Raw genomic sequence first — 144,179 nt, forward strand, 5'->3', positions numbered from 1 at the left:
GCCTCCGAACCCTCCAAATATCCTCTTGCAGATTCTACAAAAAGAGTGTTTCAAAACTGTTCTATCAAAAGGAAGGTTCAACTCTGTGAGTTGAATGAATGCATCGTGAAGAACTTTCTGAGAGTGCTTCTCTGTAGTTTTTAGGTGAAGGTGTTCCATATCCCAGCACAGGCCTCGAAGTGCTGCAAATAACCACTTGCAGATTTTACCAAAAGAGAGTTTCAAAACTGCTCTTTCTATAGGGAAGTTCAAGTCTGTGAGTTGAATGCACTCAACACAAAGAAGTTTCTGAGAATGCTTCTGTTCAGTTTTTATGTGAAGATATTTCCTTTTCCAGCATAGGCCTCAAAGCGCTCCAAATATCCACTTGCAGATTCTACAAAAAGAGTGTTTCCAAACTTCTCTATCAATTGGTAGGTTCAACTCTGTGAGTTGAATGAACTCATCACAAAGAAGTTTCTGAGAATCCTTCTCTCTAGTTTTTATGTGAAGATATTTCCTTTTCCAACATAGGCCTCATGGTGCTCCGAATAAACACTTGCAGATTCTACAAACGTAATGTTTCAAAACTGTTCTATCAAAAGGAACGTTCAAGTCTGTGAGTTGAATGCACTCATTGCAAAGAAGTTTCTCAGAATGTTTCTGTCTAGTTTTTAGGTGAAGAGATTTCATTTCCCAGCATAGGCCTCAAAGCGCTCCAAATATCCACTTGAAGATTCTATAAGAAGAGTGTTTCCAAACTGCTCTTTCAAAAGGAAGCTTCAAGTCTGTGAGTTGAATGCATTCATCACAAAGAAGTTTCTGAGAATGCTTCCGTCTAGTTTCTATATGAAGATATTTCCTTTTCCAACATAGGCCTCAAAGCGCTCCAAATAAACACATGCAGATTCTACAAAAGGAGTGTTTCAAAACTGTTCTATCAAAGGGAACGTTCAAGTCTGTGAGTTGAATGCACTCATCACACAGAAGTTTCTCAGAATGCTTCTGTCTAGTTTTTAGGTGAAGGGATTTCATTTCCCAGCATAGGCCTCAAAGCGCTCCAAATATCCACTTGCAGATTCTACGAAAAGAGTGTTTCTTTTTTTTTTTTTTTTTTTTTTTCCTCATTTCTTTTTTTTTTGTATTTATTTTTTTTTTATTTTTTGTTTTTTTTATTTTATTATTATTATTATTATTATTATTATACTTTAGGTTTTATGGTACATGTGCACAATGTGCAGGTAAGTTACATATGTATACATGTGCCATGCTGGTGCGCTGCACCCACCAACTCGTCATCTAGCATTAGGTATATCTCCCAATGCTATCCCTCTCCCCTCCCCCCACCCCACAACAGTCCCCAGAGTGTGATGTTCCCCTTCCTGTGTCCATGTGTTCTCATTGTTCAATTCCCACCTATGAGTGAGAATATGCGGTGTTTGGTTTTTTGTTCTTGCGATAGTTTACTGAGAATGATGATTTCCAATTTCATCCATGTCCCTACAAAGGACGTGAACTCATCATTTTTTATGGCTGCATAGTATTCCATGGTGTATATGTGCCACATTTTCTTAATCCAGTCTATCATTGTTGGACATTTGGGTTGGTTCCAAGTCTTTGCTATTGTGAATAATGCCGCAATAAACATACGTGTGCATGTGTCTTTATAGCAGCATGATTTATAGTCCTTTGGGTATATACCCAGTAATGGGATGGCTGGGTCAAATGGAATTTCTAGTTCTAGATCCCTGAGGAATCGCCACACTGACTTCCACAAGGGTTGAACTAGTTTACAGTCCCACCAACAGTGTAAAAGTGTTCCTATTTCTCCACATCCTCTCCAGCACCTGTTGTTTCCTGACTTTTTAATGATTGCCATTCTAACTGGTGTGAGATGGTATCTCATTGTGGTTTTGATTTGCATTTCTCTGATAGGCAGTGATGGTGAGCATTTTTTCATGTGTTTTTTGGCTGCATCAATGTCTTCTTTTGATAAGTGTCTGTTCATGTCCTTTGCCCACTTTTTGATGGGGTTGTTTGTTTTTTTCTTGTAAATTTGTTGGAGTTCATTGTAGATTCTGGATATTAGCCCTTTGTCAGATGAGTAGGTTGCGAAAATTTTCTCCCATTTTGTAGGTTGCCTGTTCACTCTGATGGTAGTTTCTTTTGCTGTGCAGAAGCTCTTGAGTTTAATTAGATCCCATTTGTCAATTTTGGCTTTTGTTGCCATTGCTTTTGGTGTTTTAGACATGAAGTCCTTGCCCATGCCTATGTCCTGAATGGCAATGCCTAGGTTTTCTTCTAGGGTTTTTATGGTTTTAGGTCTCACATTTAAGTCTTTAATCCATCTTGAATTGATTTTTGTATAAGGTGTAAGGAAGGGATCCAGTTTCAGCTTTCTACATATGGCTAGCCAGTTTTCCCAGCACCATTTATTAAATAGGGAATCCTTTCCCCATTTCTTGTTTTTGTCAGGTTTGTCAAAGATCAGATACTTGTAGATATGTGGCATTATTTCTGACGGCTCTGTTCTGTTCCATTGATCTATATCTCTGTTTTGGTACCAGTACCATGCTGTTTTGGTTACTGTAGCCTTGTAGTATAGTTTGAAGTCAGGTAGTGTGATGCCTCCAGCTTTGTTCTTTTGGCTTAGGATTGACTTGGCGATGCGGGCTGAAAAGAGTGTTTCAAAGCTGCTCTTTCAAAAGCAAGGTTCAAGTCTGTGTGTTGAATGCACTCATCAGAAAGAAGTTTCTGAGAATTCTTCTGTCTAGTTCTTACGTGAAGATATTTCCTTTTCCAGCTTAGGCCTGAAAGCGCTCCAAATGAACACTTGCAAATTCTACAAAAGGAGTGTTTCAAAAGAGTTCTATCAAAAGGAACGTTCAAGTCTGTGAGTTGAATGCACTTATCATACAGAAGTTTCCTGGAATGCTTCTGTCTAGTTTTTATGTGAAGACATTTCCTTTTCCAGCATAGGCCTCAAAGCGCTCCAAATATCCACTTGCAGACTCTACCAAAAGAGTGTTTCAAAACTGCTCTATCAAAAGCAAGCTTCAACACTGTGAGTAGAATGCACTCATCACAAAGAAGTTTCTGAGAATGCTTCTGTCTAGTTTTTATGTGCAGATATTTCCTTTTCCAACATAGGCCTCAAAGCGCTCCAAATAAACACTTGCAGATTCTACAAAAGGAGTGTTTCAAAACTGCTCTTTCGAGAGGAACGTTCAAGTCTGTGAGTTGAATGCACTCATCACACAGAAGTTTCTGAGAATGCTTCTGTCTAGTTTTTATGTGAAGATATTTCCTTTTCCAGCATAGGCCTCCGAACGCTCCAAATATCCTCTTGCAGATTCTACAAAAAGAGTGTTTCAAAACTGTTCTATCAAAAGGAAGGTTCAACTCTGTGAGTTGAATGAATGCATCGTGAAGAACTTTCTGAGAATGCTTCTCTGTAGTTTTTAGGTGAAGATATTCCATATCCCAGCACAGGCCTCGATGTGCTCCAAATAACCACTTGCAGATTTTACCAAAAGAGTGTTTCAAAACTGCTCTTTCTATAGGGAAGTTCAAGTCTGTGAGTTGAATGCACTCAACACAAAGAAGTTTCTGAGAATGCTTCTGTTCAGTTTTTATGTGAAGATATTTCCTTTTCCAGCATAGGCCTCAAACGGCTCCAAATATCCACTTGCAGATTCTACAAAAAGAGTGTTTCCAAACTTCTCTATCAATTGGTAGGTTCAACTCTGTGAGTTGAATGAACTCATCACAAAGAAGTTTCTGAGAATCCTTCTCTCTAGTTTTTATGTGAAGATATTTCCTTTTCCAGCATAGGCCTCAAGGTGCTCCGAGTAAACACTTGCAGATTCTACAAACGTAATGTTTCAAAACTGTTCTATAAAAAGGAACGTTCAAGTCTGTGAGTTGAATGCACTCATTGCAAAGAAGTTTCTCAGAATGTTTCTGTCTAGTTTTTAGGTGAAGAGATTTCATTTCCCAGCATAGGCCTCAAAGCGCTCCAAATATCCACTTGAAGATTCTATAAGAAGAGTGTTTCCAAACTGCTCTTTCAAAAGGAAGCTTCAAGTCTGTGAGTTGAATGCATTCATCACAAAGAAGTTTCTGAGAATGCTTCCGTCTAGTTTCTATATGAAGATATTTCCTTTTCCAACATAGGCCTCAAAGCGCTCCAAATAAACACATGCAGATTCTACAAAAGGAGTGTTTCAAAACTGTTCTATCAAAGGGAACGTTCAAGTCTGTGAGTTGAATGCACTCATCACACAGAAGTTTCTCAGAATGCTTCTGTCCAGTTTTTATGTGAAGATATTTCCTTTTCCAGCATAGGCCTCCGAACGCTCCAAATATCCTCTTGCAGATTCTACAAAAAGAGTGTTTCAAAACTGTTCTATCAAAAGGAAGGTTCAACTCTGTGAGTTGAATGAATGCATCGTGAAGAACTTTCTGAGAGTGCTTCTCTGTAGTTTTTAGGTGAAGGTGTTCCATATCCCAGCACAGGCCTCGAAGTGCTGCAAATAACCACTTGCAGATTTTACCAAAAGAGAGTTTCAAAACTGCTCTTTCTATAGGGAAGTTCAAGTCTGTGAGTTGAATGCACTCAACACAAAGAAGTTTCTGAGAATGCTTCTGTTCAGTTTTTATGTGAAGATATTTCCTTTTCCAGCATAGGCCTCAAAGCGCTCCAAATATCCACTTGCAGATTCTACAAAAAGAGTGTTTCCAAACTTCTCTATCAATTGGTAGGTTCAACTCTGTGAGTTGAATGAACTCATCACAAAGAAGTTTCTGAGAATCCTTCTCTCTAGTTTTTATGTGAAGATATTTCCTTTTCCAACATAGGCCTCAAGGTGCTCCGAATAAACACTTGCAGATTCTACAAACGTAATGTTTCAAAACTGTTCTATCAAAAGGAACGTTCAAGTCTGTGAGTTGAATGCACTCATTGCAAAGAAGTTTCTCAGAATGTTTCTGTCTAGTTTTTAGGTGAAGAGATTTCATTTCCCAGCATAGGCCTCAAAGCGCTCCAAATATCCACTTGAAGATTCTATAAGAAGAGTGTTTCCAAACTGCTCTTTCAAAAGGAAGCTTCAAGTCTGTGAGTTGAATGCATTCATCACAAAGAAGTTTCTGAGAATGCTTCCGTCTAGTTTCTATATGAAGATATTTCCTTTTCCAACATAGGCCTCAAAGCGCTCCAAATAAACACATGCAGATTCTACAAAAGGAGTGTTTCAAAACTGTTCTATCAAAGGGAACGTTCAAGTCTGTGAGTTGAATGCACTCATCACACAGAAGTTTCTCAGAATGCTTCTGTCTAGTTTTTAGGTGAAGGGATTTCATTTCCCAGCATAGGCCTCAAAGCGCTCCAAATATCCACTTGCAGATTCTACGAAAAGAGTGTTTCTTTTTTTTTTTTTTTTTTTTTTTTCCTCATTTCTTTTTTTTTGTATTTATTTTTTTTTTATTTTTTATTTTTTTTATTTTATTATTATTATTATTATTATTATTATACTTTAGGTTTTATGGTACATGTGCACAATGTGCAGGTAAGTTACATATGTATACATGTGCCATGCTGGTGCGCTGCACCCACCAACTCGTCATCTAGCATTAGGTATATCTCCCAATGCTATCCCTCTCCCCTCCCCCCACCCCACAACAGTCCCCAGAGTGTGATGTTCCCCTTCCTGTGTCCATGTGTTCTCATTGTTCAATTCCCACCTATGAGTGAGAATATGCGGTGTTTGGTTTTTTGTTCTTGCGATAGTTTACTGAGAATGATGATTTCCAATTTCATCCATGTCCCTACAAAGGACGTGAACTCATCATTTTTTATGGCTGCATAGTATTCCATGGTGTATATGTGCCACATTTTCTTAATCCAGTCTATCATTGTTGGACATTTGGGTTGGTTCCAAGTCTTTGCTATTGTGAATAATGCCGCAATAAACATACGTGTGCATGTGTCTTTATAGCAGCATGATTTATAGTCCTTTGGGTATATACCCAGTAATGGGATGGCTGGGTCAAATGGAATTTCTAGTTCTAGATCCCTGAGGAATCGCCACACTGACTTCCACAAGGGTTGAACTAGTTTACAGTCCCACCAACAGTGTAAAAGTGTTCCTATTTCTCCACATCCTCTCCAGCACCTGTTGTTTCCTGACTTTTTAATGATTGCCATTCTAACTGGTGTGAGATGGTATCTCATTGTGGTTTTGATTTGCATTTCTCTGATAGGCAGTGATGGTGAGCATTTTTTCATGTGTTTTTTGGCTGCATCAATGTCTTCTTTTGATAAGTGTCTGTTCATGTCCTTTGCCCACTTTTTGATGGGGTTGTTTGTTTTTTTCTTGTAAATTTGTTGGAGTTCATTGTAGATTCTGGATATTAGCCCTTTGTCAGATGAGTAGGTTGCGAAAATTTTCTCCCATTTTGTAGGTTGCCTGTTCACTCTGATGGTAGTTTCTTTTGCTGTGCAGAAGCTCTTGAGTTTAATTAGATCCCATTTGTCAATTTTGGCTTTTGTTGCCATTGCTTTTGGTGTTTTAGACATGAAGTCCTTGCCCATGCCTATGTCCTGAATGGCAATGCCTAGGTTTTCTTCTAGGGTTTTTATGGTTTTAGGTCTCACATTTAAGTCTTTAATCCATCTTGAATTGATTTTTGTATAAGGTGTAAGGAAGGGATCCAGTTTCAGCTTTCTACATATGGCTAGCCAGTTTTCCCAGCACCATTTATTAAATAGGGAATCCTTTCCCCATTTCTTGTTTTTGTCAGGTTTGTCAAAGATCAGATACTTGTAGATATGTGGCATTATTTCTGACGGCTCTGTTCTGTTCCATTGATCTATATCTCTGTTTTGGTACCAGTACCATGCTGTTTTGGTTACTGTAGCCTTGTAGTATAGTTTGAAGTCAGGTAGTGTGATGCCTCCAGCTTTGTTCTTTTGGCTTAGGATTGACTTGGCGATGCGGGCTGAAAAGAGTGTTTCAAAGCTGCTCTTTCAAAAGCAAGATTCAAGTCTGTGTGTTGAATGCACTCATCAGAAAGAAGTTTCTGAGAATTCTTCTGTCTAGTTCTTACGTGAAGATATTTCCTTTTCCAGCTTAGGCCTGAAAGCGCTCCAAATGAACACTTGCAAATTCTACAAAAGGAGTGTTTCAAAAGAGTTCTATCAAAAGGAACGTTCAAGTCTGTGAGTTGAATGCACTTATCATACAGAAGTTTCCTGGAATGCTTCTGTCTAGTTTTTATGTGAAGACATTTCCTTTTCCAGCATAGGCCTCAAAGCGCTCCAAATATCCACTTGCAGACTCTACCAAAAGAGTGTTTCAAAACTGCTCTATCAAAAGCAAGCTTCAACACTGTGAGTAGAATGCACTCATCACAAAGAAGTTTCTGAGAATGCTTCTGTCTAGTTTTTATGTGCAGATATTTCCTTTTCCAACATAGGCCTCAAAGCGCTCCAAATAAACACTTGCAGATTCTACAAAAGGAGTGTTTCAAAACTGCTCTTTCGAGAGGAACGTTCAAGTCTGTGAGTTGAATGCACTCATCACACAGAAGTTTCTGAGAATGCTTCTGTCTAGTTTTTATGTGAAGATATTTCCTTTTCCAGCATAGGCCTCCGAACGCTCCAAATATCCTCTTGCAGATTCTACAAAAAGAGTGTTTCAAAACTGTTCTATCAAAAGGAAGGTTCAACTCTGTGAGTTGAATGAATGCATCGTGAAGAACTTTCTGAGAGTGCTTCTCTGTAGTTTTTAGGTGAAGGTGTTCCATATCCCAGCACAGGCCTCGAAGTGCTGCAAATAACCACTTGCAGATTTTACCAAAAGAGAGTTTCAAAACTGCTCTTTCTATAGGGAAGTTCAAGTCTGTGAGTTGAATGCACTCAACACAAAGAAGTTTCTGAGAATGCTTCTGTTCAGTTTTTATGTGAAGATATTTCCTTTTCCAGCATAGGCCTCAAAGCGCTCCAAATATCCACTTGCAGATTCTACAAAAAGAGTGTTTCCAAACTTCTCTATCAATTGGTAGGTTCAACTCTGTGAGTTGAAAGAACTCATCACAAAGAAGTTTCTGAGAATCCTTCTCTCTAGTTTTTATGTGAAGATATTTCCTTTTCCAACATAGGCCTCAAGGTGCTCCGAATAAACACTTGCAGATTCTACAAACGTAATGTTTCAAAACTGTTCTATCAAAAGGAACGTTCAAGTCTGTGAGTTGAATGCACTCATTGCAAAGAAGTTTCTCAGAATGTTTGTGTCTAGTTTTTAGGTGAAGAGATTTCATTTCCCAGCATAGGCCTCAAAGCGCTCCAAATATCCACTTGAAGATTCTATAAGAAGAGTGTTTCCAAACTGCTCTTTCAAAAGGAAGCTTCAAGTCTGTGAGTTGAATGCATTCATCACAAAGAAGTTTCTGAGAATGCTTCCGTCTAGTTTCTATATGAAGATATTTCCTTTTCCAACATAGGCCTCAAAGCGCTCCAAATAAACACATGCAGATTCTACAAAAGGAGTGTTTCAAAACTGTTCTATCAAAGGGAACGTTCAAGTCTGTGAGTTGAATGCACTCATCACACAGAAGTTTCTCAGAATGCTTCTGTCTAGTTTTTAGGTGAAGGGATTTCATTTCCCAGCATAGGCCTCAAAGCGCTCCAAATATCCACTTGCAGATTCTACGAAAAGAGTGTTTCTTTTTTTTTTTTTTTTTTTTTTTTCCTCATTTCTTTTTTTTTTGTATTTATTTTTTTTTTATTTTTTATTTTTTTTATTTTATTATTATTATTATTATTATTATTATACTTTAGGTTTTATGGTACATGTGCACAATGTGCAGGTAAGTTACATATGTATACATGTGCCATGCTGGTGCGCTGCACCCACCAACTCGTCATCTAGCATTAGGTATATCTCCCAATGCTATCCCTCTCCCCTCCCCCCACCCCACAACAGTCCCCAGAGTGTGATGTTCCCCTTCCTGTGTCCATGTGTTCTCATTGTTCAATTCCCACCTATGAGTGAGAATATGCGGTGTTTGGTTTTTTGTTCTTGCGATAGTTTACTGAGAATGATGATTTCCAATTTCATCCATGTCCCTACAAAGGACGTGAACTCATCATTTTTTATGGCTGCATAGTATTCCATGGTGTATATGTGCCACATTTTCTTAATCCAGTCTATCATTGTTGGACATTTGGGTTGGTTCCAAGTCTTTGCTATTGTGAATAATGCCGCAATAAACATACGTGTGCATGTGTCTTTATAGCAGCATGATTTATAGTCCTTTGGGTATATACCCAGTAATGGGATGGCTGGGTCAAATGGAATTTCTAGTTCTAGATCCCTGAGGAATCGCCACACTGACTTCCACAAGGGTTGAACTAGTTTACAGTCCCACCAACAGTGTAAAAGTGTTCCTATTTCTCCACATCCTCTCCAGCACCTGTTGTTTCCTGACTTTTTAATGATTGCCATTCTAACTGGTGTGAGATGGTATCTCATTGTGGTTTTGATTTGCATTTCTCTGATAGGCAGTGATGGTGAGCATTTTTTCATGTGTTTTTTGGCTGCATCAATGTCTTCTTTTGAGAAGTGTCTGTTCATGTCCTTTGCCCACTTTTTGATGGGGTTGTTTGTTTTTTTCTTGTAAATTTGTTGGAGTTCATTGTAGATTCTGGATATTAGCCCTTTGTCAGATGAGTAGGTTGCGAAAATTTTCTCCCATTTTGTAGGTTGCCTGTTCACTCTGATGGTAGTTTCTTTTGCTGTGCAGAAGCTCTTGAGTTTAATTAGATCCCATTTGTCAATTTTGGCTTTTGTTGCCATTGCTTTTGGTGTTTTAGACATGAAGTCCTTGCCCATGCCTATGTCCTGAATGGCAATGCCTAGGTTTTCTTCTAGGGTTTTTATGGTTTTAGGTCTCACATTTAAGTCTTTAATCCATCTTGAATTGATTTTTGTATAAGGTGTAAGGAAGGGATCCAGTTTCAGCTTTCTACATATGGCTAGCCAGTTTTCCCAGCACCATTTATTAAATAGGGAATCCTTTCCCCATTTCTTGTTTTTGTCAGGTTTGTCAAAGATCAGATACTTGTAGATATGTGGCATTATTTCTGACGGCTCTGTTCTGTTCCATTGATCTATATCTCTGTTTTGGTACCAGTACCATGCTGTTTTGGTTACTGTAGCCTTGTAGTATAGTTTGAAGTCAGCTAGTGTGATGCCTCCAGCTTTGTTCTTTTGGCTTAGGATTGACTTGGCGATGCGGGCTGAAAAGAGTGTTTCAAAGCTGCTCTTTCAAAAGCAAGGTTCAAGTCTGTGTGTTGAATGCACTCATCAGAAAGAAGTTTCTGAGAATTCTTCTGTCTAGTTCTTACGTGAAGATATTTCCTTTTCCAGCTTAGGCCTGAAAGCGCTCCAAATGAACACTTGCAAATTCTACAAAAGGAGTGTTTCAAAAGAGTTCTATCAAAAGGAACGTTCAAGTCTGTGAGTTGAATGCACTTATCATACAGAAGTTTCCTGGAATGCTTCTGTCTAGTTTTTATGTGAAGACATTTCCTTTTCCAGCATAGGCCTCAAAGCGCTCCAAATATCCACTTGCAGACTCTACCAAAAGAGTGTTTCAAAACTGCTCTATCAAAAGCAAGCTTCAACACTGTGAGTAGAATGCACTCATCACAAAGAAGTTTCTGAGAATGCTTCTGTCTAGTTTTTATGTGCAGATATTTCCTTTTCCAACATAGGCCTCAAAGCGCTCCAAATAAACACTTGCAGATTCTACAAAAGGAGTGTTTCAAAACTGCTCTTTCGAGAGGAACGTTCAAGTCTGTGAGTTGAATGCACTCATCACACAGAAGTTTCTGAGAATGCTTCTGTCTAGTTTTTATGTGAAGATATTTCCTTTTCCAGCATAGGCCTCCGAACGCTCCAAATATCCTCTTGCAGATTCTACAAAAAGAGTGTTTCAAAACTGTTCTATCAAAAGGAAGGTTCAACTCTGTGAGTTGAATGAATGCATCGTGAAGAACTTTCTGAGAGTGCTTCTCTGTAGTTTTTAGGTGAAGGTGTTCCATATCCCAGCACAGGCCTCGAAGTGCTGCAAATAACCACTTGCAGATTTTACCAAAAGAGAGTTTCAAAACTGCTCTTTCTATAGGGAAGTTCAAGTCTGTGAGTTGAATGCACTCAACACAAAGAAGTTTCTGAGAATGCTTCTGTTCAGTTTTTATGTGAAGATATTTCCTTTTCCAGCATAGGCCTCAAAGCGCTCCAAATATCCACTTGCAGATTCTACAAAAAGAGTGTTTCCAAACTTCTCTATCAATTGGTAGGTTCAACTCTGTGAGTTGAAAGAACTCATCACAAAGAAGTTTCTGAGAATCCTTCTCTCTAGTTTTTATGTGAAGATATTTCCTTTTCCAACATAGGCCTCAAGGTGCTCCGAATAAACACTTGCAGATTCTACAAACGTAATGTTTCAAAACTGTTCTATCAAAAGGAACGTTCAAGTCTGTGAGTTGAATGCACTCATTGCAAAGAAGTTTCTCAGAATGTTTGTGTCTAGTTTTTAGGTGAAGAGATTTCATTTCCCAGCATAGGCCTCAAAGCGCTCCAAATATCCACTTGAAGATTCTATAAGAAGAGTGTTTCCAAACTGCTCTTTCAAAAGGAAGCTTCAAGTCTGTGAGTTGCATGCATTCATCACAAAGAAGTTTCTGAGAATGCTTCCGTCTAGTTTCTATATGAAGATATTTCCTTTTCCAACATAGGCCTCAAAGTGCTCCAAATAAACACATGCAGATTCTACAAAAGGAGTGTTTCAAAACTGTTCTATCAAAGGGAACGTTCAAGTCTGTGAGTTGAATGCACTCATCACACAGAAGTTTCTCAGAATGCTTCTGTCTAGTTTTTAGGTGAAGGGATTTCATTTCCCAGCATAGTCCTCAAAGCGCTCCAAATATCCACTTGAAGATTCTACGAAAAGAGTGTTTCAAAGCTGCTCTTTCAAAAGCAAGGTTCAAGTCTGTGTGTTGAATGCACTCATCAGAAAGAAGTTTCTGAGAATGCTTCTGTCTAGTTCTTACGTGAAGATATTTCCTTTTCCAGGTTAGGCCTCAAAGCGCTCCAAATGAACACTTGCAAATTCTACAAAAGGAGTGTTTCAAAAGAGTTCTATCAAAAGGAACGTTCAAGTCTCTGAGTTGAATGCACTTATCATACAGAAGTTTCCTGGAATGCTTCTGTCTAGTTTTTATGTGAAGACATTTCCTTTTCCAGCATAGGCCTCAAAGCGCTCCAAATATCCACTTGCAGACTCTACCAAAAGAGTGTTTCAAAACTGCTCTATCAAAAGCAAGCTTCAACACTGTGAGTAGAATGCACTCATCACAAAGAAGTTTCTGAGAATGCTTCTGTCTAGTTTTTATGTGCAGATATTTCCTTTTCCAACATAGGCCTCAAAGCGCTCCAAATAAACACTTGCAGATCCTACAAAAGGAGTGTTTCAAAACTGCTCTTTCGAGAGGAACGTTCAAGTCTGTGAGTTGAATGCACTCATCACACAGAAGTTTCTGAGAATGCTTCTGTCTAGTTTTTATGTGAAGATATTTCCTTTTCCAGCATAGGCCTCCGAACGCTCCAAATATCCTCTTGCAGATTCTACAAAAAGAGTGTTTCAAAACTGTTCTATCAAAAGGAAGGTTAAACTCTGTGAGTTGAATGAATGCATCATGAAGAACTTTCTGAGAATGCTTCTCTGTAGTTTTTAGGTGAAGATATTGCATATCCCAGCACAGGCCTCGAAGTGCTCCAAATAACCACTTGCAGATTTTACCAAAAGAGTGTTTCAAAACTGCTCTTTCTATAGGGAAGTTCAAGTCTGTGAGTTGAATGCACTCAACACAAAGAAGTTTCTGAGAATGCTTCTGTTCAGTTTTTATGTGAAGATATTTCCTTTTCCAGCATAGGCCTCAAAGCGCTCCAAATATCCACTTGCAGATTCTACAAAAAGAGTGTTTCCAAACTTCTCTATCAATTGGTAGGTTCAACTCTGTGAGTTGAATGAACTCATCACAAAGAAGTTTCTGAGAATCCTTCTCTCTAGTTTTTATGTGAAGTTATTTCCTTTTCCAACATAGGCCTCAAGGTGCTCCGAATAAACACTTGCAGACTCTACAAACGTAATGTTTCAAAACTGTTCTATCAAAAGGAACGTTCAAGTCTGTGAGTTGAATGCACTCATTGCAAAGAAGTTTCTCAGAATGTTTCTGTCTAGTTTTTAGGTGAAGAGATTTCATTTCCCAGCAGAGGCCTCAAAGCGCTCCAAATATCCACTTGAAGATTCTATAAGAAGAGTGTTTCCAAACTGCTCTTTCAAAAGGAAGCTTCAAGTCTGTGAGTTGAATGCATTCATCACAAAGAAGTTTCTGAGAATGCTTCCGTCTAGTTTCTATATGAAGATATTTCCTTTTCCAACATAGGCCTCAAAGCGCTCCAAATAAACACATGCAGATTCTACAAAAGGAGTGTTTCAAAACTGTTCTATCAAAGGGAACGTTCAAGTCTGTGAGTTGAATGCACTCATCACACAAAAGTTTCTCAGAATGCTTCTCTCTAGTTTTTAGGTGAAGAGATTTCATTTCCCAGCATAGGCCTCAAAGCGCTCCAAATATCCACTTGCAGATTCTACGAAAAGACTGTTTCAAAGCTGCTCTTTCAAAAGCAAGGTTGAAGTCTGTGTGTTGAATGCACTCATCAGAAAGAAGTTTCTGAGAATACTTCTGTCTAGTTCTTACGTGAAGATATTTCCTTTTCCAGCTTAGGCCTCAAAGCGCTCCAAATGAACACTTGCAAATTCTACAAAAGGAGTGTTTCAAAAGAGTTCTATCAAAAGGAACGTTCAAGTCTGTGAGTTGAATGCACTTATCATACAGAAGTTTCCTGGAATGCTTCTGTCTAGTTTTTATGTGAACACATTTCCTTTTCCAGCATAGGCCTCAAAGCGCTCCAAATATCCACTTGCAGACTCTACCAAAAGAGTGTTTCAAAACTGCTCTATCAAAAGCAAGCTTCAACACTGTGAGTAGAATGCACTCATCACAAAGAAGTTTCTGAGAATGCTTCTGTCTAGTTTTTATGTGCAGATATTTCCTTTTCCAACATAGGCCTCAAAGCGCTCCAAATAAACACTTGCAGATTCTACAAAAGGAGTGTTTCAAAACTGCTCTTTCGAGAGGAACGTTCAAGTCTGTGAGTTGAATGCACTCATCACACAGAAGTTTCTGAGAATGCTTCTGTCTAGTTTTTATGTGAAGATATTTCCTTTTCCAGCATAGGCCTCCGAACGCTCCAAATATCCTCTTGCAGATTCTACAAAAAGAGTGTTTCAAAACTGTTCTATCAAAAGGAAGGCTCAACTCTGTGAGTTGAATGAATGTATCGTGAAGAACTTTCTGAGAGTGCTTCTCTGTAGTTTTTAGATGAAGATATTCCATATCCCAGCACAGGCCTCGAAGTGCTCCAAATAACCACTTGCAGATTTTACCACAAGAGTGTTTCAAAACTGCTCTTTCTATAGGGAAGTTCAAGTCTGTGAGTTGAATGCACTCAACACAAAGAAGTTTCTGAGAATGCTTCTGTTCAGTTTTTATGTGAAGATATTTCCTTTTCCAGCATAGGCCTCAAACGGCTCCAAATATCCACTTGCAGATTCTACAAAAAGAGTGTTTCCAAACTTCTCTATCAATTGGTAGGTTCAACTCTGTGAGTTGAATGAACTCATCACAAAGAACTTTCTGAGAATCCTTCTCTCTAGTTTTTATGTGAAGATATTTCCTTTTCCAACATAGGCCTCAAGGTGATCCGAATAAACACTTGCAGATTCTACAAACGTAATGTTTCAAAACTGTTCTATCAAAAGGAACGTTCAAGTCTGTGAGTAGAATGCACTCATTGCAAAGAAGTTTCTCAGAATGTTTCTGTCTAGTTTTTAGGTGAAGAGATTTCATTACCCAGCAGAGGCCTCAAAGCGCTCCAAATATCCACTTGAAGATTCTATAAGAAGAGTGTTTCCAAACTGCTCTTTCAAAAGGAAGCTTCAAGTCTGTGAGTTGAATGCATTCATCACAAAGAAGTTTCTGAGAATGCTTCCGTCTAGTTTCTATATGAAGATATTTCCTTTTCCAACATAGGCCTCAAAGCGCTCCAAATAAACACATGCAGATTCTACAAAAGGAGTGTTTCAAAACTGTTCTATCAAAGGGAACGTTCAAGTCTGTGAGTTGAATGCACTCATCACACAGAAGTTTCTCAGAATGCTTCTGTCTAGTTTTTAGGTGAAGAGTTTTCATTTCCCAGCATAGGCCTCAAAGCGCTCCAAATATCCACTTGCAGATTCTACGAAAAGAGTGTTTCAAAGCTGCTCTTTCAAAAGCAAGGTTCAAGTCTGTGTGTTGAATGCACTCATCAGAAAGAAGTTTCTGAGAATGCTTCTGTCTAGTTCTTACGTGAAGGTATTTCCTTTTCCAGCTTAGGCCTCAAAGCGCTCCAAATGAACACTTGCAAATTCTACAAAAGGAGTGTTTCAAAAGAGTTCTATCAAAAGGAACGTTCAAGTCTGTGAGTTGAATGCACTTATCATACAGAAGTTTCCTGGAATGCTTCTGTCTAGTTTTTATGTGAAGACATTTCCTTTTCCAGCATAGGCCTCAAAGCGCTCCAAATATCCACTTGCAGATTCTACCAAAAGAGTGTTTCAAAACTGCTCTATCAAAAGCAAGCTTCAACACTGTGAGTAGAATGCACTCATCACAAAGAAGTTTCTGAGAATGCTTCTGCCTAGTTTTTGTGCAGATATTTCCTTTTCCAACATAGGCCTCAAAGCGCTCCAAATAAACACTTGCAGATTCTACAAAAGGAGTGTTTCAAAACTGCTCTTTCGAGAGGAACGTTCAAGTCTGTGAGTTGAATGCACTCATCACACAGAAGTTTATGAGAATGCTTCTGTCTAGTTTTTATGTGAAGATATTTCCTTTTCCAGCATAGGCCTCCGAACGCTCCAAATATCCTCTTGCAGATTCTACAAAAAGAGTGTTTCAAAACTGTTCTATCAAAAGGAAGGTTCAACTCTGTGAGTTGTATGAATGCATCGTGAAGAACTTTCTGAGAATGCTTCTCTGTAGTTTTTAGGTGAAGATATTCCATATCCCAGCACAGGCCTCGAAGTGCTCCAAATAACCACTTGCAGATTTTACCAAAAGAGAGTTTCAAAACTGCTCTTTCTATAGGGAAGTTCAAGTCTGTGAGTTGAATGCACTCAACACAAAGAAGTTTCTGAGAATGCTTCTGTTCAGTTTTTATGTGAAGATATTTCCTTTTCTAGCATAGGCCTCAAAGCGCTCCAAATATCCACTTGCAGATTCTACAAAAAGAGTGTTTCCAAACTTCTCTATCAATTGGTAGGTTCAACTCTGTGAGTTGAATGAACTCATCACAAAGAAGTTTCTGAGAATCCTTCTCTCTAGTTTTTATGTGAAGATATTTCCTTTTCCAACATAGGCCTCAAGGTGCTCCGAATAAACACTTGCAGATTCTACAAACGTAATGTTTCAAAACTGTTCTGTTAAAAGGAACGTTCAAGTCTGTGAGTTGAATGCACTCATTGCAAAGAAGTTTCTCAGAATGTTTCTATCTAGTTTTTAGGTGAAGAGATTTCATTTCCCAGCATAGGCCTCAAAGCTCTCCAAATATCCACTTGAAGATTCTATAAGAAGAGTGTTTCCAAACTGCTCTTTCAAAAGGAAGCTTCAAGTCTGTGAGTTGAATGCATTCATCACAAAGAAGTTTCTGAGAATGCTTCCGTCTAGTTTCTATATGAAGATATTTCCTTTTCCAACATAGGACTCAAAGCGCTCCAAATAAACACATGCAGATTCTACAAAAGGAGTGTTTCAAAACTGTTCTATCAAAGGGAACGTTCAAGTCTGTGAGTTGAATGCACTCATCACACAGAAGTTTCTCAGAATGCTTCTGTCTAGTTTTTAGGTGAAGGGATTTCATTTCCCAGCATAGGCCTCAAAGCGCTCCAAATATCCACTTGAAGATTCTACGAAAAGAGTGTTTCTTTTTTTTTTTTTTTTTTTTTTTTTCTCATTTCTTTTTTTTTTATTTATTTTTTTTTATATTTTTTTATTTTATTATTATTATTATGATTATTATTATTATACTTTAGGTTTTATGGTACATGTGCACAATGTGCAGGTAAGTTACATATGTATACATGTGCCATGCTGGTGCGCTGCACCCACCAACTCGTCATCTAGCATTAGGTATATCTCCCAATGCTATCCCTCCCCCCTCCCCCCACCCCACAACAGTCCCCAGAGTGTGATGTTCCCCTTCCTGTGTCCATGTGTTCTCATTGTTCAATTCCCACCTATGAGTGAGAATATGCGGTGTTTGGTTTTTTGTTCTTGCGATAGTTTACTGAGAATGATGATTTCCAATTTCATCCATGTCCCTACAAAGGACGTGAACTCATCATTTTTTATGGCTGCATAGTATTCCATGGTGTATATGTGCCACATTTTCTTAATCCAGTCTATCATTGTTGGACATTTGGGTTGGTTCGAAGTCTTTGCTATTGTGAATAATGCCGCAATAAACATACGTGTGCATGTGTCTTTATAGCAGCATGATTTATAGTCCTTTGGGTATATACCCAGTAATGGGATGGCTGAGTCAAATGGAATTTCTAGTTCTAGATCCCTGAGGAATCGCCACACTGACTTCCACAAGGGTTGAACTAGTTTACAGTCCCACCAACAGTGTAAAAGTGTTCCTATTTCTCCACATCCTCTCCAGCACCTGTTGTTTCCTGACTTTTTAATGATTGCCATTCTAACTGGTGTGAGATGGTATCTCATTGTGGTTTAGATTTGCATTTCTCTGATAGGCAGTGATGGTGAGCATTTTTTCATGTGTTTTTTGGCTGCATCAATGTCTTCTTTTGAGAAGTGTCTGTTCATGTCCTTTGCCCACTTTTTGATGGGGTTGTTTGTTTTTTTCTTGTAAATTTGTTGGAGTTCATTGTAGATTCTGGATATTAGCCCTTTGTCAGATGAGTAGGTTGCGAAAATTTTCTCCCATTTTGTAGGTTGCCTGTTCACTCTGATGGTAGTTTCTTTTGCTGTGCAGAAGCTCTTGAGTTTAATTAGATCCCATTTGTCAATTTTGGCTTTTGTTGCCATTGCTTTTGGTGTTTTAGACATGAAGTCCTTGCCCATGCCTATGTCCTGAATGGCAATGCCTAGGTTTTCTTCTAGGGTTTTTATGGTTTTAGGTCTAACATTTAAGTCTTTAATCCATCTTGAATTGATTTTTGTATAAGGTGTAAGGAAGGGATCCAGTTTCAGCTTTCTACATATGGCTAGCCAGTTTTCCCAGCACCATTTATTAAATAGGGAATCCTTTCCCATTTTTCTTGTTTTTGTCAGGTTTGTCAAAGATCAGATACTTGTAGATATGTGGCATTATTTCTGACGGCTCTGTTCTGTTCCATTGATCTATATCTCTGTTTTGGTACCAGTACCATGCTGTTTTGGTTACTGTAGCCTTGTAGTATAGTTTGAAGTCAGCTAGTGTGATGCCTCCAGCTTTGTTCTTTTGGCTTAGGATTGACTTGGCGATGCGGGCTGAAAAGAGTGTTTCAAAGCTGCTCTTTCAAAAGCAAGGTTCAAGTCTGTGTGTTGAATGCACTCATCAGAAAGAAGTTTCTGAGAATGCTTCTGTCTAGTTCTTACATGAAGATATTTCCTTTTCCAGCTTAGGCCTGAAAGCACTCCAAATGAACACTTGCAAATTCTACAAAAGGAGTGTTTCAAAAGAGTTCTATCAAAAGGAACGTTCAAGTCTGTGAGTTGAATGCACTTATCATACAGAAGTTTCCTGGAATGCTTCTGTCTAGTTTTTATGTGAAGACATTTCCTTTTCCAGCATAGGCCTCAAAGCGCTCCAAATATCCACTTGCAGACTCTACCAAAAGAGTGTTTCAAAACTGCTCTATCAAAAGCAAGCTTCAACACTGTGAGTAGAATGCACTCATCACAAAGAAGTTTCTGAGAATGCTTCTGTCTAGTTTTTATGTGCAGATATTTCCTTTTCCAACATAGGCCTCAAAGCGCTCCAAATAAACACTTGCAGATTCTACAAAAGGAGTGTTTCAAAACTGCTCTTTCGAGAGGAACGTTCAAGTCTGTGAGTTGAATGCACTCATCACACAGAAGTTTCTGAGAATGCTTCTGTCTAGTTTTTATGTGAAGATATTTCCTTTTCCAGCATAGGCCCCCGAACGCTCCAAATATCCTCTTGCAGATTCTACAAAAAGAGTGTTTCAAAACTGCTCTATCAAAAGGAAGGTTCAACTCTGTGAGTTTAATGAATGCATCATGAAGAACTTTCTGAGAATGCTTCTCTGTAGTTTTTGGGTGAAGATATTCCATATCCCAGCACAGGCCTCGAAGTGCTCCAAATAACCACTTGCAGATTTTACCAAAAGAGTGTTTCAAAATTTCTCTTTCTATAGGGAAGTTCAAGTCTGTGAGTTGAATGCACTCAACACAAAGAAGTTTCTGAGAATGCTTCTGTTCAGTTTTTATGTGAAGATATTTCCTTTTCCAGCATAGGCCTCAAACGGCTCCAAATATCCACTTGCAGATTCTACAAAAAGAGTGTTTCCAAACTTCTCTATCAATTGGTAGGTTCAACTCTGTGAGTTGAATGAACTCATCACAAAGAACTTTCTGAGAATCCTTCTCTCTAGTTTTTATGTGAAGATATTTCCTTTTCCAACATAGGCCTCAAGGTGCTCCGAATAAACACTTGCAGATTCTACAAATGTAATGTTTCAAAACTATTCTATCAAAAGGAACGTTCAAGTCTGTGAGTTGAATGCACTCATTGCAAAGAAGTTTCTCAGAATGTTTCTGTCTAGTTTTTAGGTGAAGAGATTTCATTTCCCAGCATAGGCCTCAAAGCGCTCCAAATATCCACTTGAAGATTCTATAAGAGTGTTTCCAAACTGCTCTTTCAAAAGGAAGCTTCAAGTCTGTGAGTTGAATGCACTCAACACAAAGAAGTTTCTGAGAATGCTTCTGTTCAGTTTTTATGTGAAGATATTTCCTTTTCCAGCATAGGCCTCAAAAGGCTCCAAATATCCACTTGCATATTCTACAAAAAGAGTGTTTCCAAACTTCTCTATCAATTGGTAGGTTCAACTCCGTGAGTTGAATGAACTCATCACAAAGAAGTTTCTGAGAATCCTTCTCTCTAGTTTTTATGTGAAGATATTTCCTTTTCAAACATAGGCCTCAAGGTGCTCCGAATAAACACTTGCAGACTCTACAAACGTAACGTGTCAAAACTGTTCTATCAAAAGGAACGTTCAAGTCTGTGAGTTGAATGCACTCATTGCAAAGAAGTTCCTCAGAATGTTTCTGTCTAGTTTTTAGGTGAAGAGATTTCATTTCCCAGCAGAGGCTTCAAAGCGCTCCAAATATGCACTTGAAGATTCTATAAGAAGAGTGTTTCCAAACTGCTCTTTCAAAAGGAAGCTTCAAGTCTGTGAGTTGAATGCATTCATCACAAAGAAGTTTCTGAGAATGCTTCCATCTAGTTTCTATATGAAGATATTTCCTTTTCCAACATAGGCCTCAAAGCGCTCCAAATAAACACATGCAGATTCTACAAAAGGAGTGTTTCAAAACTGTTCTATCAAAGGGAACGTTCAAGTCTGTGAGTTGAATGCACTCATCACACAGAAGTTTCTCAGAATGCTTCTGTCTAGTTTTTAGGTGAAGAGATTTCATTTCCCAGCATAGGCCTCAAAGCTCTCCAAATATCCACTTGCAGATTCTACGAAAAGAGTGTTTCAAAGCTGCTCTTTCAAAAGCAAGGTTCAAGTCTGTGTGTTGAATGCACTCATCAGAAAGAAGTTTCTGAGAATGCTTCTGTCTAGTTCTTACGTGAAGATATTTCCTTTTCCAGCTTAGGCCTCAAAGCGCTCCAAATGAACACTTGCAAATTCTACAAAAGGAGTGTTTCAAAAGAGTTCTATCAAAAGGAACGTTCAAGTATGTGAGTTGAATGCACTTATCATACAGAAGTTTCCTGGAATGCTTCTGTCTAGTTTTTATGTGAACACATTTCCTTTTCCAGCATAGGCCTCAAAGCGCTCCCAATATCCACTTGCAGATTCTACCAAAAGAGTGTTTCAAAACTGCTCTATCAAAAGCAAGCTTCAACACTGTGAGTAGAATGCACTCATCACAAAGAAGTTTCTGAGAATGCTTCTGTCTAGTTTTTATGTGCAGATATTTCCAATTCCAACAGAGGCCTCAAAGCGCTCCAAATAAACACTTGCAGATTCTACAAAAGGAGTGTTTCAAAACTGCTCTTTCGAGAGGAATGTTCAAGTCTGTGAGTTGAATGCACTCATCACACAGAAGTTTCTGAGAATGCTTCTGTCTTGTTTTTATGTGAAGATATTTCCTTTTCCAACATAGGCCTCAAAGCGCTCCAAATAAACACTTGCAGATTCTACAAAAGGAGTGTTTCAAAACTGCTCTTTCGAGAGGAACGTTCAAGTCTGTGAGTTGAATGCACTCATCACACAGAAGTTTCTGAGAATGCTTCTGTCTAGTTTTTATGTGAAGATATTTCCTTTTCCAGCATAGGCCTCCGAACGCTCCAAATATCCTCTTGCAGATTCTACAAAAAGAGTGTTTCAAAACTGTTCTATCAAAAGGAAGGTTCAACTCTGTGAGTTGAATGAATGCATCGTGAAGAACTTTCTGAGAATGCTTCTCTGTAGTTTTTAGGTGAAGATATTCCATATCCCAGCACAGGCCTCGAAGTGCTCCAAATAACCACTTGCAGATTTTACCAAAAGAGTGTTTCAAAACTGCTCTTTCTATAGGGAAGTTCAAGTCTGTGAGTTGAATGCACTCAACACAGAGAAGTTTCTGAGAATGCTTCTGTTCAGTTTTTATGTGAAGATATTTCCTTTTCCAGCATAGGCCTCAAACGGCTCCAAATATCCACTTGCAGATTCTACAAAAAGAGTGTTTCCAAACTTCTCTATCAATTGGTAGGTTCAACTCTGTGAGTTGAATGAACTCATCACAAAGAAGTTTCTGAGAATCCTTCTCTCTAGTTTTTATGTGAAGATATTTCCTTTTCCAACATAGGCCTCAAGGTGCTCCGAATAAACACTTGCAGACTCTACAAACGTAATGTTTCAAAACTGTTCTATCAAAAGGAACGTTCATGTCTGTGAGTTGAATGCACTCATTGCAAAGAAGTTTCTCAGAATGTTTCTGTCTAGTTTTTAGGTGAAGAGATTTCATTTCCCAGCATAGGCCTCAAAGCACTCAAAATATCCACTTAAAGATTCTATAAGAAGATTGTTTCCAAACTGCTCTTTCAAAAGGAAGCTTCAAGTCTGTGTGTTGAATGCACTCGTCAGAAAGAAGTTTCTGAGAATGCTTCTGTCTAGTTCTTACGTGAAGATATTTCCTTTTCCATCTTAGGCCTCTAAGCGCTCAAAATGAACACTTGCAAATTCTACAAAAGGAGTCTTTCAAAAGAGTTCTATCAAAAGGAACGTTCAAGTCTGTGAGTTGAATGCACTTATCATACAGATGTTTCCTGGAATCCTTCTGTCTACTTTTTATGTGAACACATTTCCTTTTCCAGCATAGGCCTCAAAGCGCTCCAAATATCCACTTGCAGATTCTACCAAAAGAGTGTTTCAAAACTGCTCTATCAAAAGCAAGCTTCAACACTGTGAGTAGAATGCACTCATCACAAAGAAGTTTCTGAGAATGCTTCTGTCTAGTTTTTATGTGCAGATATTTCCATTTCCAACAGAGGCCTCAAAGCGCTCCAAATATACACATGCAGATCCTACAAAAGGAGTGTTTCAAAACTGTTCTATCAAAGGGAACGTTCAAGTCTGTGAGTTGAATGCACTCATCACACAGAAGTTTCTCAGAATGCTTCTGTCTAGTTTTTAGGTGAAGAGATTTCATTTCCCAGCATAGGCCTCAAAGCGCTCCAAATATCCACTTGCGCATTCTACGAAAAGAGTGTTTCAAAGCTGCTCTCTCAAAAGCAAGGTTCAAGTCTGTGTGTTGAATGCACTCATCAGAAAGAAGTTTCTGAGAATGCTTCTGTCTAGTTCTTACGTGAAGATATTTCCTTTTCCAGCTTAGGCCTCAAAGCGCTCCAAATGAACACTTGCAAATTCTACAAAAGGAGTGTTTCAAAAGAGTTCTATCAAAAGGAACGTTCAAGTCTGTGAGTTGAATGCACTTATCATACAAAAGTTTCCTGGAATGCTTCTGTCTACTTTTTATGTAAACACATTTCCTTTTCCAGCATAGGCCTCAAAGCGCCCCAAATATCCACTTGCAGATTCTACCAAAAGAGTGTTTCAAAACTGCTCTATCAAAAGCAAGCTTCAACACTGTGAGTAGAATGCACTCATCACAAAGAAGTTTCTGAGAATGCTTCTGTCTAGTTTTTATGTGCAGATATTTCCAATTCCAACAGAGGCCTCAAAGCGCTCCAAATAAACACTTGCAGATTCTACAAAAGGAGTGTTTCAAAACTGCTCTTTCGAGAGGAATGTTCAAGTCTGTGAGTTGAATGCACTCATCACACAGAAGTTTCTGAGAATGCTTCTGTCTTGTTTTTATGTGAAGATATTTCCTTTTCCAACATAGGCCTCAAAGCGCTCCAAATAAACACTTGCAGATTCTACAAAAGGAGTGTTTCAAAACTGCTCTTTCGAGAGGAACGTTCAAGTCTGTGAGTTGAATGCACTCATCACACAGAAGTTTCTGAGAATGCTTCTGTCTAGTTTTTATGTGAAGATATTTCCTTTTCCAGCATAGGCCTCCGAACGCTCCAAATATCCTCTTGCAGATTCTACAAAAAGAGTGTTTCAAAACTGTTCTATCAAAAGGAAGGTTCAACTCTGTGAGTTGAATGAATGCATCGTGAAGAACTTTCTGAGAATGCTTCTCTGTAGTTTTTAGGTGAAGATATTCCATATCCCAGCACAGGCCTCGAAGTGCTCCAAATAACCACTTGCAGATTTTACCAAAAGAGTGTTTCAAAACTGCTCTTTCTATAGGGAAGTTCAAGTCTGTGAGTTGAATGCACTCAACACAGAGAAGTTTCTGAGAATGCTTCTGTTCAGTTTTTATGTGAAGATATTTCCTTTTCCAGCATAGGCCTCAAACGGCTCCAAATATCCACTTGCAGATTCTACAAAAAGAGTGTTTCCAAACTTCTCTATCAATTGGTAGGTTCAACTCTGTGAGTTGAATGAACTCATCACAAAGAAGTTTCTGAGAATCCTTCTCTCTAGTTTTTATGTGAAGATATTTCCTTTTCCAACATAGGCCTCAAGGTGCTCCGAATAAACACTTGCAGACTCTACAAACGTAATGTTTCAAAACTGTTCTATCAAAAGGAACGTTCATGTCTGTGAGTTGAATGCACTCATTGCAAAGAAGTTTCTCAGAATGTTTCTGTCTAGTTTTTAGGTGAAGAGATTTCATTTCCCAGCATAGGCCTCAAAGCACTCCAAATATCCACTTAAAGATTCTATAAGAAGATTGTTTCCAAACTGCTCTTTCAAAAGGAAGCTTCAAGTCTGTGTGTTGAATGCACTCGTCAGAAAGAAGTTTCTGAGAATGCTTCTGTCTAGTTCTTACGTGAAGATATTTCCTTTTCCATCTTAGGCCTCTAAGCGCTCAAAATGAACACTTGCAAATTCTACAAAAGGAGTCTTTCAAAAGAGTTCTATCAAAAGGAACGTTCAAGTCTGTGAGTTGAATGCACTTATCATACAGAAGTTTCCTGGAATCCTTCTGTCTACTTTTTATGTGAACACATTTCCTTTTCCAGCATAGGCCTCAAAGCGCTCCAAATATCCACTTGCAGATTCTACCAAAAGAGTGTTTCAAAACTGCTCTATCAAAAGCAAGCTTCAACACTGTGAGTAGAATGCACTCATCACAAAGAAGTTTCTGAGAATGCTTCTGTCTAGTTTTTATGTGCAGATATTTCCATTTCCAACAGAGGCCTCAAAGCGCTCCAAATAAACACTTGCAGATTCTACAAAAGGAGTGTTTCAAATCTGCTCTTTCGAGAGGAACGTTCAAGTCTGTGAGTTGAATGCACTCATCACACAGAAGTTTCTGAGAATGCTTCTGTCTACTTTTTATTTGAAGATATTTCCTTTTCCAGCATAGGCCTCCGAACGCTCCAAATATCCTCTTGCAGATTCTACAAAAAGAGTGTTTCAAAACTGTTCTATCAAAAGGAAGGTTAAACTCTGTGAGTTGAATGAATGCATCGTGAAGAACTTTCTGAGAATGCTTCTCTGTAGTTTTTAGGTGAAGATATTCCATATCCCAGCACAGGCCTCGAAGTGCTCCAAATAACCACTTGCAGATTTTACCAAAAGAGTGTTTCAAAACTGCTCTTTCTATAGGGAAGTTCAAGTCTGTGAGTTGAATGCACTCAACACAAAGAAGTTTCTGAGAATGCTTCTGTTCAGTTTTTATGTGAAGATATTTCCTTTTCCAGCATAGGCCTCAAAAGGCTCCAAATGTCCACTTGCAGATTCTACAAAAAGAGTGTTTCCAAACTTCTCTATCAATTGGTAGGTTCAACTCTGTGAGTTGAATGAACTCATCACAAAGAAGTTTCTGAGAATCCTTCTCTCTAGTTTTTATGTGAAGATATTTCCTTTTCCAACATAGGCCTCAAGGTGCTCCGAATAAACACTTGCAGACTCTACAAACTCAATGTTTCAAAACTGTTCTATCAAAAGGAACGTTCAAGTTTGTTTGTTCAATGCACTCATTGCAAAGAAGTTTCTCAGAATGTTTGTGTCTAGTTTTTAGGTGAAGAGATTTCATTTCCCAGCATAGGCCTCAAAGCGCTCCAAATATCCACTTGAAGATTCTATAAGAAGAGTGTTTCCAAACTGCTCTTTCAAAAGGAAGCTTCAAGTCTGTGAGTTGCATGCATTCATCACAAAGAAGTTTCTGAGAATGCTTCCGTCTAGTTTCTATATGAAGATATTTCCTTTTCCAACATAGGCCTCAAAGTGCTCCAAATAAACACATGCAGATTCTACAAAAGGAGTGTTTCAAAACTGTTCTATCAAAGGGAACGTTCAAGTCTGTGAGTTGAATGCACTCATCACACAGAAGTTTCTCAGAATGCTTCTGTCTAGTTTTTAGGTGAAGAGATTTCATTTCCCAGCATAGGCCTCAAAGCGCTCCAAATATGCACTTGTAGATTCTACGAAAAGAGTGTTTCAAAGCTGCTCTCTCAAAAGCAAGGTTCAAGTCTGTGTGTTGAATGCACTCATCAGAAAGAAGTTTCTGAGAATGCTTCTGTCTAGTTCTTACGTGAAGATATTTCCTTTTCCAGCTTAGGCCTAAAAGCGCTCCAAATGAACACTTGCAAATTCTACAAAAGGAGTGTTTCAAAAGAGTTCTATCAAAAGGAACGTTCAAGTTTGTGAGTTGAATGCACTTATCATACAGAAGTTTCCTGGAATGCTTCTGTCTAGTTTTTATGTGAACACATTTCCTTTTCCAGCATAGGCCTCAAAGCGCTCCAAATATCCACTTGCAGATTCTACCAAAAGAGTGTTTCAAAACTGCTCTATCAAAAGCAAGCTTCAACACTGTGAGTAGAATGCACTCATCACAAAGAAGTTTCTGAGAATGCTTCTGTCTAGTTTTTATGTGCAGATATTTCCTTTTCCAACAGAGGCCTCAAAGCGCTCCAAATAAACACTTGCAGATTCTACAAAAGGAGTGTTTCAAAACTGCTCTTTCAAGAGGAATGTTCAAGTCTGTGAGTTGAATGCACTCATCACCCAGAAGTTTCTGAGAATGCTTCTGTCTAGTTTTTATGTGAAGATATTTCCTTTTCCAGCATAGGCCTCCGAACTCTCCAAGTATCCTCTTGCAGATTCTACAAAAAGAGTGTTTCAAAACTGTTCTATCAAAAGGAAGGTTCAACTCTGTGAGTTGAATGAATGCATCGTGAAGAACTTTCTGAGAATTCTTCTCTGTCGTTTTTAGGTGAAGATATTCCATATCCCAGCACAGGCCTCGAAGTGCTCCAAATAACCACTTGCAGATTTTACCAAAAGAGTGTTTCAAAACTGCTCTTTCTATAGGGAAGTTCAAGTCTGTGAGGTGAATGCACTCAACACAAAGAAGTTTCTGAGAATGCTTCTGTTCAGTTTTTATGTGAAGATATTTCCTTTTCCAGCATAGGCCTCAAAAGGCTCCAAATATCCACTTGCAGATTCTACAAAAAGAGTGTTTCCAAACTTCTCTATCAATTGGTAGGTTCAACTCTGTGAGTGGAATGAACTCATCACAAAGAAGTTTCTGAGAATCCTTCTCTCTAGTTTTTATGTGAAGATATTTCCTTTTCCAACATAGGCCTCAAGGGGCTCCGAATAAACACTTGCAGACTCTACAAACGCAATGTCTCAAAACTGTTCTATCAAAAGGAACGTTCAAGTTTGTTTGTTCAATGCACTCATTGCAAAGAAGTTTCTCAGAATGTTTCTGTCTAGTTTTTAGGTGAAGAGATTTCATTTCCCAGCATAGGCCTCAAAGCGCTCCAAATATCCACTTGAAGATTCTGTAAGAAGAGTGTTTCCAAACTGCTCTTTCAAAAGGAAGCTTCAAGTCTGTGAGTTGAATGCATTCATCACAAAGTAGTTTCTGAGAATGCTTCCGTCTAGTTTCTATATGAAGATATTTCCTTTTCCAACATAGGCCTCAAAGCGCTCCAAATGAACACTTGCAAATTCTACAAAAGGAGTGTTTCAAAAGAGTTCTATCAAAAGGAACTTTCAAGTCTGTGAGTTGAATGCACTTATCATACAGAAGTTTCCTGGAATGCTTCTGTCTACTTTTTATGTGAACACATTTCCTTTTCCAGCATAGGCCTCAAAGCGCTCCAAATATCCACTTGCAGATTCTACCAAAAGAGTGTTTCAAAACTGCTCTATCAAAAGCAAGCTTCAACACTGTGAGTAGAATGCACTCATTACAAAGAAGTTTCTGAGAATGCTTCTGTCTAGTTTTTATGTGCAGATATTTCCATTTCCAACAGAGGCCTCAAAGCGCTCCAAATAAACACTTGCAGATTCTACAAAAGGAGTGTTTCAAATCTGCTCTTTCGAGAGGAACGTTCAAGTCTGTGAGTTGAATGCACTCATCACACAGAAGTTTCTGAGAATGCTTCTGTCTAGTTTTTATGTGAAGATATTTCCTTTTCCAGCATAGGCCTCCGAACGCTCCAAATATCCTCTTGCAGATTCTACAAAAAGAGTGTTTCAAAACTGTTCTATCAAAAGGAAGGTTCAACTCTGTGAGTTGAATGAATGCATCGTGAAGAACTTTCTGAGAATGCTTCTCTGTAGTTTTTAGGTGAAGATATTCCATATCCCAGCACAGGCCTCGAAGTGCTCCAAATAACCACTTGCAGATTTTACCAAAAGAGTGTTTCAAAACTGCTCTTTCTATAGGGAAGTTCAAGTCTGTGAGTTGAATGCACTCAACACAAAGAAGTTTCTGAGAATGCTTCTGTTCAGTTTTTATGTGAAGATATTTCCTTTTCCAGCATAGGCCTCAAAAGGCTCCAAATATCCACTTGCAGATTCTACAAAAAGAGTGTTTCCAAACTTCTCTATCAATTGGTAGGTTCAACTCTGTGAGTTGAATGAACTCTTCACAAAGAAGTTTCTGAGAATCCTTCTCTCTAGTTTTTATGTGAAGATATTTCCTTTTCCAACATAGGCCTCAAGGTGCTCCGAATAAACACTTGCAGACTCTACAAACGCAATGTTTCAAAACTGTTCTATCAAAAGGAACGTTCAAGTTTGTTTGTTCAATGCACTCATTGCAAAGAAGTTTCTCAGAATGTTTCTGTCTAGTTTTTAGGTGAAGAGATTTCATTTCCCAGCATAGGCCTCAAAGCGCTCCAAATATCCACTTGAAGATTCTATAAGAAGAGTGTTTCCAAACTGCTCTTTCAAAAGGAAGCTTCAAGTCTGTGAGTTGAATGCATTCATCACAAAGAAGTTTCTGAGAATGCTTCCGTCTAGTTTCTATATGAAGATATTTCCTTTTCCAACATAGGCCTCAAAGCGCTCCAAATATACACATGCAGATCCTACAAAAGGAGTGTTTCAAAACTGTTCTATCAAAGGGAACGTTCAAGTCTGTGAGTTGAATGCACTCATCACACAGAAGTTTCTCAGAATGCTTCTGTCTAGTTTTTAGGTGAAGAGATTTCATTTCCCAGCATAGGCCTCAAAGCGCTCCAAATATCCACTTGCGCATTCTACGAAAAGAGTGTTTCAAAGCTGCTCTCTCAAAAGCAAGGTTCAAGTCTGTGTGTTGAATGCACTCATCAGAAAGAAGTTTCTGAGAATGCTTCTGTCTAGTTCTTACGTGAAGATATTTCCTTTTCCAGCTTAGGCCTCAAAGCGCTCCAAATGAACACTTGCAAATTCTACAAAAGGAGTGTTTCAAAAGAGTTCTATCAAAAGGAACGTTCAAGTCTGTGAGTTGAATGCACTTATCATACAAAAGTTTCCTGGAATGCTTCTGTCTACTTTTTATGTAAACACATTTCCTTTTCCAGCATAGGCCTCAAAGCGCCCCAAATATCCACTTGCAGATTCTACCAAAAGAGTGTTTCAAAACTGCTCTATCAAAAGCAAGCTTCAACACTGTGAGTAGAATGCACTCATCACAAAGAAGTTTCTGAGAATGCTTCTGTCTAGTTTTTATGTGCAGATATTTCCATTTCCAACAGAGGCCTCAAAGCGCTCCAAATAAACACTTGCAGATTCTACAAAAGGAGTGTTTCAAAACTGCTCTTTCAAGAGGAACGTTCAAGTCTGTGAGTTGAATGCACTCATCACACAGAAGTTTCTGAGAATGCTTCTGTCTAGTTTTTATGTGAAGATATTTCCTTTTCCAGCGTAGGCCTCCGAACGCTCCAAGAATCCTCTTGCAGATTCTACAAAAAGAGTGTTTCAAAACTGTTCTATCAAAAGGAAGGTTCAACTCTGTGAGTTGAATGAATGCATCGTGAAGAACTTTCTGAGAATGCTTCTCTGTAGTTTTTAGGTGAAGATATTCCATATCCCAGCACAGGCCTCGAAGTGCTCCAAAAAACACTTGCAGATTTTACCAAAAGAGTGTTTCAAAACTGCTCTTTCTATAGGGAAGTTCAAGTCTGTGAGTTGAATGCACTCAACACAAAGAAGTTTCTGAGAATGCTTCTGTTCAGTTTTTATGTGAAGATATTTCCTTTTCCAGCATAGGCCTCAAACGGCTCCAAATATCCACTTGCAGATTCTACAAAAAGAGTGTTTCCAAACTTCTCTATCAATTGGTAGGTTCAACTCTGTGAGTTGAATGAACTCATCCCAAAGAAGTTTCTGAGAATCCTTCTCTCTAGTTTTTATGTGAAGATATTTCCTTTTCCAACATAGGCCTCAAGGTGCTCCGAATAAACACTTGCAGACTCTACAAACGTAATGTTTCAAAACTGTTCTATCAAAAGGAACGTTCATGTCTGTGAGTTGAATGCACTCATTGCAAAGAAGTTTCTCAGAATGTTTCTGTCTAGTTTTTAGGTGAAGAGATTTCATTTCCCAGCATAGGCCTCAAAGCGCTCCAAATATCCACTTGAAGATTCTATAAGAAGAGTGTTTCCAAACTGCTCTTTCAAAAGGAAGCTTCAAGTCTGTGTGTTGAATGCACTCATCAGAAAGAAGTTTCTGAGAATGCTTCTGTCTAGTTCTTACGTGAAGATATTTCCTTTTCCAGCTTAGGCCTCAAAGCGCTCCAAATGAACACTTGCAAATTCTACAAAAGGAGTGTTTCAAAAGAGTTCTATCAAAAGGATCGTTCAAGTCTGTGAGTTGAATGCACTTATCATACAGAAGTTTCCTGGAATGCTTCTGTCTAGTTTTTATGTGAACACATTTCCTTTTCCAGCATAGGCCTCAAAGCGCTCCAAATATCCACTTGCAGATTCTACCAAAAGAGTGTTTCAAAACTGCTCTATCAAAAGCAAGCTTCAACACTGTGAGTAGAATGCACTCATCACAAAGAAGTTTCTGAGAATGCTTCTGTCTAGTTTTTATGTGCAGATATTTCCATTTCCAACAGAGGCCTCAAAGCGCTCCAAATAAACACTTGCAGATCCTACAAAAGGAGTGTTTCAAATCTGCTCTTTTGAGAGGAACGTTCAAGTCTGTGAGTTGAATGCACTCATCACACAGAAGTTTCTGAGAATGCTTCTGTCTAGTTTTTATGTGAAGATATTTCCTTTTCCAGCATAGGCCTCCGAACGCTCCAAATATCCTCTTGCAGATTCTACAAAAAGAGTGTTTCAAAACTGTTCTATCAAAAGGAAGGTTCAACTCTGTGAGTTGAATGAATGCATCGTGAAGAACTTTCTGAGAATGCTTCTCTGTAGTTTTTAGGTGAAGATATTCCATATCCCAGCACAGGCCTCGAAGTGCTCCAAATAACCACTTGCAGATTTTACCAAAAGAGTGTTTCAAAACTGCTCTTTCTATAGGGAAGTTCAAGTCTGTGAGTTGAATGCACTCAACACAAAGAAGTTTCTGAGAATGCTTCTGTTCAGTTTTTATGTGAAGATATTTCCTTTTCCAGCATAGGCCTCAAAAGGCTCCAAATATCCACTTGCAGATTCTACAAAAAGAGTGTTTCCAAACTTCTCTATCAATTGGTAGGTTCAACTCTGTGAGTTGAATGAACTCATCACAAAGAAGTTTCTGAGAATCCTTCTCTCTAGTTTTTATGTGAAGATATTTCCTTTTCCAACATAGGCCTCAAGGTGCTCCGAATAAACACTTGCAGACTCTACAAACGCAATGTTTCAAAACTGTTCTATCAAAAGGAACGTTCAAGTTTGTTTGTTCAATGCACTCATTGCAAAGAAGTTTCTCAGAATGTTTCTGTCTAGTTTTTAGGTGAAGAGATTTCATTTCCCAGCATAGGCCTCAAAGCGCTCCAAATATCCACTTGAAGATTCTATAAGAAGAGTGTTTCCAAACTGCTCTTTCAAAAGGAAGCTTCAAGTCTGTGAGTTGAATGCATTCATCACAAAGAAGTTTCTGAGAATGCTTCCGTCTAGTTTCTATATGAAGATATTTCCTTTTCCAACATAGGCCTCAAAGCGCTCCAAATAAACACATGCAGATTCTACAAAAGGAGTGTTTCAAAACTGTTCTATCAAAGGGAACGTTCAAGTCTGTGAGTTGAATGCACTCATCACACAGAAGTTTCTCAGAATGCTTCTGTCTAGTTTTTAGGTGAAGAGATTTCATTTCCCAGCATAGGCCTCAAAGCGCTCCAAATATCCACTTGCGCATTCTACGAAAAGAGTGTTTCAAAGCTGCTCTCTCAAAAGCAAGGTTCACGTCTGTGTGTTGAATGCACTCATCAGAAAGAAGTTTCTGAGAATGCTTCTGTCTAGTTCTTACGTGAAGATATTTCCTTTTCCAGCTTAGGCCTCAAAGCGCTCCAAATGAACACTTGCAAATTCTACAAAAGGAGTGTTTCAAAAGAGTTCTATCAAAAGGAACGTTCAAGTCTGTGAGTTGAATGCACTTATCATACAGAAGTTTCCTGGAATGCTTCTGTCTAGTTTTTATGTGAACACATTTCCTTTTCCAGCATAGGCCTCAAAGCGCTCCAAATATCCACTTGCAGATTCTACCAAAAGAGTGTTTCAAAACTGCTCCATCAAAAGCAAGCTTCAACACTGTGAGTAGAATGCACTCATCAAAAAGAAGTTTCTGAGAATGCTTCTGTCTAGTTTTTATGTGCAGATATTTCCATTTCCAACAGAGGCCTCAAAGCGCTCCAAATAAACACTTGCAGATTCTACAAAAGGAGTGTTTCAAAACTGCTCTTTCGAGAGGAACGTTCAAGTCTGTGAGTTGAATGCACTCATCACACAGAAGTTTCTGAGAATGCTTCTGTCTAGTTTTTATGTGAAGATATTTCCTTTTCCAGCATAGGCCTCCGAACGCTCCAAGAATCCTCTTGCAGATTCTACAAAAAGAGTGTTTCAAAACTGTTCTATCAAAAGGAAGGTTCAACTCTGTGAGTTGAATGAATGCATCGTGAATAACTTTCTGAGAATGCTTCTCTGTAGTTTTTAGGTGAAGATATTCCATATCCCAGCACAGGCCTCGAAGTGCTCCAAATAACCACTTGCAGATTTTACCAAAAGAGTGTTTCAAAACTGCTCTTTCTATAGGGAAGTTCAAGTCTGTGAGTTGAATGCACTCAACACAAAGAAGTTTCTGAGAATGCTTCTGTTCAGTTTTTATGTGAAGATATTTCCTTTTCCAGCATAGGCCTCAAAGCGCTCCAAATATCCACTTGCAGATTCTACAAAAAGAGTGTTTCCAAACTTCTCTATCAATTGGTAGGTTCAACTCTGTGAGTTGAATGAACTCATCACAAAGAAGTTTCTGAGAATCCTTCTCTCTAGTTTTTATGTGAAGATATTTCCTTTTCCAACATAGGCCTCAAGGTGCTCCGAATAAACACTTGCAGACTCTACAAACGTAATGTTTCAAAACTGTTCTATCAAAAGGAACGTTCAAGTCTGTGAGTTGAATGCACTCATTGCAAAGAAGTTTCTCAGAATGTTTCTGCCTAGTTTTTAGGTGAAGAGATTTCATTTCCCAGCATAGGCCTCAAAGCGCTCCAAATATCCACTTGAAGATTCTATAAGAAGAGTGTTTCCAAACTGCTCTTTCAAAAGGAAGCTTCAAGTCTGTGAGTTGAATGCATTCATCACAAAGAAGTTTCTGAGAATGCTTCCGTCTAGTTTCTATATGAAGATATTTCCTTTTCCAACATAGGCCTCAAAGCGCTCCAAATAAACACATGCAGATTCTACAAAAGGAGTGTTTCAAAACTGTTCTATCAAAGGGAACGTTCAAGTCTGTGAGTTGAATGCACTCATCACACAGAAGTTTCTCAGAATGCTTCTGTCTAGTTTTTAGGTGAAGGGATTTCATTTCCCAGCATAGGCCTCAAAGCGCTCCAAATATCCACTTGAAGATTCTACGAAAAGAGTGTTTCTTTTTTTTTTTTTTTTTTTTTTCTTTCCTCATTTCTTTTTTTTTTTTATTTATTTTTATTTTTTATTTTTTATTATTTTTAATTTATTATTATGATTATTATTATTATACTTTAGGTTTTATGGTACATGTGCACAATGTGCAGGTAAGTTACATATGTATACATATGCCATGCTGGTGCGCTGCACCCACCAACTCGTCATCTAGCATTAGGTATATCTCCCAATGCTATCCCTCCCCCCTCCCCCCACCCCACAACAGTCCCCAGAGTGTGATGTTCCCCTTCCTGTGTCCATGTGTTCTCATTGTTCAATTCCCACCTATGAGTGAGAATATGCGGTGTTTGGTTTTTTGTTCTTGCGATAGTTTACTGAGAATGATGATTTCCAATTTCATCCATGTCCCTACAAAGGACGTGAACTCGTCATTTTTTATGGCTGCATAGTATTCCATGGTGTATATGTGCCACATTTTCTTAATCCAGTCTATCATTGTTGGACATTTGGGTTGGTTCCAAGTCTTTGCTATTGTGAATAATGCCGCAATAAACATACGTGTGCATGTGTCTTTATAGCAGCATGATTTATAGTCCTTTGGGTATATACCCAGTAATGGGATGGCTGGGTCAAATGGAATTTCTAGTTCTAGATCCCTGAGGAATTGCCACACTGACTTCCACAAGGGTTGAACTAGTTTACAGTCCCACCAACAGTGTAAAAGTGTTCCTATTTCTCCACATCCTCTCCAGCACCTGTTGTTTCCTGACTTTTTAATGATTGCCATTCTAACTGGTGTGAGATGGTATCTCATTGTGGTTTTGATTTGCATTTCTCTGATAGGCAGTGATGGTGAGCATTTTTTCATGTGTTTTTTGGCTGCATCAATGTCTTCTTTTGAGAAGTGTCTGTTCATGTCCTTTGCCCACTTTTTGATGGGGTTGTTTGTTTTTTTCTTGTAAATTTGTTGGAGTTCATTGTAGATTCTGGATATTAGCCCTTTGTCAGATGAGTAGGTTGCGAAAATTTTCTCCCATTTTGTAGGTTGCCTGTTCACTCTGATGGTAGTTTCTTTTGCTTTGCAGAAGCTCTTGAGTTTAATTAGATCCCATTTGTCAATTTTGGCTTTTGTTGCCATTGCTTTTGGTGTTTTAGACATGAAGTCCCTGCCCATGCCTATGTCCTGAATGGCAATGCCTAGGTTTTCTTCTAGGGTTTTTATGGTTTTAGGTCTAACATTTAAGTCTTTAATCCATCTTGAATTGATTTTTGTATAAGGTGTAAGGAAGGGATCCAGTTTCAGCTTTCTACATATGGCTAGCCAGTTTTCCCAGCACCATTTATTAAATAGGGAATCCTTTCCCCATTTCTTGTTTTTGTCAGTTTTGTCAAAGATCAGATACTTGTAGATATGTGGCATTATTTCTGAGGGCTGTGTTCTGTTCCATTGATCTATATCTCTGTTTTGGTACCAGTACCATGCTGTTTTGGTTACTGTAGCCTTGTAGTATAGTTTGAAGTCAGGTAGTGTGATGCCTCCAGCTTTGTTCTTTTGGCTTAGGATTGACTTGGCGATGCAGGCTGAAAAGAGTGTTTCAAAGCTGCTCTTTCAAAAGCAAGGTTCAAGTCTGTGTGTTGAATGCACTCATCAGAAAGAAGTTTCTGAGAATGCTTCTGTCTAGTTCTTACGTGAAGATATTTCCTTTTCCAGGTTAGGCCTCAAAGCGCTCCAAATGAACACTTGCAAATTCTACAAAAGGAGTTTTTCAAAAGAGTTCTATCAAAAGGAACGTTCAAGTCTCTGAGTTGAATGCACTTATCATACAGAAGTTTCCTGGAATGCTTCTGTCTAGTTTTTATGTGAAGACATTTCCTTTTCCAGCATAGGCCTCAAAGCGCTCCAAATATCCACTTGCAGACTCTACCAAAAGAGTGTTTCAAAACTGCTCTATCAAAAGCAAACTTCAACACTGTGAGTAGAATGCACTCATCACAAAGAAGTTTCTGAGAATGCTTCTGTCTAGTTTTTATGTGCAGATATTTCCTTTTCCAACATAGGCCTCAAAGCGCTCCAAATAAACACTTGCAGATCCTACAAAAGGAGTGTTTCAAAACTGCTCTTTCGAGAGGAACGTTCAAGTCTGTGAGTTGAATGCACTCATCACACAGAAGTTTCTGAGAATGCTTCTGTCTAGTTTTTATGTGAAGATATTTCCTTTTCCAGCATAGGCCTCCGAACGCTCCAAATATCCTCTTGCAGATTCTACAAAAAGAGTGTTTCAAAACTGTTCTATCAAAAGGAAGGTTAAACTCTGTGAGTTGAATGAATGCATCATGAAGAACTTTCTGAGAATACTTCTCTGTAGTTTTTAGGTGAAGATATTGCATATCCCAGCACAGGCCTCGAAGTGCTCCAAATAACCACTTGCAGATTTTACCAAAAGAGTGTTTCAAAACTGCTCTTTCTATAGGGAAGTTCAAGTCTGTGAGTTGAATGCACTCAACACAAAGAAGTTTCTGAGAATGCTTCTGTTCAGTTTTTATGTGAAGATATTTCCTTTTCCAGCATAGGCCTCAAAGCGCTCCAAATATCCACTTGCAGATTCTACAAAAAGAGTGTTTCCAAACTTCTCTATCAATTGGTAGGTTCAACTCTGTGAGTTGAATGAACTCATCACAAAGAAGTTTCTGAGAATCCTTCTCTCTAGTTTTTATGTGAAGTTATTTCCTTTTCCAACATAGGCCTCAAGGTGCTCCGAATAAACACTTGCAGACTCTACAAACGTAATGTTTCAAAACTGTTCTATCAAAAGGAACGTTCAAGTCTGTGAGTTGAATGCACTCATTGCAAAGAAGTTTCTCAGAATGTTTCTGTCTAGTTTTTAGGTGAAGAGATTTCATTTCCCAGCAGAGGCCTCAAAGCGCTCCAAATATCCACTTGAAGATTCTATAAGAAGAGTGTTTCCAAACTGCTCTTTCAAAAGGAAGCTTCAAGTCTGTGAGTTGAATGCATTCATCACAAAGAAGTTTCTGAGAATGCTTCCGTCTAGTTTCTATATGAAGATATTTCCTTTTCCAACATAGGCCTCAAAGCGCTCCAAATAAACACATGCAGATTCTACAAAAGGAGTGTTTCAAAACTGTTCTATCAAAGGGAACGTTCAAGTCTGTGAGTTGAATGCACTCATCACACAAAAGTTTCTCAGAATGCTTCTCTCTAGTTTTTAGGTGAAGAGATTTCATTTCCCAGCATAGGCCTCAAAGCGCTCCAAATATCCACTTGCAGATTCTACGAAAAGACTGTTTCAAAGCTGCTCTTTCAAAAGCAAGGTTGAAGTCTGTGTGTTGAATGCACTCATCAGAAAGAAGTTTCTGAGAATACTTCTGTCTAGTTCTTACGTGAAGATATTTCCTTTTCCAGCTTAGGCCTCAAAGCGCTCCAAATGATCACTTGCAAATTCTACAAAAGGAGTGTTTCAAAAGAGTTCTATCAAAAGGAACGTTCAAGTCTGTGAGTTGAATGCACTTATCATACAGAAGTTTCCTGGAATGCTTCTGTCTAGTTTTTATGTGAACACATTTCCTTTTCCAGCATAGGCCTCAAAGCGCTCCAAATATCCACTTGCAGACTCTACCAAAAGAGTGTTTCAAAACTGCTCTATCAAAAGCAAGCTTCAACACTGTGAGTAGAATGCACTCATCACAAAGAAGTTTCTGAGAATGCTTCTGTCTAGTTTTTATGTGCAGATATTTCCTTTTCCAACATAGGCCTCAAAGCGCTCCAAATAAACACTTGCAGATTCTACAAAAGGAGTGTTTCAAAACTGCTCTTTCGAGAGGAACGTTCAAGTCTGTGAGTTGAATGCACTCATCACACAGAAGTTTCTGAGAATGCTTCTGTCTAGTTTTTATGTGAAGATATTTCCTTTTCCAGCATAGGCCTCCGAACGCTCCAAATATCCTCTTGCAGATTCTACAAAAAGAGTGTTTCAAAACTGTTCTATCAAAAGGAAGGCTCAACTCTGTGAGTTGAATGAATGTATCGTGAAGAACTTTCTGAGAGTGCTTCTCTGTAGTTTTTAGATGAAGATATTCCATATCCCAGCACAGGCCTCGAAGTGCTCCAAATAACCACTTGCAGATTTTACCACAAGAGTGTTTCAAAACTGCTCTTTCTATAGGGAAGTTCAAGTCTGTGAGTTGAATGCACTCAACACAAAGAAGTTTCTGAGAATGCTTCTGTTCAGTTTTTATGTGAAGATATTTCCTTTTCCAGCATAGGCCTCAAACGGCTCCAAATATCCACTTGCAGATTCTACAAAAAGAGTGTTTCCAAACTTCTCTATCAATTGGTAGGTTCAACTCTGTGAGTTGAATGAACTCATCACAAAGAACTTTCTGAGAATCCTTCTCTCTAGTTTTTATGTGAAGATATTTCCTTTTCCAACATAGGCCTCAAGGTGATCCGAATAAACACTTGCAGATTCTACAAACGTAATGTTTCAAAACTGTTCTATCAAAAGGAACGTTCAAGTCTGTGAGTTGAATGCACTCATTGCAAAGAAGTTTCTCAGAATGTTTCTGTCTAGTTTTTAGGTGAAGAGATTTCATTACCCAGCAGAGGCCTCAAAGCGCTCCAAATATCCACTTGAAGATTCTATAAGAAGAGTGTTTCCAAACTGCTCTTTCAAAAGGAAGCTTCAAGTCTGTGAGTTGAATGCATTCATCACAAAGAAGTTTCTGAGAATGCTTCCGTCTAGTTTCTATATGAAGATATTTCCTTTTCCAACATAGGCCTCAAAGCGCTCCAAATAAACACATGCAGATTCTACAAAAGGAGTGTTTCAAAACTGTTCTATCAAAGGGAACGTTCAAGTCTGTGAGTTGAATGCACTCATCACACAGAAGTTTCTCAGAATGCTTCTGTCTAGTTTTTAGGTGAAGAGATTTCATTTCCCAGCATAGGCCTCAAAGCGCTCCAAATATCCACTTGCAGATTCTACGAAAAGAGTGTTTCAAAGCTGCTCTTTCAAAAGCAAGGTTCAAGTCTGTGTGTTGAATGCACTCATCAGAAAGAAGTTTCTGAGAATGCTTCTGTCTAGTTCTTACGTGAAGGTATTTCCTTTTCCAGCTTAGGCCTCAAAGCGCTCCAAATGAACACTTGCAAATTCTACAAAAGGAGTGTTTCAAAAGAGTTCTATCAAAAGGAACGTTCAAGTCTGTGAGTTGAATGCACTTATCATACAGAAGTTTCCTGGAATGCTTCTGTCTAGTTTTTATGTGAAGACATTTCCTTTTCCAGCATAGGCCTCAAAGCGCTCCAAATATCCACTTGCAGATTCTACCAAAAGAGTGTTTCAAAACTGCTCTATCAAAAGCAAGCTTCAACACTGTGAGTAGAATGCACTCATCACAAAGAAGTTTCTGAGAATGCTTCTGCCTAGTTTTTGTGCAGATATTTCCTTTTCCAACATAGGCCTCAAAGCGCTCCAAATAAACACTTGCAGATTCTACAAAAGGAGTGTTTCAAAACTGCTCTTTCGAGAGGAACGTTCAAGTCTGTGAGTTGAATGCACTCATCACACAGAAGTTTCTGAGAATGCTTCTGTCTAGTTTTTATGTGAAGATATTTCCTTTTCCAGCATAGGCCTCCGAACGCTCCAAATATCCGCTTGCAGATTCTACAAAAAGAGTGTTTCAAAACTGTTCTATCAAAAGGAAGGTTCAACTCTGTGAGTTGTATGAATGCATCGTGAAGAACTTTCTGAGAATGCTTCTCTGTAGTTTTTAGGTGAAGATATTCCATATCCCAGCACAGGCCTCGAAGTGCTCCAAATAACCACTTGCAGATTTTACCAAAAGAGAGTTTCAAAACTGCTCTTTCTGTAGGGAAGTTCAAGTCTGTGAGTTGAATGCACTCAACACAAAGAAGTTTCTGAGAATGCTTCTGTTCAGTTTTTATGTGAAGATATTTCCTTTTCTAGCATAGGCCTCAAAGCGCTCCAAATATCCACTTGCAGATTCTACAAAAAGAGTGTTTCCAAACTTCTCTATCAATTGGTAGGTTCAACTCTGTGAGTTGAATGAACTCATCACAAAGAAGTTTCTGAGAATCCTTCTCTCTAGTTTTTATGTGAAGATATTTCCTTTTCCAACATAGGCCTCAAGGTGCTCCGAATAAACACTTGCAGATTCTACAAACGTAATGTTTCAAAACTGTTCTGTTAAAAGGAACGTTCAAGTCTGTGAGTTGAATGCACTCATTGCAAAGAAGTTTCTCAGAATGTTTCTATCTAGTTTTTAGGTGAAGAGATTTCATTTCCCAGCATAGGCCTCAAAGCTCTCCAAATATCCACTTGAAGATTCTATAAGAAGAGTGTTTCCAAACTGCTCTTTCAAAAGGAAGCTTCAAGTCTGTGAGTTGAATGCATTCATCACAAAGAAGTTTCTGAGAATGCTTCCGTCTAGTTTCTATATGAAGATATTTCCTTTTCCAACATAGGACTCAAAGCGCTCCAAATAAACACATGCAGATTCTACAAAAGGAGTGTTTCAAAACTGTTCTATCAAAGGGAACGTTCAAGTCTGTGAGTTGAATGCACTCATCACACAGAAGTTTCTCAGAATGCTTCTGTCTAGTTTTTAGGTGAAGGGATTTCATTTCCCAGCATAGGCCTCAAAGCGCTCCAAATATCCACTTGAAGATTCTACGAAAAGAGTGTTTCTTTTTTTTTTTTTTTTTTTTTTTTTCTCATTTCTTTTTTTTTTATTTATTTTTTTTTATATTTTTTTATTTTATTATTATTATTATGATTATTATTATTATACTTTAGGTTTTATGGTACATGTGCACAATGTGCAGGTAAGTTACATATGTATACATGTGCCATGCTGGTGCGCTGCACCCACCAACTCGTCATCTAGCATTAGGTATATCTCCCAATGCTATCCCTCCCCCCTCCCCCCACCCCACAACAGTCCCCAGAGTGTGATGTTCCCCTTCCTGTGTCCATGTGTTCTCATTGTTCAATTCCCACCTATGAGTGAGAATATGCGGTGTTTGGTTTTTTGTTCTTGCGATAGTTTACTGAGAATGATGATTTCCAATTTCATCCATGTCCCTACAAAGGACGTGAACTCATCATTTTTTATGGCTGCATAGTATTCCATGGTGTATATGTGCCACATTTTCTTAATCCAGTCTATCATTGTTGGACATTTGGGTTGGTTCGAAGTCTTTGCTATTGTGAATAATGCCGCAATAAACATACGTGTGCATGTGTCTTTATAGCAGCATGATTTATAGTCCTTTGGGTATATACCCAGTAATGGGATGGCTGAGTCAAATGGAATTTCTAGTTCTAGATCCCTGAGGAATCGCCACACTGACTTCCACAAGGGTTGAACTAGTTTACAGTCCCACCAACAGTGTAAAAGTTTTCCTATTTCTCCACATCCTCTCCAGCACCTGTTGTTTCCTGACTTTTTAATGATTGCCATTCTAACTGGTGTGAGATGGTATCTCATTGTGGTTTAGATTTGCATTTCTCTGATAGGCAGTGATGGTGAGCATTTTTTCATGTGTTTTTTGGCTGCATCAATGTCTTCTTTTGAGAAGTGTCTGTTCATGTCCTTTGCCCACTTTTTGATGGGGTTGTTTGTTTTTTTCTTGTAAATTTGTTGGAGTTCATTGTAGATTCTGGATATTAGCCCTTTGTCAGATGAGTAGGTTGCGAAAATTTTCTCCCATTTTGTAGGTTGCCTGTTCACTCTGATGGTAGTTTCTTTTGCTGTGCAGAAGCTCTTGAGTTTAATTAGATCCCATTTGTCAATTTTGGCTTTTGTTGCCATTGCTTTTGGTGTTTTAGACATGAAGTCCTTGCCCATGCCTATGTCCTGAATGGCAATGCCTAGGTTTTCTTCTAGGGTTTTTATGGTTTTAGGTCTAACATTTAAGTCTTTAATCCATCTTGAATTGATTTTTGTATAAGGTGTAAGGAAGGGATCCAGTTTCAGCTTTCTACATATGGCTAGCCAGTTTTCCCAGCACCATTTATTAAATAGGGAATCCTTTCCCATTTTTCTTGTTTTTGTCAGGTTTGTCAAAGATCAGATACTTGTAGATATGTGGCATTATTTCTGACGGCTCTGTTCTGTTCCATTGATCTATATCTCTGTTTTGGTACCAGTACCATGCTGTTTTGGTTACTGTAGCCTTGTAGTATAGTTTGAAGACAGCTATTGTGATGCCTCCAGCTTTGTTCTTTTGGCTTAGGATTGACTTGGCGATGCGGGCTGAAAAGAGTGTTTCAAAGCTGCTCTTTCAAAAGCAAGGTTCAAGTCTGTGTGTTGAATGCACTCATCAGAAAGAAGTTTCTGAGAATGCTTCTGTCTAGTTCTTACATGAAGATATTTCCTTTTCCAGCTTAGGCCTGAAAGCACTCCAAATGAACACTTGCAAATTCTACAAAAGGAGTGTTTCAAAAGAGTTCTATCAAAAGGAACGTTCAAGTCTGTGAGTTGAATGCACTTATCATACAGAAGTTTCCTGGAATGCTTCTGTCTAGTTTTTATGTGAAGACATTTCCTTTTCCAGCATAGGCCTCAAAGCGCTCCAAATATCCACTTGCAGACTCTACCAAAAGAGTGTTTCAAAACTGCTCTATCAAAAGCAAGCTTCAACACTGTGAGTAGAATGCACTCATCACAAAGAAGTTTCTGAGAATGCTTCTGTCTAGTTTTTATGTGCAGATATTTCCTTTTCCAACATAGGCCTCAAAGCGCTCCAAATAAACACTTGCAGATTCTACAAAAGGAGTGTTTCAAAACTGCTCTTTCGAGAGGAACGTTCAAGTCTGTGAGTTGAATGCACTCATCACACAGAAGTTTCTGAGAATGCTTCTGTCTAGTTTTTATGTGAAGATATTTCCTTTTCCAGCATAGGCCTCCGAACGCTCCAAATATCCTCTTGCAGATTCTACAAAAAGAGTGTTTCAAAACTGCTCTATCAAAAGGAAGGTTCAACTCTGTGAGTTGAATGAATGCATCATGAAGAACTTTCTGAGAATGCTTCTCTGTAGTTTTTGGGTGAAGATATTCCATATCCCAGCACAGGCCTCGAAGTGCTCCAAATAACCACTTGCAGATTTTACCAAAAGAGTGTTTCAAAACTTCTCTTTCTATAGGGAAGTTCAAGTCTGTGAGTTGAATGCACTCAACACAAAGAAGTTTCTGAGAATGCTTCTGTTCAGTTTTTATGTGAAGATATTTCCTTTTCCAGCATAGGTCTCAAACGGCTCCAAATATCCACTTGCAGATTCTACAAAAAGAGTGTTTCCAAACTTCTCTATCAATTGGTAGGTTCAACTCTGTGAGTTGAATGAACTCATCACAAAGAAGTTTCTGAGAATCCTTCTCTCTAGTTTTTATGTGAAGATATTTCCTTTTCCAACATAGGCCTCAAGGTGCTCCGAATAAACACTTGCAGATTCTACAAACGTAATGTTTCAAAACTGTTCTATCAAAAGGAACGTTCAAGTCTGTGAGTAGAATGCACTCATTGGAAAGAAGTTTCTCAGAATGTTTCTGTCTAGTTTTTAGGTGAAGAGATTTCATTTCCCAGCATAGGCCTCAAAGCGCTCCAAATATCCACTTGAAGATTCTATAAGAAGAGTGTTTCCAAACTGCTCTTTCAAAAGGAAGCTTCAAGTCTGTGAGTTGAATGCATTCATCACAAAGAAGTTTCTGAGAATGCTTCCGTCTAGTTTCTATATGAAGATATTTCCTTTTCCAACATAGGCCTCAAAGCGCTCCAAATAAACACATGCAGATTCTACAAAAGGAGTGTTTCAAAACTGTTCTATCAAAGGGAACGTTCAAGTCTGTGAGTTGAATGCACTCATCACACAGAAGTTTCTCAGAATGCTTCTGTCTAGTTTTTAGGTGAAGAGATTTCATTTCCCAGCATAGGCCTCAAAGCGCTCCAAATATCCACTTGCAGATTCTACGAAAAGAGTGTTTCAAAGCTGCTCTTTCAAAAGCAAGGTTCAAGTCTGTGTGTTGAATGCACTCATCAGAAAGAAGTTTCTGAGAATGCTTCTGTCTAGTTCTTACGTGAAGATATTTCCTTTTCCAGCTTAGGCCTCAAAGCGCTCCAAATGAACACTTGCAAATCCTACAAAAGGAGTGTTTCAAAAGAGTTCTATCAAAAGGAACGTTCAAGTCTGTGAGTTGAATGCACTTATCATACAGAAGTTTCCTGGAATGCTTCTGTCTAGTTTTTATGTGAACACATTTCCTTTTCCAGCATAGGCCTCAAAGCGCTCCAAATATCCACTTGCAGATTCTACCAAAAGAGTGTTTCAAAACTGCTCTATCAAAAGCAAGCTTCAACACTGTGAGTAGAATGCACTCATCACAAAGAAGTTTCTGAGAATGCTTCTGTCTAGTTTTTATGCGCAGATATTTCCTTTTCCAACATAGGCGTCAAAGCGCTCCAAATAAACACTTGCAGATTCTACAAAAGGAGTGTTTCCAAACTGCTCTTTCGAGAGGAACGTTCAAGTCTGTGAGTTGAATGCACTCATCACACAGAAGTTTCTGAGAATGCTTCTGTCTAGTTTTTATGTGAAGATACTTCCTTTTTCAGCATAGGCCTCCGAACGCTCCAAATATCCTCTTGCAGATTCTACAAAAAGAGTGTTTCAAAACTGTTCTATGAAAAGGAAGGTTCAACTCTGTGAGTTGAATGAATGCATCGTGAAGAACTTTCTGAGAATGCTTCTCTGTAGTTTTTAGGTGAAGATATTCCATATCCCAGCACAGGCCTCGAAGTGCTCCAAATAACCACTTGCAGATTTTACCAAAAGAGTGTTTCAAAACTGCTCTTTCTATAGGGAAGATCAAGTCTGTGAGTTGAATGCACTCAACACAAAGAAGTTTCTGAGAATGCTTCTGTTCAGTTTTTATGTGAAGATATTTCCTTTTCCAGCATAGGCCTCAAACGGCTCCAAATATCCACTTGCAGATTCTACAAAAAGAGTGTTTCCAAACTTCTCTATCAATTGGTAGGTTCAACTCTGTGAGTTGAATGAACTCATCACAAAGAAGTTTCTGAGAATCCTTCTCTCTAGTTTTTATGTGAAGATATTTCCTTTTCCAACATAGGCCTCAAGGTGCTCCGAATAAACACTTGCAGACTCTACAAACGTAATGTTTCAAAACTGTTCTATCAAAAGGAACGTTCAAGTCTGTGAGTTGAATGCACTCATTGCAAAGAAGTTTCTCAGAATATTTCTGTCTACTTTTTAGGTGAAGAGATTTCATTTCCCAGCAGAGGCCTCAAAGCGCTCCAAATATCCACTTGAAGATTCTATAAGAAGAGTGTTTCCAAACTGCTCTTTCAAAAGGAAGCTTCAAGTCTGTGAGTTGAATGCATTCATCACAAAGAAGTTTCTGAGAATGCTTCCGTCTAGTTTCTATATGAAGATAATTCCTTTTCCAACATAGGCCTCAAAGCGCTCCAAATAAACACATGCAGATTCTACAAAAGGAGTGTTTCAAAACTGTTCTATCAAAGGGAACGTTCAAGTCTGTGAGTTGAATGCACTCATCACACAGAAGTTTCTCAGAATGCTTCTGTCTAGTTTTTAGGTGAAGAGATTTCATTTCCCAGCATAGGCCTCAAAGCGCTCCAAATATCCACTTGCAGATTCTACGAAAAGAGTGTTTCAAAGCTGCTCTCTCAAAAGCAAGGTTCAAGTCTGTGTGTTGAATGCACTCATCAGAAAGAAGTTTCTGAGAATGCTTCTGTCTAGTTCTTACGTGAAGATATTTCCTTTTCCAGCTTAGGCCTCAAAGCGCTCCAAATGAACACTTGCAAATTCTACAAAAGGAGTGTTTCAAAAGAGTTCTATCAAAAGGAACGTTCAAGTCTGTGAATTGAATGCACTTATCATACAGAAGTTTCCTGGAATGCTTCTGTCTAGTTTTTATGTGAACACATTTCCTTTTCCAGCATAGGCCTCAAAGCGCTCCAAATATCCACTTGCAGATTCTACCAAAAGAGTGTTTCAAAACTGCTCTATCAAAAGCAAGCTTCAACACTGTGAGTAGAATGCACTCATCACAAAGAAGTTTCTGAGAATGCTTCTGTCTAGTTTTTATGTGCAGATATTTCCTTTTTCAACAGAGGCCTCAAAGCGCTCCAAATAAACACTTGCGGATTCTACAAAAGGAGTGTTTCAAAACTGCTCTTTCGAGAGGAATGTTCTAGTCTGTGAGTTGAATGCACTCATCACACAGAAGTTTCTGAGAATGCTTCTGTCTAGTTTTTATGTGAAGATATTTCCTTTTCCAGCATAGGCCTCCGAACGCTCCAAATATCCTCTTGCAGATTCTACAAAAAGAGTGTTTCAAAACTGTTCTATCAAAAGGAAGGTTCAACTCTGTGAGTTGAATGAATGCATCATGAAGAACTTTCTGAGAATGCTTCTCTGTAGTTTTTAGGTGAAGATATTCCATATCCCAGCACAGGCCTCGAAGTGCTCCAAATAACCACTGCAGATTTTACCAAAAGAGTGTTTCAAAACTGCTCTTTCTATAGGGAAGTTCAAGTCTGTGAGTTGAATGCACTCAACACAAAGAAGTTTCTGAGAATGCTTCTGTTCAGTTTTTATGTGAAGATATTTCCTTTTCCAGCATAGGCCTCAAACGGCTCCAAATATCCACTTGCAGATTCTACAAAAAGAGTGTTTCCAAACTTCTCTATCAATTGGTAGGTTCAACTCTGTGAGTTGAATGAACTCATCACAAAGAACTTTCTGAGAATCCTTCTCTCTAGTTTTTATGTGAAGATATTTCCTTTTCCAACATAGGCCTCAAGGTGCTCCGAATAAACACTTGCAGATTCTACAAATGTAATGTTTCAAAACTATTCTATCAAAAGGAACGTTCAAGTCTGTGAGTTGAATGCACTCATTGCAAAGAAGTTTCTCAGAATGTTTCTGTCTAGTTTTTAGGTGAAGAGATTTCATTTCCCAGCATAGGCCTCAAAGCGCTCCAAATATCCACTTGAAGATTCTATAAGAGTGTTTCCAAACTGCTCTTTCAAAAGGAAGCTTCAAGTCTGTGAGTTGAATGCACTCAACACAAAGAAGTTTCTGAGAATGCTTCTGTTCAGTTTTTATGTGAAGATATTTCCTTTTCCAGCATAGGCCTCAAAAGGCTCCAAATATCCACTTGCATATTCTACAAAAAGAGTGTTTCCAAACTTCTCTATCAATTGGTAGGTTCAACTCTGTGAGTTGAATGAACTCATCACAAAGAAGTTTATGAGAATCCTTCTCTCTAGTTTTTATGTGAAGATATTTCCTTTTCAAACATAGGCCTCAAGGTGCTCCGAATAAACACTTGCAGACTCTACAAACGTAACGTGTCAAAACTGTTCTATCAAAAGGAACGTTCAAGTCTGTGAGTTGAATGCACTCATTGCAAAGAAGTTCCTCAGAATGTTTCTGTCTAGTTTTTAGGTGAAGAGATTTCATTTCCCAGCAGAGGCTTCAAAGCGCTCCAAATATGCACTTGAAGATTCTATAAGAAGAGTGTTTCCAAACTGCTCTTTCAAAAGGAAGCTTCAAGTCTGTGAGTTGAATGCATTCATCACAAAGAAGTTTCTGAGAATGCTTCCATCTAGTTTCTATATGAAGATATTTCCTTTTCCAACATAGGCCTCAAAGCGCTCCAAATAAACACATGCAGATTCTACAAAAGGAGTGTTTCAAAACTGTTCTATCAAAGGGAACGTTCAAGTCTGTGAGTTGAATGCACTCATCACACAGAAGTTTCTCAGAATGCTTCTGTCTAGTTTTTAGGTGAAGAGATTTCATTTCCCAGCATAGGCCTCAAAGCTCTCCAAATATCCACTTGCAGATTCTACGAAAAGAGTGTTTCAAAGCTGCTCTTTCAAAAGCAAGGTTCAAGTCTGTGTGTTGAATGCACTCATCAGAAAGAAGTTTCTGAGAATGCTTCTGTCTAGTTCTTACGTGAAGATATTTCCTTTTCCAGCTTAGGCCTCAAAGCGCTCCAAATGAACACTTGCAAATTCTACAAAAGGAGTGTTTCAAAAGAGTTCTATCAAAAGGAACGTTCAAGTATGTGAGTTGAATGCACTTATCATACAGAAGTTTCCTGGAATGCTTCTGTCTAGTTTTTATGTGAACACATTTCCTTTTCCAGCATAGGCCTCAAAGCGCTCCCAATATCCACTTGCAGATTCTACCAAAAGAGTGTTTCAAAACTGCTCTATCAAAAGCAAGCTTCAACACTGTGAGTAGAATGCACTCATCACAAAGAAGTTTCTGAGAATGCTTCTGTCTAGTTTTTATGTGCAGATATTTCCAATTCCAACAGAGGCCTCAAAGCGCTCCAAATAAACACTTGCAGATTCTACAAAAGGAGTGTTTCAAAACTGCTCTTTCGAGAGGAATGTTCAAGTCTGTGAGTTGAATGCACTCATCACACAGAAGTTTCTGAGAATGCTTCTGTCTTGTTTTTATGTGAAGATATTTCCTTTTCCAACATAGGCCTCAAAGCGCTCCAAATAAACACTTGCAGATTCTACAAAAGGAGTGTTTCAAAACTGCTCTTTCGAGAGGAACGTTCAAGTCTGTGAGTTGAATGCACTCATCACACAGAAGTTTCTGAGAATGCTTCTGTCTAGTTTTTATGTGAAGATATTTCCTTTTCCAGCATAGGCCTCCGAACGCTCCAAATATCCTCTTGCAGATTCTACAAAAAGAGTGTTTCAAAACTGTTCTATCAAAAGGAAGGTTCAACTCTGTGAGTTGAATGAATGCATCGTGAAGAACTTTCTGAGAATGCTTCTCTGTAGTTTTTAGGTGAAGATATTCCATATCCCAGCACAGGCCTCGAAGTGCTCCAAATAACCACTTGCAGATTTTACCAAAAGAGTGTTTCAAAACTGCTCTTTCTATAGGGAAGTTCAAGTCTGTGAATTGAATGCACTCAACACAAAGAAGTTTCTGAGAATGCTTCTGTTCAGTTTTTATGTGAAGATATTTCCTTTTCCAGCATAGGCCTCAAAAGGCTCCAAATATCCACTTGCAGATTCTACAAAAAGAGTGTTTCCAAACTTCTCTATCAATTGGTAGGTTCAACTCTGTGAGTTGAATGAACTCATCACAAAGAAGTTTCTGAGAATACTTCTCTCTAGTTTTTATGTGAAGATATTTCCTTTTCCAACATAGGCCTCAAGGTGCTCCGAATAAACACTTGCAGACTCTACAAACGCAATGTTTCAAAACTGTTCTATCAAAAGGAACGTTCAAGTTTGTTTGTTCAATGCACTCATTGCAAAGAAGTTTCTCAGAATGTTTCTGTCTAGTTTTTAGGTGAAGAGATTTCATTTCCCAGCATAGGCCTCAAAGCGCTCCAAATATCCACTTGAAGATTCTATAAAAAGAGTGTTTCCAAACTGCTCTTTCAAAAGGAAGCTTCAAGTCTGTGAGTTGCATGCATTCATCACAAAGAAGTTTCTGAGAATGCTTCCGTCTAGTTTCTATATGAAGATATTTCCTTTTCCAACATAGGCCTCAAAGCGCTCCAAATAAACACATGCAGATTCTACAAAAGGAGTGTTTCAAAACTGTTCTATCAAAGGGAACGTTCAAGTCTGTGAGTTGAATGCACTCATCACACAGAAGTTTCTCAGAATGCTTCTGTCTAGTTTTTAGGTGAAGAGATTTCATTTCCCAGCATAGGCCTCAAAGCGCTCCAAATATCCACTTGCAGATTCTACGAAAAGAGTGTTTCAAAGCTGCTCTCTCAAAAGCAAGGTTCAAGTCTGTGAGTTGAATGCACTCATCAGAAAGAAGTTTCTGAGAATGCTTCTGTCTAGTTCTTACGTGAAGATATTTCCTTTTCCAGCTTAGGCCTCAAAGCGCTCCAAATGAACACTTGCAAATTCTACAAAAGGAGTGTTTCAAAAGAGTTCTATCAAAAGGAACGTTCAAGTCTGTGAGTTGAATGCACTTATCATACAGAAGTTTCCTGGAATGCTTCTGTCTAGTTTTTATGTGAACACATTTCCTTTTCCAGCATAGGCCTCAAAGCGCTCCAAATATCCACTTGCAGATTCTACCAAAAGAGTGTTTCAAAACTGCTCTATCAAAAGCAAGCTTCAACACTGTGAGTAGAATGCACTCATCACAAAGAAGTTTCTGAGAATGCTTCTGTCTAATTTTTATGTGCAGATATTTCCTTTTCCAACAGAGGCCTCAAAGCGCTCCAAATAAACACTTGCAGATTCTACAAAAGGAGTGTTTCAAAACTGCTCTTTCAAGAGGAACGTTCAAGTCTGTGAGTTGAATGCACTCATCACACAGAAGTTTCTGAGAATGCTTCTGTCTAGTTTTTATGTGAAGATATTTCCTTTTCCAGCATAGGACTCCGAACGCTCCAAGTATCCTCTTGCAGATTCTACAAAAAGAGTGTTTCAAAACTGTTCTATCAAAAGGAAGGTTCAACTCTGTGAGTTGAATGAATGCATCGTGAAGAACTTTCTGAGAATGCTTCTCTGTAGTTTTTAGGTGAAGATATTCCATATCCCAGCACAGGCCTCGAAGTGCTCCAAATAACCACTTGCAGATTTTACCAAAAGAGTGTTTCAAAACTGCTCTTTCTATAGGGAAGTTCAAGTCTGTGAGTTGAATGCACTCAACACAAAGAAGTTTCTGAGAATGCTTCTGTTCAGTTTTTATGTGAAGATATTTCCTTTTCCAGCATAGGCCTCAAACGGCTCCAAATATCCACTTGCAGATTCTACAAAAAGAGTGTTTCCAAACTTCTCTATCAATTGGTAGGTTCAACTCTGTGAGTTGAATGAACTCATCACAAAGAAGTTTCTGAGAATCCTTCTCTCTAGTTTTTATGTGAAGATATTTCCTTTTCCAACATAGGCCTCAAGGTGCTCCGAATAAACACTTGCAGACTCTACAAACGTAATGTTTCAAAACTGTTCTATCAAAAGGAACGTTCATGTCTGTGAGTTGAATGCACTCATTGCAAAGAAGTTTCTCAGAATGTTTCTGTCTAGTTTTTAGGTGAAGAGATTTCATTTCCCAGCATAGGCCTCAAAGCGCTCCAAATATCCACTTGAAGATTCTATAAGCAGAGTGTTTCCAAACTGCTCTTTCAAAAGGAAGCTTCAAGTCTGTGTGTTGAATGCACTCGTCAGAAAGAAGTTTCTGAGAATGCTTCTGTCTAGTTCTTACATGAAGATATTTCCTTTTCCATCTTAGGCCTCAAAGCGCTCCAAATGAACACTTGCAAATTCTACAAAAGGAGTGTTTCAAAAGAGTTCTATCAAAAGGAACGTTCAAGTCTGTGAGTTGAATGCACTTATCATACAGAAGTTTCCTGGAATGCTTCTGTCTACTTTTTATGTGAACACATTTCCTTTTCCAGCATAGGCCTCAAAGCGCTCCAAATATCCACTTGCAGATTCTACCAAAAGAGTGTTTCAAAACTGCTCTATCAAAAGCAAGCTTCATCACTGTGAGTAGAATGCACTCATCACAAAGAAGTTTCTGAGAATGCTTCTGTCTAGTTTTTATGTGCAGATATTTCCATTTCCAACAGAGGCCTCAAAGCGCTCCAAATAAACACTTGCAGATTCTACAAAAGGAGTGTTTCAAATCTGCTCTTTCGAGAGGAACGTTCAAGTCTTTGAGTTGAATGCACTCATCACACAGAAGTTTCTGACAATGCTTCTGTCTAGTTTTTATGTGAAGATATTTCCTTTTCCAGCATAGACCTCCGAACGCTCCAAATATCCTCTTGCAGATTCTACAAAAAGAGTGTTTCAAAACTGTTCTATCAAAAGGAAGGTTCAACTCTGTGAGTTGAATGAATGCATCGTGAAGAACTTTCTGAGAAAGCTTCTCTGTAGTTTTTAGGTGAAGATATTCCATATCCCAGCACAGGCCTCGAAGTGCTCCAAATAACCACTTGCAGATTTTACCAAAAGAGTGTTTCAAAACTGCTCTTTCTATAGGGAAGTTCAAGTCTGTGAGTTGAATGCACTCAACACAAAGAAGTTTCTGAGAATGCTTCTGTTCAGTTTTTATGTGAAGATATTTCCTTTTCCAGCATAGGCCTCAAAAGGCTCCAAATATCCACTTGCAGATTCTACCAAAATAGTGTTTCCAAACTTCTCTATCAATTGGTAGGTTCAACTCTGTGAGATGAATGAACTCATCACAAAGAAGTTTCTGAGAATCCTTCTCTCTAGTTTTTATGTGAAGATATTTCCTTTTCCAACATAGGCCTCAAGGTGCTCCGAATAAACTCTTGCAGACTCTACAAACGCAATGTTTCAAAACTGTTCTATCAAAAGGAACGTTCAAGTTTGTTTGTTCAATGCACTCATTGCAAAGAAGTTTCTCAGAATGTTTCTGTCTAGTTTTTAGGTGAAGAGATTTCATTTCCCAGCATAGGCCTCAAAGCGCTCCAAATATCGACTTGAAGATTCTATAAGAAGAGTGTTTCCAAACTGCTCTTTCAAAAGGAAGCTTCAAGTCTGTGTGTTGAATGCACTCATCAGAAAGAAGTTTCTGAGAATGCTTCCGTCTAGTTTCTATATGAAGATATTTCCTTTTCCAACATAGGCCTCAAAGCGCTCCAAATAAACACTTGCAAATTCTACAAAAGGAGTGTTTCAAAAGAGTTCTATCAAAAGGAACGTTCAAGTCTGTGAGTTGAATGCACTTATCATACAGTAGTTTCCTGGAATTCTTCTGTCTAGTTTTTATGTGAAGACATTTCCTTTTCCAGCATAGGCCTCAAAGCGCTCCAAATATCCACTTGCAGATTCTACCAAGAGGGTTTCAAAACTGCTCTATCAAAAGCAATCTTCAACACTGTGAGTAGAATGCACTCATCACAAAGAAGTTTCTGAGAATGCTTCTGTCTAGTTTTTATGTGCAGATATTTCCTTTTCCAACAGAGGCCTCAAAGCGCTCCAAATAAACACTTGCAGATTCTACAAAAGGAGTGTTTCAAAACTGCTCTTTCAAGAGGAACGTTCAAGTCTGTGAGTTGAATGCACTCATCACACAGAAGTTTCTGAGAATGCTTCTGTCTAGTTTTTATGTGAAGATATTTCCTTTTCCAGCATAGGCCTCCGAACGCTCCAAGTATCCTCTTGCAGATTCTACAAAAAGAGTGTTTCAAAACTGTTCTATCAAAAGGAAGGTTCAACTCTGTGAGTTGAATGAATGCATCGTGAAGAACTTTCTGAGAATGCTTCTCTGTAGTTTTTAGGTGAAGATATTCCATATCCCAGCACAGGCCTCGAAGTGCTCCAAATAACCACTTGCAGATTTTACCAAAAGAGTGTTTCAAAACTGCTCTTTCTATAGGGAAGTTCAAGTCTGTGAGTTGAATGCACTCAACACAAAGAAGTTTCTGAGAATGCTTCTGTTCAGTTTTTATGTGAAGATATTTCCTTTTCCAGCATAGGCCTCAAACGGCTCCAAATATCCACTTGCAGATTCTACAAAAAGAGTGTTTCCAAACTTCTCTATCAATTGGTAGGTTCAACTCTGTGAGTTGAATGAACTCATCACAAAGAAGTTTCTGAGAATCCTTCTCTCTAGTTTTTATGTGAAGATATTTCCTTTTCCAACATAGGCCTCAAGGTGCTCCGAATAAACACTTGCAGACTCTACAAACGTAATGTTTCAAAACTGTTCTATCAAAAGGAACGTTCATGTCTGTGAGTTGAATGCACTCATTGCAAAGAAGTTTCTCAGAATGTTTCTGTCTAGTTTTTAGGTGAAGAGATTTCATTTCCCAGCATAGGCCTCAAAGCGCTCCAAATATCCACTTGAAGATTCTATAAGCAGAGTGTTTCCAAACTGCTCTTTCAAAAGGAAGCTTCAAGTCTGTGTGTTGAATGCACTCGTCAGAAAGAAGTTTCTGAGAATGCTTCTGTCTAGTTCTTACATGAAGATATTTCCTTTTCCATCTTAGGCCTCAAAGCGCTCCAAATGAACACTTGCAAATTCTACAAAAGGAGTGTTTCAAAAGAGTTCTATCAAAAGGAACGTTCAAGTCTGTGAGTTGAATGCACTTATCATACAGAAGTTTCCTGGAATGCTTCTGTCTACTTTTTATGTGAACACATTTCCTTTTCCAGCATAGGCCTCAAAGCGCTCCAAATATCCACTTGCAGATTCTACCAAAAGAGTGTTTCAAAACTGCTCTATCAAAAGCAAGCTTCATCACTGTGAGTAGAATGCACTCATCACAAAGAAGTTTCTGAGAATGCTTCTGTCTAGTTTTTATGTGCAGATATTTCCATTTCCAACAGAGGCCTCAAAGCGCTCCAAATAAACACTTGCAGATTCTACAAAAGGAGTGTTTCAAATCTGCTCTTTCGAGAGGAACGTTCAAGTCTGTGAGTTGAATGCACTCATCACACAGAAGTTTCTGAGAATGCTTCTGTCTAGTTTTTATGTGAAGATATTTCCTTTTCCAGCATAGACCTCCGAACGCTCCAAATATCCTCTTGCAGATTCTACAAAAAGAGTGTTTCAAAACTGTTCTATCAAAAGGAAGGTTCAACTCTGTGAGTTGAATGAATGCATCGTGAAGAACTTTCTGAGAATGCTTCTCTGTAGTTTTTAGGTGAAGATATTCCATATCCCAGCACAGGCCTCGAAGTGCTCCAAATAACCACTTGCAGATTTTACCAAAAGAGTGTTTCAAAACTGCTCTTTCTATAGGGAAGTTCAAGTCTGTGAGTTGAATGCACTCAACACAAAGAAGTTTCTGAGAATGCTTCTGTTCAGTTTTTATGTGAAGATATTTCCTTTTCCAGCATAGGCCTCAAAAGGCTCCAAATATCCACTTGCAGATTCTACAAAAAGAGTGTTTCCAAACTTCTCTATCAATTGGTAGGTTCAACTCTGTGAGTTGAATGAACTCATCACAAAGAAGTTTCTGAGAATCCTTCTCTCTAGTTTTTATGTGAAGATATTTCCTTTTCCAACATAGGCCTCAAGGTGCTCCGAATAAACTCTTGCAGACTCTACAAACGCAATGTTTCAAAACTGTTCTATCAAAAGGAACGTTCAAGTTTGTTTGTTCAATGCACTCATTGCAAAGAAGTTTCTCAGAATGTTTCTGTCTAGTTTTTAGGTGAAGAGATTTCATTTCCCAGCATAGGCCTCAAAGCGCTCCAAATATCGAGTTGAAGATTCTATAAGAAGAGTGTTTCCAAACTGCTCTTTCAAAAGGAAGCTTCAAGTCTGTGAGTTGAATGCATTCATCACAAAGAAGTTTCTGAGAATGCTTCCGTCTAGTTTCTATATGAAGATATTTCCTTTTCCAACATAGGCCTCAAAGCGCTCCAAATAAACACTTGCAAATTCTACAAAAGGAGTGTTTCAAAAGAGTTCTATCAAAAGGAACGTTCAAGTCTGTGAGTTGAATGCACTTATCATACAGTAGTTTCCTGGAATTCTTCTGTCTAGTTTTTATGTGAAGACATTTCCTTTTCCAGCATAGGCCTCAAAGCGCTCCAAATATCCACTTGCAGATTCTACCAAGAGGGTTTCAAAACTGCTCTATCAAAAGCAATCTTCAACACTGTGAGTAGAATGCACTCATCACAAAGAAGTTTCTGAGAATGCTTCTGTCTAGTTTTTAAGTGAAGATATTTCCTTTTCCAACATAGGCCTCAAAGCGCTCCAAATAAACACTTGCAGATTCTACAAAAGGAGTGTTTCAAAACTGCTCTTTTGAGAGGAACGTTCAAGTCTGTGAGTTGGATGCACTCATCACACAGAAGTTTCTGAGAATGCTTCTGTCTAGTTTTTATGTGAAGATATTTCCTTTTCCAGCATAGGCCTCCGAATGCTCCAAATATCCTCTTGCAGATTCTACAAAAAGATTGTTTCAAAACTGTTCTATCAAAAGGAAGGTTCAACTCTGTGAGTTGAATGAATGCATCATGAAGAACTTTCTGAGAAGGCTTCTCTGTAGTTTTTAGGTGAAGATATTCCATATCCCAGCAGAGGCCTCGAAGTGCTCCAAATAACCACTTGCAGATTTTACCAAAAGAGTGTTTCAAAACTGCTCTTTCTATAGGGAAGTTCAAGTCTGTGAGTTGAATGCAATCAACACAAAGAAGTTTCTGAGAATGCTTCTGTTCAGTTTTTATGTGAAGATATTTCCTTTTCCAGCATAGACCTCAAACGGCTCCAAATATCCACTTGCAGATTCTACAAAAAGAGTGTTTCCAAACTTCTCTATCAATTGGTAGGTTCAACTCTGTGAGTTGAATGAACTCATCACAAAGAAGTTTCTGAGAATCCTTCTCTCTAGTTTTTATGTGAAGATATTTCCTTTTCCAACATAGGCCTCAAGGTGCTCCGAATAAACACTTGCAGATTCTACAAACGTAATGTTTCAAAACTGTTCTATCAAAAGGAACGTTCAAGTCTGTTTGTTCAATGCACTCATTGCAAAGTAGTTTCTCAGAATGTTTCTGTCTAGTTTTTAGGTGAAGAGATTTCATTTCCCAGCATAGGCCTCAAAGCGCTCCAAATATCCACTTGAAGATTCTATAAGAAGAGTGTTTCCAAACTGCTCTTTCAAAAGGAAGCTTCAAGTCTGTGAGTTGAATGCATTCATCACAAAGAAGTTTCTGAGAATGCTTCCGTCTAGTTTCTATATGAAGATATTTCCTTTTCCAACATAGGCTTCAAGGCGCTCCAAATAAACACATGCAGATTCTACAAAAGGAGTGTTTCAAAACTGTTCTATCAAAGGGAACGTTCAAGTCTGTGAGTTGAATGCACTCATCACACAGAAGTTTCTCAGAATGCTTCTGTCTAGTTTTTAGGTGAAGAGATTTCATTTCCCAGCATAGGCCTCAAAGCGCTTCAAATATCCACTTGCAGATTCTACGAAAAGAGTGTTTCAAAGCTGCTCTCTCAAAAGCAAGGTTCAAGTCTGTGTGTTGAATGCACTCATCAGAAAGAAGTTTCTGAGAATGCTTCTGTCTAGTTCTTACGTGAAGATATTTCCTTTTCCAGCTTAGGCCTCAAAGCGCTCCAAATGAACACTTGCAAATTCTACAAAAGGAGTGTTTCAAAAGAGTTCTATCAAAAGGAACGTTCAAGTCTGTGAGTTGAATGCACTTATCATACAGAAGTTTCCTGGAATGCTTCTGTCTAGTTTTTATGTGAACACATTTCCTTTTCCAGCATAGGCCTCAAAGCGCTCCAAATATCCACTTGCAGATTCTACCAAAAGAGTGTTTCAAAACTGCGCTATCAAAAGCAAGCTTCAACACTGTGAGTAGAATGCACTCATCACAAAGAAGTTTCTGAGAATGCTTCTGTCTAGTTTTTATGTGCAGATATTTCCATTTCCAACAGAGGCCTCAAAGCGCTCCAAGTAAACACTTGCAGATTCTACAAAAGGAGTGTTTCAAAACTGCTCTTTCGAGAGGAACGTTCAAGTCTGTGAGTTGAATGCACTCATCACACAGAAGTTTCTGAGAATGCTTCTGTCTAGTTTTTATGTGAAGATATTTCCTTTTCCAGCATAGGCCTCCGAACGCTCCAAGTATCCTCTTGCAGATTCTACAAAAAGAGTGTTTCAAAACTGTTCTATCAAAAGGAAGGTTCAACTCTGTGAGTTGAATGAATGCATCCTGAAGAACTTTCTGAGAATGCTTCTCTGTAGTTTTTAGGTGAAGATATTCCATATCCCAGCACAGGCCTCGAAGTGCTCCAAATAACCACTTGCAGATTTTACCAAAAGAGTGTTTCAAAACTGCTCTTTCTATAGGGAAGTTCAAGTCTGTGAGTTGAATGCACTCAACACAAAGAAGTTTCTGAGAATGCTTCTGTTCAGTTTTTATGTGAAGATATTTCCTTTTCCAGCATAGGCCTCAAACGGCTCCAAATATCCACTTGCAGATTCTACAAAAAGAGTGTTTCCAAACTTCTCTATCAATTGGTAGGTTCAACTCTGTGAGTTGAATGAACTCATCACAAAGAAGTTTCTGAGAATCCTTCTCTCTAGTTTTTATGTGAAGATATTTCCTTTTCCAACATAGGCCTCAAGGTGCTCCGAATAAACACTTGCAGACTCTACAAACGTAATGTTTCAAAACTGTTCTATCAAAAGGAACGTTCATGTCTGTGAGTTGAATGCTCTCATTCCAAAGAAGTTTCTCAGAATGTTTCTGTCTAGTTTTTAGGTGAAGAGATTTCATTTCCCAGCATAGGCCTCAAAGCGCTCCAAATATCCACTTGAAGATTCTATAAGCAGAGTGTTTCCAAACTGCTCTTTCAAAAGGAAGCTTCAAGTCCGTGTGTTGAATGCACTCGTCAGAAAGAAGTTTCTGAGAATGCTTCTGTCTAGTTCTTACGTGAAGATATTTCCTTTTCCATCTTAGGCCTCAAAGCGCTCCAAATGACCACTTGCAAATTCTACAAAAGGAGTGTTTCAAAAGAGTTCTATCAAAAGGAACGTTCAAGTCTGTGAGTTGAATGCACTTATCATACAGAAGTTTCCTGGAATGCTTCTGTCTACTTTTTATGTGAAGACATTTCCTTTTCCAGCATAGGCCTCAAAGCGCTCCAAATATCCACTTGCAGATTCTACCAAAAGAGTGTTTCAAAACTGCTCTATCAAAAGCAAGCTTCAACACTGTGAGTAGAATGCACTCATCACAAAGAAGTTTCTGAGAATGCTTCTGTCTACTTTTTATGTGAAGATATTTCCTTTTCGAACATAGGTCTCAAAGCGCTCCAAATGAACGCTTGCAGATTCTACAAAAGGAGTGTTTCAAAACTGCTCTTTTGAGAGGAACGTTCAAGTCCGTGAGTTGAATGCACTCATCACACAGAAGTTTCTGAGAATGCTTCTGTCTAGTTTTTATGTGAAGATATTTCCTTTTCAAGCATAGGCCTCCGAATGCTCCAAATATCCTCTTGCAGATTCTACAAAAAGATTGTTTCAAAACTGTTCTATCAAAAGGAAGGTTCAACTCTGTGAGTTGAATGAATGCATCGTGAAGAACTTTCTGAGAATGCTTCTCTGTAGTTTTTAGGTGAAGATATTCCATATCCCAGCACAGGCCTCGAAGTGCTCCAAATAACCACTTGCAGATTTTACCAAAAGAGTGTTTCAAAACTGCTCTTTCTATAGGGAAGTTCAAGTCTGTGAGTTGAATGCACTCAACACAAAGAAGTTTCTGAGAATGCTTCTGTTCAGTTTTTATGTGAAGATATTTCCTTTTCCGAAATAGGCCTCAAGGTGCTCCGAATAAACACTTGCAGATTCTACTAACGTAATGTTTCAAAACTGTTCTATCAAAAGGAACGTTCAAGTCTGTGAGTTGAATGCACTCATTGCAAAGAAGTTTCTCAGAATGTTTCTGTCTAGTTTTTAGGTGAAGAGATTTCATTTCCCAGCATAGGCCTCAAAGCGCTCAAAATATCCACTTGAAGATTCTATAAGAAGAGTGTTTCCAAACTGCTCTTTCAAAAGGAAGCTTCAAGTCTGTGAGTTGAATGCATTTATCACGAAGAAGTTTCTGAGAATGCTTCCATCTAGTTTCTATATGAAGATATTTCCTTTTCCAACATAGGCCTCAAAGAGCTCCAAATAAACACATGCAGATACTACAAAAGGAGTGTTTCAAAACTGTTCTATCAAAGGGAACGTTCAAGTCTGTGAGTTGAATGCACTCATCACAGAAGTTTCTCAGAATGCTTCTGTCTAGTTTTTAGGTGAAGAGATTTCATTTCCCAGCATAGGCCTCAAAGCGCTCCAAATACCCACTTGAAGATTCTATAAGAAGAGTGTTTCCAAACTGCTCTTTCAAAAGGAAGCTTCAAGTCTGTGTGTTGAATGCACTCATCAGAAAGAAGTTTGTGAGAATGCTTCTGTCTAGTTCTTACGTGAAGATATTTCCTTTTCCAGCTTAGGCCTCAAAGCGCTCCAAATGAACACTTGCAAATTCTACAAAAGGAGTGTTTCAAAAGAGTTCTATCAAAAGGAACGTTCAAGTCTGTGAGTTGAATGCACTTATCATACAGAAGTTTCCTGGAATGCTTCTGTCTAGTTTTTATGTGAACACATTTCCTTTTCCAGCATAGGCCTCAAAGCGCTCCAAATATCCAATTGCAGATTCTACCAAAAGAGTGTTTCAAAACTGCTCTATCAAAAGCAAGCTTCAACACTGTGAGTAGAATGCACTCATCACAAAGAAGTTTCTGAGAATGCTTCTGTCTAGTTTTTATGTGCAGATATTTCCTTTTCCAACATAGGCCTCAAAGCGCTCCAAATAAACACTTGCAGATTCTACAAAAGGAGTGTTTCAAAACTGCTCTTTCGAGAGGAACATTCAAGTCTGTGAGTTGAATGCACTCATCACACAGAAGTTTCTGAGAATGCTTCTGTCTAGTTTTTATGTGAAGATATTTCCTTTTCCAGCATAGGCCTCCGAACGCTCCAAATATCCTCTTGCAGATTCTACAAAAAGAGTGTTTCAAAACTGTTCTATCAAAAGGAAGGTTCAACTCTGTGAGTTGAATGAATGCATCGTGAAGAACTTTCTGAGAATGCTTCTCTGTAGTTTTTAGGTGAAGATATTCCATATCCCAGCACAGGCCTCGAAGTGCTCCAAATAACCACTTGCAGATTTTACCAAAAGAGTGTTTCAAAACTGCTCTTTCTATAGGGAAGTTCAAGTCTGTGAGTTGAATGCACTCAACACAAAGAAGTTTCTGAGAATGCTTCTGTTCAGTTTTTATGTGAAGATATTTCCTTTTCCAGCATAGGCCTCAAACGGCTCCAAATATCCACTTGCAGATTCTACAAAAAGAGTGTTTCCAAACTTCTCTATCAATTGGTAGGTTCAACTCTGTGAGTTGAATGAACTCATCACAAAGAAGTTTCTGAGAATCCTTCTCTCTAGTTTTTATGTGAAGATATTTCCTTTTCCAACATAGGCCTCAAGGTGCTCCGAATAAACACTTGCAGATTCTACAAACGTAATGTTTCAAAACTGTTCTATCAAAAGGAACGTTCAAGTCTGTGAGCTGAATGCACTCATTGCAAAGAAGTTTCTCAGAATGTTTCTGTCTAGTTTTTAGGTGAAGAGATTTCATTTCCCAGCATAGGCCTCAAAGCGCTCCAAATATCCACTTGAAGATTCTATAAGAAGAGTGTTTCCAAACTGCTCTTTCAAAAGGAAGCTTCAAGTCTGTGAGTTGAATGCATTCATCACAAAGAAGTTTCTGAGAATGCTTCCGTCTAGTTTCTATATGAAGATATTTCCTTTTCCAACATAGGCCTCAAAGCGCTCCAAATATACACATGCAGATCCTACAAAAGGAGTGTTTCAAAACTGTTCTATCAAAGGGAACGTTCAAGTCTGTGAGTTGAATGCACTCATCACACAGAAGTTTCTCAGAATGCTTCTGTCTAGTTTTTAGGTGAAGAGATTTCATTTCCCAGCATAGGCCTCAAAGCGCTCCAAATATCCACTTGCGCATTCTACGAAAAGAGTGTTTCAAAGCTGCTCTCTCAAAAGCAAGGTTCAAGTCTGTGTGTTGAATGCACTCATCAGAAAGAAGTTTCTGAGAATGCTTCTGTCTAGTTCTTACGTGAAGATATTTCCTTTTCCAGCTTAGGCCTCAAAGCGCTCCAAATGAACACTTGCAAATTCTACAAAAGGAGTGTTTCAAAAGAGTTCTATCAAAAGGAACGTTCAAGTCTGTGAGTTGAATGCACTTATCATACAAAAGTTTCCTGGAATGCTTCTGTCTACTTTTTATGTAAACACATTTCCTTTTCCAGCATAGGCCTCAAAGCGCCCCAAATATCCACTTGCAGATTCTACCAAAAGAGTGTTTCAAAACTGCTCTATCAAAAGCAAGCTTCAACACTGTGAGTAGAATGCACTCATCACAAAGAAGTTTCTGAGAATGCTTCTGTCTAGTTTTTATGTGCAGATATTTCCATTTCCAACAGAGGCCTCAAAGCGCTCCAAATAAACACTTGCAGATTCTACAAAAGGAGTGTTTCAAAACTGCTCTTTCAAGAGGAACGTTCAAGTCTGTGAGTTGAATGCACTCATCACACAGAAGTTTCTGAGAATGCTTCTGTCTAGTTTTTATGTGAAGATATTTCCTTTTCCAGCATAGGCCTCCGAACGCTCCAAGAATCCTCTTGCAGATTCTACAAAAAGAGTGTTTCAAAACTGTTCTATCAAAAGGAAGGTTCAACTCTGTGAGTTGAATGAATGCATCGTGAAGAACTTTCTGAGAATGCTTCTCTGTAGTTTTTAGGTGAAGATATTCCATATCCCAGCACAGGCCTCGAAGTGCTCCAAAAAACCACTTGCAGATTTTACCAAAAGAGTGTTTCAAAACTGCTCTTTCTATAGGGAAGTTCAAGTCTGTGAGTTGAATGCACTCAACACAAAGAAGTTTCTGAGAATGCTTCTGTTCAGTTTTTATGTGAAGATATTTCCTTTTCCAGCATAGGCCTCAAACGGCTCCAAATATCCACTTGCAGATTCTACAAAAAGAGTGTTTCCAAACTTCTCTATCAATTGGTAGGTTCAACTCTGTGAGTTGAATGAACTCATCACAAAGAAGTTTCTGAGAATCCTTCTCTCTAGTTTTTATGTGAAGATATTTCCTTTTCCAACATAGGCCTCAAGGTGCTCCGAATAAACACTTGCAGACTCTACAAACGTAATGTTTCAAAACTGTTCTATCAAAAGGAACGTTCATGTCTGTGAGTTGAATGCACTCATTGCAAAGAAGTTTCTCAGAATGTTTCTGTCTAGTTTTTAGGTGAAGAGATTTCATTTCCCAGCATAGGCCTCAAAGCGCTCCAAATATCCACTTGAAGATTCTATAAGAAGAGTGTTTCCAAACTGCTCTTTCAAAAGGAAGCTTCAAGTCTGTGTGTTGAATGCACTTATCAGAAAGAAGTTTCTGAGAATGCTTCTGTCTAGTTCTTACGTGAAGATATTTCCTTTTCCAGCTTAGGCCTCAAAGCGCTCCAAATGAACACTTGCAAATTCTACAAAAGGAGTGTTTCAAAAGAGTTCTATCAAAAGGAACGTTCAAGTCTGTGAGTTGAATGCACTTATCATACAGAAGTTTCCTGGAATGCTTCTGTCTAGTTTTTATGTGAACACATTTCCTTTTCCAGCATAGGCCTCAAAGCGCTCCAAATATCCACTTGCAGATTCTACCAAAAGAGTGTTTCAAAACTGCTCTATCAAAAGCAAGCTTCAACACTGTGAGTAGAATGCACTCATCACAAAGAAGTTTCTGAGAATGCTTCTGTCTAGTTTTTATGTGCAGATATTTCCATTTCCAACAGAGGCCTCAAAGCGCTCCAAATAAACACTTGCAGATCCTACAAAAGGAGTGTTTCAAATCTGCTCTTTTGAGAGGAACGTTCAAGTCTGTGAGTTGAATGCACTCATCACACAGAAGTTTCTGAGAATGCTTCTGTCTAGTTTTTATGTGAAGATATTTCCTTTTCCAGCATAGGCCTCCGAACGCTCCAAATATCCTCTTGCAGATTCTACAAAAAGAGTGTTTCAAAACTGTTCTATCAAAAGGAAGGTTCAACTCTGTGAGTTGAATGAATGCATCGTGAAGAACTTTCTGAGAATGCTTCTCTGTAGTTTTTAGGTGAAGATATTCCATATCCCAGCACGGGCCTCGAAGTGCCCCAAATAACCACTTGCAGATTTTACCAAAAGAGTGTTTCAAAACTGCTCTTTCTATAGGGAAGTTCAAGTCTGTGAGTTGAATGCACTCAACACAAAGAAGTTTCTGAGAATGCTTCTGTTCAGTTTTTATGTGAAGATATTTCCTTTTCCAGCATAGGCCTCAAAAGGCTCCAAATATCCACTTGCAGATTCTACAAAAAGAGTGTTTCCAAACTTCTCTATCAATTGGTAGGTTCAACTCTGTGAGTTGAATGAACTCATCACAAAGAAGTTTCTGAGAATCCTTCTCTCTAGTTTTTATGTGAAGATATTTCCTTTTCCAACATAGGCCTCAAGGTGCTCCGAATAAACTCTTGCAGACTCTACAAACGCAATGTTTCAAAACTGTTCTATCAAAAGGAACGTTCAAGTTTGTTTGTTCAATGCACTCATTGCAAAGAAGTTTCTCAGAATGTTTCTGTCTAGTTTTTAGGTGAAGAGATTTCATTTCCCAGCATAGGCCTCAAAGCGCTCCAAATATCGAGTTGAAGATTCTATAAGAAGAGTGTTTCCAAACTGCTCTTTCAAAAGGAAGCTTCAAGTCTGTGAGTTGAATGCATTCATCACAAAGAAGTTTCTGAGAATGCTTCCGTCTAGTTTCTATATGAAGATATTTCCTTTTCCAACATAGGCCTCAAAGCGCTCCAAATAAACACTTGCAAATTCTACAAAAGGAGTGTTTCAAAAGAGTTCTATCAAAAGGAACGTTCAAGTCTGTGAGTTGAATGCACTTATCATACAGTAGTTTCCTGGAATTCTTCTGTCTAGTTTTTATGTGAAGACATTTCCTTTTCCAGCATAGGCCTCAAAGCGCTCCAAATATCCACTTGCAGATTCTACCAAGAGGGTTTCAAAACTGCTCTATCAAAAGCAATCTTCAACACTGTGAGTAGAATGCACTCATCACAAAGAAGTTTCTGAGAATGCTTCTGTCTAGTTTTTAAGTGAAGATATTTCCTTTTCCAACATAGGCCTCAAAGCGCTCCAAATAAACACTTGCAGATTCTACAAAAGGAGTGTTTCAAAACTGCTCTTTTGAGAGGAACGTTCAAGTCTGTGAGTTGGATGCACTCATCACACAGAAGTTTCTGAGAATGCTTCTGTCTAGTTTTTATGTGAAGATATTTCCTTTTCCAGCATAGGCCTCCGAATGCTCCAAATATCCTCTTGCAGATTCTACAAAAAGATTGTTTCAAAACTGTTCTATCAAAAGGAAGGTTCAACTCTGTGAGTTGAATGAATGCATCATGAAGAACTTTCTGAGAATGCTTCTCTGTAGTTTTTAGGTGAAGATATTCCATATCCCAGCAGAGGCCTCGAAGTGCTCCAAATAACCACTTGCAGATTTTACCAAAAGAGTGTTTCAAAACTGCTCTTTCTATAGGGAAGTTCAAGTCTGTGAGTTGAATGCAATCAACACAAAGAAGTTTCTGAGAATGCTTCTGTTCACTTTTTATGTGAAGATATTTCCTTTTCCAGCATAGACCTCAAACGGCTCCAAATATCCACTTGCAGATTCTACAAAAAGAGTGTTTCCAAACTTCTCTATCAATTGGTAGGTTCAACTCTGTGAGTTGAATGAACTCATCACAAAGAAGTTTCTGAGAATCCTTCTCTCTAGTTTTTATGTGAAGATATTTCCTTTTCCAACATAGGCCTCAAGGTGCTCCGAATAAACACTTGCAGATTCTACAAACGTAATGTTTCAAAACTGTTCTATCAAAAGGAACGTTCAAGTCTGTTTGTTCAATGCACTCATTGCAAAGTAGTTTCTCAGAATGTTTCTGTCTAGTTTTTAGGTGAAGAGATTTCATTTCCCAGCATAGGCCTCAAAGCGCTCCAAATATCCACTTGAAGATTCTATAAGAAGAGTGTTTCCAAACTGCTCTTTCAAAAGGAAGCTTCAAGTCTGTGAGTTGAATGCATTCATCACAAAGAAGTTTCTGAGAATGCTTCCGTCTAGTTTCTATATGAAGATATTTCCTTTTCCAACATAGGCCTCAAAGCGCTCCAAATAAACACATGCAGATTCTACAAAAGGAGTGTTTCAAAACTGTTCTATCAAAGGGAACGTTCAAGTCTGTGAGTTGAATGCACTCATCACACAGAAGTTTCTCAGAATGCTTCTGTCTAGTTTTTAGGTGAAGAGATTTCATTTCCCAGCATAGGCCTCAAAGCGCTCCAAATATCCACTTGCAGATTCTACGAAAAGAGTGTTTCAAAGCTGCTCTCTCAAAAGCAAGGTTCAAGTCTGTGTGTTGAATGCACTCATCAGAAAGAAGTTTCTGAGAATGCTTCTGTCTAGTTCTTACGTGAAGATATTTCCTTTTCCAGCTTAGGCCTCAAAGCGCTCCAAATGAACACTTGCAAATTCTACAAAAGGAGTGTTTCAAAAGAGTTCTATCAAAAGGAACGTTCAAGTCTGTGAGTTGAATGCACTTATCATACAGAAGTTTCCTGGAATGCTTCTGTCTAGTTTTTATGTGAACACATTTCCTTTTCCAGCATAGGCCTCAAAGCGCTCCAAATATCCACTTGCAGATTCTACCAAAAGAGTGTTTCAAAACTGCTCTATCAAAAGCAAGCTTCAACACTGTGAGTAGAATGCACTCATCACAAAGAAGTTTCTGAGAATGCTTCTGTCTAGTTTTTATGTGCAGATATTTCCATTTCCAACAGAGGCCTCAAAGCGCTCCAAATAAACACTTGCAGATTCTACAAAAGGAGTGTTTCAAAACTGCTCTTTCAAGAGGAACGTTCAAGTCTGTGAGTTGAATGCACTCATCACACAGAAGTTTCTGAGAATGCTTCTGTCTAGTTTTTATGTGAAGATATTTCCTTTTCCAGCATAGGCCTCCGAACGCTCCAAGTATCCTCTTGCAGATTCTACAAAAAGAGTGTTTCAAAACTGTTCTATCAAAAGGAAGGTTCAACTCTGTGAGTTGAATGAATGCATCATGAAGAACTTTCTGAGAATGCTTCTCTGTAGTTTTTAGGTGAAGATATTCCATATCCCAGCACAGGCCTCGAAGTGCTCCAAATAACCACTTGCAGATTTTACCAAAAGAGTGTTTCAAAACTGCTCTTTCTATAGGGAAGTTCAAGTCTGTGAGTTGAATGCACTCAACACAAAGAAGTTTCTGAGAATGCTTCTGTTCAGTTTTTATGTGAAGATATTTCCTTTTCCAGCATAGGCCTCAAACGGCTCCAAATATCCACTTGCAGATTCTACAAAAAGAGTGTTTCCAAACTTCTCTATCAATTGGTAGGTTCAACTCTGTGAGTTGAATGAACTCATCACAAAGAAGTTTCTGAGAATCCTTCTCTCTAGTTTTTATGTGAAGATATTTCCTTTTCCAACATAGGCCTCAAGGTGCTCCGAATAAACACTTGCAGACTCTACAAACGTAATGTTTCAAAACTGTTCTATCAAAAGGAACGTTCATGTCTGTGAGTTGAATGCTCTCATTGCAAAGAAGTTTCTCAGAATGTTTCTGTCTAGTTTTTAGGTGAAGAGATTTCATTTCCCAGCATAGGCCTCAAAGCGCTCCAAATATCCACTTGAAGATTCTATAAGCAGAGTGTTTCCAAACTGCTCTTTCAAAAGGAAGCTTCAAGTCCGTGTGTTGAATGCACTCGTCAGAAAGAAGTTTCTGAGAATGCTTCTGTCTAGTTCTTACGTGAAGATATTTCCTTTTCCATCTTAGGCCTCAAAGCGCTCCAAATGACCACTTGCAAATTCTACAAAAGGAGTGTTTCAAAAGAGTTCTATCAAAAGGAACGTTCAAGTCTGTGAGTTGAATGCACTTATCATACAGAAGTTTCCTGGAATGCTTCTGTCTACTTTTTATGTGAACACATTTCCTTTTCCAGCATAGGCCTCAAAGCGCTCCAAATATCCACTTGCAGATTCTACCAAAAGAGTGTTTCAAAACTGCTCTATCAAAAGCAAGCTTCAACACTGTGAGTAGAATGCACTCATCACAAAGAAGTTTCTGAGAATGCTTCTGTCTACTTTTTATGTGAAGATATTTCCTTTTCGAACATAGGTCTCAAAGCGCTCCAAATGAACGCTTGCAGATTCTACAAAAGGAGTGTTTCAAAACTGCTCTTTTGAGAGGAACGTTCAAGTCCGTGAGTTGAATGCACTCATCACACAGAAGTTTCTGAGAATGCTTCTGTCTAGTTTTTATGTGAAGATATTTCCTTTTCAAGCATAGGCCTCCGAATGCTCCAAATATCCTCTTGCAGATTCTACAAAAAGATTGTTTCAAAACTGTTCTATCAAAAGGAAGGTTCAACTCTGTGAGTTGAATGAATGCATCGTGAAGAACTTTCTGAGAATGCTTCTCTGTAGTTTTTAGGTGAAGATATTCCATATCCCAGCACAGGCCTCGAAGTGCTCCAAATAACCACTTGCAGATTTTACCAAAAGAGTGTTTCAAAACTGCTCTTTCTATAGGGAAGTTCAAGTCTGTGAGTTGAATGCACTCAACACAAAGAAGTTTCTGAGAATGCTTCTGTTCAGTTTTTATGTGAAGATATTTCCTTTTCCGAAATAGGCCTCAAGGTGCTCCGAATAAACACTTGCAGATTCTACTAACGTAATGTTTCAAAACTGTTCTATCAAAAGGAACGTTCAAGTCTGTGAGTTGAATGCACTCATTGCAAAGAAGTTTCTCAGAATGTTTCTGTCTAGTTTTTAGGTGAAGAGATTTCATTTCCCAGCATAGGCCTCAAAGCGCTCAAAATATCCACTTGAAGATTCTATAAGAAGAGTGTTTCCAAACTGCTCTTTCAAAAGGAAGCTTCAAGTCTGTGAGTTGAATGCATTTATCACGAAGAAGTTTCTGAGAATGCTTCCATCTAGTTTCTATATGAAGATATTTCCTTTTCCAACATAGGCCTCAAAGAGCTCCAAATAAACACATGCAGATACTACAAAAGGAGTGTTTCAAAACTGTTCTATCAAAGGGAACGTTCAAGTCTGTGAGTTGAATGCACTCATCACAGAAGTTTCTCAGAATGCTTCTGTCTAGTTTTTAGGTGAAGAGATTTCATTTCCCAGCATAGGCCTCAAAGCGCTCCAAATACCCACTTGAAGATTCTATAAGAAGAGTGTTTCCAAACTGCTCTTTCAAAAGGAAGCTTCAAGTCTGTGTGTTGAATGCACTCATCAGAAAGAAGTTTCTGAGAATGCTTCTGTCTAGTTCTTACGTGAAGATATTTCCTTTTCCAGCTTAGGCCTCAAAGCGCTCCAAATGAACACTTGCAAATTCTACAAAAGGAGTGTTTCAAAAGAGTTCTATCAAAAGGAACGTTCAAGTCTGTGAGTTGAATGCACTTATCATACAGAAGTTTCCTGGAATGCTTCTGTCTAGTTTTTATGTGAACACATTTCCTTTTCCAGCATAGGCCTCAAAGCGCTCCAAATATCCAATTGCAGATTCTACCAAAAGAGTGTTTCAAAACTGCTCTATCAAAAGCAAGCTTCAACACTGTGAGTAGAATGCACTCATCACAAAGAAGTTTCTGAGAATGCTTCTGTCTAGTTTTTATGTGCAGATATTTCCTTTTCCAACATAGGCCTCAAAGCGCTCCAAATAAACACTTGCAGATTCTACAAAAGGAGTGTTTCAAAACTGCTCTTTCGAGAGGAACGTTCAAGTCTGTGAGTTGAATGCACTCATCACACAGAAGTTTCTGAGAATGCTTCTGTCTAGTTTTTATGTGAAGATATTTCCTTTTCCAGCATAGGCCTCCGAACGCTCCAAATATCCTCTTGCAGATTCTACAAAAAGAGTGTTTCAAAACTGTTCTATCAAAAGGAAGGTTCAACTCTGTGAGTTGAATGAATGCATCGTGAAGAACTTTCTGAGAATGCTTCTCTGTAGTTTTTAGGTGAAGATATTCCATATCCCAGCACAGGCCTCGAAGTGCTCCAAATAACCACTTGCAGATTTTACCAAAAGAGTGTTTCAAAACTGCTCTTTCTATAGGGAAGTTCAAGTCTGTGAGTTGAATGCACTCAACACAAAGAAGTTTCTGAGAATGCTTCTGTTCAGTTTTTATGTGAAGATATTTCCTTTTCCAGCATAGGCCTCAAACGGCTCCAAATATCCACTTGCAGATTCTACAAAAAGAGTGTTTCCAAACTTCTCTATCAATTGGTAGGTTCAACTCTGTGAGTTGAATGAACTCATCACAAAGAAGTTTCTGAGAATCTTTCTCTCTAGTTTTTATGTGAAGATATTTCCTTTTCCAACATAGGCCTCAAGGTGCTCCGAATAAACACTTGCAGATTCTACAAACGTAATGTTTCAAAACTGTTCTATCAAAAGGAACGTTCAAGTCTGTGAGCTGAATGCACTCATTGCAAAGAAGTTTCTCAGAATGTTTCTGTCTAGTTTTTAGGTGAAGAGATTTCATTTCCCAGCATAGGCCTCAAAGCGCTCCAAATATCCACTTGAAGATTCTATAAGAAGAGTGTTTCCAAACTGCTCTTTCAAAAGGAAGCTTCAAGTCTGTGAGTTGAATGCATTCATCACAAAGAAGTTTCTGAGAATGCTTCCGTCTAGTTTCTATATGAAGATATTTCCTTTTCCAACATAGGCCTCAAAGCGCTCCAAATATACACATGCAGATCCTACAAAAGGAGTGTTTCAAAACTGTTCTATCAAAGGGAACGTTCAAGTCTGTGAGTTGAATGCACTCATCACACAGAAGTTTCTCAGAATGCTTCTGTCTAGTTTTTAGGTGAAGAGATTTCATTTCCCAGCATAGGCCTCAAAGCGCTCCAAATATCCACTTGCGCATTCTACGAAAAGAGTGTTTCAAAGCTGCTCTCTCAAAAGCAAGGTTCAAGTCTGTGTGTTGAATGCACTCATCAGAAAGAAGTTTCTGAGAATGCTTCTGTCTAGTTCTTACGTGAAGATATTTCCTTTTCCAGCTTAGGCCTCAAAGCGCTCCAAATGAACACTTGCAAATTCTACAAAAGGAGTGTTTCAAAAGAGTTCTATCAAAAGGAACGTTCAAGTCTGTGAGTTGAATGCACTTATCATACAAAAGTTTCCTGGAATGCTTCTGTCTACTTTTTATGTAAACACATTTCCTTTTCCAGCATAGGCCTCAAAGCGCCCCAAATATCCACTTGCAGATTCTACCAAAAGAGTGTTTCAAAACTGCTCTATCAAAAGCAAGCTTCAACACTGTGAGTAGAATGCACTCATCACAAAGAAGTTTCTGAGAATGCTTCTGTCTAGTTTTTATGTGCAGATATTTCCATTTCCAACAGAGGCCTCAAAGCGCTCCAAATAAACACTTGCAGATTCTACAAAAGGAGTGTTTCAAAACTGCTCTTTCAAGAGGAACGTTCAAGTCTGTGAGTTGAATGCACTCATCACACAGAAGTTTCTGAGAATGCTTCTGTCTAGTTTTTATGTGAAGATATTTCCTTTTCCAGCATAGGCCTCCGAACGCTCCAAGAATGCTCTTGCAGATTCTACAAAAAGAGTGTTTCAAAACTGTTCTATCAAAAGGAAGGTTCAACTCTGTGAGTTGAATGAATGCATCGTGAAGAACTTTCTGAGAATGCTTCTCTGTAGTTTTTAGGTGAAGATATTCCATATCCCAGCACAGGCCTCGAAGTGCTCCAAAAAACCACTTGCAGATTTTACCAAAAGAGTGTTTCAAAACTGCTCTTTCTATAGGGAAGTTCAAGTCTGTGAGTTGAATGCACTCAACACAAAGAAGTTTCTGAGAATGCTTCTGTTCAGTTTTTATGTGAAGATATTTCCTTTTCCAGCATAGGCCTCAAACGGCTCCAAATATCCACTTGCAGATTCTACAAAAAGAGTGTTTCCAAACTTCTCTATCAATTGGTAGGTTCAACTCTGTGAGTTGAATGAACTCATCACAAAGAAGTTTCTGAGAATCCTTCTCTCTAGTTTTTATGTGAAGATATTTCCTTTTCCAACATAGGCCTCAAGGTGCTCCGAATAAACACTTGCAGACTCTACAAACGTAATGTTTCAAAACTGTTCTATCAAAAGGAACGTTCATGTCTGTGAGTTGAATGCACTCATTGCAAAGAAGTTTCTCAGAATGTTTCTGTCTAGTTTTTAGGTGAAGAGATTTCATTTCCCAGCATAGGCCTCAAAGCGCTCCAAATATCCACTTGAAGATTCTATAAGAAGAGTGTTTCCAAACTGCTCTTTCAAAAGGAAGCTTCAAGTCTGTGTGTTGAATGCACTTATCAGAAAGAAGTTTCTGAGAATGCTTCTGTCTAGTTCTTACGTGAAGATATTTCCTTTTCCAGCTTAGGCCTCAAAGCGCTCCAAATGAACACTTGCAAATTCTACAAAAGGAGTGTTTCAAAAGAGTTCTATCAAAAGGAACGTTCAAGTCTGTGAGTTGAATGCACTTATCATACAGAAGTTTCCTGGAATGCTTCTGTCTAGTTTTTATGTGAACACATTTCCTTTTCCAGCATAGGCCTCAAAGCGCTCCAAATATCCACTTGCAGATTCTACCAAAAGAGTGTTTCAAAACTGCTCTATCAAAAGCAAGCTTCAACACTGTGAGTAGAATGCACTCATCACAAAGAAGTTTCTGAGAATGCTTCTGTCTAGTTTTTATGTGCAGATATTTCCATTTCCAACAGAGGCCTCAAAGCGCTCCAAATAAACACTTGCAGATCCTACAAAAGGAGTGTTTCAAATCTGCTCTTTTGAGAGGAACGTTCAAGTCTGTGAGTTGAATGCACTCATCACACAGAAGTTTCTGAGAATGCTTCTGTCTAGTTTTTATGTGAAGATATTTCCTTTTCCAGCATAGGCCTCCGAACGCTCCAAATATCCTCTTGCAGATTCTACAAAAAGAGTGTTTCAAAACTGTTCTATCAAAAGGAAGGTTCAACTCTGTGAGTTGAATGAATGCATCGTGAAGAACTTTCTGAGAATGCTTCTCTGTAGTTTTTAGGTGAAGATATTCCATATCCCAGCACAGGCCTCGAAGTGCTCCAAATAACCACTTGCAGATTTTACCAAAAGAGTGTTTCAAAACTGCTCTTTCTATAGGGAAGTTCAAGTCTGTGAGTTGAATGCACTCAACACAAAGAAGTTTCTGAGAATGCTTCTGTTCAGTTTTTATGTGAAGATATTTCCTTTTCCAGCATAGGCCTCAAAAGGCTCCAAATATCCACTTGCAGATTCTACAAAAAGAGTGTTTCCAAACTTCTCTATCAATTGGTAGGTTCAACTCTGTGAGTTGAATGAACTCATCACAAAGAAGTTTCTGAGAATCCTTCTCTCTAGTTTTTATGTGAAGATATTTCCTTTTCCAACATAGGCCTCAAGGTGCTCCGAATAAACACTTGCAGACTCTACAAACGCAATGTTTCAAAACTGTTCTATCAAAAGGAACGTTCAAGTTTGTTTGTTCAATGCACTCATTGCAAAGAAGTTTCTCAGAATGTTTCTGTCTAGTTTTTAGGTGAAGAGATTTCATTTCCCAGCATAGGCCTCAAAGCGCTCCAAATATCCACTTGAAGATTCTATAAGAAGAGTGTTTCCAAACTGCTCTTTCAAAAGGAAGCTTCAAGTCTGTGAGTTGAATGCATTCATCACAAAGAAGTTTCTGAGAATGCTTCCGTCTAGTTTCTATATGAAGATATTTCCTTTTCCAACATAGGCCTCAAAGCGCTCCAAATAAACACATGCAGATTCTACAAAAGGAGTGTTTCAAAACTGTTCTATCAAAGGGAACGTTCAAGTCTGTGAGTTGAATGCACTCATCACACAGAAGTTTCTCAGAATGCTTCTGTCTAGTTTTTAGGTGAAGAGATTTCATTTCCCAGCATAGGCCTCAAAGCGCTCCAAATATCCACTTGCAGATTCTACGAAAAGAGTGTTTCAAAGCTGCTCTCTCAAAAGCAAGGTTCAAGTCTGTGTGTTGAATGCACTCATCAGAAAGAAGTTTCTGAGAATGCTTCTGTCTAGTTCTTACGTGAAGATATTTCCTTTTCCATCTTAGGCCTCAAAGCGCTCCAAATGAACACTTGCAAATTCTACAAAAGGAGTGTTTCAAAAGAGTTCTATCAAAAGGAACGTTCAAGTCTGTGAGTTGAATGCACTTATCATACAGAAGTTTCCTGGAATGCTTCTGTCTAGTTTCTATGTGAACACATTTCCTTTTCCAGCATAGGCCTCAAAGCGCTCCAACTATCCACTTGCAGATTCTACCAAAAGAGTGTTTCAAAACTGCTCTATCAAAAGCAAGCTTCAACACTGTGAGTAGAATGCACTCATCACAAAGAAGTTTCTGAGAATGCTTCTGTCTAGTTTTTATGTGAAGATATTTCCTTTTCCAGGATAGGCCTCCGAACGCTCCAAATATCCTCTTGCAGATTCTACAAAAAGAGTGTTTCAAAACTGTTCTATCAAAAGGAAGGTTCAACTCTGTGAGTTGAATGAATGCATCGTGAAGAACTTTCTGAGAATGCTTCTCTGTAGTTTTTAGGTGAAGATATTCCATATCCCAGCACAGGCCTCGAAGTGCTCCAAATAACCACTTGCAGATTTTACCAAAAGAGTGTTTCAAAACTGCTCTTTCTATAGCGAAGTTCAAGTCTGTGAGTTGAATGCACTCAACACAAAGAAGTTTCTGAGAATGCTTCTGTTCAGTTTTTATGTGAAGATATTTCCTTTTCCAGCATAGGCCTCAAAAGGCTCCAAATATCCACTTGCAGATTCTACAAAAAGAGTGTTTCCAAACTTCTCTATCAATTGGTAGGTTCAACTCTGTGAGTTGAATGAACGCATCACAAAGAAGTTTCTGAGAATACTTCTCTCTAGTTTTTATGTGAAGATATTTCCTTTTCCAACATAGGCCTCAAGGTGCTCCGAATAAACACTTGCAGACTCTACAAACGCAATGTTTCAAAACTGTTCTATCAAAAGGAACGTTCAAGTTTGTTTGTTCAATGCACTCATTGCAAAGAAGTTTCTCAGAATGTTTCTGTCTAGTTTTTATGTGAAGAGATTTCATTTCCCAGCATAGGCCTCAAAGCGCTCCAAATATCCACTTGAAGATTCTATAAGAAGAGTGTTTCCAAACTGCTCTTTCAATAGGTAGCTTCAAGTCTGTGAGTTGAATGCATTCATCACAAAGAAGTTTCTGAGAATGCTTCCGTCTAGTTTCTATATGAAGATATTTCCTTTTCCAACATAGGCCTCAAAGCGCTCCAAATAAACACATGCAGATTCTACAAAAGGAGTGTTTCAAAACTGTTCTATCAAAGGGAACGTTCAAGTCTGTGAGTTGATTGCACTCATCACACAGAAGTTTCTCAGAATGCTTCTGTCTAGTTTTTAGGTGAAGAGATTTCATTTCCCAGCATAGGCCTCAAGGCACTCCAAGTATCCACTTGCAGATTCTACGAAAAGTGTCTTTCAAAGCTGCTCTTTCAAAAGCAAGGTTCAAGTTTGTGTGTGGAATGCACTCATCAGAAAGAAGTTTCTGAGAATGCTTCTGTCTAGTTCTTACGTGAAGATATTTCCTTTTCTAGCTTAGGCCTCAAAGCGCTCCAAATGAACACTTGCAAATTCTAAAAAAGGAGTGTTTCAAAAGAGTTCTATCAAAAGGAACGTTCAAGTCTGTGAGTTGAATGCACTTATCATACAGAAGTTTCCTGGAATGCTTCTGTCTAGTTTTTATGTGAAGACATTTCCTTTTCCAGCATAGGCCTCAAACGCTCCAAATATCCACTTGCAGACTCTACCAAAAGAGTGTTTCAAAACTGCTCTATCAAAAGCAAGCTTCAACACTGTAAGTAGAATGCACTCATCACGAAGAAGTTTCTGAGAATGCTTCTGTCTAGTTTTTATGTGCAGATATTTCCATTTCCAACATAGGCCTCAAAGCGCTCTAAATAAACACTTGCAGATTCTACAAAAGGAGTGTTTCAAAACTGCTCTTTCAAGAGGAACGTTCAAGTCTGTGAGTTGAATGCACTCATCACACAGAAGTTTCTGAGAATGCTTCTGTCTAGTTTTTATGTGAAGATATTTCCTTTTCCAGCATAAGCCTCCGAATGCTCCAAATATCCTCTTGCAGATTCTACAAAAAGAGAGTTTCAAAACTGTTCTATCAAAAGGAAGGTTCAACTCTGTGAGTTGAATGAATGCATCGTGAAGAACTTTCTGAGAATGCTTCTCTGTAGTTTTTAGGTGAAGATATTCCATATCCCAGCACAGGCCTCGAAGTGCTCCAAATAACCACTTGCAGATATTACCAAAACAGTGTTTCAAAACTGCTCTTTCTATAGGGAAGTTCAAGTCCGTGAGTTGAATGCACTCAACACAAAGAAGTTTCTGAGAATGCTTCTGTTCAGTTTTTATGTGAAGATATTTCCTTTTCCAGCATAGGCCCCAAACGGCTCCAAATATCCACTTGCAGATTCTACAAAAAGAGTGTTTCCAAACTTCTCTATCAATTGGTAGGTTCAACTCTGTGAGTTGAATGAACTCATCACAAAGAAGTTTCTGAGAATCCTTCTCTCTAGTTTTTATGTGAAGATATTTCCTTTTCCAACATAGGCCTCAAGGTGCTCCGAATAAACACTTGCAGATTCTACAAACGTAATGTTTCAAAACTGTTCTATCAAAAGGAACGTTCAAGTCTGTGAGTTGAATGCACTCATTGCAAAGAAGTTTCTCAGAATGTTTCTGTCTAGTTTTTAGGTGAAGAGATTTCAATACCAACATAGGCTTCAAAGCGCTCCAAATATCCACTTGAAGATTCTATAAGAAGAGTGTTTCCAAACTGCTCTTTCAAAAGGAAGCTTCAAGTCTGTGAGTTGAATGCACTCATCAGAAAGAAGTTTCTGAGAATGCTTCTGTCTAGTACTTACGTGAAGATATTTCCTTTTCCAGCTTAGGCCTCAAAGCGCTCCAAATAAACACTTGCAGATTCTACAAAAGGAGTGTTTCAAAACTGCTCTTTCGACAGGAACGTTCAAGTCTGTGAGTTGAATGCACTCATCACACAGAAGTTTCTCAGAATGCTTCTGTCTAGTTTTTAGGTGAAGAGATTTCATTTCCTAGCATAGGCCTGAAAGCGCTCCAATTATCCACTTGAAGATTCTACGAAAAGAGTGTTTCAAAGCTGCTCTTTCAAAAGCAAGGTTCAAGTCTGTGTGTTGAATGCACTCATCAGAAAGAAGTTTCTGAGAATGCTTCTGTCTAGTTCTTACGTGAAGATATTTCCTTTTCCAGCTTAGGCCTCAAAGCGCTCCAAATGAACACTTGCAAATTCTACAAAAGGAGTGTTTCAAAAGAGTTCTATCAAAAGGAACGTTCAAGTCTGTGAGTTGAATGCACTTATCATAGAGAAGTTTCCTGGAATGCTTCTGTCTAGTTTTTATGTGAAGACATTTCCTTTTCCAGCATAGGCCTCAAAGCGCTCCAAATATCCACTTGCAGATTCTACCAAAAGAGTGTTTCCAAACTGCTCTATCAAAAGCAAGCTTCAACACTGTGAGTAGAATGCACTCATCACAAAGAAGTTTCTGAGAATGCTTCTGTCTAGTTTTTATGTGCAGATATTTCCATTTCCAACATAGGCCTCAAAGCGCTCCAAATAAACACTTGCAGATTCTACAAAAGGAGTGTTTCAAAACTGCTCTTTCGAGAAGAACGTTCAAGTCTGTGAGTTGAATGCACTCATCACACAGAAGTTTCTCAGAATGCTTCTGTCTAGTTTTTATGTGAAGACATTTCCTTTTCCAGCATAGGCCTCAGAACGCTCCAAATATCCTCTTGCAGATTCTACAAAAAGAGTGTTTCAAAACTGTTCTATCAAAAGGAAGGTTCAACTCTGTGAGTTGAATGAATGCATCGTGAAGAACTTTCTGAGAATGCTTCTCTGTAGTTTTTAGGTGAAGATATTCCATATCCCAGCACAGGCCTCGAAGTGCTCCAAATAACAACTTGCAGATTTTACCAAAAGAGTGTTTCAAAACTGCTCTTTCTATAGGGAAGTTCAAGTCTGTGAGTTGAATGCACTCAACACAAAGAAGTTTCTGAGAATGCTTCTGTTCAGTTTTTATGTGAAGATATTTCCTTTTCCAGCATAGGCCTCAAAAGGCTCCAAATATCCACTTGCAGATTCTACCAAAATAGTGTTTCCAAACTTCTCTATCAATTGGTAGGTTCAACTCTGTGAGATGAATGAACTCATCACAAAGAAGTTTCTGAGAATCCTTCTCTCTAGTTTTTATGTGAAGATATTTCCTTTTCCAACATAGGCCTCAAGGTGCTCCGAATAAACTCTTGCAGACTCTACAAACGCAATGTTTCAAAACTGTTCTATCAAAAGGAACGTTCAAGTTTGTTTGTTCAATGCACTCATTGCAAAGAAGTTTCTCAGAATGTTTCTGTCTAGTTTTTAGGTGAAGAGATTTCATTTCCCAGCATAGGCCTCAAAGCGCTCCAAATATCGACTTGAAGATTCTATAAGAAGAGTGTTTCCAAACTGCTCTTTCAAAAGGAAGCTTCAAGTCTGTGTGTTGAATGCACTCATCAGAAAGAAGTTTCTGAGAATGCTTCCGTCTAGTTTCTATATGAAGATATTTCCTTTTCCAACATAGGCCTCAAAGCGCTCCAAATAAACACTTGCAAATTCTACAAAAGGAGTGTTTCAAAAGAGTTCTATCAAAAGGAACGTTCAAGTCTGTGAGTTGAATGCACTTATCATACAGTAGTTTCCTGGAATTCTTCTGTCTAGTTTTTATGTGAAGACATTTCCTTTTCCAGCATAGGCCTCAAAGCGCTCCAAATATCCACTTGCAGATTCTACCAAGAGGGTTTCAAAACTGCTCTATCAAAAGCAATCTTCAACACTGTGAGTAGAATGCACTCATCACAAAGAAGTTTCTGAGAATGCTTCTGTCTAGTTTTTATGTGCAGATATTTCCTTTTCCAACAGAGGCCTCAAAGCGCTCCAAATAAACACTTGCAGATTCTACAAAAGGAGTGTTTCAAAACTGCTCTTTCAAGAGGAACGTTCAAGTCTGTGAGTTGAATGCACTCATCACACAGAAGTTTCTGAGAATGCTTCTGTCTAGTTTTTATGTGAAGATATTTCCTTTTCCAGCATAGGCCTCCGAACGCTCCAAGTATCCTCTTGCAGATTCTACAAAAAGAGTGTTTCAAAACTGTTCTATCAAAAGGAAGGTTCAACTCTGTGAGTTGAATGAATGCATCGTGAAGAACTTTCTGAGAATGCTTCTCTGTAGTTTTTAGGTGAAGATATTCCATATCCCAGCACAGGCCTCGAAGTGCTCCAAATAACCACTTGCAGATTTTACCAAAAGAGTGTTTCAAAACTGCTCTTTCTATAGGGAAGTTCAAGTCTGTGAGTTGAATGCACTCAACACAAAGAAGTTTCTGAGAATGCTTCTGTTCAGTTTTTATGTGAAGATATTTCCTTTTCCAGCATAGGCCTCAAACGGCTCCAAATATCCACTTGCAGATTCTACAAAAAGAGTGTTTCCAAACTTCTCTATCAATTGGTAGGTTCAACTCTGTGAGTTGAATGAACTCATCACAAAGAAGTTTCTGAGAATCCTTCTCTCTAGTTTTTATGTGAAGATATTTCCTTTTCCAACATAGGCCTCAAGGTGCTCCGAATAAACACTTGCAGACTCTACAAACGTAATGTTTCAAAACTGTTCTATCAAAAGGAACGTTCATGTCTGTGAGTTGAATGCACTCATTGCAAAGAAGTTTCTCAGAATGTTTCTGTCTAGTTTTTAGGTGAAGAGATTTCATTTCCCAGCATAGGCCTCAAAGCGCTCCAAATATCCACTTGAAGATTCTATAAGCAGAGTGTTTCCAAACTGCTCTTTCAAAAGGAAGCTTCAAGTCTGTGTGTTGAATGCACTCGTCAGAAAGAAGTTTCTGAGAATGCTTCTGTCTAGTTCTTACATGAAGATATTTCCTTTTCCATCTTAGGCCTCAAAGCGCTCCAAATGAACACTTGCAAATTCTACAAAAGGAGTGTTTCAAAAGAGTTCTATCAAAAGGAACGTTCAAGTCTGTGAGTTGAATGCACTTATCATACAGAAGTTTCCTGGAATGCTTCTGTCTACTTTTTATGTGAACACATTTCCTTTTCCAGCATAGGCCTCAAAGCGCTCCAAATATCCACTTGCAGATTCTACCAAAAGAGTGTTTCAAAACTGCTCTATCAAAAGCAAGCTTCATCACTGTGAGTAGAATGCACTCATCACAAAGAAGTTTCTGAGAATGCTTCTGTCTAGTTTTTATGTGCAGATATTTCCATTTCCAACAGAGGCCTCAAAGCGCTCCAAATAAACACTTGCAGATTCTACAAAAGGAGTGTTTCAAATCTGCTCTTTCGAGAGGAACGTTCAAGTCTGTGAGTTGAATGCACTCATCACACAGAAGTTTCTGAGAATGCTTCTGTCTAGTTTTTATGTGAAGATATTTCCTTTTCCAGCATAGACCTCCGAACGCTCCAAATATCCTCTTGCAGATTCTACAAAAAGAGTGTTTAAAAACTGTTCTATCAAAAGGAAGGTTCAACTCTGTGAGTTGAATGAATGCATCGTGAAGAACTTTCTGAGAATGCTTCTCTGTAGTTTTTAGGTGAAGATATTCCATATCCCAGCACAGGCCTCGAAGTGCTCCAAATAACCACTTGCAGATTTTACCAAAAGAGTGTTTCAAAACTGCTCTTTCTATAGGGAAGTTCAAGTCTGTGAGTTGAATGCACTCAACACAAAGAAGTTTCTGAGAATGCTTCTGTTCAGTTTTTATGTGAAGATATTTCCTTTTCCGAAATAGGCCTCAAGGTGCTCCGAATAAACACTTGCAGATTCTACTAACGTAATGTTTCAAAACTGTTCTATCAAAAGGAACGTTCAAGTCTGTGAGTTGAATGCACTCATTGCAAAGAAGTTTCTCAGAATGTTTCTGTCTAGTTTTTAGGTGAAGAGATTTCATTTCCCAGCATAGGCCTCAAAGCGCTCAAAATATCCACTTGAAGATTCTATAAGAAGAGTGTTTCCAAACTGCTCTTTCAAAAGGAAGCTTCAAGTCTGTGAGTTGAATGCATTTATCACGAAGAAGTTTCTGAGAATGCTTCCATCTAGTTTCTATATGAAGATATTTCCTTTTCCAACATAGGCCTCAAAGAGCTCCAAATAAACACATGCAGATACTACAAAAGGAGTGTTTCAAAACTGTTCTATCAAAGGGAACGTTCAAGTCTGTGAGTTGAATGCACTCATCACAGAAGTTTCTCAGAATGCTTCTGTCTAGTTTTTAGGTGAAGAGATTTCATTTCCCAGCATAGGCCTCAAAGCGCTCCAAATACCCACTTGAAGATTCTATAAGAAGAGTGTTTCCAAACTGCTCTTTCAAAAGGAAGCTTCAAGTCTGTGTGTTGAATGCACTCATCAGAAAGAAGTTTCTGAGAATGCTTCTGTCTAGTTCTTACGTGAAGATATTTCCTTTTCCAGCTTAGGCCTCAAAGCGCTCCAAATGAACACTTGCAAATTCTACAAAAGGAGTGTTTCAAAAGAGTTCTATCAAAAGGAACGTTCAAGTCTGTGAGTTGAATGCACTTATCATACAGAAGTTTCCTGGAATGCTTCTGTCTAGTTTTTATGTGAACACATTTCCTTTTCCAGCATAGGCCTCAAAGCGCTCCAAATATCCAATTGCAGATTCTACCAAAAGAGTGTTTCAAAACTGCTCTATCAAAAGCAAGCTTCAACACTGTGAGTAGAATGCACTCATCACAAAGAAGTTTCTGAGAATGCTTCTGTCTAGTTTTTATGTGCAGATATTTCCTTTTCCAACATAGGCCTCAAAGCGCTCCAAATAAACACTTGCAGATTCTACAAAAGGAGTGTTTCAAAACTGCTCTTTCGAGAGGAACGTTCAAGTCTGTGAGTTGAATGCACTCATCACACAGAAGTTTCTGAGAATGCTTCTGTCTAGTTTTTATGTGAAGATATTTCCTTTTCCAGCATAGGCCTCCGAACGCTCCAAATATCCTCTTGCAGATTCTACAAAAAGAGTGTTTCAAAACTGTTCTATCAAAAGGAAGGTTCAACTCTGTGAGTTGAATGAATGCATCGTGAAGAACTTTCTGAGAATGCTTCTCTGTAGTTTTTAGGTGAAGATATTCCATATCCCAGCACAGGCCTCGAAGTGCTCCAAATAACCACTTGCAGATTTTACCAAAAGAGTGTTTCAAAACTGCTCTTTCTATAGGGAAGTTCAAGTCTGTGAGTTGAATGCACTCAACACAAAGAAGTTTCTGAGAATGCTTCTGTTCAGTTTTTATGTGAAGATATTTCCTTTTCCAGCATAGGCCTCAAACGGCTCCAAATATCCACTTGCAGATTCTACAAAAAGAGTGTTTCCAAACTTCTCTATCAATTGGTAGGTTCAACTCTGTGAGTTGAATGAACTCATCACAAAGAAGTTTCTGAGAATCCTTCTCTCTAGTTTTTATGTGAAGATATTTCCTTTTCCAACATAGGCCTCAAGGTGCTCCGAATAAACACTTGCAGATTCTACAAACGTAATGTTTCAAAACTGTTCTATCAAAAGGAACGTTCAAGTCTGTGAGCTGAATGCACTCATTGCAAAGAAGTTTCTCAGAATGTTTCTGTCTAGTTTTTAGGTGAAGAGATTTCATTTCCCAGCATAGGCCTCAAAGCGCTCCAAATATCCACTTGAAGATTCTATAAGAAGAGTGTTTCCAAACTGCTCTTTCAAAAGGAAGCTTCAAGTCTGTGAGTTGAATGCATTCATCACAAAGAAGTTTCTGAGAATGCTTCCGTCTAGTTTCTATATGAAGATATTTCCTTTTCCAACATAGGCCTCAAAGCGCTCCAAATATACACATGCAGATCCTACAAAAGGAGTGTTTCAAAACTGTTCTATCAAAGGGAACGTTCAAGTCTGTGAGTTGAATGCACTCATCACACAGAAGTTTCTCAGAATGCTTCTGTCTAGTTTTTAGGTGAAGAGATTTCATTTCCCAGCATAGGCCTCAAAGCGCTCCAAATATCCACTTGCGCATTCTACGAAAAGAGTGTTTCAAAGCTGCTCTCTCAAAAGCAAGGTTCAAGTCTGTGTGTTGAATGCACTCATCAGAAAGAAGTTTCTGAGAATGCTTCTGTCTAGTTCTTACGTGAAGATATTTCCTTTTCCAGCTTAGGCCTCAAAGCGCTCCAAATGAACACTTGCAAATTCTACAAAAGGAGTGTTTCAAAAGAGTTCTATCAAAAGGAACGTTCAAGTCTGTGAGTTGAATGCACTTATCATACAAAAGTTTCCTGGAATGCTTCTGTCTACTTTTTATGTAAACACATTTCCTTTTCCAGCATAGGCCTCAAAGCGCCCCAAATATCCACTTGCAGATTCTACCAAAAGAGTGTTTCAAAACTGCTCTATCAAAAGCAAGCTTCAACACTGTGAGTAGAATGCACTCATCACAAAGAAGTTTCTGAGAATGCTTCTGTCTAGTTTTTATGTGCAGATATTTCCATTTCCAACAGAGGCCTCAAAGCGCTCCAAATAAACACTTGCAGATTCTACAAAAGGAGTGTTTCAAAACTGCTCTTTCAAGAGGAACGTTCAAGTCTGTGAGTTGAATGCACTCATCACACAGAAGTTTCTGAGAATGCTTCTGTCTAGTTTTTATGTGAAGATATTTCCTTTTCCAGCATAGGCCTCCGAACGCTCCAAGAATCCTCTTGCAGATTCTACAAAAAGAGTGTTTCAAAACTGTTCTATCAAAAGGAAGGTTCAACTCTGTGAGTTGAATGAATGCATCATGAAGAACTTTCTGAGAATGCTTCTCTGTAGTTTTTAGGTGAAGATATTCCATATCCCAGCACAGGCCTCGAAGTGCTCCAAAAAACCACTTGCAGATTTTACCAAAAGAGTGTTTCAAAACTGCTCTTTCTATAGGGAAGTTCAAGTCTGTGAGTTGAATGCACTCAACACAAAGAAGTTTCTGAGAATGCTTCTGTTCAGTTTTTATGTGAAGATATTTCCTTTTCCAGCATAGGCCTCAAACGGCTCCAAATATCCACTTGCAGATTCTACAAAAAGAGTGTTTCCAAACTTCTCTATCAATTGGTAGGTTCAACTCTGTGAGTTGAATGAACTCATCACAAAGAAGTTTCTGAGAATCCTTCTCTCTAGTTTTTATGTGAAGATATTTCCTTTTCCAACATAGGCCTCAAGGTGCTCCGAATAAACACTTGCAGACTCTACAAACGTAATGTTTCAAAACTGTTCTATCAAAAGGAACGTTCATGTCTGTGAGTTGAATGCACTCATTGCAAAGAAGTTTCTCAGAATGTTTCTGTCTAGTTTTTAGGTGAAGAGATTTCATTTCCCAGCATAGGCCTCAAAGCGCTCCAAATATCCACTTGAAGATTCTATAAGAAGAGTGTTTCCAAACTGCTCTTTCAAAAGGAAGCTTCAAGTCTGTGTGTTGAATGCACTTATCAGAAAGAAGTTTCTGAGAATGCTTCTGTCTAGTTCTTACGTGAAGATATTTCCTTTTCCAGCTTAGGCCTCAAAGCGCTCCAAATGAACACTTGCAAATTCTACAAAAGGAGTGTTTCAAAAGAGTTCTATCAAAAGGAACGTTCAAGTCTGTGAGTTGAATGCACTTATCATACAGAAGTTTCCTGGAATGCTTCTGTCTAGTTTTTATGTGAACACATTTCCTTTTCCAGCATAGGCCTCAAAGCGCTCCAAATATCCACTTGCAGATTCTACCAAAAGAGTGTTTCAAAACTGCTCTATCAAAAGCAAGCTTCAACACTGTGAGTAGAATGCACTCATCACAAAGAAGTTTCTGAGAATGCTTCTGTCTAGTTTTTATGTGCAGATATTTCCATTTCCAACAGAGGCCTCAAAGCGCTCCAAATAAACACTTGCAGATCCTACAAAAGGAGTGTTTCAAATCTGCTCTTTTGAGAGGAACGTTCAAGTCTGTGAGTTGAATGCACTCATCACACAGAAGTTTCTGAGAATGCTTCTGTCTAGTTTTTATGTGAAGATATTTCCTTTTCCAGCATAGGCCTCCGAACGCTCCAAATATCCTCTTGCAGATTCTACAAAAAGAGTGTTTCAAAACTGTTCTATCAAAAGGAAGGTTCAACTCTGTGAGTTGAATGAATGCATCGTGAAGAACTTTCTGAGAATGCTTCTCTGTAGTTTTTAGGTGAAGATATTCCATATCCCAGCACGGGCCTCGAAGTGCCCCAAATAACCACTTGCAGATTTTACCAAAAGAGTGTTTCAAAACTGCTCTTTCTATAGGGAAGTTCAAGTCTGTGAGTTGAATGCACTCAACACAAAGAAGTTTCTGAGAATGCTTCTGTTCAGTTTTTATGTGAAGATATTTCCTTTTCCAGCATAGGCCTCAAAAGGCTCCAAATATCCACTTGCAGATTCTACAAAAAGAGTGTTTCCAAACTTCTCTATCAATTGGTAGGTTCAACTCTGTGAGTTGAATGAACTCATCACAAAGAAGTTTCTGAGAATCCTTCTCTCTAGTTTTTATGTGAAGATATTTCCTTTTCCAACATAGGCCTCAAGGTGCTCCGAATAAACTCTTGCAGACTCTACAAACGCAATGTTTCAAAACTGTTCTATCAAAAGGAACGTTCAAGTTTGTTTGTTCAATGCACTCATTGCAAAGAAGTTTCTCAGAATGTTTCTGTCTAGTTTTTAGGTGAAGAGATTTCATTTCCCAGCATAGGCCTCAAAGCGCTCCAAATATCGAGTTGAAGATTCTATAAGAAGAGTGTTTCCAAACTGCTCTTTCAAAAGGAAGCTTCAAGTCTGTGAGTTGAATGCATTCATCACAAAGAAGTTTCTGAGAATGCTTCCGTCTAGTTTCTATATGAAGATATTTCCTTTTCCAACATAGGCCTCAAAGCGCTCCAAATAAACACTTGCAAATTCTACAAAAGGAGTGTTTCAAAAGAGTTCTATCAAAAGGAACGTTCAAGTCTGTGAGTTGAATGCACTTATCATACAGTAGTTTCCTGGAATTCTTCTGTCTAGTTTTTATGTGAAGACATTTCCTTTTCCAGCATAGGCCTCAAAGCGCTCCAAATATCCACTTGCAGATTCTACCAAGAGGGTTTCAAAACTGCTCTATCAAAAGCAATCTTCAACACTGTGAGTAGAATGCACTCATCACAAAGAAGTTTCTGAGAATGCTTCTGTCTAGTTTTTAAGTGAAGATATTTCCTTTTCCAACATAGGCCTCAAAGCGCTCCAAATAAACACTTGCAGATTCTACAAAAGGAGTGTTTCAAAACTGCTCTTTTGAGAGGAACGTTCAAGTCTGTGAGTTGGATGCACTCATCACACAGAAGTTTCTGAGAATGCTTCTGTCTAGTTTTTATGTGAAGATATTTCCTTTTCCAGCATAGGCCTCCGAATGCTCCAAATATCCTCTTGCAGATTCTACAAAAAGATTGTTTCAAAACTGTTCTATCAAAAGGAAGGTTCAACTCTGTGAGTTGAATGAATGCATCATGAAGAACTTTCTGAGAATGCTTCTCTGTAGTTTTTAGGTGAAGATATTCCATATCCCAGCAGAGGCCTCGAAGTGCTCCAAATAACCACTTGCAGATTTTACCAAAAGAGTGTTTCAAAACTGCTCTTTCTATAGGGAAGTTCAAGTCTGTGAGTTGAATGCAATCAACACAAAGAAGTTTCTGAGAATGCTTCTGTTCAGTTTTTATGTGAAGATATTTCCTTTTCCAGCATAGACCTCAAACGGCTCCAAATATCCACTTGCAGATTCTACAAAAAGAGTGTTTCCAAACTTCTCTATCAATTGGTAGGTTCAACTCTGTGAGTTGAATGAACTCATCACAAAGAAGTTTCTGAGAATCCTTCTCTCTAGTTTTTATGTGAAGATATTTCCTTTTCCAACATAGGCCTCAAGGTGCTCCGAATAAACACTTGCAGATTCTACAAACGTAATGTTTCAAAACTGTTCTATCAAAAGGAACGTTCAAGTCTGTTTGTTCAATGCACTCATTGCAAAGTAGTTTCTCAGAATGTTTCTGTCTAGTTTTTAGGTGAAGAGATTTCATTTCCCAGCATAGGCCTCAAAGCGCTCCAAATATCCACTTGAAGATTCTATAAGAAGAGTGTTTCCAAACTGCTCTTTCAAAAGGAAGCTTCAAGTCTGTGAGTTGAATGCATTCATCACAAAGAAGTTTCTGAGAATGCTTCCGTCTAGTTTCTATATGAAGATATTTCCTTTTCCAACATAGGCCTCAAAGCGCTCCAAATAAACACATGCAGATTCTACAAAAGGAGTGTTTCAAAACTGTTCTATCAAAGGGAACGTTCAAGTCTGTGAGTTGAATGCACTCATCACACAGAAGTTTCTCAGAATGCTTCTGTCTAGTTTTTAGGTGAAGAGATTTCATTTCCAAGCATAGGCCTCAAAGCGCTCCAAATATCCACTTGCAGATTCTACGAAAAGAGTGTTTCAAAGCTGCTCTCTCAAAAGCAAGGTTCAAGTCTGTGTGTTGAATGCACTCATCAGAAAGAAGTTTCTGAGAATGCTTCTGTCTAGTTCTTACGTGAAGATATTTCCTTTTCCAGCTTAGGCCTCAAAGCGCTCCAAATGAACACTTGCAAATTCTACAAAAGGAGTGTTTCAAAAGAGTTCTATCAAAAGGAACGTTCAAGTCTGTGAGTTGAATGCACTTATCATACAGAAGTTTCCTGGAATGCTTCTGTCTAGTTTTTATGTGAACACATTTCCTTTTCCAGCATAGGCCTCAAAGCGCTCCAAATATCCACTTGCAGATTCTACCAAAAGAGTGTTTCAAAACTGCTCTATCAAAAGCAAGCTTCAACACTGTGAGTAGAATGCACTCATCACAAAGAAGTTTCTGAGAATGCTTCTGTCTAGTTTTTATGTGCAGATATTTCCATTTCCAACAGAGGCCTCAAAGCGCTCCAAATAAACACTTGCAGATTCTACAAAAGGAGTGTTTCAAAACTGCTCTTTCAAGAGGAACGTTCAAGTCTGTGAGTTGAATGCACTCATCACACAGAAGTTTCTGAGAATGCTTCTGTCTAGTTTTTATGTGAAGATATTTCCTTTTCCAGCATAGGCCTCCGAACGCTCCAAGTATCCTCTTGCAGATTCTACAAAAAGAGTGTTTCAAAACTGTTCTATCAAAAGGAAGGTTCAACTCTGTGAGTTGAATGAATGCATCATGAAGAACTTTCTGAGAATGCTTCTCTGTAGTTTTTAGGTGAAGATATTCCATATCCCAGCACAGGCCTCGAAGTGCTCCAAATAACCACTTGCAGATTTTACCAAAAGAGTGTTTCAAAACTGCTCTTTCTATAGGGAAGTTCAAGTCTGTGAGTTGAATGCACTCAACACAAAGAAGTTTCTGAGAATGCTTCTGTTCAGTTTTTATGTGAAGATATTTCCTTTTCCAGCATAGGCCTCAAACGGCTCCAAATATCCACTTGCAGATTCTACAAAAAGAGTGTTTCCAAACTTCTCTATCAATTGGTAGGTTCAACTCTGTGAGTTGAATGAACTCATCACAAAGAAGTTTCTGAGAATCCTTCTCTCTAGTTTTTATGTGAAGATATTTCCTTTTCCAACATAGGCCTCAAGGTGCTCCGAATAAACACTTGCAGACTCTACAAACGTAATGTTTCAAAACTGTTCTATCAAAAGGAACGTTCATGTCTGTGAGTTGAATGCTCTCATTGCAAAGAAGTTTCTCAGAATGTTTCTGTCTAGTTTTTAGGTGAAGAGATTTCATTTCCCAGCATAGGCCTCAAAGCGCTCCAAATATCCACTTGAAGATTCTATAAGCAGAGTGTTTCCAAACTGCTCTTTCAAAAGGAAGCTTCAAGTCCGTGTGTTGAATGCACTCGTCAGAAAGAAGTTTCTGAGAATGCTTCTGTCTAGTTCTTACGTGAAGATATTTCCTTTTCCATCTTAGGCCTCAAAGCGCTCCAAATGACCACTTGCAAATTCTACAAAAGGAGTGTTTCAAAAGAGTTCTATCAAAAGGAACGTTCAAGTCTGTGAGTTGAATGCACTTATCATACAGAAGTTTCCTGGAATGCTTCTGTCTACTTTTTATGTGAACACATTTCCTTTTCCAGCATAGGCCTCAAAGCGCTCCAAATATCCACTTGCAGATTCTACCAAAAGAGTGTTTCAAAACTGCTCTATCAAAAGCAAGCTTCAACACTGTGAGTAGAATGCACTCATCACAAAGAAGTTTCTGAGAATGCTTCTGTCTACTTTTTATGTGAAGATATTTCCTTTTCGAACATAGGTCTCAAAGCGCTCCAAATGAACGCTTGCAGATTCTACAAAAGGAGTGTTTCAAAACTGCTCTTTTGAGAGGAACGTTCAAGTCCGTGAGTTGAATGCACTCATCACACAGAAGTTTCTGAGAATGCTTCTGTCTAGTTTTTATGTGAAGATATTTCCTTTTCAAGCATAGGCCTCCGAATGCTCCAAATATCCTCTTGCAGATTCTACAAAAAGATTGTTTCAAAACTGTTCTATCAAAAGGAAGGTTCAACTCTGTGAGTTGAATGAATGCATCGTGAAGAACTTTCTGAGAATGCTTCTCTGTAGTTTTTAGGTGAAGATATTCCATATCCCAGCACAGGCCTCAAAGTGCTCCAAATAACCACTTGCAGATTTTACCAAAAGAGTGTTTCAAAACTGCTCTTTCTATAGGGAAGTTCAAGTCTGTGAGTTGAATGCACTCAACACAAAGAAGTTTCTGAGAATGCTTCTGTTCAGTTTTTATGTGAAGATATTTCCTTTTCCGAAATAGGCCTCAAGGTGCTCCGAATAAACACTTGCAGATTCTACTAACGTAATGTTTCAAAACTGTTCTATCAAAAGGAACGTTCAAGTCTGTGAGTTGAATGCACTCATTGCAAAGAAGTTTCTCAGAATGTTTCTGTCTAGTTTTTAGGTGAAGAGATTTCATTTCCCAGCATAGGCCTCAAAGCGCTCAAAATATCCACTTGAAGATTCTATAAGAAGAGTGTTTCCAAACTGCTCTTTCAAAAGGAAGCTTCAAGTCTGTGAGTTGAATGCATTTATCACGAAGAAGTTTCTGAGAATGCTTCCATCTAGTTTCTATATGAAGATATTTCCTTTTCCAACATAGGCCTCAAAGAGCTCCAAATAAACACATGCAGATACTACAAAAGGAGTGTTTCAAAACTGTTCTATCAAAGGGAACGTTCAAGTCTGTGAGTTGAATGCACTCATCACAGAAGTTTCTCAGAATGCTTCTGTCTAGTTTTTAGGTGAAGAGATTTCATTTCCCAGCATAGGCCTCAAAGCGCTCCAAATACCCACTTGAAGATTCTATAAGAAGAGTGTTTCCAAACTGCTCTTTCAAAAGGAAGCTTCAAGTCTGTGTGTTGAATGCACTCATCAGAAAGAAGTTTCTGAGAATGCTTCTGTCTAGTTCTTACGTGAAGATATTTCCTTTTCCAGCTTAGGCCTCAAAGCGCTCCAAATGAACACTTGCAAATTCTACAAAAGGAGTATTTCAAAAGAGTTCTATCAAAAGGAACGTTCAAGTCTGTGAGTTGAATGCACTTATCATACAGAAGTTTCCTGGAATGCTTCTGTCTAGTTTTTATGTGAACACATTTCCTTTTCCAGCATAGGCCTCAAAGCGCTCCAAATATCCAATTGCAGATTCTACCAAAAGAGTGTTTCAAAACTGCTCTATCAAAAGCAAGCTTCAACACTGTGAGTAGAATGCACTCATCACAAAGAAGTTTCTGAGAATGCTTCTGTCTAGTTTTTATGTGCAGATATTTCCTTTTCCAACATAGGCCTCAAAGCGCTCCAAATAAACACTTGCAGATTCTACAAAAGGAGTGTTTCAAAACTGCTCTTTCGAGAGGAACGTTCAAGTCTGTGAGTTGAATGCACTCATCACACAGAAGTTTCTGAGAATGCTTCTGTCTAGTTTTTATGTGAAGATATTTCCTTTTCCAGCATAGGCCTCCGAACGCTCCAAATATCCTCTTGCAGATTCTACAAAAAGAGTGTTTCAAAACTGTTCTATCAAAAGGAAGGTTCAACTCTGTGAGTTGAATGAATGCATCGTGAAGAACTTTCTGAGAATGCTTCTCTGTAGTTTTTAGGTGAAGATATTCCATATCCCAGCACAGGCCTCGAAGTGCTCCAAATAACCACTTGCAGATTTTACCAAAAGAGTGTTTCAAAACTGCTCTTTCTATAGGGAAGTTCAAGTCTGTGAGTTGAATGCACTCAACACAAAGAAGTTTCTGAGAATGCTTCTGTTCAGTTTTTATGTGAAGATATTTCCTTTTCCAGCATAGGCCTCAAACGGCTCCAAATATCCACTTGCAGATTCTACAAAAAGAGTGTTTCCAAACTTCTCTATCAATTGGTAGGTTCAACTCTGTGAGTTGAATGAACTCATCACAAAGAAGTTTCTGAGAATCTTTCTCTCTAGTTTTTATGTGAAGATATTTCCTTTTCCAACATAGGCCTCAAGGTGCTCCGAATAAACACTTGCAGATTCTACAAACGTAATGTTTCAAAACTGTTCTATCAAAAGGAACGTTCAAGTCTGTGAGCTGAATGCACTCATTGCAAAGAAGTTTCTCAGAATGTTTCTGTCTAGTTTTTAGGTGAAGAGATTTCATTTCCCAGCATAGGCCTCAAAGCGCTCCAAATATCCACTTGAAGATTCTATAAGAAGAGTGTTTCCAAACTGCTCTTTCAAAAGGAAGCTTCAAGTCTGTGAGTTGAATGCATTCATCACAAAGAAGTTTCTGAGAATGCTTCCGTCTAGTTTCTATATGAAGATATTTCCTTTTCCAACATAGGCCTCAAAGCGCTCCAAATATACACATGCAGATCCTACAAAAGGAGTGTTTCAAAACTGTTCTATCAAAGGGAACGTTCAAGTCTGTGAGTTGAATGCACTCATCACACAGAAGTTTCTCAGAATGCTTCTGTCTAGTTTTTAGGTGAAGAGATTTCATTTCCCAGCATAGGCCTCAAAGCGCTCCAAATATCCACTTGCAGATTCTACGAAAAGAGTGTTTCAAAGCTGCTCTTTCAAAAGCAAGGTTCAAGTCTGTGTGTTGAATGCACTCATCAGAAAGAAGTTTCTGAGAATGCTTCTGTCTAGTTCTTACGTGAAGATATTTCCTTTTCCAGCTTAGGCCTCAAAGCGCTCCAAATGAACACTTGCAAATTCTACAAAAGGAGTGTTTCAAAAGAGTTCTATCAAAAGGAACGTTCAAGTCTGTGAGTTGAATGCACTTATCATACAAAAGTTTCCTGGAATGCTTCTGTCTACTTTTTATGTAAACACATTTCCTTTTCCAGCATAGGCCTCAAAGCGCCCCAAATATCCACTTGCAGATTCTACCAAAAGAGTGTTTCAAAACTGCTCTATCAAAAGCAAGCTTCAACACTGTGAGTAGAATGCACTCATCACAAAGAAGTTTCTGAGAATGCTTCTGTCTAGTTTTTATGTGCAGATATTTCCATTTCCAACAGAGGCCTCAAAGCGCTCCAAATAAACACTTGCAGATTCTACAAAAGGAGTGTTTCAAAACTGCTCTTTCAAGAGGAACGTTCAAGTCTGTGAGTTGAATGCACTCATCACACAGAAGTTTCTGAGAATGCTTCTGTCTAGTTTTTATGTGAAGATATTTCCTTTTCCAGCATAGGCCTCCGAACGCTCCAAGAATCCTCTTGCAGATTCTACAAAAAGAGTGTTTCAAAACTGTTCTATCAAAAGGAAGGTTCAACTCTGTGAGTTGAATGAATGCATCGTGAAGAACTTTCTGAGAATGCTTCTCTGTAGTTTTTAGGTGAAGATATTCCATATCCCAGCACAGGCCTCGAAGTGCTCCAAAAAACCACTTGCAGATTTTACCAAAAGAGTGTTTCAAAACTGCTCTTTCTATAGGGAAGTTCAAGTCTGTGAGTTGAATGCACTCAACACAAAGAAGTTTCTGAGAATGCTTCTGTTCAGTTTTTATGTGAAGATATTTCCTTTTCCAGCATAGGCCTCAAACGGCTCCAAATATCCACTTGCAGATTCTACAAAAAGAGTGTTTCCAAACTTCTCTATCAATTGGTAGGTTCAACTCTGTGAGTTGAATGAACTCATCACAAAGAAGTTTCTGAGAATCCTTCTCTCTAGTTTTTATGTGAAGATATTTCCTTTTCCAACATAGGCCTCAAGGTGCTCCGAATAAACACTTGCAGACTCTACAAACGTAATGTTTCAAAACTGTTCTATCAAAAGGAACGTTCATGTCTGTGAGTTGAATGCACTCATTGCAAAGAAGTTTCTCAGAATGTTTCTGTCTAGTTTTTAGGTGAAGAGATTTCATTTCCCAGCATAGGCCTCAAAGCGCTCCAAATATCCACTTGAAGATTCTATAAGAAGAGTGTTTCCAAACTGCTCTTTCAAAAGGAAGCTTCAAGTCTGTGTGTTGAATGCACTTATCAGAAAGAAGTTTCTGAGAATGCTTCTGTCTAGTTCTTACGTGAAGATATTTCCTTTTCCAGCTTAGGCCTCAAAGCACTCCAAATGAACACTTGCAAATTCTACAAAAGGAGTGTTTCAAAAGAGTTCTATCAAAAGGAACGTTCAAGTCTGTGAGTTGAATGCACTTATCATACAGAAGTTTCCTGGAATGCTTCTGTCTAGTTTTTATGTGAACACATTTCCTTTTCCAGCATAGGCCTCAAAGCGCTCCAAATATCCACTTGCAGATTCTACCAAAAGAGTGTTTCAAAACTGCTCTATCAAAAGCAAGCTTCAACACTGTGAGTAGAATGCACTCATCACAAAGAAGTTTCTGAGAATGCTTCTGTCTAGTTTTTATGTGCAGATATTTCCATTTCCAACAGAGGCCTCAAAGCGCTCCAAATAAACACTTGCAGATCCTACAAAAGGAGTGTTTCAAATCTGCTCTTTTGAGAGGAACGTTCAAGTCTGTGAGTTGAATGCACTCATCACACAGAAGTTTCTGAGAATGCTTCTGTCTAGTTTTTATGTGAAGATATTTCCTTTTCCAGCATAGGCCTCCGAACGCTCCAAATATCCTCTTGCAGATTCTACAAAAAGAGTGTTTCAAAACTGTTCTATCAAAAGGAAGGTTCAACTCTGTGAGTTGAATGAATGCATCGTGAAGAACTTTCTGAGAATGCTTCTCTGTAGTTTTTAGGTGAAGATATTCCATATCCCAGCACAGGCCTCGAAGTGCTCCAAATAACCACTTGCAGATTTTACCAAAAGAGTGTTTCAAAACTGCTCTTTCTATAGGGAAGTTCAAGTCTGTGAGTTGAATGCACTCAACACAAAGAAGTTTCTGAGAATGCTTCTGTTCAGTTTTTATGTGAAGATATTTCCTTTTCCAGCATAGGCCTCAAAAGGCTCCAAATATCCACTTGCAGATTCTACAAAAAGAGTGTTTCCAAACTTCTCTATCAATTGGTAGGTTCAACTCTGTGAGTTGAATGAACTCATCACAAAGAAGTTTCTGAGAATCCTTCTCTCTAGTTTTTATGTGAAGATATTTCCTTTTCCAACATAGGCCTCAAGGTGCTCCGAATAAACACTTGCAGACTCTACAAACGCAATGTTTCAAAACTGTTCTATCAAAAGGAACGTTCAAGTTTGTTTGTTCAATGCACTCATTGCAAAGAAGTTTCTCAGAATGTTTCTGTCTAGTTTTTAGGTGAAGAGATTTCATTTCCCAGCATAGGCCTCAAAGCGCTCCAAATATCCACTTGAAGATTCTATAAGAAGAGTGTTTCCAAACTGCTCTTTCAAAAGGAAGCTTCAAGTCTGTGAGTTGAATGCATTCATCACAAAGAAGTTTCTGAGAATGCTTCCGTCTAGTTTCTATATGAAGATATTTCCTTTTCCAACATAGGCCTCAAAGCGCTCCAAATAAACACATGCAGATTCTACAAAAGGAGTGTTTCAAAACTGTTCTATCAAAGGGAACGTTCAAGTCTGTGAGTTGAATGCACTCATCACACAGAAGTTTCTCAGAATGCTTCTGTCTAGTTTTTAGGTGAAGAGATTTCATTTCCCAGCATAGGCCTCAAAGCGCTCCAAATATCCACTTGCAGATTCTACGAAAAGAGTGTTTCAAAGCTGCTCTCTCAAAAGCAAGGTTCAAGTCTGTGTGTTGAATGCACTCATCAGAAAGAAGTTTCTGAGAATGCTTCTGTCTAGTTCTTACGTGAAGATATTTCCTTTTCCATCTTAGGCCTCAAAGCGCTCCAAATGAACACTTGCAAATTCTACAAAAGGAGTGTTTCAAAAGAGTTCTATCAAAAGGAACGTTCAAGTCTGTGAGTTGAATGCACTTATCATACAGAAGTTTCCTGGAATGCTTCTGTCTAGTTTCTATGTGAACACATTTCCTTTTCCAGCATAGGCCTCAAAGCGCTCCAACTATCCACTTGCAGATTCTACCAAAAGAGTGTTTCAAAACTGCTCTATCAAAAGCAAGCTTCAACACTGTGAGTAGAATGCACTCATCACAAAGAAGTTTCTGAGAATGCTTCTGTCTAGTTTTTATGTGCAGATATTTCCATTTCCAACAGAGGCCTCAAAGCGCTCCAAATAAACACTTGCAGATTCTACAAAAGGAGTGTTTCAAATCTGCTCTTTTGAGAGGAACGTTCAAGTCTGTGAGTTGAATGCACTCATCACACAGAAGTTTCTGAGAATGCTTCTGTCTAGTTTTTATGTGAAGATATTTCCTTTTCCAGGATAGGCCTCCGAACGCTCCAAATATCCTCTTGCAGATTCTACAAAAAGAGTGTTTCAAAACTGTTCTATCAAAAGGAAGGTTCAACTCTGTGAGTTGAATGAATGCATCGTGAAGAACTTTCTGAGAATGCTTCTCTGTAGTTTTTAGGTGAAGATATTCCATATCCCAGCACAGGCCTCGAAGTGCTCCAAATAACCACTTGCAGATTTTACCAAAAGAGTGTTTCAAAACTGCTCTTTCTATAGCGAAGTTCAAGTCTGTGAGTTGAATGCACTCAACACAAAGAAGTTTCTGAGAATGCTTCTGTTCAGTTTTTATGTGAAGATATTTCCTTTTCCAGCATAGGCCTCAAAAGGCTCCAAATATCCACTTGCAGATTCTACAAAAAGAGTGTTTCCAAACTTCTCTATCAATTGGTAGGTTCAACTCTGTGAGTTGAATGAACGCATCACAAAGAAGTTTCTGAGAATACTTCTCTCTAGTTTTTATGTGAAGATATTTCCTTTTCCAACATAGGCCTCAAGGTGCTCCGAATAAACACTTGCAGACTCTACAAACGCAATGTTTCAAAACTGTTCTATCAAAAGGAACGTTCAAGTTTGTTTGTTCAATGCACTCATTGCAAAGAAGTTTCTCAGAATGTTTCTGTCTAGTTTTTATGTGAAGAGATTTCATTTCCCAGCATAGGCCTCAAAGCGCTCCAAATATCCACTTGAAGATTCTATAAGAAGAGTGTTTCCAAACTGCTCTTTCAATAGGTAGCTTCAAGTCTGTGAGTTGAATGCATTCATCACAAAGAAGTTTCTGAGAATGCTTCCGTCTAGTTTCTATATGAAGATATTTCCTTTTCCAACATAGGCCTCAAAGCGCTCCAAATAAACACATGCAGATTCTACAAAAGGAGTGTTTCAAAACTGTTCTATCAAAGGGAACGTTCAAGTCTGTGAGTTGATTGCACTCATCACACAGAAGTTTCTCAGAATGCTTCTGTCTAGTTTTTAGGTGAAGAGATTTCATTTCCCAGCATAGGCCTCAAGGCACTCCAAGTATCCACTTGCAGATTCTACGAAAAGTGTCTTTCAAAGCTGCTCTTTCAAAAGCAAGGTTCAAGTTTGTGTGTGGAATGCACTCATCAGAAAGAAGTTTCTGAGAATGCTTCTGTCTAGTTCTTACGTGAAGATATTTCCTTTTCTAGCTTAGGCCTCAAAGCGCTCCAAATGAACACGTGCAAATTCTAAAAAAGGAGTGTTTCAAAAGAGTTCTATCAAAAGGAACGTTCAAGTCTGTGAGTTGAATGCACTTATCATACAGAAGTTTCCTGGAATGCTTCTGTCTAGTTTTTATGTGAAGACATTTCCTTTTCCAGCATAGGCCTCAAACGCTCCAAATATCCACTTGCAGACTCTACCAAAAGAGTGTTTCAAAACTGCTCTATCAAAAGCAAGCTTCAACACTGTAAGTAGAATGCACTCATCACGAAGAAGTTTCTGAGAATGCTTCTGTCTAGTTTTTATGTGCAGATATTTCCATTTCCAACATAGGCCTCAAAGCGCTCTAAATAAACACTTGCAGATTCTACAAAAGGAGTGTTTCAAAACTGCTCTTTCAAGAGGAACGTTCAAGTCTGTGAGTTGAATGCACTCATCACACAGAAGTTTCTGAGAATGCTTCTGTCTAGTTTTTATGTGAAGATATTTCCTTTTCCAGCATAAGCCTCCGAATGCTCCAAATATCCTCTTGCAGATTCTACAAAAAGAGAGTTTCAAAACTGTTCTATCAAAAGGAAGGTTCAACTCTGTGAGTTGAATGAATGCATCGTGAAGAACTTTCTGAGAATGCTTCTCTGTAGTTTTTAGGTGAAGATATTCCATATCCCAGCACAGGCCTCGAAGTGCTCCAAATAACCACTTGCAGATATTACCAAAACAGTGTTTCAAAACTGCTCTTTCTATAGGGAAGTTCAAGTCCGTGAGTTGAATGCACTCAACACAAAGAAGTTTCTGAGAATGCTTCTGTTCAGTTTTTATGTGAAGATATTTCCTTTTCCAGCATAGGCCCCAAACGGCTCCAAATATCCACTTGCAGATTCTACAAAAAGAGTGTTTCCAAACTTCTCTATCAATTGGTAGGTTCAACTCTGTGAGTTGAATGAACTCATCACAAAGAAGTTTCTGAGAATCCTTCTCTCTAGTTTTTATGTGAAGATATTTCCTTTTCCAACATAGGCCTCAAGGTGCTCCGAATAAACACTTGCAGATTCTACAAACGTAATGTTTCAAAACTGTTCTATCAAAAGGAACGTTCAAGTCTGTGAGTTGAATGCACTCATTGCAAAGAAGTTTCTCAGAATGTTTCTGTCTAGTTTTTAGGTGAAGAGATTTCAATACCAACATAGGCTTCAAAGCGCTCCAAATATCCACTTGAAGATTCTATAAGAAGAGTGTTTCCAAACTGCTCTTTCAAAAGGAAGCTTCAAGTCTGTGAGTTGAATGCACTCATCAGAAAGAAGTTTCTGAGAATGCTTCTGTCTAGTACTTACGTGAAGATATTTCCTTTTCCAGCTTAGGCCTCAAAGCGCTCCAAATAAACACTTGCAGATTCTACAAAAGGAGTGTTTCAAAACTGCTCTTTCGACAGGAACGTTCAAGTCTGTGAGTTGAATGCACTCATCACACAGAAGTTTCTCAGAATGCTTCTGTCTAGTTTTTAGGTGAAGAGATTTCATTTCCTAGCATAGGCCTCAAAGCGCTCCAATTATCCACTTGAAGATTCTACGAAAAGAGTGTTTCAAAGCTGCTCTTTCAAAAGCAAGGTTCAAGTCTGTGTGTTGAATGCACTCATCAGAAAGAAGTTTCTGAGAATGCTTCTGTCTAGTTCTTACGTGAAGATATTTCCTTTTCCAGCTTAGGCCTCAAAGCGCTCCAAATGAACACTTGCAAATTCTACAAAAGGAGTGTTTCAAAAGAGTTCTATCAAAAGGAACGTTCAAGTCTGTGAGTTGAATGCACTTATCATAGAGAAGTTTCCTGGAATGCTTCTGTCTAGTTTTTATGTGAAGACATTTCCTTTTCCAGCATAGGCCTCAAAGCGCTCCAAATATCCACTTGCAGATTCTACCAAAAGAGTGTTTCCAAACTGCTCTATCAAAAGCAAGCTTCAACACTGTGAGTAGAATGCACTCATCACAAAGAAGTTTCTGAGAATGCTTCTGTCTAGTTTTTATGTGCAGATATTTCCATTTCCAACATAGGCCTCAAAGCGCTCCAAATAAACACTTGCAGATTCTACAAAAGGAGTGTTTCAAAACTGCTCTTTCGAGAAGAACGTTCAAGTCTGTGAGTTGAATGCACTCATCACACAGAAGTTTCTCAGAATGCTTCTGTCTAGTTTTTATGTGAAGACATTTCCTTTTCCAGCATAGGCCTCAGAACGCTCCAAATATCCTCTTGCAGATTCTACAAAAAGAGTGTTTCAAAACTGTTCTATCAAAAGGAAGGTTCAACTCTGTGAGTTGAATGAATGCATCGTGAAGAACTTTCTGAGAATGCTTCTCTGTAGTTTTTAGGTGAAGATATTCCATATCCCAGCACAGGCCTCGAAGTGCTCCAAATAACAACTTGCAGATTTTACCAAAAGAGTGTTTCAAAACTGCTCTTTCTATAGGGAAGTTCAAGTCTGTGAGTTGAATGCACTCAACACAAAGAAGTTTCTGAGAATGCTTCTGTTCAGTTTTTATGTGAAGATATTTCCTTTTCCAGCATAGGCCTCAAACGGCTCCAAATATCCACTTGCAGATTCTACAAAAAGAGTGTTTCCAAACTTCTCTATCAATTGGTAGGTTCAGCTCTGTGAGTTGAATGAACTCATCTCAAAGAAGTTTCTGAGAAAGCTTCTCTCTAGTTTTTATGTGAAGATATTTCCTTTTCCAACATAGGCCTCAAGGTGCTCCGAATAAACACTTGCAGATTTTACAAACGTAATGAATCAAAACTGTTCTATCAAAAGGAACGTTCAAGTCTGTGAGTTGAATGCACTCATTGCAAAGAAGTTTCTCAGAATGTTTCTGTCTAGTTTTAGGTGAAGAGATTTCATTTCCCAGCATAGGCCTCAAAGCGCTCCAAATATCCACTTGAAGATTCTATAAGAAGAGCGTTTCCAAACTGCTCTTTCAAAAGGAAGCTTCAAGTCCGTGTGTTGTATGCACTCATCGGAAAGAAGTTTCTGAGAATGCTTCTGTCTAGTTTTTACGTGAAGATATTTCCTTTTCCAGCTTAGGCCTCAAAGCGCTCCAAATGAACACTTGCAAATTCTACAAACGGAGTGTTTCAAAAGAGTTCTATCAAAAGGAACGTTCAAGTCTGTGAGTTGAATGCACTTATCATACAGAAGTTTCCTGGAATGCTTCTGTCTAGTTTTTATGTGAAGACATTTCCTTTTCCAGCATAGGCCTCAAAGCGCTCCAAATATCCACTTGCAGATTCTACGAAAAGAGTGTTTCAAAACTGCTCTATCAAAAGCAAGCTTCAACACTGTGAGTAGAATGCACTCATCACAAAGAAGTTTCTGAGAATGCTTCTGTCTAGTTTTTATGTGCAGATATTTCCATTTCCAACATAGGCCTCAAAGCGCTCCAAATAAACACATGCAGATTCTACAAAAGGAGTGTTTCAAAACTGTTCTATCAAAGGGAACGTTCAAGTCTGTGAGTTGAATGCACTCATCACACAGAAGTTTCTCAGAATGCTTCTGTCTAGTTTTTAGGTGAAGAGATTTCATTTCCCAGCATAGGCCTCAAAGCGCTCCAATGATCCACTTGCAGATTCTACGAAAAGAGTGTTTCAAAGCTGCTCTTTCAAAAGCAAGGTTGAAGTCTGTGTGTTGAATGCACTCATCAGAAAGAAGTTTCTGAGAATGCTTCTGTCTAGTTCTTACGTGAAGATATTTCCTTTTCCAGCTTAGGCCTCAAAGCGCTCCAAAGGAACTCTTGCAAATTCTACAAAAGGAGTGTTTCAAAGGACATGAACAGACACTTCTCAAAAGAAGACATTTATGCAGCCAAAAAACACATGAAAAAATGCTCACCGTCACTGGCCATCAGAGAAATGCAAATCAAAACCACAATGAGATACCATCTCACACCAGTTAGAATGGCAATCATTAAAAAGTCAGGAAACAACAGGTGCTGGAGAGGATGTGGAGAAATAGGGACACTTTTACACTGTTGGTGGGACTGTAAACTAGTTCAACCCTTGTGGAAGTCAGTGTGGCGATTCCTCAGGGATCTAGAAGTAGAAATTCCATTCGACCCAGCCATTCCATTACTGGGTATATACCCAAAGGACTATAAATCATGCTGCTATAAAGACACATGCACACGTATGTTTATTGCCGCATTATTCACAATAGCAAAGACTTGGAACCAACCCAAATGTCCAACAATGATAGACTGGATTAAGAAAATGTGGCACATATACACCATGGAATACTATGCAGCCATAAAAAATGATGAGTTCACGTCCTTTGTAGGGACATGGATGAAATTGGAAATCATCATTCTCAGTAAACTATCGCAAGAACAAAAAACCAAACACCGCATATTCTCACTCATAGTTGGGAATTGAACAATGAGAACACATGGACACAGGAAGGGGAACATCACACTCTGGGGACTGTTGTGGGGTGGGGGGAGGGGGGAGGGATAGCATTGGGAGATATACCTAATGCTAGATGACGGGTTGGTGGGTGCAGCGCACCAGCATGGCACATGTATACATATGTAACTTACCTGCACATTGCGCACATGTACCATAAAACCTAAAGTATAATAATAATAATAACAATAATAATAATAATAATAAAAGAAAAAAAAAAAAAAAGAACATCCATGGAAAAAAATAAAATAAAATAAAATAAAATAAAATAAAATAAAATAAAATAAAATAAAAAAAAAAAAAAAAAAAAAAAAAGAGTTCTATCAAAAGGAACGTTCAAGTCTTTGAGTTGAATGTACTTATCATACAGAAGTTTCCTGGATTGCTTCTGTCTAGTTTATATGTGAAGACATTTCCTTTTCCAGCATAGGCCTCAAAGCGCTCCAAATATCCACTTGCAGATTCTACCAAAAGACTGTTTCAAAACTGCTCTATCAAAAGCAAGCTTCAACACTGTGAGTAGAATGCACTCATCACAAAGAAGTTTCTGAGAATGCTTCTGTCTAGTTTTTATGTGCAGATATTTCCATTTCCAACAGAGGCCTCAAAGCGCTCCAAATAAACACTTGCAGATTCTACAAAAGGAGCGTTTCAAAACTGCTCTTTTGAAAGGAAAGTTCAAGTCTGTGAGTTGAATGCACTCATCACACAGAAGTTTCTGAGAATGCTTCTGTCTAGTTTTTATGTGAAGATATTTCCTTTTCCAGCATAGGCCTCCGAACGCTCCAAATATCCTCTTGCAGAATCTACAAAAAGAGTGTTTCAAAACTGTTCTATCAAAAGGAAGGTTCAACTCTGTGAGTTGAATGAATGCATCGTGAAGAACTTTCTGAGAATGCTTCTCTGTAGTTTTTAGGTGAAGATATTCCATATCCCAGCACAGGCCTCGAAGTGCTCCAAATAACCACTTGCAGATTTTACCAAAAGAGTGTTTCAAAACTGCTCTTTCTATAGGGAAGTTCAAGTCTGTGAGTTGAATGCACTCAACACAAAGAAGTTTCTGAGAATGCTTCTGTTCAGTTTTTATGTGAAGATATTTCCTTTTCCAGCATAGGCCTCCAACGGCTCCAAATATCCACTTGCAGATTCTACAAAAGGAGTGTTTCCAAACTTCTCTATCAATTGGTAGGTTCAACTCTATGAGTTGAATGAACTCATCACAAAGAAGTTTCTGAGAATCCTTCTCTCTAGTTTTTATGTGAAGATATTTCCTTTTCCAACATAGGCCTCAAGGTGCTCCGAATAAACACTTGCAGATTCTACAAACGTAATGTTTCAAAACTGTTCTATCAAAAGGAACGTTCAAGTCTGTGAGATGAATGCACTCATTGCAAAGAAGTTTCTCAGAATGTTTCTGTCTAGTTTTTAGGTGAAGAGATTTCATTTCCCAGCATAGGCCTCAAAGCGCTCCAAACATCCACTTGAAGATTCTATAAGAAGAGTGTTTCCAAACTGCTCTTTCAAAAGGTAGCTTCAAGTCTGTGAGTTGAATGCATTCATCACAAAGAAGTTTCTGAGAATGCTTCCGTCTAGTTTCTATATGAAGATATTTCCTTTTCCAACATAGGCCTCAAAGCGCTCCAAATAAACACATGCAGATTCTACAAAAGGAGTGTTTCAAAACTGTTCTATCAAACGGAACGTTCAAGTCTGTGAGTTGAATGCACTCAACACACAGAAGTTTCTCAGAATTCTTCTGTCTAGTTTTTAGGTGAAGAGATTTCATTTCCCAGCATAGGCCTCAAAGCGCTCCAAATATCCACTTGCAGATTCTACGAAAAGAGTGTTTCAAAGCTGCTCTTTCAAAAGCAAGGTTCAAGTCTGTGTGTTGAATGCACTCATCAGAAAGAAGTTTCTGAGAATGCTTCTGTCTAGTTCTTACGTGAAGATATTTCCTTTTCCATCTTAGGCCTGAAAGCGCTCCAAATGAACACTTGCAAATTCTACAAAAGGAGTGTTTCAAAAGAGTTCTATCAAAATTAACGTTCAAGTCTGTGAGTTGAATGCACTTATCATACAGTAGTTTCCTGGAATGCTTCTGTCTAATTTTTATGTGAAGACATTTCCTTTTCCAGCATAGGCCTCAAAGCGCTCCAAATATCCACTTGCAGATACTACCAAAAGAGTGTTTCAAAACTGCTCTATCAAAAGCAAGCTTCAACACTGTGAGTAGAATGCACTCATCACAAAGAAGTTTCTGAGAATGCTTCTGTCTAGTTTTTATGTGAAGATATTTCCTTTTCCAACATAGGCCTCAAAGCGCTCCAAATAAACACTTGCAGATTCTACAAAAGGAGTGTTTCAAAAACTGCTCTTTCGAGAGGAACGTTCAAGTCTGTGAGTTGAATGCACTCATCACACAGAAGTTTCTCAGAATGCTTCTGTCTAGTTTTTAGGTGAAGATATTTCCTTTTCCAGCATAGGCCTCCGAATGCTCCAAATATCCTCTTGCAGATTCTACAAAAAGAGAGTTTCAAAACTGTTCTATCAAAAGGAAGGCTCAACTCTGTGAGTTGAATGAATGCATCGTGAAGAATTTTCTGAGAATGCTTCTCTGTAGTTTTTAGGTGAAGATATTCCATATCCCAGCACAGGCCTCGAAGTGCTCCAAATAACCACTTGCAGATTTTACCAAAAGAGCGTTTCAAAACTGCTCTTTCTATAGGGAAGTTCAAGTCTGTGAGTTGAATGCACTCAACACAAAGAAGTTTCTGAGAATGCTTCTGTTCAGTTTTTATGTGAAGATATTTCCTTTTCCAGCATAGGCCTCAAACGGCTCCAAATATCCCCTTGCAGATTCTACAAAAAGAGTGTTTCCAAACTTCTCTATCAATTGGTAGGTTCAGCTCTGTGAGTTGAATGAACTCATCTCAAAGAAGTTTCTGAGAAAGCTTCTCTCTAGTTTTTATGTGAAGATATTTCCTTTTCCAACATAGGCCTCAAGGTGCTCCGAATAAACACTTGCAGATTCTACAAACGTAATGTTTCAAAACTGTTCTATCAAAAGGAACGTTCAAGTCTGTGAGTTGAATGCACTCATTGCAAAGAAGTTTCTCAGAATGTTTCTGTCTAGTTTTTAGGTGAAGAGATTTCATTTCCCAGCATAGGCCTCAAAGCGCTCCAAATATCCACTTGCAGATTCTACGAAAAGAGTGTTTCAAAGCTGCTCTTTCAAAAGCAAGGTTCAAGTCTGTGTGTTGAATGCACTCATCAGAAAGAAGTTTCTGAGAATGCTTCTGTCTAGTTCTTACGTTAAGATATTTCCTTTTCCATCTTAGGCCTCAAAGCGCTCCAAATGAACACTTGCAAATTCTACAAAAGGAGTGTTTCAAAAGAGTTCTATCAAAAGGAACCTTCAAGTCCGTGAGTTGAGTGCACTTATCATACAGTAGTTTCCTGGAATGCTTCTGTCTAGTTTTTATGTGAAGACATTTCCTTTTCCAGCATAGGCCTCAAAGCGCTCCAAATATCCACTTGCAGATTCTACCAAAAGAGTGTTTCAAAACTGCTCTATCAAAAGCAAGCTTCAACACTGTGAGTAGAATGCACTCATCACAAAGAAGTTTCTGAGAATGCTTCTGTCTAGTTTTTATGTGAAGATATTTCCTTTTCCAACATAGGCCTCAAAGCGCTCCAAATAAACACTTACAGATTCTACAAAAGGAGTGTTTCAAAACTGCTCTTTCAAGAGGAACGTTCAAGTCTGTGAGTTGAATGCACTCATCACACAGAAGTTTCTCAGAATGCTTCTGTCTAGTTTTTATGTGAAGATATTTACTTTTCCATCATAGGCCTCACAACGCTCCAAATATCCTCTTGCAGATTCTACAAAAAGAGTGTTTCAAAACTGTTCTATCAAAAGGAAGGTTCAACTCTTTGAGTTGAATGAATGCATCGTGAAGAACTTTCTGAGAATGCTTCTCTGTAGTTTTTAGGTGAAGATATTCCATATCCCAGCACACGCCTCAAAGTGCTCCAAATAACCACTTGCAGATTTTACCAAAAGAGTGTTTCAAAACTGCTCTTTCTATAGGGAAGTTCAAGTCTGTGAGTTGAATGCACTCAACACAAAGAAGTTTCTGAGAATGCTTCTGTTCAGTTTTTATGTGAAGATATTTCCTTTTCCAGCATAGGCCTCAAACGGCTCCAAATATCCACTTGCAGATTCTTCAAAAAGAGTGTTTCCAAACTTCTCTATCAATTGGTAGGTTCAACTCTGTGAGTTGAATGAACTCATCACAAAGAAGTTTCTGAGAATCCTTCTCTCTAGTTTTTATGTGAAGATATTTCCTTTTCCAACATAGGCCTCAAGGTGCTCCGAATAAACACTTGCAGATTCTACAAACGTAATGTTTTAAAACTGTTCTATCAAAAGGAACGTTCAAGTCTGTGAGTTGAATGCACTCATTGCAAAGAAGTTTCTCAGAATGTTTCTGTCTAGTTTTTAGGTGAAGAGATTTCATTTCCCAGCATAGGCCTCAAAGCGCTCCAAATATCCACTTGAAGATTCTATAAGAAGAGTGTTTCCAAACTGCTCTTTGAAAAGGAAGCTTCAAGTCTGTGAGTTGAATGCATTCATCACAAAGAAGTTTCTGAGAATGCTTCCGTCTAGTTTCTATATGAAGATATTTCCTTTTCCAACATAGGCCTCAAAGCTCTCCAAATAAACACATGCAGATTCTACAAAAGGAGTGTTTCAAAACTGTTCTCTCAAAGGGAACGTTCAAGTCTGTGAGTTGAATGAACTCATCACCCAGAAGTTTCTCAGAATGCTTCTCTCTTGTTTTTAGGTGAAGAGATTTCATTTCCCAGCATAGGCCTCAAAGCGCTCCAAATATCCACTTGCAGATTCTACGAAAAGAGTGTTTCAAAGCTGCTCTTTCAAAAGCAAGGTTCAAGTCTGTGTGTTGAATGCACTCATCAGAAAGAAGTTTCTGAGAATGCTTCTGTCTAGTTCTTACGTGAAGATATTTCCTTTTCCAGCTTAGGCCTCAAAGCGCTCCAAATGAACACTTGCAAATTCTACAAAAGGAGTGTTTCAAAAGAGTTCTATCAAAAGGAACGTTCAAGTCTGTGAGTTGAATGCACTTATCATACAGAAGTTTCCTGGAATGCTTCTGTCTAGTTTTTATGTGAAGACATTTCCTTTTCCAGCATAGGCCTCAAAGCGCTCCAAATATCCACTTGCAGATTCTACCAAAAGAGTGTTTCAAAACTGCTCTATCAAAAGCAAGCTTCAACACTGTGAGTAGAATGCACTCATCACAAAGAAGTTTCTGAGAATGCTTCTGTCTAGTTTTTATGTGCAGATATTTCCATTTCCAACATAGGCCTCAAAGCGCTCCAAATAAACACTTGCAGATTCTACAAAAGGAGTGTTTCAAAACTGCTCTTTCGAGAGGAACGTTCAAGTCTGTGAGTTGAATGCACTCATCACACAGAAGTTTCTGAGAATGCTTCTGTCTAGTTTTTATGTGAAGATATTTCCTTTTCCAGCATACGCCTCCGAATGCTCCAAATATCCTCTTGCAGATTCTACAAAAAGAGAGTTTCAAAACTGTTCTATCAAAAGGAAGGTTCAACTCTGTGAGTTGAATGAATGCATCGTGAAGAACTTTCTGAGAATGCTTCTTTGTAGTTTTTAGGTGAAGATATTCCATATCCCAGCACAGGCCTCGAAGTGCTCCAAATAACCACTTGCAGATTTTACCAAAAGAGTGTTTCAAAACTGCTTTTTCTATAGGGAAGTTCAAGTCTGTGAGATGAATGCACTCAACACAAAGAAGTTTCTGAGAATTCTTCTGTTCAGTTTTTATGTGAAGATATTTCCTTTTCCAGCATAGGCCTCAAACGGCTCCAAATATCCACTTGCAGATTCTACAAAAAGAGTGTTTCCAAACTTCTCTATCAATTGGTAGGTTCAACTCTGTGAGTTGAATGAACTCATCACAAAGAAGTTTCTGAGAATCCTTCTCTCTAGTTTTTATGTGAAGATATTTCCTTTTCCAACATAGGCCTCAAAGTGTTCCGAATAAACACTTGCAGATTCTACAAACGTAATGTTTCAAAACTGTTCTATCAAAAGGAACGTTCAAGTCTGTGAGTTGAATGCACTCAATGCAAAGAAGTTTCTCAGAATGTTTCTGTCTAGTTTTTAGGTGAAGAGATTTCATTTCCCAGCATAGGCCTCAAAGCGCTCCAAATATCCACTTGAAGATTCTATAAGAAGAGTGTTTCCAAACTGCTCTTTCAAAAGGAAGCTTCAAGTCTGTGTGTTGAATGCACTCATCAGAAAGAAGTTTCTGAGAATGCTTCTGTCTAGTTCTTATGTGAAGACATTTCCTTTTCCATCTTAGGCCTCAAAGCGCTCCAAATGAACACTTGCAAATTCTACAAAAGGAGTGTTTCAAAAGAGTTCTATCAAAAGGAACGTTCAAGTCTGTGAGTTGAATGCACTTATCATACAGTAGTTTCCTGGAATGCTTCTGTCTAGTTTTTATGTGAAGACAATTCCTTTTCCAGCATAGGCCTCAAAGCGCTCCAAATATCCACTTACAGATTCTACCAAAAGAGTGTTTCAAAACTGCTCTATCAAAAGCAAGCTTCAACACTGTGAGTAGAATGCACTCATCACAAAGAAGTTTCTGAGAATGCTTCCGTCTAGTTTCTATATGAAGTTATTTCCTTTTCCAACATAGGCCTCAAAGCACTCCAAATAAACACATGCAGATTCTACAAAGGGAGTGTTTCAAAACTGTTCTACCAAAGGGAACGTTCAAGTCTGTGAGTTGAATGCACTCATCACACAGAAGTTTCTCAGAATGCTTCTGTCTAGTTTTTAGGTGAAGAGATTTCATTTCCCAGCATAGGCCTCAAAGCGCTCCAAATATCCACTTGCAGATTCTACGAAAAGAGAGTTTCAAAGCTGCTCTTTCAAAAGCAAGGTTCAAGTCTGTGTGTTGAATGCACTCATCAGAAAGAAGTTTCTGAGAATGCTTCTGTCTAGTTCTTACGTGAAGATATTTCCTTTTCCAGCTTAGGCCTCAAAGCGCTCCAAATGAACACATGCAAATTCTACAAAAGGAGTGTTTCAAAAGATTTCTATCGAAAGGAACGTTCAAGTCTGTGAGTTGAATGCACTTATCATACAGAAGTTTCCTGGAATGCTTCTGTCTAGTTTTTATGTGAAGACATTTCCTTTTCCAGCATAGGCCTCAAAGCGCTGCAAATATCCACTTGCAGACTCTACCAAAAGAGAGTTTCAAAATTGCTCTATCAAAAGCAAGCTTCAACACTGTGAGTAGAATGCACTCATCACAAAGAAGTTTCTGAGAATGCTTCTGTCTAGTTTTTATGTGCAGATATTTCCTTTTCCAACAGAGGCCTCAAAGCGCTCCAAATAAACACTTGCAGATTCTACAAAAGGAGTGTTACAAAACTGCTCTTTCGAGAGGATCGTTCAAGTCTGTGAGTTGAATGCACTCATCACACAGAAGTTTCTCAGAATGCTTCTGTCTAGTTTTTAGGTGAAGATATTTCCTTTTCCAGCGTAGGCCTCCAAATGCGACAAATATCCTCTTGCAGATTCTACAAAAAGAGAGTTTCAAAACTGTTCTATCAAAAGGAAGGTTCAACTCTGTGAGTTGAATGAATGCATCGTGAAGAACTTTCTGAGAATGCTTCTCTGTAGTTTTTAGGTGAAGATATTCCATATCCCAGCACAGGCCTCGAAGTGCTCCAAATAACCACTTGCAGATTTTACCAAAAGTGTGTTTCAAAACTGCTCTTTCTATAGGGAAGTTCAAGTCTGTGAGTTGAATGCACTCAACACAAAGAAGTTGCTGAGAATGCTTCTGTTCAGTTTTTATGTGAAGATATTTCCTTTTCCAGCATAGGCCTCAAACGGCTCCAAATATCCACTTGCAGATTCTACAAAAAGAGTGTTTCCAAACTTCTCTATCAATTGGTAGGTTCAACTCTGTGAGTTGAATGAACTCATCACAAAGAAGTTTCTGAGAATCCTTCTCTCTAGTTTTTATGTGAAGATATTTCCTTTTCCAACATAGGCCTCAAAGTGTTCCGAATAAACACTTGCAGATTCTACAAACGTAATGTTTCAAAACTGTTCTATCAAAAGGAACGTTCAAGTCTGTGAGTTGAATGCACTCAATGCAAAGAAGTTTCTCAGAATGTTTCTGTCTAGTTTTTAGGTGAAGAGATTTCATTTCCCAGCATAGGCCTCAAAGCGCTCCAAATATCCACTTGAAGATTCTATAAGAAGAGTGTTTCCAAACTGCTCTTTCAAAAGGAAGCTTCAAGTCTGTGTGTTGAATGCACTCATCAGAAAGAAGTTTCTGAGAATGCTTCTGTCTAGTTCTTACGTGAAGACATTTCCTTTTCCATCTTAGGCCTCAAAGCGCTCCAAATGAACACTTGCAAATTCTACAAAAGGAGTGTTTCAAAAGAGTTCTATCAAAAGGAACGTTCAAGTCTGTGAGTTGAATGCACTTATCATACAGTAGTTTCCTGGAATGCTTCTGTCTAGTTTTTATGTGAAGACAATTCCTTTTCCAGCATAGGCCTCAAAGCGCTCCAAATATCCACTTACAGATTCTACCAAAAGAGTGTTTCAAAACTGCTCTATCAAAAGCAAGCTTCAACACTGTGAGTAGAATGCACTCATCACAAAGAAGTTTCTGAGAATGCTTCCGTCTAGTTTCTATATGAAGTTATTTCCTTTTCCAACATAGGCCTCAAAGCACTCCAAATAAACACATGCAGATTCTACAAAGGGAGTGTTTCAAAACTGTTCTACCAAAGGGAACGTTCAAGTCTGTGAGTTGAATGCACTCATCACACAGAAGTTTCTCAGAATGCTTCTGTCTAGTTTTTAGGTGAAGAGATTTCATTTCCCAGCATAGGCCTCAAAGCGCTCCAAATATCCACTTGCAGATTCTACGAAAAGAGAGTTTCAAAGCTGCTCTTTCAAAAGCAAGGTTCAAGTCTGTGTGTTGAATGCACTCATCAGAAAGAAGTTTCTGAGAATGCTTCTGTCTAGTTCTTACGTGAAGATATTTCCTTTTCCAGCTTAGGCCTCAAAGCGCTCCAAATGAACACTTGCAAATTCTACAAAAGGAGTGTTTCAAAAGATTTCTATCGACAGGAACGTTCAAGTCTGTGAGTTGAATGCACTTATCATACAGAAGTTTCCTGGAATGCTTCTGTCTAGTTTTTATGTGAAGACATTTCCTTTTCCAGCATAGGCCTCAAAGCGCTCCAAATATCTACTTGCAGATTCTACCAAAAGAGTGTTTCAAAACTGCTCTATCAAAAGCAAGCTTCAACACTGTGAGTAGAATGCACTCATCACAAAGAAGTTTCTGAGAATGCTTCTGTCTAGTTTTTATGTGAAGATATTTCCTTTTCCAACATAGGCCTCAAAGTGCTCCGAATAAACACTTGCAGATTCTACAAACGTAATGTTTCAAAACTGTTCTATCAAAAGGAACGTTCAAGTCTGTGAGTTGAATGCACTCATTGCAAATTAGTTTCTCAGAATGTTTCTGTCTAGTTTTTAGGTGAAGAGATTTCATTTCCCAGCATAGGCCTCAAAGCGCTCCAAATATCCCCTTGAAGATTCTATAAGAAGAGTGTTTCCAAACTGCTCTTTCAAAAGGTAGCTTCAAGTCTGTGAGTTGAATGCATTCATCACAAACAAGTTTCTGAGAATGCTTCCGTCTAGTTTCTATATGAAGATATTTCCTTTTCCAACATAGGCCTCAAAGCGCTCCAAATAAACACATGCAGATTCTACAAAAGGAGTGTTTCAAAACTGTTCTATCAAACGGAACGTTCAAGTCTGTGAGTTGAATGCACTCAACACACAGAAGTTTCTCAGAATTCTTCTGTCTAGTTTTTAGGTGAAGAGATTTCATTTCCCAGCATAGGCCTCAAAGCGCTCCAAATATCCACTTGCAGATTCTACGAAAAGAGTGTTTCAAAGCTGCTCTTTCAAAAGCAAGGTTCAAGTCTGTGTGTTGAATGCACTCATCAGAAAGAAGTTTCTGAGAATGCTTCTGTCTAGTTCTTACGTGAAGATATTTCCTTTTCCATCTTAGGCCTGAAAGCGCTCCAAATGAACACTTGCAAATTCTACAAAAGGAGTGTTTCAAAAGAGTTCTATCAAAATTAACGTTCAAGCCTGTGAGTTGAATGCACTTATCATACAGTAGTTTCCTGGAATGCTTCTGTCTAGTTTTTATGTGAAGACATTTCCTTTTCCAGCATAGGCCTCAAAGAGCTCCAAATATCCACTTGCAGATTCTACCAAAAGAGTGTTTCAAAACTGCTCTATCAAAAGCAAGCTTCAACACTGTGAGTAGAATGCACTCATCACAAAGAGGTTTCTGAGAATGCTTCTGTCTAGTTTTTATGTGAAGATATTTCCCTTTCCAACATAGGCCTCAAAGCGCTCCAAATAAACACTTGCAGATTCTACAAAAGGAGTGTTTCAAAAACTGCTCTTTCGAGAGGAACGTTGAAGTCTGTGAGTTGAATGCACTCATCACACAGAAGTTTCTCAGAATGCTTCTGTCTAGTTTTTAGGTGAAGATATTTCCTTTTCCAGCATAGGCCTCCGAACGCTCCAAATATCCTCTTGCAGATTCTACAAAAAGAGTGTTTCAAAACTGTTCTATCAAAAGGAAGGTTCAACTCTGTGAGTTGAATGAATGCATCTTGAAGAACTTTCTGAGAATGCTTCTCTGTAGTTTTTAGGTGAAGATATTCCATATCCCAGCACAGGCCTCGAAGTGCTCCAAATAACCACTTGCAGATTTTACCAAAAGAGTGTTTCAAAACTTCTCTTTCTATAGGGAAGGTCAAGTCTGTGAGTTGAATGCACTCAACACAAAGAAGTTTCTGAGAATGCTTCTGTTCAGTTTTTATGTGAAGATATTTCCTTTTCCAGCATAGGCCTCAAACGGCTCCAAATATCCCCTTGCAGATTCTACAAAAAGAGTGTTTCCAAACTTCTCTATCAATTGGTAGGTTCAACTCTGTGAGTTGAATGAACTCATCACAAAGAAGTTTCTGAGAATCCTTCTCTCTAGATTTTATGTGAAGATATTTCCTTTTCCAACATAGGCCTCAATGTGCTCCGAATAAACACTTGCAGATTCTACAAACGTAATGTTTCAAAACTGTTCTATCAAAAGGAACGTTCAAGTCTGTGAGTTGAATGCACTCATTGCAAAGAAGTTTCTCAGAATGTTTCTGTCTAGTTTTTAGGTGAAGAGATTTCATTTCCCAGGCTAGGCCTCAAAGGGCTCCAAATATCCACTTGAAGATTCTATAAGAACAGTGTTTCCAAACTGCTCTTCCAAAAGGAAGCTTCAAGTCTGTGAGTTGAATGCATTCATCACAAAGTAGTTTCTGAGAATGCTTCCGTCTAGTTTCTATATGAAGATATTTCCTTTTCCAACATAGGCATCAATGCGCTCCAAATAAACACATGCAGATTCTACAAAAGGAGTGTTTCAAAACTGTTCTATCGAAGGGAACGTTCAAGTCTGTGAGTTGAATGCACTTATCATACAGAAGTTTCCTGGAATGCTTCTGTCTAGTTTTTATGTGAAGACATTTCCTTTTCCAGCATAGGCCTCAAAGCGCTCCAAATATCCACTTGCAGATTCTGCCAAAAGTGTGTTTCAAAACTGCTCTATCAAAAGCAAGCTTCAACACTGTGAGTAGAATGCACTCATCACAAAGAAGTTTCTGAGAATTCTTCTGTCTAGTTTTTATGTGCAGATATTTCCATTTCCAACAGAGGCCTGAAAGCCCTCCAAATAAACACTTGCAGATTCTACAAAAGGAGTGTTTCAAAACTGCTCTTTCGAGAGGAACGTTCAAGTCTGTGAGTTGAATGCACTCATCACACAGAAGTTTCTGAGAATGCTTCTGTCTAGTTTTTATGTGAAGATATTTCCTTTTCCAGCATAGGCCTCCGAACGCTCCAAATATCCTCTTGCAGATTCTACAAAAAGAGAGTTTCAAAACTGTTCTATCAAAAGGAAGGTTCAACTCTGTGAGTTGAATGAATGCATCGTGAAGAACGTCCTGAGAATGCTTCTCTGTAGTTTTTAGGTGAAGATATTCCATATCCCAGCACAGGCCTCGAATTGCTCCAAATAACCACTTGCAGATTTTACCAAAAGAGTGTTTCAAAACTGCTCTTTCTATAGGGAAGTTCAAGTCTGTGAGTTGAATGCACTCAACACAAAGAAGTTTCTGAGAATGCTTCTGTTCAGTTTTTATGTGAAGATATTTCCTTTTCCAGCATAGGCCTCAAACGGCTCCAAATATCCACTTGCAGATTCTACAAAAAGAGTGTTTCCAAACTTCTCTATCAATTGGTAGGTTCAGCTCTGTGAGTTGAATGAACTCATCTCAAAGAAGTTCCTGAGAAAGCTTCTCTCTAGTTTTTATGTGAATATATTTCCTTTTCCAACATAGGCCTAAAGGTGCTCCGAATAAACACTTGCAGATTCTACAAACGTAATGTTTCAAAACTGTTCTATCAAAAGGAATGTTCAAGTCTGTGAGTTGAATGCACTCATTGCAAAGAAGTTTCTCAGAATGTTTCTGTCTAGTTTTTAGGTGAAGAGATTTCATTTCCCAGCATAGGCCTCAAAGCGCTCCAAATATCCACTTGAAGATTCTATAAGAAGAGTGTTTCCAAACTGCTCTTTCAAAAGGAAGGTTCAAGTCTGTGTGTTGAATGCACTCATCAGAAAGAAGTTTCTGAGAATGCATCTGTCTAGTTCTTACGTGAAGATATTTCCTTTTCCATCTTAGGCCTCAAAGCGCTCCAAATGAACACTTGCAAATTCTACAAAAGGAGTGTTTCAAAAGAGTTCTATCAAAAGGAACGTTCAAGTCTGTGAGTTGAATGCACTTATCATACAGTAGTTTCCTGGAATGCTTCTGTCTAGTTTTTATGTGAAGACATTTCCTTTTCCAGCATAGGCCTCAAAGCGCTCCAAATATCCACTTGCAGATTCTACCAAAAGAGTGTTTCAAAACTGCTCTATCAAAAGCAAGCTTCAACACTGTGAGTAGAATGCACTCATCACAAAGAAGTTTCTGAGAATGCTTCTGTTCAGTTTTTATGTGCAGATATTTCCTTTTCCAACATAGGCCTCAAAGCGCTCCAAATAAACACTTGCAGATTCTACAAAAGGAGTGTTTCAAAACTGCTCTTTCGAGAGGAACGTTCAAGTCTGTGAGTTGAATGCACTCATCACACAGAAGTTTCTGAGAATGCTTCTGTCTAGTTTTTATGTGAAGATATTTCCTTTTCCAGCATAGGCCTCCGAACGCTCCAAATATCCTCTTGCAGATTCTACAAAAAGAGTGTTTCAAAACTGTTCTATCAAAAGGAAGGTTCAACTCTGTGAGTTGAATGAATGCATCGTGAAGAACTTTCTGAGAATGCTTCTCTGTAGTTTTTAGGTGAAGATATTCCATATCCCAGCACAGGCCTCGAAGTGCTCCAAATAACCACTTGCAGATTTTACCAAAAGAGTGTTTCAAAACTGCTCTTTCTATAGGGAAGTTCAAGTCTGTGAGTTGAATGCACTCAACACAAAGAAGTTTCTGAGAATGCTTCTGTTCAGTTTTTATGTGAAGATATTTCCTTTTCCAGCATAGGCCTCAAACGGCTCCAAATATCCCCTTGCAGATTCTACAAAAAGAGTGTTTCCAAACTTCTCTATCAATTGGTAGGTTCAACTCTGTGAGTTGAATGAACTCATCACAAAGAAGTTTCTGAGAATCCTTCTCTCTAGATTTTATGTGAAGATATTTCCTTTTCCAACATAGGCCTCAAGGTGCTCCGAATAAACACTTGCAGATTCTACAAACGTAATGTTTCAAAACTGTTCTATCAAAAGGAACGTTCAAGTCTGTGAGTTGAATGCACTCATTGCAAAGAAGTTTCTCAGAATGTTTCTGTCTAGTTTTTAGGTGAAGGGATTTCATTTCCCAGGCTAGGCCTCAAAGCGCTCCAAATATCCACTTGAAGATTCTATAAGAATAGTGTTTCCAAACTGCTCTTCCAAAAGGAAGCTTCAAGTCTGTGAGTTGAATGCATTCATCACAAAGTAGTTTCTGAGAATGCTTCCGACTAGTTTCTATATGAAGATATTTCCTTTTCCCACATAGGCATCAATGCGCTCCAAATAAACACATGCAGATTCTACAAAAGGAGTGTTTCAAAACTGTTCTATCAAAGGGAACGTTCAAGTCAGTGAGTTGAATGCACTTATCATACAGAAGTTTCCTGGAATGCTTCTGTCTAGTTTTTATGTGAAGACATTTCCTTTTCCAGCATAGGCCTCAAAGCGCTCCAAATATCCACTTGCAGATTCTGCCAAAAGAGTGTTTCAAAACTGCTCTATCAAAAGCAAGCTTCAACACTGTGAGTAGAATGCACTCATCACAAAGAAGCTTCTGAGAATGCTTCTGTCTAGTTTTTATGTGCAGATATTTCCATTTCCAACATAGGCCTCAAAGCCCTCCAAATAAACACTTGCAGATTCTACAAAAGGAGTGTTTCAAATCTGCTCTTTCGAGAGGAACGTTCAAGTCTGTGAGTTGAATGCACTCATCACACAGAAGTTTCTGAGAATGCTTCTGTCTAGTTTTTATGTGAAGATATTTCCTTTTCCAACATAGGCCTCCGAATGCTCCAAATATCCTCTTGCAGATTCTACAAAAAGAGTGTTTCAAAACTGTTCTATCAAAAGGAAGGTTCAACTCTGTGAGTTGAATGAATGCATCGTGAAGAACTTTCTGAGAATGCTTCTCTGTAGTTTTTAGGTGAAGATATTCCATATCCCAGCACAGGCCTCGAATTGCTCCAAATAACCACTTGCAGATTTTACCAAAAGAGTGTTTCAAAACTGCTCTTTCTATAGGGAAGTTCAAGTCTGTGAGTTGAATGCACTCAACACAAAGAAGTTTCTGAGAATGCTTCTGTTCAGTTTTTATGTGAAGATATTTCCTTTTCCAGCATAGGCCTCAAACGGCTCCAAATATCCACTTGCAGATTCTACAAAAAGAGTGTTTCCAAACTTCTCTATCAATTGGTAGGTTCAGCTCTGTGAGTTGAATGAACTCATCTCAAAGAAGTTCCTGAGAAAGCTTCTCTCTAGTTTTTATGTGAATATATTTCCTTTTCCAACATAGGCCTAAAGGTGCTCCGAAGAAACACTTGCAGATTCTACAAACGTAATGTTTCAAAACTGTTCTATCAAAAGGAACGTTCAAGTCTGTGAGTTGAATGCACTCATTGCAAAGAAGTTTCTCAGAATGTTTCTGTCTAGTTTTTAGGTGAAGAGATTTCATTTCCCAGCATAGGCCTCAAAGCGCTCCAAATATCCCCTTGAAGATTCTATAAGAAGAGTGTTTCCAAACTGCTCTTTCAAAAGGAAGCTTCAAGTCTGTGTGTTGAATGCACTCATCAGAAAGAAGTTTCTGAGAATGCTTCTGTCTAGTTCTTACGTGAAGATATTTCCTTTTCCATCTTAGGCCTCAAAGCGCTCCAAATGAACACTTGCAAATTCTACAAAAGGAGTGTTTCAAAAGAGTTCTATCAAAAGGAACGTTCCAGTCTGTGAGTTGAATGCACTTATCATACAGTAGTTTCCTGGAATGCTTCTGTCTAGTTTTTATGTGAAGACATTTCCTTTTCCAGCATAGGCCTCAAAGCGCTCCAAATATCCACTTGCAAATTCTACCAAAAGAGTGTTTCAAAACTGCTCTATCAAAAGCAAGCTTCAACACTGTGAGTAGAATGCAGTCATCACAAAGAAGTTTCTGAGTATGCTTCTGTCCAGTTTTTATGTGCAGATATTTCCTTTTCCAACATAGGAATCAAAGCGCTCCAAATAAACACTTGCAGATTCTACAAAAGGAGTGTTTCAAAACTGCTCTTTCGAGAGGAACGTTCAAGTCTGTGAGTTGAATGCACTCATCACACAGAAGTTTCTGAGAATGCTTCTGTCTAGTTTTTATGTGAAGATATTTCCTTTTCCAGCATAGGCCTCCGAACGCTCCAAATATCCTCTTGCAGATTCTACAAAAAGAGTGTTTCAAAACTGTTCTATCAAAAGGAAGGTTCAACTCTGTGAGTTGAATGAATGCATCATGAAGAACTTTCTGAGAATGCTTCTCTGTAGTTTTTAGGTGAAGATATTCCATATCCCAGCACAGGCCTCAAAGTGCTCCAAATAACCACTTGCAGATTTTACCAAAAGAGTGTTTCAAAACTGCTCTTTCTATAGGGAAGTTCAAGTCCGTGAGTTGAATGCACGCAACACAAAGAAGTTTCTGAGAATGCTTCTGTTCAGTTTTTATGTGAAGATATTTCCTTTTCCAGCATAGGCCTCAAACGGCTCCAAATATCCCTTTGCAGATTCTACAAAAAGAGTGTTTCCAAACTTGTCTATCAATTGGTAGGTTCAACTCTGTGAGTTGAATGAACTCATCACAAAGAAGTTTCTGAGAATCCTTCTCTCTAGATTTTATGTGAAGATATTTCCTTTTCCAACATAGGCCTCAAGGTGCTCCGAATAAACACTTGCAGATTCTACAAACGTAATGTTTCAAAACTGTTCTATCAAAAGGAACGTTCAAGTCTGTGAGTTGAATGCACTCATTGCAAAGAAGTTTCTCAAAATGTTTCTGTCTAGTTTTTAGGTGAAGGGATTTCATTTCCCAGGCTAGGCCTCAAAGCGCTCCAAATATCCACTTGAAGATTCTATAAGAACAGTGTCTCCAAACTGCTCTTCCAATAGGAAGCTTCAAGTCTGTGAGTTGAATGCATTCATCACAAAGTAGTTTCTGAGAATGCTTCCGTCTAGTTTCTATATGAAGATATTTCCTTTTCCAACATAGGCATCAATGCGCTCCAAATAAACACATGCAGATTCTACAAAAGGAGTGTTTCAAAACTGTTCTATCAAAGGGAACGTTCAAGTCTGTGAGTTGAATGCACTTATCATACAGAAGTTTCCTGGAATGCTTCTGTCTAGTTTTTATGTGAAGACATTTCCTTTTCCAGCATAGGCCTCAAAGCGCTCCAAATATCCACTTGCAGATTCTGCCAAAAGAGTGTTTCAAAACTGCTCTATCAAAAGCAAGCTTCAACACTGTGAGTAGAATGCACTCATCACAAAGAAGTTTCTGAGAATGCTTCTGTCTAGTTTTTATGTGCAGATATTTCCATTTCCAACATAGGCCTCAAAGCCCTCCAAATAAACACTTGCAGATTCTACAAAAGGAGTGTTTCAAAACTGCTCTTTCGAGAGGAACGTTCAAGTCTGTGAGTTGAATGCACTCATCACACAGAAGTTTCTGAGAATGCTTCTGTCTAGTTTTTATGTGAAGATATTTCCTTTTCCAACATAGGCCTCCGAATGCTCCAAATATCCTCTTGCAGATTCTACAAAAAGAGTGTTTCAAAACTGTTCTATCAAAAGGAAGGTTCAACTCTGTGAGTTGAATGAATGCATCGTGAAGAACTTTCTGAGAATGCTTCTCTGTAGTTTTTAGGTGAAGATATTCCATATCCCAGCACAGGCCTCGAATTGCTCCGAATAACCACTTGCAGATTTTACCAAAAGAGTGTTTCAAAACTGCTCTTTCTATAGGGAAGTTCAAGTCTGTGAGTTGAATGCACTCAACTCAAAGAAGTTTCTGAGAATGCTTCTGTTCAGCTTTTATGTGAAGATATTTCCTTTTCCAGCATAGGCCTCAAACGGCTCCAAATATCCACTTGCAGATTCTACAAAAAGAGTGTTTCCAAACTTCTCTATCAATTGGTAGGTTCAGCTCTGTGAGTTGAATGAACTCATCTCAAAGAAGTTCCTGAGAAACCTTCTCTCTAGTTTTTATGTGAATATATTTCCTTTTCCAACATAGGCCTAAAGGTGCTCCGAAGAAACACTTGCAGATTCTACAAACGTAATGTTTCAAAACTGTTCTATCAAAAGGAACGTTCAAGTCTGTGAGTTGAATGCACTCATTGCAAAGAAGTTTCTCAGAATGTTTCTGTCTAGTTTTTAGGTGAAGAGATTTCATTTCCCAGCATAGGCCTCAAAGCGCTCCAAATATCCACTTGAAGATTCTATAAGAAGAGTGTTTCCAAACTGCTCTTTCAAAAGGAAGCTTCAAGTCTGTGTGTTGAATGCACTCATCAGAAAGAAGTTTCTGAGAATGCTTCTGTCTAGTTCTTACGTGAAGATATTTCCTTTTCCATCTTAGGCCTCAAAGCGCTCCAAATGAACACTTGCAAATTCTACAAAAGGAGTGTTTCAAAAGAGTTCTATCAAAAGGAACGTTCCAGTCTGTGAGTTGAATGCACTTATCATACAGTAGTTTCCTGGAATGCTTCTGTCTAGTTTTTATGTGAAGACATTTCTTTTTCCAGCATAGGCCTCAAAGCGCTCCAAATATCCACTTGCAGATTCTACAAAAAGAGTGTTTCAAAACTGCTCTATCAAAAGCAAGCTTCAACACTGTGAGTAGAATGCACTCATCACAAAGAAGTTTCTGAGAATGCTTCTGTCCAGTTTTTATGTGCAGATATTTCCTTTTCCAACATAGGCCTCAAAGCGCTCCAAATAAACACTTGCAGATTCTACAAAAGGAGTGTTTCAAAACTGCTCTTTCGAGAGGAACGTTCAAGTCTGTGAGTTGAATGCACTCATCACACAGAAGTTTCTGAGAATGCTTCTGTCTAGTTTTTATGTGAAGATATTTCCTTTTCCAGCATAGGCCTCCGAACGCTCCAAATATCCTCTTGCAGATTCTACAAAAAGAGTGTTTCAAAACTGTTCTATCAAAAGGAAAGTTCAACTCTGTGAGTTGAATGAATGCATCGTGAAGAACTTTCTGAGAATGCTTCTCTGTAGTTTTTAGGTGAAGATATTCCATATCCCAGCACAGGCCTCGAAGTGCTCCAAATAACCACTTGCAGATTTTACCAAAAGAGTGTTTCAAAACTGCTTTTTATATAGGGAAGTTCAAGTCTGTGAGTTGAATGCACTCAACACAAAGAAGTTTCTGAGAATGCTTCTGTTCAGTTTTTATGTGAAGATATTTCCTTTTCCAGCATAGGCCTCAAACGGCTCCAAATATCCACTTGCAGATTCTACAAAAAGAGTGTTTCCAAACTTCTCTATCAATTGGTAGGTTCAACTCTGTGAGTTGAATGAACTCATCACAAAGAAGTTTCTGAGAATCCTTCTCTCTAGATTTTATGTGAAGATATTTCCTTTTCCAACATAGGCCTCAAGGTGCTCCGAATAAACACTTGCAGATCCTACAAACGTAATGTTTCAAAACTGTTCTATCAAAAGGAACGTTCAAGTCTGTGAGTTGAGTGCACTCATTGCAAAGAAGTTTCTCAGAATGTTTCTGTCTAGTTTTTAGGTGAAGAGATTTCATTTCCCAGCATAGGCCTCAAAGCGCTCCAAATATCCACTTGAAGATTCTATAAGAAGAGTGTTTCCAAACGGCTCTTTCAAAACGAAGCTTCAAGTCTGTGAGTTGAATGCATTCATCACAAAGAAGTTTCTGAGAATGCTTCCGTCTAGTTTCTATATGAAGATATTTCCTTTTCCAACATAGGCCTCAAAGCGCTCCAAATAAACACATGCAGATTCTACAAAAGGAGTGTTTCAAAACTGTTCTACCAAAGGGAACGTTCAAGTCTGTGAGTTGAATGCACTCATCACACAGAAGTTTCTCAGAATGCTTCTGTCTAGTTTTTAGGTGAAGAGATTTCATTTCCCAGCATAGGTCTCAAAGCGCTCCAAATATCCACTTGCAGATTCTACGAAAAGAGTGTTTCAAAGCGGCTCTTTCAAAAGCAATGTTCAAGTCTGTGTGTTGAATGCACTCATCAGAAAGAAGTTTCTGAGAATGCTTCTGTCTAGTTCTTACGTGAAGATATTTCCTTTTCCAGCTTAGGCCTCAAAGCCCTCCAAATAAACACTTGCAGATTCTACAAAAGGAGTGTTTCAAAACTGCTCTTTCAAGAGGAACGTTCAAGTCTGTGAGTTGAATGCACTCATCACACAGAAGTTTCTGAGAATGCTTCTGTCTAATTTTTATGTGAAGATATTTCCTTTTCCAGCATAGGCCTCCGAATGCTCCAAATATCCTCTTGCAGATTCTACAAAAAGAGTGTTTCAAAACTGTTCTATCAAAAGGAAGGTTCAACTCTGTGAGTTGAATGAATGCATCGTGAAGAACTTTCTGAGAATGCTTCTCTGTAGTTTTTAGGTGAAGATATTCCATATCCCAGCACAGGCCTCGAATTGCTCCAAATAACCACTTGCAGATTTTACCAAAAGAGTGTTTCAAAACTGCTCTTTCTATAGGGAAGTTCAAGTCTGTGAGTTGAATGCACTCAACACAAAGAAGTTTCTGAGAATGCTTCTGTTCAGTTTTTATGTGAAGATATTTCCTTTTCCAGCATAGGCCTCAAACGGCTCCAAATATCCACTTGCAGATTCTACAAAAAGTGTGTTTCCAAACTTCTCTATCAATTGGTAGGTTCAGCTCTGTGAGTTGAATGAACTCATCTCAAAGAAGTTCCTGAGAAAGCTTCTCTCTAGTTTTTATGTGAATATATTTCCTTTTCCAACATAGGCCTAAAGGTGCTCTGAATAAACACTTGCAGATTCTACAAACGTAATGTTTCAAAACTGTTCTATCAAAAGGAACGTTCAAGTCTGTGAGTTGAATGCACTCATTGCAAAGAAGTTTCTCAGAATGTTTCTGTCTAGTTTTTAGGTGAAGAGATTTCATTTCCCACATAGGCCTCAAAGCGCTCCAAATATCCACTTGAAGATTCTACAAGAAGAGTGTTTCCAAACTGCTCTTTCAAAAGGAAGCTTCAAGTCTGTGTGTTGAATGCACTCATCAGAAAGAAGTTTCTGAGAATGCTTCTGTCTAGTTCTTACGTGAAGATATTTCCTTTTCCATCTTAGGCCTCAAAGCGCTCCAAATGAACACTTGCAAATTCTACAAAAGGAGTGTTTCAAAAGAGTTCTATCAAAAGGAACGTTCAAGTCTGTGAGTTGAATGCACTTATCATAGAGTAGTTTCCTGGAATGCTTCTGTCTAGTTTTTATGTGAAGACATTTCCTTTTCCAGCATAGGCCTCAAAGCGCTCCAAATATCCACTTGCAGATTCTACCAAAAGAGTGTTTCAAAACTGCTCTATCAAAAGCAAGCTTCAACACTGTGAGTAGAATGCACTCATCACAAAGAAGTTTCTGAGAATGCTTCTGTCCAGTTTTTATGTGAAGATATTTCCTTTTCCAGCATAGGCCTCAAACGGCTCCAAATATCCCCTTGCAGATTCTACAAAAAGAGTGTTTCCAAACTTCTCTATCAATTGGTAGGTTCAACTCTGTGAGTTGAATGAACTCATCACAAAGAAGTTTCTGAGAATCCTTCTCTCTAGATTTTATGTGAAGATATTTCCATTTCCAAAATAGGCCTCAAGGTGCTCCGAATAAACACTTGCAGATTTTACAAACGTAATGTTTCAAAACTGTTCTATCAAAAGGAACGTTCAAGTCTGTGAGTTGAATGCACTCTTTGCAAAGAAGTTTCTCAGAATGTTTCTGTCTAGTTTTTAGGTGAAGAGATTTCATTTCCCAGGCTAGGCCTCAAAGCGCTCCAAATATCCACTTGAAGATTCTATAAGAACAGTGTTTCCAAACTGCTCTTCCAAAAGGAAGCTTCAAGTCTGTGAGTTGAAGGCATTCATCACAAAGTAGTTTCTGAGAATGCTTCCGTCTAGTTTCTATATGAAGATATTTCCTTTTCCAACATAGGCATCAATGCGCTCCAAATAAACACATGCAGATTCTACAAAAGGAGTGTTTCAAAACTGTTCTATCAAAGGGAACGTTCAAGTCTGTGAGTTGAATGCACTTATCATACAGAAGTTTCCTGGAATGCTTCTGTCTAGTTTTTATGTGAAGACATTTCCTTTTCCAGCATAGGCCTCAAAGCGCTCCAAATATCCACTTGCAGATTCTGCCAAAAGAGTGTTTCAAAACTGCTCTATCAAAAGCAAGCTTCAACACTGTGAGTAGAATGCACTCATCACAAAGAAGTTTCTGAGAATGCTTCTGTCTAGTTTTTATGTGCAGATATTTCCATTTCCAACATAGGCCTCAAAGCCCTCCAAATAAACACTTGCAGATTCTACAAAAGGAGTGTTTCAAAACTGCTCTTTCGAGAGGAACGTTCAAGTCTGTGAGTTGAATGCACTCATCACACAGAAGTTTCTGAGAATGCTTCTGTCTAGTTTTTATGTGAAGATATTTCCTTTTCCAACATAGGCCTCCGAATGCTCCAAATATCCTCTTGCAGATTCTACAAAAAGAGTGTTTCAAAACTGTTCTATCAAAAGGAAGGTTCAACTCTGTGAGTTGAATGAATGCATCGTGAAGAACTTTCTGAGAATGCTTCTCTGTAGTTTTTAGGTGAAGATATTCCATATCCCAGCACAGGCCTCGAATTGCTCCGAATAACCACTTGCAGATTTTACCAAAAGAGTGTTTCAAAACTGCTCTTTCTATAGGGAAGTTCAAGTCTGTGAGTTGAATGCACTCAACTCAAAGAAGTTTCTGAGAATGCTTCTGTTCAGCTTTTATGTGAAGATATTTCCTTTTCCAGCATAGGCCTCAAACGGCTCCAAATATCCACTTGCAGATTCTACAAAAAGAGTGTTTCCAAACTTCTCTATCAATTGGTAGGTTCAGCTCTGTGAGTTGAATGAACTCATCTCAAAGAAGTTCCTGAGAAACCTTCTCTCTAGTTTTTATGTGAATATATTTCCTTTTCCAACATAGGCCTAAAGGTGCTCCGAAGAAACACTTGCAGATTCTACAAACGTAATGTTTCAAAACTGTTCTATCAAAAGGAACGTTCAAGTCTGTGAGTTGAATGCACTCATTGCAAAGAAGTTTCTCAGAATGTTTCTGTCTAGTTTTTAGGTGAAGAGATTTCATTTCCCAGCATAGGCCTCAAAGCGCTCCAAATATCCACTTGAAGATTCTATAAGAAGAGTGTTTCCAAACTGCTCTTTCAAAAGGAAGCTTCAAGTCTGTGTGTTGAATGCACTCATCAGAAAGAAGTTTCTGAGAATGCTTCTGTCTAGTTCTTACGTGAAGATATTTCCTTTTCCATCTTAGGCCTCAAAGCGCTCCAAATGAACACTTGCAAATTCTACAAAAGGAGTGTTTCAAAAGAGTTCTATCAAAAGGAACGTTCCAGTCTGTGAGTTGAATGCACTTATCATACAGTAGTTTCCTGGAATGCTTCTGTCTAGTTTTTATGTGAAGACATTTCTTTTTCCAGCATAGGCCTCAAAGCGCTCCAAATATCCACTTGCAGATTCTACAAAAAGAGTGTTTCAAAACTGCTCTATCAAAAGCAAGCTTCAACACTGTGAGTAGAATGCACTCATCACAAAGAAGTTTCTGAGAATGCTTCTGTCCAGTTTTTATGTGCAGATATTTCCTTTTCCAACATAGGCCTCAAAGCGCTCCAAATAAACACTTGCGGATTCTACAAAAGGAGTGTTTCAAAACTGCTCTTTCGAGAGGAACGTTCAAGTCTGTGAGTTGAATGCACTCATCACACAGAAGTTTCTGAGAATGCTTCTGTCTAGTTTTTATGTGAAGATATTTCCTTTTCCAGCATAGGCCTCCGAACGCTCCAAATATCCTCTTGCAGATTCTACAAAAAGAGTGTTTCAAAACTGTTCTATCAAAAGGAAAGTTCAACTCTGTGAGTTGAATGAATGCATCGTGAAGAACTTTCTGAGAATGCTTCTCTGTAGTTTTTAGGTGAAGATATTCCATATCCCAGCACAGGCCTCGAAGTGCTCCAAATAACCACTTGCAGATTTTACCAAAAGAGTGTTTCAAAACTGCTTTTTATATAGGGAAGTTCAAGTCTGTGAGTTGAATGCACTCAACACAAAGAAGTTTCTGAGAATGCTTCTGTTCAGTTTTTATGTGAAGATATTTCCTTTTCCAGCATAGGCCTCAAACGGCTCCAAATATCCACTTGCAGATTCTACAAAAAGAGTGTTTCCAAACTTCTCTATCAATTGGTAGGTTCAACTCTGTGAGTTGAATGAACTCATCACAAAGAAGTTTCTGAGAATCCTTCTCTCTAGATTTTATGTGAAGATATTTCCTTTTCCAACATAGGCCTCAAGGTGCTCCGAATAAACACTTGCAGATCCTACAAACGTAATGTTTCAAAACTGTTCTATCAAAAGGAACGTTCAAGTCTGTGAGTTGAGTGCACTCATTGCAAAGAAGTTTCTCAGAATGTTTCTGTCTAGTTTTTAGGTGAAGAGATTTCATTTCCCAGCATAGGCCTCAAAGCGCTCCAAATATCCACTTGAAGATTCTATAAGAAGAGTGTTTCCAAACGGCTCTTTCAAAACGAAGCTTCAAGTCTGTGAGTTGAATGCATTCATCACAAAGAAGTTTCTGAGAATGCTTCCGTCTAGTTTCTATATGAAGATATTTCCTTTTCCAACATAGGCCTCAAAGCGCTCCAAATAAACACATGCAGATTCTACAAAAGGAGTGTTTCAAAACTGTTCTACCAAAGGGAACGTTCAAGTCTGTGAGTTGAATGCACTCATCACACAGAAGTTTCTCAGAATGCTTCTGTCTAGTTTTTAGGTGAAGAGATTTCTTTTCCCAGCATAGGTCTCAAAGCGCTCCAAATATCCACTTGCAGATTCTACGAAAAGAGTGTTTCAAAGCGGCTCTTTCAAAAGCAATGTTCAAGTCTGTGTGTTGAATGCACTCATCAGAAAGAAGTTTCTGAGAATGCTTCTGTCTAGTTCTTACGTGAAGATATTTCCTTTTCCAGCTTAGGCCTCAAAGCCCTCCAAATAAACACTTGCAGATTCTACAAAAGGAGAGTTTCAAAACTGCTCTTTCAAGAGGAACGTTCAAGTCTGTGAGTTGAATGCACTCATCACACAGAAGTTTCTGAGAATGCTTCTGTCTAATTTTTATGTGAAGATATTTCCTTTTCCAGCATAGGCCTCCGAATGCTCCAAATATCCTCTTGCAGATTCTACAAAAAGAGTGTTTCAAAACTGTTCTATCAAAAGGAAGGTTCAACTCTGTGAGTTGAATGAATGCATCGTGAAGAACTTTCTGAGAATGCTTCTCTGTAGTTTTTAGGTGAAGATATTCCATATCCCAGCACAGGCCTCGAATTGCTCCAAATAACCACTTGCAGATTTTACCAAAAGAGTGTTTCAAAACTGCTCTTTCTATAGGGAAGTTCAAGTCTGTGAGTTGAATGCACTCAACACAAAGAAGTTTCTGAGAATGCTTCTGTTCAGTTTTTATGTGAAGATATTTCCTTTTCCAGCATAGGCCTCAAACGGCTCCAAATATCCACTTGCAGATTCTACAAAAAGTGTGTTTCCAAACTTCTCTATCAATTGGTAGGTTCAGCTCTGTGAGTTGAATGAACTCATCTCAAAGAAGTTCCTGAGAAAGCTTCTCTCTAGTTTTTATGTGAATATATTTCCTTTTCCAACATAGGCCTAAAGGTGCTCTGAATAAACACTTGCAGATTCTACAAACGTAATGTTTCAAAACTGTTCTATCAAAAGGAACGTTCAAGTCTGTGAGTTGAATGCACTCATTGCAAAGAAGTTTCTCAGAATGTTTCTGTCTAGTTTTTAGGTGAAGAGATTTCATTTCCCACATAGGCCTCAAAGCGCTCCAAATATCCACTTGAAGATTCTACAAGAAGAGTGTTTCCAAACTGCTCTTTCAAAAGGAAGCTTCAAGTCTGTGTGTTGAATGCACTCATCAGAAAGAAGTTTCTGAGAATGCTTCTGTCTAGTTCTTACGTGAAGATATTTCCTTTTCCATCTTAGGCCTCAAAGCGCTCCAAATGAACACTTGCAAATTCTACAAAAGGAGTGTTTCAAAAGAGTTCTATCAAAAGGAACGTTCAAGTCTGTGAGTTGAATGCACTTATCATAGAGTAGTTTCCTGGAATGCTTCTGTCTAGTTTTTATGTGAAGACATTTCCTTTTCCAGCATAGGCCTCAAAGCGCTCCAAATATCCACTTGCAGATTCTACCAAAAGAGTGTTTCAAAACTGCTCTATCAAAAGCAAGCTTCAACACTGTGAGTAGAATGCACTCATCACAAAGAAGTTTCTGAGAATGCTTCTGTCCAGTTTTTATGTGAAGATATTTCCTTTTCCAGCATAGGCCTCAAACGGCTCCAAATATCCCCTTGCAGATTCTACAAAAAGAGTGTTTCCAAACTTCTCTATCAATTGGTAGGTTCAACTCTGTGAGTTGAATGAACTCATCACAAAGAAGTTTCTGAGAATCCTTCTCTCTAGATTTTATGTGAAGATATTTCCTTTTCCAAAATAGGCCTCAAGGTGCTCCGAATAAACACTTGCAGATTTTACAAACGTAATGTTTCAAAACTGTTCTATCAAAAGGAACGTTCAAGTCTGTGAGTTGAATGCACTCTTTGCAAAGAAGTTTCTCAGAATGTTTCTGTCTAGTTTTTAGGTGAAGAGATTTCATTTCCCAGGCTAGGCCTCAAAGCGCTCCAAATATCCACTTGAAGATTCTATAAGAACAGTGTTTCCAAACTGCTCTTCCAAAAGGAAGCTTCAAGTCTGTGAGTTGAAGGCATTCATCACAAAGTAGTTTCTGAGAATGCTTCCGTCTAGTTTCTATATGAAGATATTTCCTTTTCCAACATAGGCATCAATGCGCTCCAAATAAACACATGCAGATTCTACAAAAGGAGTGTTTCAAAACTGTTCTATCAAAGGGAACGTTCAAGTCTGTGAGTTGAATGCACTTATCATACAGAAGTTTCCTGGAATGCTTCTGTCTAGTTTTTATGTGAAGACATTTCCTTTTCCAGCATAGGCCTCAAAGCGCTCCAAATATCCACTTGCAGATTCTGCCAAAAGAGTGTTTCAAAACTGCTCTATCAAAAGCAAGCTTCAACACTGTGAGTAGAATGCACTCATCACAAAGAAGTTTCTGAGAATGCTTCTGTCTAGTTTTTATGTGCAGATATTTCCATTTCCAACATAGGCCTCAAAGCCCTCAAAATAAACACTTGCAGATTCTACAAAAGGAGTGTTTCAAAACTGCTCTTTCGAGAGGAACGTTCAAGTCTGTGAGTTGAATGCACTCATCACACAGAAGTTTCTGAGAATGCTTCTGTCTAGTTTTTATGTGAAGATATTTCCTTTTCCAGCATAGGCCTCCGAATGCTCCAAATATCCTCTTGCAGATTCTACAAAAAGAGTGTTTCAAAACTGTTCTATCAAAAGGAAGGTTCAACTCTGTGAGTTGAATGAATGCATCGTGAAGAACTTTCTGAGAATGCTTCTCTGTAGTTTTTAGGTGAAGATATTCCATATCCCAGCACAGGCCTCGAATTGCTCCAAATAACCACTTGCAGATTTTACCAAAAGAGTGTTTCAAAACTGCTCTTTCTATAGGGAAGTTCAAGTCTGTGAGTTGAATGCACTCAACACAAAGAAGTTTCTGAGAATGCTTCTGTTCAGTTTTTATGTGAAGATATTTCCTTTTCCAGCATAGGCCTCAAACGGCTCCAAATATCCACTTGCAGATTCTACAAAAAGAGTGTTTCCAAACTTCTCTATCAATTGGTAGGTTCAGCTCTGTGAGTTGAATGAACTCATCTCAAATAAGTTCCTGAGAATGCTTCTCTCTAGTTTTTATGTGAATATATTTCCTTTTCCAACATAAGCCTAAAGGTGCTCCGAATAAACACTTGCAGATTCTACAAACGTAATGTTTCAAAACTGTTCTATCAAAAGGAACGTTCAAGTCTGTGAGTTGAATGCACTCATTGCAAAGAAGTTTCTCAGAATGTTTCTGTCTAGTTTTTAGGTGAAGAGATTTCATTTCCCAGCATAGGCCTCAAAGCGCTCCAAATATCCACTTGAAGATTCTATAAGAAGAGTGTTTCCAAACTGCTCTTTCAAAAGGAAGCTTCAAGTCTGTGTGTTGAATGCACTCATCAGAAAGAAGTTTCTGAGAATGCTTCTGTCTAGTTCTTACGTGAGGATATTTCCTTTTCCATCTTAGGCCTCAAAGCGCTCCAAATGAACACTTGCAAATTCTACAAAAGGAGTGTTTCAAAAGAGTTCTATCAAAAGGAACGTTCAAGTGTGTGAGTTGAATGCACTTATCATACAGTAGTTTCCTGGAATGCTTCTGTCTAGTTTTTATGTGAAGACATTTCCTTTTCCAGCATAGGCCTCAGAGCGCTCCAAATATCCACTTGCAGATTCTACCAAAAGAGTGTTTCAAAACTGCTCTATCAAAAGCAAGCTTCAACACTGTGAGTAGAATGCACTCATCACAAAGAAGTTTCTGAGAATGCTTCTGTCCAGTTTTTATGTGCAGATATTTCCTTTTCCAACATAGGCCTCAAAGCGCTCCAAATAAACACTTGCAGATTCTACAAAAGGAGTGTTTCAAAACTGCTCTTTCGAGAGGAACGTTCAAGTCTGTGAGTTGAATGCACTCATCACACAGAAGTTTCTGAGAATGCTTCTGTCTAGTTTTTATGTGAAGATATTTCCTTTTCCAGCATAGGCCTCCGAACGCTCCAAATATCCTCTTGCAGATTCTACAAAAAGAGTGTTTCAAAACTGTTCTATCAAAAGGAAGGTTCAACTCTATGAGTTGAATGAATGCATCGTGAAGAACTTTCTGAGAATGCTTCTCTGTAGTTTTTAGGTGAAGATATTCCATATTCCATATCCCAGCACAGGCCTCGAAGTGCTCCAAATAACCACTTGCAGATTTTACCAAAAGAGTGTTTCAAAACTGCTCTTTCTATAGGGAAGTTCAAGTCTGTGAGTTGAATGCACTCAACACAAAGAAGTTTCTGAGAATGCTTCTGTTCAGTTTTTATGTGAAGATATTTCCTTTTCCAGCATAGGCCTCAAACGGCTCCAAATATCCACTTGCAGATTCTACAAAAAGAGTGTTTCCAAACTTCTCTATCAATTGGTAGGTTCAACTCTGTGAGTTGAATGAACTCATCACAAAGAAGTTTCTGAGAATCCTTCTCTCTAGTTTTTATGTGAAGATATTTCCTTTTCCAACATAGGCCTCAAGGTGCTCCGAATAAACACTTGCAGATCCTACAAACGTAATGTTTCAAAACTGTTCTATCAAAAGGAACGTTCAAGTCTGTGAGTTGAATGCACTCATTGCAAAGAAGTTTCTCAGAATGTTTCTGTCTAGTTTTTAGGTGAAGAGATTTCATTTCCCAGCATAGGCCTCAAAGCGCTCCAAATATCCACTTGAAGATTCTATAAGAAGAGTTTTTCCAAACGGCTCTTTCAAAAGGAAGCTTCAAGTCTGTGAGTTGAATGCATTCATCACAAAGAAGTTTCTGAGAATGCTTCCGTCTAGTTTCTATATGAAGATATTTCCTTTTCCAACATAGGCCTCAAAGCGCTCCAAATAAACACATGCAGATTCTACAAAAAGAGTGTTTCAAAACTGTTCTACCATAGGGAACGTTCAAGTCTGTGAGTTGAATGCACTCATCACACAGAAGTTTCTCAGAATGCTTCTGTCTAGTTTTTAGGTGAAGAGATTTCATTTCCCAGCATAGGCCTCAAAGCGCTCCAAATATCCACTTGCAGATTCTACGAAAAGAGTGTTTCAAAGCTGCTCTTTCAAAAGCAAGGTTCAACTCTGTGTGTTGAATGCACTCATCAGAAAGAAGTTTCTGAGAATGCTTCTGTCTAGTTCTTCCGTGAAGATATTTCCTTTTCCAGCTTACGCCTCAAAGCGCTCCAAATGAACACTTGCAAATTCTACAAAAGGAGTGTTTCAAAAGAGTTCTATCAAAAGGAACGTTCAAGTCTGTGAGTTGAATGCACTTATCATACAGAAGTTTCCTGGAATGCTTCTGTCTAGTTTTTATGTGAAGACATTTCCTTTTCCAGCATAGGCCTCAAAGCGCTCCAAATATCCACTTGCAGACTCTACCAAAAGAGTGTTTCAAAACTGCTCTATCAAAAGCAAGCTTCAACACTGTGAGTAGAATGCACTCATCACAAAGAAGTTTCTGAGAATGCTTCTGTCTAGTTTTTATGTGCAGATATTTCCTTTTCCAACACAGGCCTCAAAGCACTCCAAATAAACACTTGCAGATTCTACAAAAGGAGTGTTTCAAAACTGCTCTTTCGAGAGGAACGTTCAAGTCTGTGAGTTGAATGCACTCATCACACAGAAGTTTCTGAGAATGCTTCTGTCTAGTTTTTATGTGAAGATATTTCCTTTTCCAGCATAGGCCTCCGAACGCTCCAAATATCCTCTTGCAGATTCTACAAAAAGAGTGTTTCAAAACTGTTCTATCAAAAGGAAGGTTCAACTCTGTGAGTTGAATGAATGCATCGTGAAGAACTTTCTGAGAATGCTTCTCTGTAGTTTTTAGGTGAAGATATTCCATATCCCAGCACAGGCCTCGAAGTGCTCCAAATAACCACTTGCAGATTTTACCAAAAGAGTGTTTCAAAACTGCTCTTTCTATAGGGAAGGTCAAGTCTGTGAGTTGAATGCACTCAACACAAAGAATTTTCTGAGAATGCTTCTGTTCAGTTTTTATGTGAAGATATTTCCTTTTCCAGCATAGGCCTCAAACGGCTCCAAATATCCCCTTGCAGATTCTACAAAAAGAGTGTTTCCAAACTTCTCTATCAATTGGTAGGTTCAACTCTGTGAGTTGAATGAACTCATCACAAAGAAGTTTCTGAGAATCCTTCTCTCTAGATATTATGTGAAGATATTTCCTTTTCCAACATAGGCCTCAAGGTGCTCCGAATAAACACTTGCAGATTCTACAAACGTAATGTTTCAAAACTGTTCTATCAAAAGGAACGTTCAAGTCTGTGAGTTGAATGCACTCATTGCAAAGAAGTTTCTCAGAATGTTTCTGTCTAGTTTTTAGGTGAAGAGATTTCATTTCCCAGGCTAGGCCTCAAAGCGCTCCGAATATCCACTTGAAGATTCTATAAGAACAGTGTTTCCAAACTGCTCTTCCAAAAGGAAGCTTCAAGTCTGTGAGTTGAATGCATTCATCACAAAGTAGTTTCTGAGAATGCTTCCGTCTAGTTTCTATATGAAGATATTCCCTTTTCCAACGTAGGCCTCAAAGCGCTCCAAATAAACACATGCAGATTCTACAAAAGGAGTGTTTCAAAACTGTTCTATCAAAGGGAACATTCAAGTCTGTGAGTTGAATGCACTTATCATACAGAAGTTTCCTGGAATGCTTCTGTCTAGTTTTTATGTGAAGACATTTCCTTTTCCAGCATAGGCCTCAAAGCGCTCCAAATATCCACTTGCAGATTCTGCCAAAAGAGTGTTTCAAAACTGCTCTATCAAAAGCAAGCTTCAACACTGTGAGTAGAATGCACTCATCACAAAGAAGTTTCTGAGAATGCTTCTGTCTAGTTTTTATGTGCAGATATTTCCATTTCCAACCTAGGCCTCAAAGCCCTCCAAATAAACACTTGCAGATTCTACAAAAGGAGTGTTTCACAACTGCTCTTTCGAGAGGAACGTTCAAGTCTGTGAGTTGAATGCACTCATCACACAGAAGTTTCTGAGAATGCTTCTGTCTAGTTTTTATGTGAAGATATTTCCTTTTCCAGCATAGGCCTCCGAACGCTCCAAATATCCTCTTGCAGATTCTACAAAAAGAGAGTTTCAAAACTGTTCTATCAAAAGGAAGGTTCAACTCTGTGAGTTGAATGAATGCATCGTGAAGAACTTTCTGAGAATGCTTCTCTGTAGTTTTTAGGTGAAGATATTCCATATCCCAGCACAGGCCTCGAATTGCTCCAAATAACCACTTGCAGATTTTACCAAAAGAGTGTTTCAAAACTGCTCTTTCTATAGGGAAGTTCAAGTCTGTGAGTTGAATGCACTCAACACAAAGAAGTTTCTGAGAATGCTTCTGTTCAGTTTTTATGTGAAGATATTTCCTTTTCCAGCATAGGCCTCAAACGGCTCCAAATATCCACTTGCAGATTCTACAAAAAGAGTGTTTCCAAACTTCTCTATCAATTGGTAGGTTCAGCTCTGTGAGTTGAATGAACTCATCTCAAAGAAGTTCCTGAGAAAGCTTCTCTCTAGTTTTTATGTGAATATATTTCCTTTTCCAACATAGGCCTAAAGGTGCTCCGAATAAACACTTGCAGATTCTACAAACGTAATGTTTCAAAACTGTTCTATCAAAAGGAACGTTCAAGTCTGTGAGTTGAATGCACTCATTGCAAAGAAGTTTCTCAGAATGTTTCTGTCTAGTTTTATGTGAAGAGATTTCATTTCCCAGCATAGGCCTCAAAGCGCTCCAAATATCCACTTGAAGATTCTATAAGAAGAGTGTTTCCAAACTGCTCTTTCAAAAGGAAGCTTCAAGTCTGTTTGTTGAATGCACTCATCAGAAAGAAGTTTCTGAGAATGCTTCTGTCTAGTTCTTACGTGAAGATATTTCCTTTTCCATCTTTGGCCTCAAAGCGCTCCAAATGAACACTTGCAAATTCTACAAAAGGAGTGTTTCAAAAGAGTTCTATCAAAAGGAACGTTCAAGTCTGTGAGTTGAATGCACTTATCATACAGTAGTTTCCTGGAATGCTTCTGTCTAGTTTTTATGTGAAGACATTTCCTTTTCCAGCATAGGCCTCAAAGCGCTCCAAATATCCACTTGCAGATTCTACCAAAAGAGTGTTTCAAAACTGCTCTATCAAAAGCAAGCTTCAACACTGTGAGTAGAATGCACTCATCACAAAGAAGTTTCTGAGAATGCTTCTGTCTAGTTTTTATGTGCAGATATTTCCTTTTCCAACATAGGCCTCAAAGCCCTCCAAATAAACACTTGCAGATTCTACAAAAGGAGTGTTTCAAAACTGCTCTTTTGAGAGGAACGTTCAAGTCTGTGAGTTGAATGCACTCAACACAAAGAAGTTTCTGAGAATGCTTCTGTTCAGTTTTTATGTGAAGATATTTCCTTTTCCAGCATAGGCCTCAAACGGCTCCAAATATCCACTTGCAGATTCTACAAAAAGAGTGTTTCCAAACTTCTCTATCAATTGGTAGGTTCAACTCTGTGAGTTGAATGAACTCATCCAAAGAAGTTTCTGAGAATCCTTCTCTCTAGTTTTTATGTGAAGATATTTCCTTTTCCAACATAGGCCTCAAGGTGCTCCGAATAAACACTTGCAGATCCTACAAACGTAATGTTTCAAAACTGTTCTATCAAAAGGAACATTCAAGTCTGTGAGTTGAATGCACTCATTGCGAAGAAGTTTCTCAGAATGTTTCTGTCTAGTTTTTAGGTGAAGAGATTTCATTTCCCAGCATAGGCCTCAAAGCGCTCCAAATATCCACTTGAAGATTCTATAAGAAGAGTGTTTCCAAACGGCTCTTTCAAAAGGAAGCTTCGAGTCTATGAGTTGAATGCATTCATCACAAAGAAGTTTCTGAGAATGCTTCCGTCTAGTTTCTATATGAAGATATTTCCTTTTCCAACATAGGCCTCAAAGCGCTCCAAATAAACACATGCAGATTCTACAAAAGGAGTGTTTCAAAACTGTTCTACCAAAGGGAACGTTCAAGTCTGTGAGTTGAATGCACTCATCACACAGAAGTTTCTCAGAATGCTTCTGTCTAGTTTTTAGGTGAAGAGATTTCATTTCCCAGCATAGGCCTCAAAGCGCTCCAAATATCCACTTGCAGATTCTACGAAAAGAGTGTTTCAAAGCTGCTCTTTCAAAAGCAAGGTTCAAGTCTGTGTGTTGAATGCACTCATCAGAAAGAAGTTTCTGAGAATGCTTCTGTCTAGTTCTTACGTGAAGATATTTCCTTTTCCAGCTTAGGCCTCAAAGCGCTCCATATGAACACATGCAAATTCTACAAAAGGAGTGTTTCAAAAGAGTTCTATCAAAAGGAACGTTCAAGTCTGTGAGTTGAATGCACTTATCATACAGAAGTTTCCTGGAATGCTTCTGTCTAGTTTTTATGTGAAGACATTTCCTTTTCCAGCATAGGCCTCAAAGCGCTCCAAATATCCACTTGCAGACTCTACCAAAAGAGTGTTTCAAAACTGCTCTATCAAAAGCAAGCTTCAACACTGTGAGTAGAATGCACTCATCACAAAGAAGTTTCTGAGAATGCTTCTGTCTAGTTTTTATGTGCAGATATTTCCTTTTCCAACACAGGCCTCAAAGCACTCCAAATAAACACTTGCAGATTCTACAAAAGGAGTGTTTCAAAACTGCTCTTTCGAGAGGAACATTCAAGTCTGTGAGTTGAATGCACTCATCACACAGAAGTTTCTGAGAACGCTTCTGTCTAGTTTTTATGTGAAGATATTTCATTTTCCAGCATAGGCCTCCGAACGCTCCAAATATTCTCTTGCAGATTCTACAAAAAGAGTGTTTCAAAACTGTTCTATGAAAAGGAAGGTTCAACTCTGTGAGTTGAATGAATGCATCATGAAGAACTTTCTGAGAATGCTTCTCTGTAGTTTTTAGGTGAAGATATTCCATATCCCAGCACAGGCCTCGAAGTGCTCCAAATAACCACTTGCAGATTTTACCAAAAGAGTGTTTCAAAACTGCTCTTTCTATAGGGAAGTTCAAGTCTGTGAGTTGAATGCACTCAACACAAAAAGTTTCTGAGAATGCTTCTGTTCAGTTTTTATGTGAAGATATTTCCTTTTCCAGCATAGGCCTCAAACGGCTCCATATATCCCCTTGCAGATTCTACAAAAAGAGTGTTTCCAAACTTCTCTATCAATTGGTAGGTTCAACTCTGTGAGTTGAATGAACTCATCACAAAGTAGTTTCTGAGAATCCTTCTCTCTAGATTTTATGTGAAGATATTTCCTTTTCCAACATAGGCCTCAAGGTGCTCCGAATAAACACTTGCAGATTCTACAAACGTAATGTTTCAAAACTGTTCTATCAAAAGGAACGTTCAAGTCTGTGAGTTGAATGCACTCATTGCAAAGAAGTTTCTCAGAATGTTTCTGTCTAGTTTTTAGGTGAAGAGATTTCATTTCCCAGGCTAGGCCTCAAAGCGCTCCAAATATCCACTTGAAGATTCTATAAGAACAGTGTTTCCAAACTGCTCTTCCAAAAGGAAGCTTCAAGTCTGTGAGTTGAATGCATTCATCACAAAGTAGTTTCTGAGAATGCTTCCGTCTAGTTTCTATATGAAGATATTTCCTTTTCCAACATAGGCATCAATGCGCTCCAAATAAACACATGCAGATTCTACAAAAGGAGTGTTTCAAAAGAGTTCTATCAAAAGGAACGTTCAAGTGTGTGAGTTGAATGCACTTATCATACAGTAGTTTCCTGGAATGCTTCTGTCTAGTTTTTATGTGAAGACATTTCCTTTTCCAGCATAGGCCTCAAAGCGCTCCAAATATCCACTTGCAGATTCTACCAAAAGAGTGTTTCAAAACTGCTCTATCAAAAGCAAGCTTCAACACTGTGAGTAGAATGCACTCATCACAAAGAAGTTTCTGAGAATGCTTCTGTCCAGTTTTTATGTGCAGATATTTCCTTTTCCAACATAGGCCTCAAAGCGCTCCAAATAAACACTTGCAGATTCTACAAAAGGAGTGTTTCAAAACTGCTCTTTCGAGAGGAACGTTCAAGTCTGTGAGTTGAATGCACTCATCACACAGAAGTTTCTGAGAATGCTTCTGTCTAGTTTTTATGTGAAGATATTTCCTTTTCCAGCATAGGCCTCCGAACGCTCCAAATATCCTCTTGCAGATTCTACAAAAAGAGTGTTTCAAAACTGTTCTATCAAAAGGAAGGTTCAACTCTGTGAGTTGAATGAATGCATCGTGAAGAACTTTCTGAGAATGCTTCTCTGTAGTTTTTAGGTGAAGATATTCCATATCCCAGCACAGGCCTCGAAGTGCTCCAAATAACCACTTGCAGATTTTACCAAAAGAGTGTTTCAAAACTGCTCTTTCTATAGGGAAGTTCAAGTCTGTGAGTTGAATGCACTCAACACAAAGAAGTTTCTGAGAATGCTTCTGTTCAGTTTTTATGTGAAGATATTTCCTTTTCCAGCATAGGCCTCAAACGGCTCCAAATATCCACTTGCAGATTCTACAAAAAGAGTGTTTCCAAACTTCTCTATCAATTGGTAGGTTCAACTCTGTGAGTTGAATGAACTCATCACAAAGAAGTTTCTGAGAATCCTTCTCTCTAGTTTTTATGTGAAGATATTTCCTTTTCCAACATAGGCCTCAAGGTGCTCCGAATTAACACTTGCAGATCCTACAAACGTAATGTTTCAAAACTGTTCTATCAAAAGGAACGTTCAAGTCTGTGAGTTGAATGCACTCATTGCAAAGAAGTTTCTCAGAATGTTTCTGTCTAGTTTTTAGGTGAAGAGATTTCATTTCCCAGCATAGGCCTCAAAGCGCTCCAAATATCCACTTGAAGATTCTATAAGAAGAGTGTTTCCAAAACGGCTCTTTCAAAAGGAAGCTTCAAGTCTGTGAGTTGAATGTATTCATCACAAAGAAGTTTCTGAGAATGCTTCCGTCTAGTTTCTATATGAAGATATTTCCTTTTCCAACGTAGGCATCAATGCGCTCCAAATAAACACATGCAGATTCTACAAAAGGAGTGTTTCAAAACTGTTCTATCAAAGGGAACGTTGAAGTCTGTGAGTTGAATGCACTTATCATACAGAAGTTTCCTGGAATGCTTCTGTCTAGTTTTTATGTGAAGACATTTCCTTTTCCAGCATAGGCCTCAAAGCGCTCCAAATATCCACTTGCAGATTCTGCCAAAAGAGTGTTTCAAAACTGCTCTATCAAAAGCAAGCTTCAACACTGTGAGTAGAATGCACTCATCACAAAGAAGTTTCTGAGAATGCTTCTGTCTAGTTTTTATGTGCAGATATTTCCATTTCCAACATAGGCCTCAAAGCCCTCCAAATAAACACTTGCAGATTCTACAAAAGGAGTGTTTCAAAACTGCTCTTTCGAGAGGAACGTTCAAGTCTGTGAGTTGAATGCACTCATCACACAGAAGTTTCTGAGAATGCTTCTGTCTAGTTTTTATGTGAAGATATTTCTTTTTCCAGCATAGGCCTCCGAATGCTCCAAATATCCTCTTGCAGATTCTACAAAAAGAGAGTTTCAAAACTGTTCTATCAAAAGGAAGGTTCAACTCTGTGAGTTGAATGAATGCATCGTGAAGAACTTTCTGAGAATGCTTCTCTGTAGTTTTTAGGTGAAGATATTCCATACCCCAGCACAGGCCTCGAATTGCTCCAAATAACCACTTGCAGATTTCACCAAAAGAGTGTTTCAAAACTGCTCTTTCTATAGGGAAGTTCAAGTCTGTGAGTTGAATGCACTCAACACAAAGAAGTTTCTGAGAATGCTTCTGTTCAGTTTTTATGTGAAGATATTTCCTTTTCCAGCATAGGCCTCAAACGGCTCCAAATATCCACTTGCAGATTCTACAAAAAGAGTGTTTCCAAACTTCTCTATCAATTGGTAGGTTCAGCTCTGTGAGTTGAATGAACTCATCTCAAAGAAGTTCCTGAGAAAGCTTCTCTCTAGTTTTTATGTGAATATATTTCCTTTTCCAACATAGGCCTAAAGGTGCTCTGAATAAACACTTGCAGATTCTACAAACGTAATGTTTCAAAACTGTTCTATCAAAAGGAACGTTCAAGTCTGTGAGTTGAATGCACTCTTTGCAAAGAAGTTTCTCAGAATGTTTCTGTCTAGTTTTTAGGTGAAGAGATTTCATTTCCCAGCATAGGCCTCAAAGCGCTCCAAATATCCACTTGAAGATACTATAAGAAGAGTTTTTCCAAACTGCTCTTTCAAAAGGAAGCTTCAAGTCTGTGTGTTGAATGCACTCATCAGAAAGAAGTTTCTGAGAATGCTTCTGTCTAGTTCTTACGTGAAGATATTTCCTTTTCCATCTTAGGCCTCAAAGCGCTCCAAATGAACACTTGCAAATTCTACAAAAGGAGTGTTTCAAAAGAGTTCTATCAAAAGGAACGTTCAAGTCTGTGAGTTGAATGCACTTATCATACAGTAGTTTCCTGGAATGCTTCTGTCTAGTTTTTATGTGAAGACATTTCCTTTTCCAGCATAGGCCTCAAAGCACTCCAAATATCCACTTGCAGATTCTACCAAAAGAGTGTTTCAAAACTGCTCTATCAAAAGCAAGCTTCAACACTGTGAGTAGAATGCACTCATCACACAGAAGTTTCTGAGAATGCTTCTGTCTAGTTTTTAGGTGAAGAGATTTCATTTCCCAGCATAGGCCTCAAAGCGCTCCAAATATCCACTTGAAGATTCTATAAGAAGAGTGTTTCCAAACGGCTCTTTCAAAAGGAAGCTTCAAGTCTGTGAGTTGAATGCATTCATCACAAAGAAGTTTCTGAGAATGCTTCCGTCTAGTTTCTATATGAAGATATTTCCTTTTCCAACATAGTCCTCAAAGCGCTCCAAATAAACACATGCAGATTCTACAAAAGGAGTGTTTCAAAACTGTTCTACAAAAGGGAACGTTCAAGTCTGTGAGTTGAATGCACTCATCACACAGAAGTTTCTCAGAATGCTTCTGTCTAGTTTTTAGGTGAAGGGATTTCATTTCCCAGCATAGGCCTCAAGGCGCTCCAAATATCCACTTGTAGATTCTACGAAAAGAGTGTTTAAAAGCTGCTCTTTCAAAAGCAAGGTTCAAGTCTGCGTGTTGAATGCACTCATCAGAAAGAAGTTTCTGAGAATGCTTCTGTCTAGTTCTTACGTGAAGATATTTCCTTTTCCAGCTTAGGCCTCAAAGCGCTCCAAATGAACACTTGCAAATTCTACAAAAGGAGTGTTTCAAAAGAGTTCTATCAAAAGGAACGTTCAAGTCTGTGAGTTGAATGCACTTATCATACAGAAGTTTCCTGGAGTGCTTCTCTCTATTTTTTATGTGAAGAGATTTCCTTTTCCAGCATAGGCCTCAAAGCGCTCCAAATATCCACTTGCAGACTCTACCAAAAGAGTGTTTCAAAACTGCTCTATCAAAAGCAAGCTTCAACACTGTGAGTAGAATGCACTCATCACAAAGAAGTTTCTGAGAATGCTTCTGTCCAGTTTTTATGTGCAGATATTTCCTTTTCCAACACAGGCCTCAAAGCACTCCAAATAAACACTTGCAGATTCTACAAAAGGAGTGTTTCAAAACTGCTCTTTGGAGAGGAACGTTCAAGTCTGTGAGTTGAATGCACTCATCACACAGAAGTTTCTGAGAATGCTTCTGTCTAGTTTTTATGTGAAGATATTTCCTTTTCCAGCATAGGCCTCCGAACGCTCCAAATATCCTCTTGCAGATTCTACAAAAAGAGTGTTTCAAAACTGTTCTATCAAAAGGAAGGTTCAACTCTGTGAGTTGAATGAATGCATCGTGAAGAACTTTCTGAGAATGCTTCTCTGTAGTTTTTAGGTGAAGATATTCCATATCCCAGCACAGGCCTCGAAGTGCTCCAAATAACCACTTGCAGATTTTACCAAAAGAGTGTTTCAAAACTGCTCTTTCTATAGGGAAGGTCAAGTCTGTGAGTTGAATGCACTCAACACAAAAAGTTTCTGAGAATGCTTCTGTTCAGTTTTTATGTGAAGATATTTCCTTTTCCAGCATAGGCCTCAAACGGCTCCATATATCCCCTTGCAGATTCTACAAAAAGAGTGTTTCCAAACTTCTCTATCAATTGGTAGGTTCAACTCTGTGAGTTGAATGAACTCATCACAAAGTAGTTTCTGAGAATCCTTCTCTCTAGATTTTATGTGAAGATATTTCCTTTTCCAACATAGGCCTCAAGGTGCTCCGAATAAACACTTGCAGATTCTACAAACGTAATGTTTCAAAACTGTTCTATCAAAAGGAACGTTCAAGTCTGTGAGTTGAATGCACTCATTGCAAAGAAGTTTCTCAGAATGTTTCTGTCTAGTTTTTAGGTGAAGAGATTTCATTTCCCAGGCTAGGCCTCAAAGCGCTCCAAATATCCACTTGAAGATTCTATAAGAACAGTGTTTCCAAACTGCTCTTCCAAAAGGAAGCTTCAAGTCTGTGAGTTGAATGCATTCATCACAAAGTAGTTTCTGAGAATGCTTCCGTCTAGTTTCTATATGAAGATATTTCCTTTTCCAACATAGGCATCAATGCGCTCCAAATAAACACATGCAGATTCTACAAAAGGAGTGTTTCAAAAGAGTTCTATCAAAAGGAACGTTCAAGTGTGTGAGTTGAATGCACTTATCATACAGTAGTTTCCTGGAATGCTTCTGTCTAGTTTTTATGTGAAGACATTTCCTTTTCCAGCATAGGCCTCAAAGCGCTCCAAATATCCACTTGCAGATTCTACCAAAAGAGTGTTTCAAAACTGCTCTATCAAAAGCAAGCTTCAACACTGTGAGTAGAATGCACTCATCACAAAGGAGTTTCTGAGAATGCTTCTGTCCAGTTTTTATGTGCAGATATTTCCTTTTCCAACATAGGCCTCAAAGCGCTCCAAATAAACACTTGCAGATTCTACAAAAGGAGTGTTTCAAAACTGCTCTTTCGAGAGGAACGTTCAAGTCTGTGAGTTGAATGCACTCATCACACAGAAGTTTCTGAGAATGCTTCTGTCTAGTTTTTATGTGAAGATATTTCCTTTTCCAGCATAGGCCTCCGAACACTCCAAATATCCTCTTGCAGATTCTACAAAAAGAGTGTTTCAAAACTGTTCTATCAAAAGGAAGGTTCAACTCTGTGAGTTGAATGAATGCATCGTGAAGAACTTTCTGAGAATGCTTCTCTGTAGTTTTTAGGTGAAGATATTCCATATCCCAGCACAGGCCTCGAAGTGCTCCAAATAACCACTTGCAGATTTTACCAAAAGAGTGTTTCAAAACTGCTCTTTCTATAGGGAAGTTCAAGTCTGTGAGTTGAATGCACTCAACACAAAGAAGTTTCTGAGAATGCTTCTGTTCAGTTTTTATGTGAAGATATTTCCTTTTCCAGCATAGGCCTCAAACGGCTCCAAATATCCACTTGCAGATTCTACAAAAAGAGTGTTTCCAAACTTCTCTATCAATTGGTAGGTTCAACTCTGTGAGTTGAATGAACTCATCACAAAGAAGTTTCTGAGAATCCTTCTCTCTAGTTTTTATGTGAAGATATTTCCTTTTCCAACATAGGCCTCAAGGTGCTCCGAATTAACACTTGCAGATCCTACAAACGTAATGTTTCAAAACTGTTCTATCAAAAGGAACGTTCAAGTCTGTGAGTTGAATGCACTCATTGCAAAGAAGTTTCTCAGAATGTTTCTGTCTAGTTTTTAGGTGAAGAGATTTCATTTCCCAGCATAGGCCTCAAAGCGCTCCAAATATCCACTTGAAGATTCTATAAGAAGAGTGTTTCCAAAACGGCTCTTTCAAAAGGAAGCTTCAAGTCTGTGAGTTGAATGTATTCATCACAAAGAAGTTTCTGAGAATGCTTCCGTCTAGTTTCTATATGAAGATATTTCCTTTTCCAACGTAGGCATCAATGCGCTCCAAATAAACACATGCAGATTCTACAAAAGGAGTGTTTCAAAACTGTTCTATCAAAGGGAACGTTGAAGTCTGTGAGTTGAATGCACTTATCATACAGAAGTTTCCTGGAATGCTTCTGTCTAGTTTTTATGTGAAGACATTTCCTTTTCCAGCATAGGCCTCAAAGCGCTCCAAATATCCACTTGCAGATTCTGCCAAAAGAGTGTTTCAAAACTGCTCTATCAAAAGCAAGCTTCAACACTGTGAGTAGAATGCACTCATCACAAAGAAGTTTCTGAGAATGCTTCTGTCTAGTTTTTATGTGCAGATATTTCCATTTCCAACATAGGCCTCAAAGCCCTCCAAATAAACACTTGCAGATTCTACAAAAGGAGTGTTTCAAAACTGCTCTTTCGAGAGGAACGTTCAAGTCTGTGAGTTGAATGCACTCATCACACAGAAGTTTCTGAGAATGCTTCTGTCTAGTTTTTATGTGAAGATATTTCTTTTTCCAGCATAGGCCTCCGAATGCTCCAAATATCCTCTTGCAGATTCTACAAAAAGAGAGTTTCAAAACTGTTCTATCAAAAGGAAGGTTCAACTCTGTGAGTTGAATGAATGCATCGTGAAGAACTTTCTGAGAATGCTTCTCTGTAGTTTTTAGGTGAAGATATTCCATACCCCAGCACAGG

The sequence above is a fragment of the Pongo pygmaeus genome, chromosome 21 (genome assembly GCF_028885625.2).
Source record: "Pongo pygmaeus isolate AG05252 chromosome 21, NHGRI_mPonPyg2-v2.0_pri, whole genome shotgun sequence".
Classification (NCBI taxonomy): Eukaryota; Metazoa; Chordata; class Mammalia; order Primates; family Hominidae; genus Pongo; species Pongo pygmaeus.